The 117,666-nt window shown below is 43.8% G+C and overlaps 2 protein-coding genes across 4 annotated transcripts; one reads left to right on the forward strand and one right to left on the reverse strand.

Moving 5' to 3' along the window:
* Positions 1-11,115: 11,115 nt before the first annotated feature.
* On the forward strand, positions 11,116-85,653 carry FZD6 (frizzled class receptor 6). Of its 3 annotated transcripts, none has more exons than XM_056522540.1 (7): positions 11,116-11,269; positions 30,683-31,052; positions 66,712-66,908; positions 69,951-70,953; positions 73,335-73,483; positions 81,945-82,376; positions 84,639-85,652. In XM_056522540.1, exons 2-7 carry the CDS (start codon positions 30,834-30,836, stop codon positions 84,778-84,780), a joined length of 2,142 nt encoding a protein of 713 aa, XP_056378515.1. In that variant the 5' UTR covers positions 11,116-11,269; positions 30,683-30,833; the 3' UTR covers positions 84,781-85,652. The 3 variants fall into 3 exon arrangements, with proteins under 3 accessions (XP_056378515.1, XP_056378516.1, XP_056378517.1); XM_056522541.1 differs by lacking the exon at positions 11,116-11,269 and adding an exon at positions 11,349-11,430; XM_056522542.1 differs by lacking the exons at positions 11,116-11,269; positions 30,683-31,052 and adding an exon at positions 45,180-45,273 and having other exon boundaries at positions 84,639-85,653.
* Positions 85,654-93,489: 7,836 nt separating this feature from the next.
* Positions 93,490-98,575, reverse strand: LOC130274588 (translation initiation factor IF-2-like). Its single transcript, XM_056523021.1, has 2 exons — positions 97,750-98,575; positions 93,490-94,236 (listed from the first exon to the last, which is right to left on the reverse strand). The coding sequence occupies exons 1-2, from the start codon at positions 98,573-98,575 to the stop codon at positions 93,641-93,643; spliced, it is 1,422 nt and encodes a 473-aa protein (XP_056378996.1). The 3' UTR covers positions 93,490-93,640.
* Positions 98,576-117,666: the final 19,091 nt, after the last annotated feature.

Below are 117,666 nucleotides of genomic sequence, written 5' to 3' on the forward strand. Positions count from 1 at the left end.
GCCGCCATATTGGTAAGGAAGCTGTGTTAAAGGGGTTTTCTTTTAAATCAACTGGTGGCAGAAAGTTAAACATATTTGTAAATTACTTCTATTAAAAAATCTTAATCCTTCCAGTACTTATTAGCTGCTGAATGCTACAGAGGAAAATCCTTTCTTTTTGGAACACTGATGACATCACGACCACAGTGCTCTCTACTGACATCTCTGTCCATTTTAGCAACCATGCATAGCAGATGTATGCTAAGGGCAGCATGGTGGCTCAGTGGTTAGCACTGCTGCCTTGCAGTGCTGGGGACTTGGGTTCAAATCCCACTAAGGACAACAATAAATAAAGTGTTATTATTATTATAATAACATCAGCAGAGAGAACTGTGCTCGTGATGTCATCAGAGAGCATTCCAAAAAGAAAATAATTTCCTCTGTAGTATTCAGCAGCTAATAAGTACAGAAAGGATTAATATTTTTTAATAGAAGTAATTTACAAATATGTTTAACTTTCTGCCACCAGTTGATTTAAAAGAAAAAAGGTTTTCACCGGAGTACCCCTTTAATGTATTATTCCAAAGGCCTGGCTACAAGTATCATCAGCTAACCACCCCTGCTGTCCACTGGCTATTACAACTAACACCCGTCCATCACTGACTCCTGACTGCCTCATTTTGGCTGGCTCGTATAACAATCATTAGTCCACCACAGCCAGCTGTCTGCTGGCTACAACTCGCACCAGTCTATCACTCTTGCTGCTGCTACTTTATGCCAGGCCTTCACATACACAACCCATGATCCCCATAAAGGGATTAATCTTTTGGCTTTTCATGCAAAAACTATTTCTTCCTCACCATTTTGGGACACCAATCCTGCTGCAACTACCAAAAGGGAGACTTTTTGGAACACTAAGAAAAAGCCATTGTGTCTTCTAATGGCATTTCCATTGATGATCCGCTGCATGCACTGGTTGTAGTAGCCAACAGACAGCAGGCTGTGGTGGACTGGTTGTAGTAGCCAGCAGACAGCAGGCTGTGGTGGACTGGTTGTAGTAGCCAGCAGATAGCAGGCTGAGGTGGACTAGTGATTGTTATATTAGCCAGCCAACATGCGGCAGTGGTGGACTGGTTCTCTCTTCCAACATCAATGTCTGACCTCACAAATGCTCTTCTGGATGAATGGACAAAAATTCCCACAGACATCTCCAAAATCTTGTAGAAAGTCTTCTCAGAAGAGTAGAAGCTGCCTTAACCGCAATAGGGGGAACCAACTCCATATTAATAGCTGTGGATATAGAATGGGATGTTCCTGTAGGTGGAATGTGTAGGTGTCCTAATACTTTTGTCCATAGTGTATGTGCAAAATATGCAAACATTTTAACCTTTTCTTTGCATATTCAAGACTGTTTTATTGTTCGCTAAGTCATTTTCACAGAAGAGCCAGGAATCAGGGTGATGTATGTTAGTCCCCAGTGTTCATACATTTACTGACATTATTACCTTTCTCACAGCTTGTATAATGTGTGGGAACCTGTCCAGGAAATTATGAAACAATATCCTTATCCTGTGGAACAAAACTGTTTCATGGCTGGGTGACTTCCTGGAAGTTTGGAGTTAAACAGGTGCACCTGGAAGTGAGCCAGCATGATCCTGGAGTTGTCATTTCTATAGACAGATGATATAGATGTTACTATACACAATGCTGCATCTAGGAACTATTGTTAAAGGGGTATTCCGGCGATCTCGGTGCAGCCCCCCGGCATTCTGTGCTGGGTGCTCCCTCCGAGGCAGGGATGTGATATCACGGCCATGCCCCCTCCATTCATGTCTATGGGAGGGGGCGTGACGGCCATCACGCCCCTCCCATAGACATGAATGGAGGGGGCATGGCGTGACGTCACGTCCCCATCTCAGAGGCAGCACCCAGCACAGAATTCCAGGGGCTGCACCGAGATTGGGGGGGGGGGGGGGTCCCCAGCAGCAGGACCCCTGCAATCATATATCTCATCCCCTATCCTTTGGATAGGGGATAAGATGTATAAAGCCGGAATACCCCTTTAACTCATGGCTAGTGGCATGGCTGGAGGGAATGTAGAGAGGACAAGGACAACTTGACCAATGATCTTCACCCAGTGACCAGGGTTCAACAAGGTAGAAGACAATGCAAAGACATAGAGGAGGTCAAAGGGGTAAAAACCAGGGGTAAAAACTTATCCCCTATCCTAGAATAGGGGATAAGTCTTTCATTCCTGGATATCTCCTTTAACAAAAACTTTTGATATAATGTGGATAATACTATTATATGTATATTTGTAATTTACATTGATTATAAAATGTGTCTATTTTTGGGTGAAAAAATGCTGTCCCTACAGTGATTGCCCGTGTGTCTCTATGAGGAGTCCAAATACAGGAAGTGAGGGCGGGACAAGCAGGGCTCTGTGCAGGCTCCTGGCTTGTCAATCATCCTGATGTGTGAGCAGGGAGCATGTCATAAACCCTGCTTGTCCTCAGTGCACAGAACCCTGCTTGTCCTCAGTGTACAGAGCCTTGCTTGTCCTCAGTGTACAGAGTCCTGCTTGTCCTCAGTGTACAGAGCCCTGCTTGTCCTCAGTGTACAGAGCCCTGCTTGTCCTCAGTGCACAGAGCCCTGCTTGTCCTCAGTGCACAGAGCCCTGCTTGTCCTCAGTGCACAGAGCCCTGCTTGTCCTCAGTGTACAGAGCCCTGCTTGTCCTCAGTGTACAGAGCCCTGCTTGTCCTCAGTGTACAGAGCCCTGCTTGTCCTCAGTGTACAGAGCCCTGCTTGACCTCACTGCACAGAGCCCTACTTGTCCTCAGTGTACAGAGCCCTGCTTGTCCTCAGTGTACAAAGCCCTGCTTGTCCTCAGTGTACAGAGCCCTGCTTGTCCTCAGTGTACAGAGCCCTGCTTGACCTCACTGCACAGAGCCCTACTTGTCCTCAGTGTACAGAGCCCTGCTTGTCCTCAGTGTACAGAGCCCTGCTTGTCCTCACTGCACAGAGCCCTACTTGTCCTCAGTGTACAGAGCCCTGCTTGTCCTCAGTGCACAAAGCCCTGCTTGTCCTCAGTGCACAGAGCCCTGCTTGTCCTCAGTGCACAGAGCCCTGCTTGTGCACCCTCCCTTCCTGTATTTGGACTCCTCACAGAGACACACAGACAATAGCTGTAGGGACAAAAATATACAAATTTTTTAAACAATGTATATTACAAATATACATACAATGGTATATGACAGGTACACTTTAACATTGGGATCCTCCCGGGATTGAAAACCAGCCTTCATCTTCAGTGATACACCTTGTTAATGGAAAACATCCTCAAAGATGACATGAGGTGGGACATAAAGGCAAGTATTCCCCATAGCATGAGCAAAATATGGCCCCTTTCTAATGGTGGCTCATGCCACTGTGCCATTCTGGGAACAGGACAATATGATTCATGTTGACCTATCCATCATCTCTTGCAGAAATAAAGGGACCATAACTCCTTACTAATCGGCCTTCCCTTTTCTAAAGTTTCCCCTTTTCAGTCCATCCTAAATTCGGCAGCCAGACTCATCTTCCTCTCCAGCCGTTACACTGATGCCTCCCCCTTGTTTTGGTCACAACATTAGCTACCCATTCTGTCCAGAATACAATAAAAAAAAAATCCCTCTTACCCACAAAGATCTATTCAGTGCTGCGACACCCTATATCATCTCCTACCTTATCTACAGCTGGTGAAATAAGTATTGAACACGTCAGCATTTTTCTCACTAAATATATTTCCAAAGGTGCTATTGACATGACATTTTCACCAGATGTTGGTAACTACCCAAATAATCCAAACATGCAAAGAGAACAAAAGAAATAAGCTCAGAAATTAAGTTATGTGTAATATTGTGAAATAACACAAGAAAAAAGTATTGAACACATGAAGAAAGGGAGGTGCAACAAGACATGGAAAGCCAAGACAACATCTGAAATCTATCAGTATTTAAAGTATTTAATCCATCCCCTTGTCAGTGCAAATTATTATGAGCTGGTTCAGTCCCAACTGATGGCTACAAAAAGGTTTCATTGCCAAGGTGTCACACAAGACACGTCTTATGATGGGTAAAAGCAAAAAGCTGTCTCAAGACCTTCACAACTTAAATGTTACATAACAATGGTGTTGGTTACAGGCGCATTTCTAAGCTTCTGAATGTTCCAGTGACCACTGTTGGGGCCATAATACGGAAGTGGAAAGACAATCGTTTCACTATAAATTTGCCCCGACCAGGTGCTCCTCACAATATATCTGACAGAGGAGAGAAGAATAATCAGAAGAGTTGTCCAAGAGCCGAGGACACTTGTGGAGAACTTCAAAAAGACCTGGAATTAGCAGGTCTAGCATTTGACGAGTTCAATACTTATTTCACCCGCTGTATGTCTACCATTCTACACATGCTTCCTGCTTTAATGATCTAAACTAACATCTTCTCACTGCCGTCACCAAGACTTTGTTCGTGCTGCATCAGTTCTCTGGAATACAATACCCTGAACCCTCAGCCTTTTACCCAACATACCGTATTTATCGGCATATAACATGCATTTTTTAAGCAAAAATTTTAAGCTTAAAGTCTATGCGTGGTATACGCTGTTAAACTCTTTCTGGCCCTGCAGAAGCCGCTGCGGTTCAATGATTTAAAGCGGCCACTCGATTCCCACGTCCCTCTTCATTCTGCGCTGTCGCTGTGCGCTGACGAGTGATATCCTCAACACGACACAGAACCCTGCTTGTCCTCAGTGTACAGAGCCTTGCTTGTCCTCAGTGTACAGAGTCCTGCTTGTCCTCAGTGTACAGAGCCCTGCTTGTACTCAGTGTACAGAGCCCTGCTTGTCCTCAGTGCACAGAGCCCTGCTTGTCCTCAGTGCACAGAGCCCTGCTTGTCCTCAGTGCACAGAGCCCTGCTTGTCCTCAGTGTACAGAGCCCTGCTTGTCCTCAGTGTACAGAGCCCTGCTTGTCCTCAGTGTACAGAGCCCTGCTTGTCCTCAGTGTACAGAGCCCTGCTTGACCTCACTGCACAGAGCCCTACTTGTCCTCAGTGTACAGAGCCCTGCTTGTCCTCAGTGTACAAAGCCCTGCTTGTCCTCAGTGTACAGAGCCCTGCTTGTCCTCAGTGTACAGAGCCCTGCTTGACCTCACTGCACAGAGCCCTACTTGTCCTCAGTGTACAGAGCCCTGCTTGTCCTCAGTGTACAGAGCCCTGCTTGTCCTCACTGCACAGAGCCCTACTTGTCCTCAGTGTACAGAGCCCTGCTTGTCCTCAGTGCACAAAGCCCTGCTTGTCCTCAGTACACAGAGCCCTGCTTGTCCTCAGTGCACAGAGCCCTGCTTGTGCACCCTCCCTTCCTGTATTTGGACTCCTCACAGAGACACACAGACAATAGCTGTAGGGACAAAAATATACAAATTTTTTAAACAATGTATATTACAAATATACATACAATGGTATATGACAGGTACACTTTAACATTGGGATCCTCCCGGGATTGAAAACCAGCCTTCATCTTCAGTGATACACCTTGTTAATGGAAAACATCCTCAAAGATGACATGAGGTGGGACATAAAGGCAAGTATTCCCCATAGCATGAGCAAAATATGGCCCCTTTCTAATGGTGGCTCATGCCACTGTGCCATTCTGGGAACAGGACAGTATGATTCATGTTGACCTATCCATCATCTCTTGCAGAAATAAAGGGACCATAACTCCTTACTAATCGGCCTTCCCTTTTCTAAAGTTTCCCCTTTTCAGTCCATCCTAAATTCGGCAGCCAGACTCATCTTCCTCTCCAGCCGTTACACTGATGCCTCCCCCTTGTTTTGGTCACAACATTGGCTACCCATTCTGTCCAGAATACAATAAAAAAAAATCCCTCTTACCCACAAAGATCTATTCAGTGCTGCGACACCCTATATCATCTCCTACCTTATCTACAGCTGGTGAAATAAGTATTGAACACGTCAGCATTTTTCTCACTAAATATATTTCCAAAGGTGCTATTGACATGACATTTTCACCAGATGTTGGTAACTACCCAAATAATCCAAACATGCAAAGAGAACAAAAGAAATAAGCTCAGAAATTAAGTTATGTGTAATATTGTGAAATAACACAAGAAAAAAGTATTGAACACATGAAGAAAGGGAGGTGCAACAAGACATGGAAAGCCAAGACAACATCTGAAATCTATCAGTATTTAAAGTATTTAATCCATCCCCTTGTCAGTGCAAATTATTATGAGCTGGTTCAGTCCCAACTGATGGCTACAAAAAGGTTTCATTGCCAAGGTGTCACACAAGACACGTCTTATGATGGGTAAAAGCAAAAAGCTGTCTCAAGACCTTCACAACTTAAATGTTACATAACAATGGTGTTGGTTACAGGCGCAGTTCTAAGCTTCTGAATGTTCCAGTGACCACTGTTGGGGCCATAATACGGAAGTGGAAAGACAATCGTTTCACTATAAATTTGCCCCGACCAGGTGCTCCTCACAATATATCTGACAGAGGAGAGAAGAATAATCAGAAGAGTTGTCCAAGAGCCGAGGACACTTGTGGAGAACTTCAAAAAGACCTGGAATTAGCAGGTCTAGCATTTGACGAGTTCAATACTTATTTCACCCGCTGTATGTCTACCATTCTACACATGCTTCCTGCTTTAATGATCTAAACTAACATCTTCTCACTGCCGTCACCAAGACTTTGTTCGTGCTGCATCAGTTCTCTGGAATACAATACCCTGAACCCTCAGCCTTTTACCCAACATACCGTATTTATCGGCATATAACATGCATTTTTTAAGCAAAAATTTTAAGCTTAAAGTCTATGCGTGGTATACGCTGTTAAACTCTTTCTGGCCCTGCAGAAGCCGCTGCGGTTCAATGATTTAAAGCGGCCACTCGATTCCCACGTCCCTCTTCATTCTGCGCTGTCGCTGTGCGCTGACGAGTGATATCCTCAACACGACAGGTAAACATGAAAGCCGCCAATGGGGAGGGACATGGGAATCGGGCAGCGGCGGGACTCTGGCCCTGCAGAAGCCGATGCAGTTAAATGATTTAACGAGGCCGCTTTAAATCAATGAACCGCAGCGACTTCTGCAGGGTCAGAAGGAGTTTATTGGGGTATACACGCATGTACATGTGGTGGACCACCAGGTGAATGGCAGAACCACGGGTGTTGCGGTGTGAGTGGTGGGATCTGATGTTATTAACCCTGGGGGTCGGATGGTATACTATTAACTCCTATGTGTTCGTGACACCAGTGTGGTTTTTGGGTTCCGGAACACCACACGCCAGGATTCTCTGCTATCCCACGGGCTAGTAGTGAATAAAGAGTCCACAACCAGTTATGGGTAAACGGAGGCTTTACTCGGTAGAAGACAGATGTAATTATTAGGGATCGACCGATTATCGGTTTGGCCGATATTATCGGCCGATAATCACGATTTTGGGCATTATCGGCAATTACCTTGCCGATCAGCCGATAATGCCCCAGCCCCCGCACCGCCCCCACCGCACCGCGACCGCCCCTCCGACCCACCGCACCGCACCACGACCACCCCCCCCCACCCGACCCGCCGCACCGCATCGCACCCCCCACCGCACCCCCCCGGCACCATTTCCTCACCCATCCCCGGTTTTATAATTACCTGTTCCCGGGGCCCATGCTACTTCTGCCTCCTGCTGCGTCCTGCGTTACGCTGTGCGCAATGACGAGTAACATGACGTGCGCGACGTGACATCACCGTCAGTGCGCACAGTGACAGCTCAGGAGGACGCCACCAGAGCCAGATGTAGAGTGGACCCCGGGAACAAGTAATTATAAAATCGGGGATGGGGGAGGCAATGGGGCCGGGGCGGTGCGGTGGGGGGTGCGAAGCGGTGCGGCGGGTCGGGGGGGCGGACACGGTGCGGCGGGTCGGTCGCGGTGCGGCGTGGCGGGGGGGCGGACACGGTGTGGTGGGTCGGGGGGGCGGTGGCGGTGATAGGACTCAGGACCCCCGGACAGGCAGGGGGAGAGAAGCAGGTGGCGGCGGTGGCCTATGGCACCGCAAAAGCCACTGCAGTGCATTGATTTAAAGCGCCCGCTTTAAATCAATGATCTGCAGCGGTGTCGCGGGGGGATAAATAGCCGATAACTTTTACCGGAATATCGGTATAAGTTATTGGCTATTGGCCCTAACCTCCACCGATTATCGGTATCGGTATAGGCCCTAAAAAAACCATATCGGTCGATCCCTAGTAATTATCTTCCCAGCTATGGCCAGAATTCCCAGAGAGGTGACCAGTACCCAGAGGACCTCGCAGCTTGCTGGGCCAATACTTTTAATAAATTTGACTTGTAATTAGACTTGACTATGTGCAGGACTTGATTAGCTTCATTGACAGCCGACATAGACTTGAGACTTACTGGAGAGACTTGTAGCTTTTGGGGTACTCCAGATGCTGATCACTTGTACCTCTGGTAGCTGCTTTAGCAAAGACTTAGGTGGTATAGCTGGGAGCACTTAGCTCAAAGAGAGCGAATTGCAAATGGCCACCCCTTTATATAGTGGGGGGCTGGACTAAAGCCCATTGGTCAAGCTGTGGGTCATAGGTAAAAGCTGGTGCTCTCTGGGAGTACATGTGACAACAGATCATGTGACTTAACATAACATGTGACCAACTTACATACAGGTCCTTTAGACCTCCCACAGGTCCTTGAGACTATCTAAACATAGGGATCCTGTCTATGCATTAAAGGAACATACACACATTTATTAAACCAACAGGAGAACAAGGGGAGACCCTACAGGGGAGCCCCCAGGTCACTGAGGGATTCAACCTGACAGGACCTAAAGGTAGTACAGGACCGTGTACCTGTACTGGGACATCACATACACGCACCCTAATTTTAACAAGGATATTTGGGTAACAAACTTTTTTACCCAAATTTCCTTGGAAAAATTAGAGTTTGTGTTATAGGCCGGTGCGTGGTATAGGCCGGTGCATGTTATACCCCGATAAATACGGTACTCAGTTTTAAACACGCCTTAAGGACAAATGTCTTCCAGCCCGCCTACAACATTCCCTAATTGGCCTCCTCCACTATTATTCAGTGGCGCGCCCCCTACCCTCTATGCACTTTAAGCACTCCTTTATGTAACTCCCCTATTTATAAAACATGGCCGGACCATTAAATATACAAAGCACTTGCTACCTTTTGTCCCAACCCCATTCCTCATAGATTGTAATCTCTCATGAGCAGGGCCCGCACTACTCCTGTTTGAATATTTAGTGATTTTTTTTCCTAACCAGCATGCCTCCAGCTGTTGCAAAACTACAACTCCCAGCATGCCCGAACAGCCAAAGACTGTCTGGACATGCTGGGAGTTGTAGTTTGCAACAACTGAAGGCACACTGGTTGAGCAACACTGATTTAGTGGGTAATATTGTAATGTCTCGTATTTGTCTCGTATTGTCCTTATTTGTACCCTCAAAATTGTAAAGTGCTACGAAATCTGTTAGCGATATATATATATATATAATTATTATTATTATTATTAATAATGATAATAATAAAAATAATAGTGATATTAATAATAGTTATAAAAATTATTAGAATATTATTATTTCTTATCTATGTATTTGTGTCTATACTCTGGTAATGTTTTTGGCTTCGATATCACCTTAATATACCATATATGGACTTCCCAATTTCTTGTCTCCATCATAGATGTAGATTTGGTCTCCCCAGCTTAATATTCTTATTATTAATAAGATTATTATTATTATTAATATTAGTGATAATAAAAATACTTTGTATTATTATTATTATTATTAATATCAATAATATATCATTATAAATCATAATATATTAAAAATCAGATATTTGTCTTTATATGTAATTTCAAAATTGTACAGTGCTGCGGAATCTTTTGGCACTGTGTAAATAAATCCTTGTTGTTATAATAATAATAATCATTATTATTTGTAATAATAAAAATAATAATTAGTATTATTGTTGATGATAATAGTTATTATTGATAATAATTCTTATTAATATTATTATTATATATTATTATTATTATTAATAAGATTATTATTGCTTTCCTATGTATTTGTTTATACTCTTGTAATGTATTATTGATGATGATGATGATAATAATACTAATTATTATTGATAATTATTATTAATATTATTATTAAGATTATTATTGCTTTCCTATGTATTTGTTTATACTCTTGTAATTTATTATTGATTATTATAATAATAGTTATTATAATTATTGATAATTGTTATTAATATTATTATATATTATTATTAATATGATTATTATTGCTTCCCTATGTACTTGTTTATACTCTTGTAATTTATTACTGATGATAATAATAATAATAGTTATTATTATTGATAATAATTATTAATATTATTATTATATATTATTATTATGAATATGATTATTATTGCTTTCCTATGTATTTATTTATACTCTTGTAATTTATTATTGATGATTATAATAATAGTTATTATAATTATTGATAATTGTTATTAATATTATTATATATTATTATTATTATTATTAATCTGATTATTATTGCTTTCCTATGTATTTGTTTATACTCTTGTAATTTATTATTGATGATTATAATAATAGTTATTATAATTATTGATAATTGTTATTAATATTATTATATATTATTATTATTATTAATCTGATTATTATTGCTTTCCTATGTATTTGTTTATACTCTTGAAATTTTCTTTTTGCTTCAATACGACCTTAAATGCCCTTTAAATGGTCTCTCCAATGTCTGGTCTTCATCATAGACACACACTGGGTCCCTCCAGCTTTCACTGACGATAAGAGACGATCAATAAATCGATCGCAGTGATTGTCATTCTGCCATAAACTAATGCAAGTGAAAGTTTCGTGGAGAAAGGAGGGCAGGAGCAGCCAGTGGGAGGGCGTGTCCAGCAGGAGGGGGCAGGAGCAGCCAATGGGAAGGCGTGCCTAGCAGATGGGGAGCAGGAGCAACCAATGGGAAGGCGCACCCCGCAGGAGGGCGGGGCTGGGTCAGCCAATCAGAGAGCGGAGCTTCAAAGTGAACTTCAGGAACTTCACATCGTGGGATCCCAGGCGCAGGCGATCGCTCCGGGTGAGGACAGGCGGCGCAGTGTGCATGGGATCCGGGATCTATGGAGCTTCACACCTAGTGGATTATAGTAGATCCTGGAGAGAATAGATCGACCCGGCAGGTAAGATCCGATCCGGGATCTCTATGTACTACGGGGGGAGGAGGGGGGATGACAGGCTGGGGAAGAAGAAGGAGGAGGAGGAGGCTCCTCTGCTGGGGACAATGGGAGCAGCCGAAGGGGACAATACAGTGCCAGGGAAAAGATCAGCGGGCTATAGAGGGGTAAGTGAGCGGTCAAAGGAGGAGATGGTGAAAGGCTGGGGGAGGGTAAGTTTTTATATTCTTTACTGGAAACAGGTGCAGAGGGGTCATGGGGGGGGGGGGGGGGGGGGGGGGCAGGATTTTACATTCTTGGGTCACATGATGCAACTATTTTTTTGCAGTTCACTTAGTTTTGCATCTTTGGAGCATGTACCAGGTCTATAGGCATATGGATCTCCAGCTGTTGCAAAACTACGACTCCCAGCATGCAGGCTGTGTCAGGGTGTGCTGGGAGTTGTAGTTTTGCAACAGCTGGAGAAGTGTTCCTACTTGACTTCTATATTCACTTATGCATAAAGAGATAAGTGGCTGCCACCTCCGCCGCTGTTGCTGCTTATCTCCCCCCCCCCCCTCCTCCCCTGATCATAGGGTAGGGCAGCATTAAATCCAACATTCCTGATTCTTGTTTTACCTGCTGGATGTTGAAGGGTGTCCCTGCTGCCCCCTGGATTGTTGACAGGAGTCTCCATCTGATGTTATCTAATGTGATCAGCTCTTATAACCATACAGAGTGATAGATAAGCAGCTGCCAGACACCTCCTTATCTCCTTAGCGGACGAAAACGTCTAGACGTGTTAAACTCCAATTTGTACGGTCTTTGGTTAAAGCGGTGGCGTCCAGCTCTTGCAAAACTACAACTCCCAGCATGCCCGGACAGCCAACGGCTGTCCGGGCATGCTGGGAGTTGTAGTTTTGCGACAGCTAGAGGGCCATGTTACTGCACCAACGCCATATTGCTGCATTCATTTGTTTTCCGGACGGGAAATTCCCAAATGTATTCTATGGAAGTGGGATGCAAATACCGATTCATATCAGTATTTTCACCTCTTTTACAATTTGTTTAATGAAGGGTCTATTCACACGTACAGTATTCTGCGCAGATTTGATGCGCAGGATTTGAAGCTGTGATCAGTCATTCAGTTTACATTGAAATCTGCAGCAGAAAATCCGGCGCATCAAATCAGAGCAGAATACTGTGCATGTAAATAAACCATAAAAGTGTAATTTAATTAATATTTATTATTTACTGTGCAAAAAAAAAACGGATGCAATGCTAAAGCTAATACTGATGGGATTTCATCGACAATACGTCTGTATATTATGAAGGCCATACCTTCATGTGTCTAGCAGGCCAATCTGTAGATCTCCGAAAAATTTCTAGAGTTCCGCATCTCAGTCTGTGTTCACACACAGTATTTTGAGCCGGTTTACAGCTCCAAAAAAAAAAGTCCCAAAAAATGCCTGCTTTTTGAATATTCAGTTCTATGACTCTTGGTGGAAAAAATGGTTGGTAATTAACATCCCAAAAAAAATTACAGCCATGCAAATTCCTGTTTTTATAGCATTTTTCGTTCCCCAAAATATATATATTTTTTTTTTAAAGATTTTTTTGCACATTTTATGGGCCATTTTTAGCCCAAATAATGGCATTTGCTTTAGCAAAAAAGGAAGAAAAAAAAAAAGACAAAATGAATCAGGAAAAATGTTTAAGGCTATGTTTACACATCTCAAAATTTTCGTACAGAATTCCATATTGTTATTCTCCTGCGCTGTGCCCACGGTGGAATTTCCGCACCAGATATTTCTGGCATGGAAATTCTGATTTCAGTGTTCGCAGAAAGAATGAACCTGTCCATTTTGTTTTCTGCGGACTCTGCACGGAATGCCATAGGCGTCTGTGAGACGGTGCATGACCTTCGGTCCTAGCAGTCTGCGGAATGTCCGTGCGGAGATTTTCTGCGTGGAAATTTCAAGGCGTGAACCTAGCCTAAGGCTACGCTCACAGGACTAAAATTCTGCTATTCTGCTCAAATTCCATTCTGCAAAGCTTGCTGCAGAATGTTTACAGTTTTGTAAAATTTAAAGGAGAACTCCAGAATATAAAAATTGTCCCCCATACTGCCGGCAGTAAAAAAAATAAAGATGTACATACCTTCCTTCGCTCCCACGGGGCCTCCAGTAGCCGACTCCGGTCTCCGCCACGATCCTCTTCCTGGTTGCCGGTGGTCGGGGAGTCATACTGCACTCAGCCAATCACCGGCCGCTGTGAAGTCCCGACTCGGCCGGCGATAGGCTGAGCGGCAGTGTGACGTTTTCGGCCCCCGGCAGCAGGTGCTGGTGTACTGAAGAATTTTGTGTCCTGAAGTGTTTTCACACTGTCGCTCAGCCTATCGCCGGCCGAGTCGGGACTTCGCTGCGGCTGGTGATTGGCTGAGCGCAGTATTACTCGCCGACCAACGGCAACCAGGAAGAGGATCATGGTGGAGACCGGAGACGGTTACCAGAGGCACCGGGGGAGCGAAGGAAGGTATGTACATCTTTATTTTTTTACTGCCGGCAGTATGGGGGACAATTTTTATATTCTGGAGTTCTCCTTTAAGCAGAATTTCTGTGTGCTCAAACACAGAATCTTCTTAACAAAGCCTTATCAAAAACTGTGCAGAGGAAGAGTGGAGCAGTTGCCCATGCCAACCAATCAGATTGCTTCCTTAATTTTTAAAGAGACCTGTCAAAAATGAAATAAGCAATGTGATTGGTTGCTATGGGCAACAGCACCACTCTTCCTCTACACAGGTTTTGATAAATCTCCCCCATTGAGTTCAATGGTATTCTGCCCGGAATTCTGCAAAATTTAAAGACCGGTCTTATATTTTTGCAGAATTTCTGGGGCGGAATTTCCACAGCGGAAGTTCTGCTGTGTGAATTGCGAATTATGTGGAATTTCCTAGCAGAATTCTCAGGCGGAATTCTCCACTGAAATTCTGCCGTGTGAACATAGCCTAAAAGAGAAAAACAACCCAGACCAAAGAACAAAATACATTTTTTTTTTTTTTTAAAAAGCCATAACTTTTTTATTTTTTCAAATACTGTGTGCGTAGCCTCAGGCAGTTCACGTCTCCTCCTCACGCCGCCGACATTGCAGTGTAGTGTGTAGTGCCAAGCACAGGCTGCTACGTGAATGATCCTGTAACCCAGGCTTCATACTGATTGTCGACATAAAATCACGAGCGTCTTGTCTGGACCGTTTCCTAAGCAGAGACGTGACCTGGGCCGGGTGTAATGATCGCCCATGTTTTATTTCCCAGTGGTAACATAATATCACTTTTTAATTACATGTTGATGGTTCTGTCTACACAAAGCGGGTGTTACGTGACACTTTGTTTAGTCAATTGTTTAATTGCAGGCTTATTCCTCCAAATGACAGCCCAGCGCACAATGGGTGGATGGTGTGAAAAATGGGAATGGCTGAAATGAGTGACGGCCGGAAACTGTGAAACTATGAAAAATGGTTTTCGCTTGTTTTTTTTATGAGGCACAGGCACCAGGCTGACCTTTCGATGTGGAACGCGCTGTAAGTGTATGGCCACACGCAGCGTAAATGCTGCAGATTTTCAACTCTGGAATCTACAGCAGAAAATCTTCACCAGAACATGCAGATTGTAGTGTGGATTTTACACCACAGATTTTGGTTTGTAGTTTGAGGAATTCTGTAGTGAAAATTAACCTATCCCCTATCCAAAGTTATAGATCACAGGGGGCTGAGCGCTGGGCCCCCCGCAATCTCCTGAACGGGGCCCAGCAGTTTGCTGGAAGGGTGCATGCCGACCCCGCACGGAGTGCCATCCAACATGCCCCCTCAATGTATCCCATAGAGATACATGGGGAGGGTGTGTTGGCCGTGGCTTTCTGCGGGGTCGAAACGGCCACTTCCAGCAGATTGCCATGGCCCCGTTCATGAGATCGCGGGGGTCCCAGCGCTCAGACCCCCCGCGATCTATGGATAGGGGATAAGTTATTTTTCGCCGCACTACTCCTTTATTAAATACATACTTGTCACAGAGACGTTACAAATGTTTTGATCGGTCGGCTTTTTCTCCCGCTAAAAAACAACGGGCGCCCGACGGACCACATTGACTATAATCGGTTCGATCTGGACCCGTTGTGGCCCGTTGTTCATTGTCCAGATAACAGCAGTTAAAGGCAAAAAATAAATACGACAGGGGCACAACAGCAGTGTAAAAGTAGCTTCCCTGTTATGACATGTTTTTTTTCTGCCATTTTTTTTTTTTTACTTTAAAAAACTACCCTGTCATTTTGCACTCCCAAGATGCAATTTTTGAGGCCTTTCTTTTTTTTCCCCAAAAATATGGTGGGTTTTATTCTTGTCATTTTTTATTCTTGGCGTTTTTTCCCTTGCATTTTTGTCATGACAAGGCATGTGATTCTTTCATAATGCAAGGATTTCTATTGAAAGAAAAAATGAAGGGAAAAAGAAACACCAGAGAAAAACCTCAATTCTCAACCCACATGCCATTTTTTATGGCCTTTTTTTTGTTCACATAGGGGGAGATTCAGCAAAACCTGTGCAGAGGCAAAGAGCCCAGTTGCCCATAGCAACCAATCAGATCGCTTCTTTCATTTTGCAGAGGCCTTGTTGAAAATGAAAGAAGCGATCTGATTGGTTGTTATGGGCAATTGGGCAACTTTTCCTCTGCACAGGTTTTGATAAATCTCCCCCCTTAGATTTTATGGGAGAGAAATGCCAAGATTTTGTCTCAATTAAGGGGAGATTTATCAAAACCTGTCCAAGGAAAAGTGGCCCAGTTGCCCATAGCAACCAATCAGCTCGCTTCTTTCATTTTTAACAAGGTCTCTGCAAAATGAAAGAAGCGATCTGATTGGTTGCTATGGGCAACTGGGCCACTTTTCCTTGCCACTGAGCCCAAAACTGCAGAAAAACACCAAAGATGAGCAGAAAAAAAACCAAGGAAAAAACGCTGAGCAGCAACTCCCAATTTCCACACATTTTTATTTATATTTTTTCATATATTTTCCATATTTATATGGATAAAAAACTTTTTACAATTTATTTCTTTGTGAATGCAGGTCGCAAATGTATAAAAGCAACCAAAAGCACTTGTTAAAAAGAACACAATGAACACTTGACTTTCGTGGCACTTCTTTAAGGAAAATAAGCATAAAAACCTGCGTGACTATATAACCTAGTAGTGAGATGTTGATTTTTCTCCTCAGAATTGTTAATATTGGATTTTCGCATTTTTCTTTTGGTGTGTTTACATTATCGGAATGTCAACATTTGCGCCGAGGTCAGCCAAGTTCTGTAAAGTGTTTTAACAGGTGTGGATCCGTGTGTTTATTTTCATACGTGACTCCTACTTGTCACATCCTAATGGCAGTAGGAAGGCCTCTGTACCGGGGCCTATAATTTAAAGGGAACCTGTAGTGATGGTGCCCCTTGCCTGGATGTAAAGGGTTCTACCTTTAAACAAAAAAAATTAATAAATAAAAATCCATAATGTAAACAAGCCCTCCAGTGGTCTCCAAACTGTGGACCTCCAGCTGTTGCAAAACTACAATTCCCAGTGGAATAGAAATCCCTAAGTCGCATGATGAAAGAATCACGTGAAACAAATAAAATTACCGTATTTTTCGCACCGGCGCATAAGACGCACCCTATTTTTAGGTGCAAAATCTAAAAAATTTAAGATTTTGAACCCAATAGTGGTCTTCAACCTGCGGACCTCCAGATGTTGCAAAACTACAGCTCCCAGCATGCCCGGACAGCCGTTGGCTGTCCGGGCATGCTGGGAGTTGTAGTTTTGCAACATCTGGAGGTCCGCAGATTGAAGACCACTGCATAGGAGGTAATACTCACGTGTCCCCGCTAGGGATCGTCCGATATCGTTTTTTTAGGGCCGATACCGATAATTGGTGGAGGTTAGGGCCGATAGCCGATAACTTATACCGATATTCCGGTATAAGTTATCGGCTATTTATCCCCCCTCGACACCGCTGCAGAGCATTGATTTAAAGCGGGCGCTTTAAATCAATGCACTGCGGTGGCTTTTGCGGTGCCATAAGCCGCCACCGCCACCACCACCACCACCACCCGCTTCTCTCCCCCTACCTGTCAGGGTGGTCCGGGCCATCCATCCTCCCATCCTGTAGTGTCCGGCGGCATTCCGGGTGGAGGGTGAACCGGTCCGGGCTGTCCTTCTTCTCCGGGGGTCATCTTCTCCACTCCGGGCATGCTCCGGCCTAGTACGCTGCATAGACGCCGCTGCGCAGTGACGCCCGTGCACAGCGACGCACCTGACGTCACGGCGTAACGGCGTCTATGCAGCGTACTAGGCCAGAGCCTGCCCGGAGTGGAGAAGAGGACTCCCGGAGAAGAAGGACAGCCCGGACCGGTTCACCCTCCACCCGGAATGCCGCCGGACACTACAGGATGGATGGCCCGGACCACCCCCATTACGGGTAAGTTTAATTTTTTTTAATTGACTCGGAAAGTGGGGGAGGGGCCCGACCGGTATAGCGGTATGGGCAAAAATCCATACCGGTATACCGCCCAGCACTAGGGGGGGCGGTTGCGGTGCGGGGCGGCGGATCGGGGGGGCGGTCGCGGTGCGGGGGGGGCGGGGCATTATCGTCAAGGTAATTGCCGATACCGATAATGCCCAAAATCTTGATTATCGGCCGATAATATCGGCCATACCGATAATCGGTCGATCCCTAGTCCCCGCCGCTCCGGACCAGTCACCGCTGCCCTGGATGTCGCTCCATCGCTGTCGCTGTGTCCCCGTCGCTCCGGAACGTCTCTGCTGCCGGCCGGGTATCCTCGCTCTCCGTCGCCGCCATCACGTCGTTACGCACGCCGACGCACGTACGCGACGACGTGATGACGAGGAAGGAGAGCGCCGGCCATACAGGGGATCCCTGAACGGAGAAGACACCGAGGAGGCAGGTAAGGTCCCTCCCGGTGTCCTGTAAGCACTATTCAGTCGGGCTGTTCGGGACCGCCGGGTTAGTGTCACTTTCCCTTCAGACGTGGCGGTCAGCTTTGATCGGCGCGTCTGAAGGGTTAATACAGGGCATCACCGCGATCGGTGATGTCCTGTATTAGCCGCGGGTCCCGGCCATTGATGGCCGCAGGGACCGCCGCGATAGGGGCGTATTCGCCGTATAAGACGCACCGACTTTTCCCCCCCCAGTTTTGGGGAAGAAAAAGTGCGTCTTATACGGCGAAAAATACGGTAAATAAAAATGCAATTTAAAATAAAAAAAACAAGACTAAATCCCAATATAAAAAAACTGCAAATTGGGGGAGGGGGGGGGGGTGTTGGGGGTAAAAATAATAATGTAGCCTTTAGACCAGAATTTCAAATTGGAATTCCGCAAAAGCATTCCGCTCAGAAATTCTGCTGTAGCGTCACAATCTTCCAATGGGATTTTTCTGCATCGTCCACACAGTTGAATTTCCGCGTCGAAAACATCTGCAGAAATACTGATTTTTGGCATCCACAGAAACAGTGAGCATGTTTATTGTTTCTGCGGATTCTGCTCGGAAATGCATTGCAGTCTGTTGAGACAGGGCATTTCTTAGCGGCCCTAACGCTGGCATAACATGCACATTTGCTAAATGCACGCCTGTGTTTTCCAAGGCGGATGTTCCACATCTGAGATCCCTGGATACGTAGGACATGTAGAGCTAGTCTGACGACTAGATGATCTGCGTTCGCAGATTTGCAGCACAGATTGTAATACCCGACATTTAGGCTGGGTTCACACCATCTTTTTGTAATACAGTTTCCGTATACGTTTTCAATTTGAAAACCGTACGGAACCGTATTGAAAACTGTATGCCAAAAGATCCATCAGGTTGTGTCAGTTTTGCATCCTGTACGGTTTTGTCAGTTTTTTTCCCCGTATCCAAAACTGTAGCCTACCACGGTTTTTGGTCTGGATGAAAAACCGTATTGAAATGTATACGTTTTTATTTTTTTTTAACATGGGAGTCAATAGGAACCGTACAGAACCGGAATGTGCGTACGGTTCCATCCGATTTTCACCATACAGTTTTTTTTTTCTTTTCTTGGAATTTCAATCAAACAAGTGAAACTTTATTCATAATAGAATGAAAAGTTAAAAACGTATCTTTTTTTTCTTTCAAAAACGGATGCAACCGGACATCATTTTTCAAACCTTATACGGCAGTGGTCCTCAAACTGTGGCCCTCCAGATGTTGCAAAACTACAATTCCCAGCATGCCTGGACAGCTGTTGGCTGTCCAGGCATGCTGGGAGTTGTAGTTTTGCAACATCTGGAGGGCCACAGTTTGGGGACCACTGTTATACGGTTATCAGCCAGCCGTATATGGATAAAAATTTGTACACACGTTTTGATACAGTTTAGTCAGGTTTTGAGGAATCAGTTTTTTTAATCAAAAATCTGATACTGGCACTGTATTGCAAAAACGTAGTGTTTTTACATGCCTCGTACTCCTGATAAAGAAGTGTGAACCTGAGCTCCTCTTCAGATGCAGGGGATCAAGTTGTCAGGGCTGACAATCATCTGGCTGCTCCCTGCCTTGGGGGAAGTAACATAGGCAAATGTCACAGCTAATACCAGAAACTGATGTCTGTGCGAGTGCGACCATGGGAGACACACAGACCCAGCATGTTGTGTGGACACCTGAAAACATAGGATATTTCTTCTGTGCAGTCCCTTCGGCCTAGAACAATCCTATACAGTGATTCCTCAACTTACAATGGCCTCAACATACAATAGTTTCAACATACAATGGTCTTTTCTGGACCATTGTAAGTTGAAACCAGACTCAACATACAATGTACAGACAGTCCAGATCTGTGAAACGTGTCAACGGCCGGAAGAACTGACCAATCAGAATGGGCAATTTACCCGGTAAAACACCTGTATTACTGAAGTGCATGCACTGACTGATGTCTGGTAGCGCCCCCTACAGTACAGGGAGGTACTACATGTTCTGTACACTTTACCTGTACCAGGGTTAGCTGCTCCTTTGGACACCAGGTGAGGGCGGCTCCATGTTACTTTTTTAGGACATTGCATGTACTGTACAGGACCCCGAAGAAGCTCCTGTCCTCTACATAGACCAGTGTTTTCCAAGCAGGGTGCCCCCAGCTGTTGCAAAACTACAACTCCCAGCATGCCCGGACAGCCTTTGGCTGTCCGGGCATGCTGGGAGTTGTAGTTTTGCAACAGCTGGGGGCACCCTGCTTGGAAAACACTTACATAGACAGTGATTACAGCTCCCAGCAGATCTTTCTTACTTTTATATGTAAGGATTTGCTTTATCCATATTAGTTATCTACTTATTTTTCTTTAATTCTCACTTTTTCCTATTTTTGGAAACCAACTACCAGGTTTCCATAGAGTTCTGGTCTCAACATACAATGGTTTCAACATACAATGGTCGCCCTCGAACCAATTAATATTGTAACTTGAGGGACCACTGTATTGGTCAATCTGAGCGGCATGCAGATGTCTGCCCTGAGGCCCAAGGATAGTGACAGGGGAACAAGCAGCTGCCCACATCTGCCCCGGGCACAGTCTGCTGCTGTCACAACATTGCCGCTCCGTGAAGGCTTATTGCCAACTGCTTTGGATAATTCGGCAAGTTCAGATTAGACTTGACGCTTCTGCCTTTAGCTCAAGATAATTTTTTTTTTTTTTTACACACTAAGGAGAAAATTCTCAACTTGGACCTTCTGTCGTATTTCTTCCAAAAATAAAAGTCTCATAGGTCATCGTGCGTGACTCCTACTTGTCACATCCTAATAACGGTAGGAAGGCCTCTCTGTACCAGGGCCTATAATTTAAAGGAGTACTCCGACGCAAACCTTTTATTGGGGGAAATGGAGCATGAAGCAAAGTTATATTACATTGTAATGTACTCACGTTATCCATATCGTCTTCTTCCCGGACTTCTCCTCGCTTTTCCATCCGGCCGGAAGCTGGGTCCTTTGATGACGCTCGACCGCGTTTTCTTCATAATTCGGCGCCATCTTAGCCCAGTGACTCATCGTTCCCATGAGTCACTGCGGGCTGTGGCGGACTCCCAGCCCGGAGTCGGCTTCTCCTCCCTAAGTAATTTATTCATTTATGCGCTGAGCTGAGCTGCCATAGGCTCAGCTCAGCAAACACCTTTCGCTAGGGAAGGCTGGGTTCACACCACGTTTTGTTAAATACGGCTCCCGTATATGGTTGGTATGAGGGGGGCGGGGCTTAATCGCACTCATACCCGTATTCGGGAACTGTATTTAATGTATGTCTACCGGTCGACCACGTTTTTGCCTGCGGTTGGGAAACCGCATACGGCCCAAAACGAAGCCGACCGGAGGCTGCGGTTCACTCCGGTCGGCTCATAGACATACATTAAATACGGTTCCCGAATACGGCTGAGTGCGGGCGCCGCGATTAAGCCCCGCCCCCTCCTCCCAACCGTATACGGGAGCTGTATTTAACAAAACGTGGTGTGAACCCAGCCGAAGAGCAGAGGGAGGGAGAATAGGACCGGACATACTACCAGGGCATTGTGGGAGATGTAGTCATTCAGGCTGAAAAACATGTGACCAGAACCCGGAAGTACCGGGAACTTCAGAGCGGCGTTGCAAGCGAATGGCTGGACCAAATCACGCGATTGGGGGCTCTATCAAAGGGTATGAGCAAGGGCTACATTTAGGGATTCGTTTATTTTTTATTGTGAGCATCGGACTTCTCCTTTAAAGGGAGTCTGTAGTGATGGTTCCCCTTGCCTGGATGTAAAACAAAACAAAAAAAAATTGGGTGAACAAGCCCTTAGTCCACTGGTCTCCAAACTGTGGACCTCCAGCTGTTGCAAAACTACAATTCCCAGCATGCCCGGACAGCCAATGGCATAGTAGCAGCAGGGGTCCAAGCCCTTTCTAGGCAGTATGCTGCTAGTTGTCATATTTACTTGTCAATATGCCTCATGTCTTCTGCTGAGGATTAGGCTGCCGTCTGCAAAAAGTCCCTTTTGTAAACACCATTAATCTGTAGCGTCTCCACAGCCGTGGCGTGGTAGGCTAAAGGGAAAGATGGCAATATCTGATCCCAGGATTCTCAGATCCCTATCAGTGTATCCTGGGGCAGATCCTCGGCTGTGTACACGCTGCGGTACGCAAAGTTTCCACATCTTACGTTGTGGCCGGGTGCTAAAATTAAACAAAACAAATTCTGCACTGAATACCCCGTAATGACAAAGTGAAGACAGAGGCCCTCATTTACCGAGACTGTAGGGTAAACAATCCATGTTTTTTTTCCTTATTTATTATGTGCGTTTGTGTGGGGGGGTTTTGGCGCAGTTTCTGCGCACGTGATGCCGAAAAAAATAAAAAATCTAAATTACATTAAAAATGAATGTGTACATACATTTTAACTAGGGAACCAAGTACCAACCACTTGGGGGGGGGGGGGGGGGGATGGGTAATGGGTAATGCTGTGTTGTAGGATTATTGTAGACCATTTCAGAGAATTGTCTTTTTTTTTTTCTTTCTTTTTTTCAGTCGGAAACCTAATAGATATACAGTGATCCCTCAACTTACAATGGCCTCAACATACAATAGTTTCAACATACAATGGTCTTTTCTGGACCATCGTAAGTTGAAACCAGTCTCAACATACAATGCTACAGACAGTCCAGATCTGTGAAACGTGTCACAACTGGAAGAACTGACCAATCAGAATGGGCATTCACTGGTAAAACCCCTGTATTACTGAAGCGTATGCACTGACCGGTGTCTGGTAGCGCCCCCTACAGTACAGGGAGGTATTACATGTTCTGTACACTTTACCTGTACCAGGGTTAGCTGCTCCTTTGGACACCAGGTGAGGGCGACTCCATTACTTTTTTTACTTACAGGACCCTGAAGAATCTCCTGTCCTCTACATAGACCAGTGTTTCCCAAGCAGGGTGGCCCCAGCTGTTGCAAAACTACAACTCCCAGCATGCCCGGACAGCCTTTGGCTGTCCGGGCATGCTGGGAGTTGTAGTTTTGCAACAGCTGGAGGCTCCCTGCTTGGGAAACACTGACATAGACAGTGATTTACAGCTCCCTGCAGATCTTTCTTACTTTTATATGTAAGGATTTGCTTTATCTATATTAGTTATCTACTTATTTTTCTTTAATCCTCACTTTTTTTCTTATTTTTGGATGACATTTTGGGGCTTCAGAACCAATTACCAGATTTCCATAGAGTTCTGGTCTCAACATACAATGGTTTCAACATACAATGGTTGTCCCAGAACCAATTAATATTATAACTTGAGGGACCAATGTACTGTATAGGTTTCTTATGCAGATTTGTTGCCATGTTCCTTTTGTAGGGTTTTATTTGATATGGATTGGTTTTGTGGATTGTTCCAGCGCATTATCTTACACGCTGGCACAGACATGTTGCAAGCGCCATGCACCAAACCCCCCCAAGTAAAAAAAAAAAAAAAAGCTGAAACAGCTTAAAGGGGTACTCCACTGGAAAAATTTTGTTTTTAAATCAACTGGTGCCAGAAAGTTAAACAGATTTGTGAATGACTTCTATTTAAAAATCTCAATTCTTCCTGTACTTATCAGCTGCTGTATGATCCACAGAAAGTTCTTTTCTTTTTGAATTTTCTTTCTGTCTGACCACAGTGCTCTCTGCTGACACCTCTGTCCATTTTAGGAACTGTCAGAAGCAGGAGAGGTTTGCTATGGGGATTTGCTCCTACTCTGGACAGTTCCTGACATGGACAGAGGTGTCAGCAGAGAGCACTGTGGGCAGACAAAAAGGAAATTCAAAAAGAAAAGAAATTCCTGTGGAGCATACAGCAGCTGATAAGTACTGTCAGGGTTAAGATTTTTAAATAGAAATAATTTAAAAATCTATATAACTTTATTTACAAATCTTTATTACTAAAATGATGTTGCTTTTGACATAGTTCCTGACTAAAGTGCAAAGCAGCTGTTCTTTTAGTTCTGTACGTTCAGCAGGAGTCTGTATCGCCGTGACACATTCTCTTGACTCGTATGATTATAACCTGTCAGTGTAAACATAATGACCGACATTTATCAAGGGGTTTAGTCAGGTTTTCTTTACTATAATTGTCGCAACTGTGACTACGTGTGTTTCCGTGCGACAATTTGCGTGAAGAACAAGAAAAGCAAGAAAATTCAAACTGGCTTACGTAGTTAATTTTTCAAAATGGATTTGCTTTAATCAGGTATTTATTAACTGCGACAGTCGCAGCTGCACAATAAAATGTCGCAACGGCCGTAAAAATTTACTAGATTTACTCCAGCTCCAACATGGGGCAGGAAAAGCTACTGCCGCCCGGGCTCCGACGTACTTTCTCCCCGCTACCCTCACTTCGCTACATGGACACTGCAGTGATTTACATCCCACCCCTCTCACCTGCCAGCGCCACACAACTCCCATCTGTCTGCTAACAAGACTACAAGTCCCAGCATGCCCTGTGCAGTGAGGACACGCTGTGAGTTGTAGTCCTGTAGCAGCGGGAGCTGAGCGGCGCGGGCGGGAGACAAGGGGGGGTGTATATCAGTGACCCCATCATTATTAAGTGAGGGTAGCGGGGAGGCCGTGTGAGGAGCCCAGACAGCTGCACTGTAATGTCAGCCCGGGCTCCTTATAACATATACCGGCGCCGCAGACTCCTAAATCCCCTGCTGTCATTTCACATTTTCCGCTGGGTCCTATGATTGGCCAGGACCAGCAGCCAATCACAGGACCCAATCGGAACAGTGACATGATTAGGGGATATAGGAGTCTGTCAGGGGGGGATCCGTCAGCATACACCCCCCCCCCCACCGGCCTTCACCTGCGCTGTGCCCGTCCGTAACCCCCCTCCCCCCCCCCCCCCCTCCGGCCTTCACCTGCACTGTTCCCAGCCTCCCTCCGCCCCCACCAGCACCCCTCTACTCCCCCCAGCCCCCCCGGCCTTCACCTGCACTGTGCCCGGCCTCCGCTCCCACGTCTTCGGTTGCACCGGCCTAACGTCCCTCCGTCAGTGACGTCACTCGCAGGGCGCCCGGAGAGAAGGATCGCTGCGCTGGATGGGTGAGTGTGTGTGTGTCTGTCTCTCTGTGTGTGACTCTGTGTGTGTGTGACTGTGTGTGACTCTCTGTGTGTGTGTGCCCGGGCTTCCTTTGCAGGACTACAACTCCCAGCATGCCATTACTGTAAGGACATGCTCGGAGTTGTAGTTGTGCAGTGCAGGCGAATGACAAGCTTGTCCCTTGCCCCCAGCTGTAGGACTACAACTCCCAGCATGTCCTTACTGTAAGGGCATGCTGGGAGTTGTAGTCCTGCAGCTGGGGGCAGGGGACAAGCTTGTCACTTGCCCACACATCTTCTGCACCACACAACTACAACTCCCAGCATGTCCTTACAGTAAGGGCATCCTGGGAGTTGTAGTCGTGCGGGCGGGAGATATGCGAGCAGGTGATAATAAATGTACTAACCCATTTTTTTTTCTTCTCATTTCAGATCCGTGTATCCTGTGGACTCCTTCGGATTCGGTGGACTACTTCGATGACCAGCGTTTTTCTTTGTTTGATTTTAATAAAATGGTTAACGAGGGCTTGTGGGGGAGTGTTTTTTGTAAGAAATTTTTTTTAAACCTGTTGTGTTTTTTTCCTTACTTTACTTGACAGGCTTATAGACGGAGTCCATTACTAAGCTGGGCTTAGCGTTAGCCACATAAACAGCTAGTGCTAACCCCCAATTATAACCCCGGTACCCAACGCCACAGGGGTGCCGGGAAGAGCCGGTACCAACAGGCCCGGAACGTCAAAAATGGCGCTCCTGGGCCTAGGCGATAACAGGCTGGCGTTATTTAGACTGGGGAGGGCCAGTAACAATGGTCCTCGCCCACCCTGGTAACGTCAGGCTGTTACAGTTTGGTTGGTATTTGGCTAAGAATAAAAATTGGGGGGACCCTATGCGTTTTTTTTTTTTTTTTTTAAATAAATAATTAAATATATAAAAATAAAAAATAAACACATAGGGTCCCCCTATTTTTATTCTCAGCCAAATACCAACCAAACAGTAACAGCCTGACGTTACCAGGATGGGTGAGGACCATTGTTAACGCCATCCTTTTACCGCCTAGGCCCAGGAGCGCCATTTTTGACGCTCCGGGCCTGTTGGTATTGGCTCTTCCCGACACCCCTGTGGTGTTGGTACCGGGGTAATAATTGGGGGTTAGCGCTAGCTGTCTAACGCTAAGCCCGGCTTAGTAATGGACTCCGTCTGTAAGACAGCTTCCACTACTAAGCCTGTCCAGTAAGTGAAAAAAAAAAAAACACAACAGGTTTAAAAAAAAAATTTATTACAAAAAAACACTCCCCCCACAAGCCCTCGTTAACCATTTTATTAACATCAAGCAAAGAAAAACGCTGGTCGTCGAAGTAGTCCACCTAATCCGAAGGAGTCCACAGGATACACTGATCTGTAGAAGAAGTAACAAAAAAAAAAAATGAGTAAGTACATTTAGGGAGAAAAAACTGTGTTAAAAAAATGTAATAAACACACACACATACATATATATATATATCCAAAAATAAGAAACTCCAGCAGCACACCAGTATACACACTATACTGGTGTGCTGCTGGAGTTTCTTATTTTTGGATATCTACTTCAAGTCTCCGGACCAGAGTCTATACCAGCGTGCACCCGGCACCTGAGCAACCTCTAGTTGTGCTGCTTCTTCCGGTATCATCTGTGTATATATATGTGTATATATATATATATATATATATATATATATATATATATATATATATACCTTTTTTATTGGACTAACATATTTGCTTTGCTTTGTACTTGATAAAGGGAGGAATCCGGAAATCTTGTCTCTACAAAAATATGTTAGTCCAATAAAAAAGGTATTACAAGATATATACATTTTTTTTCAAAGCTGCATAGTGGTGTTCTGTAGTCATTATTTGGTTTTTGCTTATGTGTGCTAAAAAAATTGTATTTAAAAGTGATTTCTTGGTTTTTGCTCATGTAAGCCAAATTTATCAACCCCCTGTGATAGTATGATAAATGTCATACATAAGCAAAAAATTAGCAAGAAAAAAATGACTACAGAACTCTCTTACCAAAGCAACGATGATAAATGTCCCCGAATATTTTCTGAATGATTTATAAAGGGTTAGAATGATGATAGTTGCACAATCTGCTTTGGCTATTAGTTATCTCCATTAGCGTTTGTCGTAGGGTACGTTCACATTGCATTTCTGTTTATTTAATGTACAGTGATCCCTCAACTTACAATGGCCTCAACATACAATAGTTTCAGCATACAATGGTCTTTTCTGGATCATTGTAAGTTGAAAACAGACTCAAAATACAATGTACAGACAGTCCGCATCTGTGAAACTTGTCAATGGCCGGAAGAACCGGCCAATCAGAATGGGCATTTACTGGTAAAACCCCTGTATTACTGAAGTGCCTGCACTGACTGATGTCAGGTAGCGCCCCCTACAGTACAAGGAGGTATTACATGTTCTGTACTCTTTACCTGTGCCAGGGTTAGCTGCTCCTTTGGACACCAGGTGAGGGCGGCTTCATGTTACTTTTTTAGGACATAGCATGTACTGTACAGGACCCTGAAGAAGCTTCTTTCCTCTACATAGACCAGTGTTTTCCAAGCAGGGTGCCCCCAGCTGTTGCAAAACTACAACTCCCAGCATGCCCGGACAGCCTTTGGCTGTCCGGGCATGCTGGGAGTTGTAATTTTGCAATAGCTGGAGGCTCCCTGCTTGGAAAACACTCACATAGACAGTGATTTACAGCTCCCAGCAGATCTTTCTCACTTTTATATTTCTTTATCTATATTAGTTATTTACTTATTTTTTCTTTAATTCTCACTTTTTTTTCCCTATTTTTGGATGACATTTTGGGCCCTCAGAACCAATTACCAGGTTTCCATAGAGTTCTGGTCTCAACTAGAGATGAGCGAACTTACAGTAAATTCGATTCGTCACGAACTTCTCGGCTCGGCAGTTGATGACTTATCCTGCATAAATTAGTTCAGCTTTCAGGTGCTCCGGTGGGCTGGAAAAGATGGATACATTCCTAGGAAAGAGTCTCCTAGGACTGTATCCACCTTTTCCAGCCCACGGGAGCACCGGAAAGCTGAACTAATTTATGCAGGATAAGTCATCAATTACCGCGCCAAGAAGTTCGTGACGAATCGAATTTACTGTAAGTTCGCTCATCTCTAGTCTCAACATACAATGGTCGTCCTGGAACCAATTAATATTGTAACTTGAGGGACCACTGTATACATTTTATACCCCTTAAAAGGGTAAAAACTTACATGTTAACAGATGCTAAAAACAGGTTCTGCTATATGCCATACAGCAAAGTTTGTTTTCTATTGACTTACATAAAAAAAAATCCACATTGCTACGTATATATATTTTGGTTTTCGTGTTGTCAAATATGCTTTTTTATACAACTAAATTCAACATGGTAAAACATAAACACAAAACGCGTCAAACCGTCTCCACACAGACGTAATACAACTACATGTTTGTCCTGAAATGACAGCTGTCGGTCACCAGAAACAGTACGGAATTTGCAGCGGTAGCATGGTTGCCTAAATGTGGTTGTATTAGGCCTGTCTGATACTGAGCTTTTTTAGACAGGGACCCCTCTCGATCCAGGTTTGGTGACATCAATCTTGCAAAACATGGAGGAAAGTCCATACACCCAAGTATAATTCACTTCTGTATTGAAGATTCATCAGAATGTGTGGTGCATAAAGACACAAAACAAATGTTGATGCTTTTTGGACGAGTAAGTCTATGCTGTGAACCAAAGTCCTAACTATGTCCTCCCCCCCCCCCCCCCTGCATTTGTATGCCCTGTGTGCACTATATAATGGATTTTTCATAAAGAATAGAATTTTACATACATATGCTGGAGTTCTCCATGATCTATACACCGACAAGCCAGCGAGTCGGTCCGTAGCACCTATATATTCACAGGTATAGAGATGAGCGAACTTACAGTAAATTCGATTCGTCACAAACTTTTCGGCTCGGCGGTTGCTGACTTTTCCTTCATAAATTAGTTAAGCTTTCAGGTGCTCCGGTGGGCTGGAAAAGGTGGATACATTCCTAGGAAAGAGTCTCCTAGGACTGTATCCACCTTTTCCAGCCCACCAGAGCACCTGAAAGCTAAACTAATTTATGCAGGAAAAGTCATCAACTGCCGAGCCGAGAAGTTTGTGACGAATCAAATTTACTGTAAGTTCGCTCATCTCTACACACGTACTATGGGGGTTATTTATCAAAGCTGTCTATGTCCCGCATCAATATAGACCAAACTATAGAACGTTAGGCTCAGGGGAGAGGTCCTGTGAAAAAAGTGTGGGAACTCACCCAAGATTTCCACTTAAAGGGGGTTCTCCGCCTCTAGACATCTTATCCCCTATCCAAAGGTACCCGACATTCGTTTAGAGCATTGGGTGCAGCGCCAGAGGCTCATGACGTCACGGCCACAGCCCTTCATTGCAAGTCTATAGGAGGGGGCATGACGGCTGTCACTCCCACTCCCATAGACTTGCATTGAGGGGCCATGACCTCATAAGCCTCTGCCCCCCTTCGCCAGTCATTCGGCACAGAGCGAAGTTCACACCGCGCAACGGATGTCTGGGGTGCCGCAGCCAAGATCACTGGGTCCCCAGCGGCAGGACCCCCGTGATAAGATGTCCAGGGGTGGTGTACCCCTTTACGGGCTGGTCCTGCAGGACTCCTGCTAATGGGAACTGCGTTCCTGCTGTGGAAAAAGTGCAGGAACGCCGTTCCCATGAGTTCCTGCAGGACTTGAGCCCTGGTTAGGCCGGTCTATTCTGCGCCTAATTTATCAAAAGTCGCACGGCTCTTGATAAATTCTGTGCACAGACTTCGAGATCTATGCTTTATACTGTATTTAAACCTGCTCCAGTATGGTCTGACATTTCGGCGTACTTTCAGCCGATGCGACTTGTCGCTGAAAAGTCGCTTTTGATGAATTCAGCACCAATGCATTTTTCCATCTAAAATAGACTAGAATGCATCGTGTTCTAAAAAAACTCTAAAGCAAAAGCCGCAGAAAAGTCGCACATATTTAGACTGCGACTTTCTGTGCAACAAATTAAGACAGGAAAAACCAGTCTAAATCCTTTGATAAATCTCCCCCAATGTGTCATACTGCTATCACCTGTCCCTATCATCTTTATGTCCATGGTGGTTCAGTACAGCTGCCATCTTGTATATTTGTCTTTTGTGACATTTAGAAGAGGATGTTATACGTTTTTTGCTTACCGCCTTTTTCTGTTGTTTACCCCTATAACAGGATGCACACCAGACATAATCGCTGCTTTATTCCCTTGCCTGGCATTGTGTTACCTTCATGGAATTTTCTCTGTACGGATATGTCTCCATTCAAAGCCTCCTAACATCGGGCCATTCATATACTTCATGAGACTCTCTCCAGCCTGGACTTAATGCACCGTAATTCCTTCTTCAAGACTCCGCTGTCCAAGATGTGGTTCTTCGGGGTTACCCTCTTGTGTGCCCTACTGCTGCCTGTCGCAGCCGGACACAGTTTGTTCACGTGTGAACCCATCATGGTGCCAAGATGTATGGGGATGTCCTATAACATGACCTTCTTTCCAAGTCCGCTGGAGCACTATGACCAAGCAATCGCAGCTACTAGAATGGAGGTAAGTGTCTCTTGCTCACTAAAAAGAGTTCACACGCGGCAGAAATCGACATGTGAAGATCGATCCCGTTCATCTAAATCGGGGAGTTTCGGATGAGTAGGACAATTGCAGAAATTTCTGCAAAAAAAATCTGCCTTGTGTGAATTTACTCTAAAATATTCGGTTGTTCTGTGAACATCTCAGCTAAATAACAGAACATGACTATATATAAAATATGTAATAAAATAACTTCTCCAGGTTAGGGCTATCTACCACTTTTCCATAGGGGATAAGTGTTGATGGCCGGTGGTCAGACCGCTGTGACCCTCCGTCATCTCCTTTACGATCCCCCCCCCCCGGCTCTCCTCATGAATGGAGCCGTGTCGACCAACGCACAAAGCTGTGGCCAATATGTCTCCTCCCTGCATAGCTGTGAGAGAGCCATGGCGGAGTACAGGAGATCGCGGGGGGTCCCAGTGGTCGGAACACTAGCGATTAGACACTTATCCCTTATCCTTAGGATAGAGGATAGATTTCCCTAACCTGCAGTACCCCATTAAGGTTTAGCTGTTTCCATATCTCCCACAGAGTTGAGCGGAGTGTTGATGTGCATGCTTGGTCCACTAGTCCATACAACTCCTTCCCATTGCAAATGTATTACTGGAGAAGTTCCGAGTACTGGAGTCTCTTAATCTAGCCATGGGTGGGGGGTCCCAGCTGGTAAGTCCCCACACGTCTTACAGGATAAGTGATAAATATCAACCTCTAGATGAGGCTCTGTTCACACCGCTGTCATGGCTTCCATTACAACAGAAACCATGGACCCAGAACAGGTCGGAGCACAACTGACACCGCCGGGTCCCAGCAGATCCTAATGTTTGGAATGGGGTCCGTCAGAGTTCACAGAATAATAGGACATGCAGTATATATATATATATATATATATATATATATAATATAATTTTTTTTTTCTCAGCTGAACTCCCATCCTTCCGACTGGGTTCTATTTACCGGAGCACAACGTACGTGGGAATAAGACTTTACTCGTAATGGGCTCAGTCTGATTAATTTTGACTGTGTTTGTGCTTTTGCTTCCCATCTAATCTGATGGAACTACCAATGTAGTGTGAACAGCACCTGCATTTTTTAGGCAGCTTTCACATCTGTTCGGTTCTGAGGTGAAGCCTTCTTGGAAGATTCTGGCAAAAAAAATTCTAAACAAGCTAGAGCCGTATTCAGGGCTTCTTGACAGCATTTGGCTGTCTGGAAATGCTGGGAGTTGTAGTTTTGCAACAGCTGGAAATACACTGTTTGGAAAACACTCTATTTGCACTCTTAATGCAGCTGTTCTCCAAGGTAGGCAGGTGTGCAGAATCTTAAAGGGGTACTCCGCTGCTCAACGTTTGGAACAAACTGTTTCGGGACCTTGGGACGTCATAGCCCCGCCCCCTCATGATGTCACACCCCACCCCCTCAAAGCAAGTCTATGGGAGGGGGCGTGACGGCTGTCATGCCCCCTCCCATAGACTTGCATTGAGGGGGCGGGGTGTGATGTCATGAGGGGCGGGTCTATGACATCATGGGCTCCAGGGTTCGGAACAGTTTGTTCTGAGCAGCGGAGTACCCCTTTAAGAAATAGAAAAGTCATGCAGTGTCTATTAAAGAGGTAAAACACAGTTTACAAAACGGCAACAGTTTGTAACTAAATAATAGGTATTTCCACAGAAGATGTTTCTGTAGCGGAAATTTTGATTCTGGCTGACGAAAGAATGAACATGTTTATTCTTTTGGCAGAATCTGCTCGCAAATGCATTGCCGTCTATGGAGACTGTGCGTTTCTGAGCGGTCCTAGTGCCGGCACAAAATGCTAATTTGCTGAATATCCGCAGACATTCCACATATTTTCTGCCATGTGAACGAGGCCTTATGGGACATAGGAGAAGATGTTACAAATATTTTTTTCCCTTGCTATCCAGACTAAAAGAGCTGTTTCCCTTTATGGCTGGTTGATGACTATTCCTAGAATAGCACTTCTACCTGCTTTGTTGCTGCCTCCTTTCGTATCATCCTTGATCATAGAGATGTTTGGACTGGTGTCACATGCAGCTTTTTTTTTTTTTTTTTTTCATGGAAAAAAACTATATGCAGTTTTTTGGCAGCTTTATCTTCAGTTTGTTTGAGCAAAAGTCTAGAATGGATTCAAAGGAATAAGAAATAAAAAGGAAGAACTTCTCCTCCTTCCTGCTGGATCCACTTCTTGTTTGGCTCAATATAACTATTGGCAGTTCTCCGAAAAACGCTGTGTGAGACATGGAAGTGCAAGCCTCCAGATTTCCCTTATACATAACACTAAAATAAAGACACAACCACTTCTTGTTTGGAAGAAAAGGGCATAGTTGTTTATTAAAAGGTTTATCATGTTACACATAAATATACCAATAAATATATTAAAATATAATAAAAATATAAAAAGAAAAAATATATCTGTGTGTGTGTGTGTGTGTGTATGTTCCAGCATCACTTTCAAACGGCTGGAGACATTTTAATAAAACTTGGTACATGTTACTTATATGTCAACTAAAAATGTAGTAGAATTAAAGGGGTACTCCACTGCCCCAGCATTCAGAACATTTTGCTCCAAACGCTGGGTGCGGGCTGCAGGGGTCGTGACATCACAGGAACACCACCTAGTGACGTCACGCTATGCCCCCTCAATGCAAGTCTATGGGAGGGGGCATGCAGCCCGACCCAGTGTTCGGAACACCCTAACCCACCCCCTTTTTGAAAAAATCAAGGTTTTTTCTAGACTCCCATGCAAGTCTAAGGCTATGTTCACACGCTGAAATGTCCGCATGGAAAATCTCTGGACATTCCGGAGTCTGCGGGCGCCGGCATAATATTCCAGCACTAGGACCGCACAGGAATGCACCGTCTCATAGAGGGCTTTGCATTCCGTGCGGTGTCCCCAGAAAGAATTAACAGGTTCATTCTTTCCGCAGACACGGGAAACGGAATTTCCTTACCGGAAACATCTGGCAAGAAAATTCCCCCATGTGCACAGAGCGGCAGAATTCCGTTGAAGAGATGGGTGAGATTATACAGTCATGGTGTGTGAATGTTATACATTGAGGGGCGCATATGTCTAATACACACCCCTAAGTGTCCAGTATAATCCCACCCATCACTCCTATTATTAAAATTAAGTTCACGCCCATCAGACTGATTTCCTGAATTGTCAGACAAACTATAAACCCTCATATCTCAGGAACTGTGAAAAGGTGTGTGATCAGGACACCATAAGATATGTATTGATAATGCTATTGCATTTTTGGGGATCTGACCACAGGTCTTCTTTAAAAAGGCTGTCCCCTAACTATCAGCTATAAGATTTAATCTACAGCAGAATTTGGCAGCATGGGTTCCACCACAGGGGAAATGAAGCATTACACGGTTTCCATTGAAAATAGTGTAGTATGGTAATACATGGATGTGCTTGGTTCTCCAGAGCGAAAGACTCTGTCACCACTCTCATTGATGGGTGTCCTAAATGGGGGAGCCCCCCTATTAACACAGAGGTTCCTAATTTATCTATTTTCCAACTAGATACAGTGGTCCCTCAAGTTACAATATGAATTGGATCCAGGACGACCATTGTATGTTGAGACCATAACTCTATGGAAACCTGGTAATTGGTTCTGAAGCCACCAAAATGTCATCCAAAAATAGGAAAAAGTGAGGATTAAAGAAGAATAAGTAGATAAGTAATACAGATGAAGCTAATCCTTATATATAAAAGTAAGAAAGATCTGCTGGGAGCTGTAATCACTGTCTATGTAGAGGACAGGAGCTTCTTCAGGGTCCTGTACAGTACACACAGTGTCCTAAAAAAGTAACATGGAGCCGCCCTCACCTGGTGTCCAAAGGAGCAGCTAACCCTGGAACAGGTAAAGAGTACAGAACATGTAATACCTCCCTGTACTGTAGGGGGCGCTACCAGACACCACTCAGTGCATACTCTTCAGTAATACGTGTGTTTTACCAGTGAATGCCCATTCCGGTTCTTCAAGCCATTGACACGTTTCACAGGTCCGGACTGTCTGTAGCATTGTATGTTGAGTCTGGTTTCAAGTTACAATGGTCCAGAAAAGACCATTGTATGTTGAAACTATTGTATGTCGAGGCCATTGTAAGTTGAGGGATCACTGTATAGCTGTATAAAGTCTTCGGTAAACTCTCTTCCCCTTGGTAGTGGACAGAAGTAACTTTATATTTATTACCTGCTCCTCTCCACAAGACGTAAACCGGTCTGAGCGCCCCTTTTATCATCCGTCCTTCTCTGAGTGATAAGATTTGCTCTTTCCGATTTCTCGGAGTCAATATTTTGACCTGCTTGTCACAGATCCGCTGGAAGTCATTTTATTCCCATCTCTCAGTGACGGCTTCTTCTTGCCTCGGCCTTGCTATAATGCTTGTCTTGTTTGGAATATTTGGCCGTGTAGACTGAAGCTTTGTTCTGCGTCTTGCAAGATGAAACAGGGCTCTCAGGTCTGGCGCTGAGCCATAGAAAACAATGGCATCTCGGCGGTAAAGCTCCCAGGTTTCATCAGACACAGGAACTCTCTGAGATACTGTATCACTTGCTAGTTTACACCGCCTGAAAGAAAGGTCTCTGCTGGCGTCTCTGGGTCAGGGACAACATTACTGAGGACTTTAATTAGTGATAATGAATTGTCTTCTATTCCGAAAAGTAACCAGGACATCTACCCCACCGGTCCCCAACATCACACTACTTTATTTTTACCATTACAGGTTATAAAACCCTTAAAGGGGTTATCCAGGGAAAAACTTTTTTTATATATATAATCAACTGGCTCCAGAAAGTTTAAACAGATTTATAAATTACTTTTCTTAAAAAAAATCTTAATCCTTTCAGTACTTATGAGCTGCTGAAGTTGAGTTGTTCTTTTCTGTCTAAGTGCTCTCTGATGACACATGTCTCGGGAACCGCCCAGTTTAGAAGCAAATCCCCATAGCAAACCTCTTCTACTCTGTGCAGTTCCCGAGACAAGCAGAGATGTCAGCAGAGAGCACTGTTGCCTGACAGAAAATAACAACTCAACTTCAGCAGCTGATAATTATTGAAAGGATTAAGATTTTTTTAATAGACGTAATTTACAAATCTGTTTAACTTTCTGGAGCCAGTTGATATAAAAAAAAAAAAAAATTATTTTTTTCCTGGAATACCCCTTTAAAATGGCTGATACATTTTACTCCATTATTCTTGTTGCTTGTCGCCTGCAGCATTTCCATAGCTTGTCAGCCCTGGCGTGACAGGAACTGCTTACTATGTACAAGCAAATAGGCCATGTGAATTGCGTCTTCCATTTGCTGTTGACAGATCTTTGCTTGTACGTAGGGTTGCCACCTTTCTTTAAAAAAATAAATAAAAATAAAAAATACCGGCCATGCTCATTTGCATAATTAATTATATATGCGTGACATCACAGGATACACATATGTGGGGGAAATTATATCGTCTTCTGACCCCTATAACTTAATTTATTTTTTTCCCTTTATACAGGCCTCTTTGGGGGCTTATTTTTTTGCGCCCCAGTCTTTAGTTTTTAAACAGGACCATTTTTGTTTCGATGGGACTTTTTGATCACTTTTTATAAAAAAATGAAATTCAAGAGTTACAGCTAGTTACTAACTACAACTCCCAGCATGCCCTGATACAGCCCGTGGCTCAGCAGCTGCCCCAAACGAAAACTACAACTCCCAACATGTTGGACTATACAGTAGGTAAGTCTTTACCAACCAGGGGTGCCTCCAGTTGTTGCAAAACTACAACTCCCAGCATGCCCGGACAGCCGTTGGCTGTCCGGGCATGCTGGGAGTTGTAGTTTTGCAACAGCTGGAGGTGCTCTGGTTGGGAAACACTGGTATGGTATATGGTGCAACACTCCGAGAGTTTAAAGATTTGTTGGATAAATACCGGCCATTGCATTGCCGATATTTTTTGTATAAAAATATGGGCAGGGTGGCAAAAATACCGGCTGTGCCGATAAAATACCGGCTAGGTGGCAACTCTACTTGTACAAAGGAAACACATTTCATCTTAAGGGTCTATTCACACGTACAGTATTCTGCGCAGATTTGATGCGCAGGATTTCAAGTCATTCAGTTTACATTGAAATCTGCCGCAGAAAATCCTGCGCATCAAATCTGTGCAGAATACTGTACGTGTGAATAGACCCTAAAGGGTTTTTTTCCGTCCCCTACCGTGACTCAGCAGAGGCCTGGTCTGGTGTCTGAGGCTGGTACTATGTCAGTCTGTCGCTTCACCGGGCTTGTATGCAGGTACAGCGACCATCGCCTTCCAAGAGTACAGAGACACATGCGCATGAATGTACTGAGACACACACATGCATGTTCAGTGCAGACAGGTACACATGTACGCGGAGTACAGTAAGGGACGCTCAGTAAGAGACACATGCACACTCAGTGCAGTCAGGTCTTGTCTCCTCCACCAAAAATACCCTACGGCAGTGTTTCCCAAATAGGGTGCGTCCAGCTGTTGCAAAACTTCCAGCATGCCTGGACAGTCAATGCAACAGCTGGGGCCGTACGAGTCGGTTTTAATTTTTATGGGGGGGGGTGGTGTAACTGTGAAAGGGTGTGTGTATATGTAGTGTTTTACTCTTTATTTTTGTAGTGTAGTGTAGTGTTTAGGGTACATTCACATGGACGGGGGTTTACAGCGAGTTTCCTGCTGGGAGTTTGAGCTGTGGTGGAAAAATTGCCGCAGCTCAAACTCAAATCGGGAAACTCACACTGCCGTTACTCCCTGTCAAGAACGGACAGTAAAGTCTTTTTTTTGTGACTTTAAAGGAAAACTGTCACTTTTTTTCTCCCGCACTATCCACAGGTACTGGTGGATAGTGCGGGAGATGCTGATTAAAATGAGCCCTACCTTGTCCGGATCTGCTCCGCCGTTCTCCTGCAGTTGTGGTTTTATTATCTGTTGAAATCTTCCTGTAACTGGCACGGGCGGGGCTTCGGCGCTTAACTGGCACTGACGTCAGCGCCGCTTATGAATATTCATCCCCCAGTTAGGAGCGGCAAAGAGAGGGAGAACTGGAGGGAGGGGGGATGAATATTCATAAGCGGCGCTGACGTCAGTGCCAGTTAAGCGCCGAAGCCCCGCCCGTGCCATTTACAGGAAGATTTCAACAGATAATAAAACCACAATTGCGGGAGAACGGCGGAGCAGATCCGGACAAGGTAGGGCTCATTTTAATCACCAGTACCTGTGGATAGTGCGGGAGAAAACAAGTGACAGTTTTCCTTTAACGGCCGTTCTTGTGACAGGGAGTAATGGGCAACAATGGGTCCCGACGGCTCACATTTACTATTATGGGGGCCGCTGGGCGCAGTTATGAATAGCGGGAGAAAAAGAGGGCACAAGTAGTAATTTTTCTCCTGCTATTCTGCCCGGCTCTCCCGACGGCCGTCACACTGCCGTGTACTTACGTCAGTGTGAAAGGAGCCTCATAACCGTAGTGTGAATGTAGCCTATAGGCCGCTTTCACACTATAGAATGCTCCGTTTTAAAGATCCGTTATAATGACCCGTTAACAAAACCATTAAAAACAGACTGCTAGTATGGTCTTGACATGTAAGTGAGGCAGACGCTCGGCGTCTGTTATCCCCTATGCCAGTGGTCTTCAACCTGCGGACCTCCAGATGTTGCAAAACTACAACTCCCAGCATGCCCGGACAGCCAACGGCTGTCCGAGCATGCTGGGAGTTGTAGTTTTGCAACATCTGGAGGTCCGCAGGTTGAAGACCACTGCCCTATGCCCTGTGTCCGCCATAAAGCATCTCTCACTGTGTCGAGCAGTGACGCAGTAGAGAGATGTTTTAGACCTGGCAGCCCCTGTATAAACATTTATCAATAATAAATAAAAATACAGTACACTTTGCAACACACACACATATGTACATATACATTCATTTATTATAACAAATATTTTAATAAAAAATTATGACACATACCCTTTTAAGCCACTTTATTTTTGCAAAAACAGCACTAGGCACTCAATGGTTAAAGGGGTGGAAAAAAAAAAAAAATAATATATATATATATATATATATATATATATATATTTTTTTTTTTTTTTTTTTTTTTTAATCAACTGGTGCCAGAAAGTTAAACAGATTTGTAAATTACTTCTATTAAAAAATCTTTATCCTTCCAGTACTTTTTAGCAGCTGTATGCTATAGAGGAAATTGAAATCTCTTTTTTGTCTTGTCCACAGTGCTCTCTGCTGACACCTGATGCCCGTATCAGGAACTCTCCAGGGCAGGAGAAAATCGCCAATGCAAACCTATGCTGCTCTGGACAGTTCCTGACACGGACAGAGGTGTCAGCAGAGAGCACTGTGGACAAGACAAAAAAGAAATTCAAAAAGGAAAGAATTTCCTCTGTAGCATACAGCTGCTAAAAAGTACTGGAAGGGTAAAGATTTTTTTAATAGAAGTAATTTACAAATCTGTTTAACTTTCTGGCACCAGTTGATTTAAAAAAAAAAAAAAACATTTTCCACCGGAGTACCCCTTTAATTGCCTGACGGCTCCCTTGTTTTCTTATGGAGGGGAGGGGGGATGGAAATGACAGGACAAGTACAGGACTTCTGGCAGGGTTAGGAAAATAAGAACAGGAGGACTGTGTGCAGTGTATTCTACCCTACCTAAATTCCATAAAGACACCAACGGCTGTCCAGGCATGCTGGGAGTTGTAGTTTTGCAACATCTGGAGGCACCCTGGTTGGGAAACACTGGTTTATAGAGATCGTGCAGAAGGTGGAGCGGCATCACACTGTGCAGACTACACAGCACAACCCAACGCTGCTCCAGTACCTGGCAGTGAAGGTGCAGATCGGACAGCTGGCTTATGATTAAGTGGCTGCCGTGATAGGTTAGAAGAATTTAAACGGGTACTCCGGTGGAAAACGTTTAGTTTTTTTTTTTTAGATCAACTGGTGCCAGAACATTAAACAGATTTGCAAATGACTTCTATTTAAAAATATTAATTCTTCCAGGACTTATCAGCTGCTGTATACTCCAGAGGAAGTTGTTTTATTTTTTAATTTCTTTTCTGTCAGACCACAGTGCTCTCTACTGACACAGATTTGCAAATTACTTCTATTTAAAAATATTCATCCTTCCAGGACTTATCTGCTGCTGTATACTCCAGAGGAAGTTCTTTTATTTTTTTATGTATTTTCTGTCAGACCACAGTGCTCTCTACTGACACAGATTGGCAAATGACTTCTATTTAAAAATATTCATCCTTTCAGGACTTATCTGCTGCTGTATACTCCAGAGGAAGTTCTTTTATTTTTGAATTTCTTTTCTGTCTGACCACAGTGCTCTCTGCTGGCCCCTCTGTCCATGTCAGGAAGAGCAGGAGAGGTTTGCTATGGGGATTTGCTCCTGCTCTGGACAGTTCCTAAAATGGACAGAGATGTCAGCAGAGAGCACTGTGGTCAGACAGGAAAGGAAATTGAAAAAGAAAAGAACTTCCTGTGGAGCAAATAGCAACTGATAAGTACTGGAAGGATTAAGATTTGTAAATAGAAGTCATTTACAAATCTGTTTAACTTTCTAGCACCAGTTGATTTAAAACAATTGTTCTCCACTGGAGTACCCCTTTAAAGGGGTATTCCAGGAAAAAACTTTTTCATATATACATATCAACTGGCTCCAGAACGTGAAACAGATTTGTAAATGACTTCTATTAAAAAAATCTTAATCCTTTCAGTACTTATGAGCTTCTGAAGTTAAGGTTGTTCTTTTCTGTCTAAATCCTCTCTGATGACACGTGTCTCGGGAAACACCCAGTTTAGAAGAGGTTTGCTATGGGGATTTGCTTCTAAACTGGGCATTTCCCGAGACACGTGTCATCAGAGAGGATTTAGACAGAAAAGAACAACCTTAACTTCAGAAGCTCATAAGTACTGAAAGGATTAAGATTTTTTAATAGAAGTAATTTACAAATCTGTTTAACTTTCTGGAGCCAGTTGATATATATAAAAAAAAGTTTTTTCCTGGAATACCCCTTTAAAGGCTTTCTCCCTATTCAGCTAAACACTGTTCACATATTCCCTTGGATCCTTCATGTTACATTTTACACTGTGTAGTTAACCATAAACCAAGGCCATCCATCAGCGCCCATGCCAGGCTCTGCGGGGAACGAATTCTCCTCATACATATTGTTTCCAGCCAAGTGTTAAGGAATGTGCTTCTGTTTGTACGGATACCAAGCATTGATCTGTAGATAGAAATCTCCATTCTTCATGTAGAGCTCCCTGCAAGACAGTCTTTCCCAACCAGGGTGCCTCCAGATGTTGCAAAACTACGACTCCCAGCATGCCCGGACAGCTGAAGGCTGTCCGGGCATGCTGGGAGTTGTAGTTTTGCAACAGCTAGCTTCACTCTGGTTGGGAAACACTACTTTAAGATATTCGTAGTAATATTGCCGGAGTTTAAAGGGGTACTCCGGTGGAAAAATTATTATTATTATTTTTTTTTTTTAAATGAACTGGTGCCAGAAAGTTAAACAGATTTGTAAATGACTTCTATTAAAAAATCTTTACCCTTCCAGTACTTTTTAGCAGCTGTATGCTACAGAGGAAATTCTTTACTTTTTGAATTTCTTTGTCTTGTCCACAGTGCTCTCTGCTGACACCTGATGCCCGTATCAGGAACTGGAGAAAATCCCCATAGCAAACCGATGCTGCTTTGGACAGTTCCTGATACGGTCATCAGGTGTCAGCAGAGAGCACTGTGGACAAGACAAAAAAGAAATTCAAAAAGAAAAGAATTTTCCTCTGTAGCATACAGCTTCTTCAAAGTACTGGAAGGATAAAGATTTTTTTTTTTTTATAGAACTAATTTACAAATCTGTTTCACTTTCTGGCACCAGTTGATTTAAAAAAAAAAAAAAATGTTTTCCACTGGAGTACCCCTTTTAAACTCCGGTCATATTACTACGAATATCTTAAAGTAGTGTTTCCCAACCAGAGTGAAGCTAGCTGTTGCAAAACTACAACTCCCAGCACGCCCGGACAGCCAAAGGCTGCATTTTGTTTTTTTTTCTAATAGGATGTATTTTGTAATTTATTGCTGTAGTGGTGTTTACAGGGTTAATAGGCTTGACAGGCGGCACAGAAGTGGAACTGCCCCGAAGGCAAATTCGATAAAACCAGTTGTACTGCTAACCGGACAGTCACTTTCTCTGTCACGCTATGTTGTCTGGACTCAAATCCCATCCCCCCCCGTACTCATTGCCTCCAACTGGGAAAATTAGGCAATAAAGGACTATGGGGGAGATTCATCAAAACCAGTGTAGAGGAAGAGTGGGGCAGTTGCCCATAGCAACCAATCAGATCGCTTCTTTCATTTTTAACAAGGCCTTTCAAAAATGAAAGAAGCAATCTGATTGGTTGCTATGGGCAACTGGGCAACCTTTACTCTGCACAGGTATTAATAAATGTCCCATTGGGAGAGATTTATCAAAACCTGTGCAAAGGAAAAGTTGCCTAGTTGCCCATAGCAACCAATCAGATTGCTTCTTTCATTTTGCAGAGGCCTTGTTAAAAATGAAAGAAGCGATCTGATTGGTTGCTATGGGCAACTGGCCAATTTGTCCCCCATTATGTCCCCCATAAATCTCCCCCATTATGTTGACACGTCGGAATGTCCTACCGGGAAATGTTCAGGCGGACATGGCACAGACAGTGGGCGCCGGCAATATTCTGAGCAGAGTCTGCAGAGTGAATTGAGGTGTCTTGACCCTAAGGCCGCGTTCACACGACGTAAATTCCACCTATCAGCATTTTCTGCAGAATTCCGCAGTTTTTTAACATTTGCGGAATCTGTGCGGAATTCCTGCAGAAATGTATGCGGAATTTCCGCACAAATTCCGTATGATTCCGCAGCTCAAAAAGATTGACTTTATTGATATAAAGAGAGAGACTTTATTTAAAAAGATAGACTTTATCTTAATTGAACAGTTAAAATTCTGCACGGATTTGCCACAAATCAAGCCCCCATTGACTTCATTTTGCCACCGAATTCCGGAAAATATATAAGACCAGTCTTATATTTTTCCAGACCGCAGAAATAGGGATTTCCGCATCAGTCATTCCGCAGCAGAAATTCTGTACATTGCAGAATCCCATTAATGTTAATGGGCAATACATTTAGGCGGAATTCCGCATGGATTATCCGCTGTGTGAACGCGGCCTAAGAGTATGTTGAAAAGCGGAATTTCTGCAATTCCATTCAGCAAAGCTTGCTGAATGGAATTACGGCAGAATTTCTGTGTTCTCAGGACACAGAATTATAACGAAATTCAAGACCCTTTGACTTTAATGGGATTCCGCTGAATACCGGAAAATAGAAGACTGATCTTATTTTTTGCGGATATTTTGGCGGAAAGCATAAATTCCGCTGTGTGAATAAAACAGCAAAATACCATTAAAATGAATGTACAGTAAATTTTGGCAGAATTTCCACGAAAGAATTCCGCATGGACAGTCTTCCGTTTGAACATAGCCTAAGCGCCTATACACCTTAAAGGGGTACTCCGCTGCTCAGCATTTGGAACAAACTGTTCCGAACGCTGGAGCCGGCGCTGGGAGCTCGTGACGTCATAACCCTGCCCCCTCATGATGTCACACTCCGCCCCCTCAATGCAAGTCTATGGGAGTGGGCATGGCGGCTGTCATCATGAGGGGGTGGGGCTATGACATCACAAGCTCCTAGTGCCGGCTCCAGCATTCAGAACAGTTTGTTCCGAATGCTGAGCAGCGGAGTACCCCTTTAACTACACTAAAGACAGTCAAACCAACCCTTGCCAATACTTTTAGCCAACTGTCTAAGGCAGTGTTTCCCAACCCGTTTGCCTCCAGCTGTTGCAAAACTACAAGGCCCAGCATGCCTGGACTCTGTGCATGCTGGAAGTTGTAGTTTTGCAACATCTGGAGGCACACTTGTTGGGAAACATTGGTCTGAGGTGCATGATAGCCTTCCATTTCCCATCCGATGTGCAGAGTTGAGTCGGGTGTGTTGGATTTTTAACACCCAGCCATATTGTTCTTTGAGGGATAATCCGACTCCAGAGCAGTCTGGCTGCAGCTTAACCATCCCCATAGAGAACACATGGGGGGAGATTTATCAAAACCTGTGTAGAGGAAGAGTGGTGCAGTTGCCCATAGCAACCAATCAGATTGCTTCTTTCATTTTTAAAAAGTCCTATTGCCACAGTAGATTTACACCTGTAAATCGCCACATATTGTTATGTACTGCTATCTAGGTGTGGCCTGGTGACTGGCATAGCTGATGTTGCCCAAGGCTGAAAGAAAAGCGGAGGCTTGGAAGAGATGTGCGATTTCAACATTGCTAAGATGTTCTGGCAAGTAGCACTTACTGTGGACAATTACCGTATATACTCGAGTATAAGCCGACCCGAATACAAGCCGAGGCCCCTAATTTTACCCCAAAAACCCAGGAAAAGTTGACTCGTCTATAAGCCTGGGGTGGGAAATAAATCATCCCCCCATGTCATCATCCAGACCCCCGTCATCATCCCCCCCCCCCCCCCTTCATCATCACCGCCTGTCAATCCCTTCATCAGTGGTCTTCAACCTGCGGACCTCCAGATGTTGCAAAACCACAACTCCCAGCATGCCCGGACAGCCATCGGCTGTTCGGGCATGCTGGGTGTTGTAGTTTTGAAACCTCTGGAGGTCCGCAGGTTGAAGACCACTGCGGCCTTCGTCATCATCCAGCCCCCCCATTTTGTTTTGTACTCACCCCCCTCGGCGGGAAGTTAGGGTGAGCTGGTCCGGGCTATCTATGCTGCAGGGACCGTCCAGTGGGGAGGATTAGTCGTTGCGGGCTTTCCATTTTCACCAGGGGGGCCACTTCTCCGCGCGTCGGGCCCGGACTAGTGCGTTGCCTTGACAACGATGCACAGGGACGTTGCGCATGAACGTCCCTGTGCGTCGTCGTCAAGGCAACATCACTACTCCGGGGCCGGGCCCAAAGCGCAGAGAAGATGCCCCCCCCCGGTGAAAATGGAAAGCCCGCAACGACTAATCCTCCCCACCGGACGGTCCCTGCAGCATAGATGGCCCAGACCAGCTCACCCTAACTTCCTGCCGAGGGGAGGTGAGTACAAAACAAAAGGGGGGGGGGGGGGCTGGATGAATTTTCAAAACTACAACACCCACCATGTCTTGCTGGGAGTTGTAGTTTTGCAACATCTGGAGGTCCGCAGGTTGAAGACCACTGATGAAGAGAATGACAGGCGGAGAGTTCACTCGAGTATAAGCCGAGGGGGGCTATACTCCTTATACTTGAGTATATACGTTACTGTGGAATTTCCTGTTTAATAGCCGGCTGTACATTGTGCACATTTTCCTACATTAAATTAATCCAGAGATATAAAGGGGTGATCAGAAGTGCCCTTTATCACCCATGTATACCTACTATTAGGCCCAGGGATGTCATTTGAAGATCAGACGCCTTATAAGGTGTCTTATGTGGCTGAGTGGTCTTGGGGCCTCCTATGGCCCAAGGCCTGGGTTCAAATGCTAGGCCTCCGCTTACACCTCATACACACAGCCGTATTGTGGTTCCATACAACCTCCTGGTGGCACGGTTCTACACCACCTTTAGAAGTCTTTAGGGGAGTGAAAACGCCCCTGGAAGCAGCACAATTTCTGTGGGGTCCCAGAGGTCAAACCCTAGCTATATACCATTTCTTGATTATATGATTTTAAAGCATTCCTGTCATTTCAGGTGACCTTTCTGGATAAGTTGCCCTGTGTATGTACATGTAGACACTAGCTTGTATATTTTGGTGGGGCACACTGGGGGCCAAGACAAAGATAAGAGGGGCAATTATTAAACACTACATATACACATAGGGGTGAGTGCTGCGGCCTCTTCCTTACAAGCAGCCTTAGCTGAACAAGTAGAAGCTGGTTACCATGCAGACAAAGAGGCTTCAGCACATGCTCATATACCGTGGCCCTTTTTAGACAGTAGGTAGACACTCTTGGGAAGCCTGACAAATTTGTTGTGGGTGGGGGGGGGGGCATAACCTTTAGGAGGCAACAGGGATGCTGGGTAGGCTGGATTCCGCCTCCTTTTTGCAAGGGACAGCACTTACATATTAGCAACAAAGGACAATACACTCTGTATCTCCAGAAAGGTGTCCATCCAGGTAAGTTATACATCATTTTAATCCAGTTTACCCACATAGTTAAAGGATCCCCACAATCTCCCACACGGGCCCCAGCATTGCCGCTCTGAGCGGCTAATGTGCGTAGCGGTTCAGGCTGGTGGTGGTGTAATGGGGTGGGGGACATTTTCTTGGAACACTTTTGGCCCCTTAGTACCAATTAAGTATTTTTACATTTAAATAGGCACTGTCAGATACAAAAACTTTTGATATGTTGTAAAGCATGTAAACCAATAGGTTTTGCAATTGCTTTCATTAGAAAATTTTCAGTATTTCATACTGAAAAAGCCAGTCAAACAACTGCCCTACCTGCCTGCTTGGACACATACTAGTCCTGCTGTGTCCATGCATCATCACCTATGTCATGGACACACTTCCTTGATTGACAGCTGTGAGTGCAGGGCTCAGAGCTGGAGGAAAAATCCTCCCACAGCTTGTGTACCGCTACTGTTAGTGAGGACAAGCTGGGAGTTATAGTTTTGCTAATGCTAGGGGAGATGTGAGCAGACACATACTGAGGGAGGGGGCGGAGACCTGCACAGTGAGGCCACGCCCCCTCCCTTTGAGAGGAATTCAGACTAGTGAGCTAAATTAAAAATGTAATAAAAAAATAAATAAAGGTGCTAGACACACAAAAGTGATATATTTAAAAAAAAGTTTTTTTGTTGGATCTGACTGGTACGCTTGGCAAAGCGCTATATAGGGTAAAATCAGTATCCTCACCATCCCCGGGGGACGCTCCTGCCCCCAGGGATGGTGAAGAAATGAAGTTATAAACTAGTCATCGCTGCGACCGTAAGTAGTCCCCTGGGCGGGGAGCTCCTCTTACCTAGACCCATTACTGCGGCTGGCCGCGACGCCCCCTCCACTTGTTTGACGGGCCGCGTCATCACTCTGCTCCATCTGTTCAGCGAACACAGCTGAGGGGGCGTCGCGGCTGTCCGCAGTAACGGGTCTAGGTAAGAGAAGCTCCCCACCCAGTAAACTACTTACGACCGTGGCGGGGACCAGTTTATAAGTTCATATCTTCACCATCCCTGGGGGCAGGAGCGTCCCCCGGGGATGGTGAGGATACAGATTTTACCCTATATAACGATTTGCCATGCGTTATATAGGGTAAAATCTGATGATTGCTTTCCTTTAACAGCTGACCTCAGTATTGTTGCTGACCATGTCCATCCCTTTATAACCACAGTGAAACCATCTTCTGATGGCTACTTCCAGCAGGTCCCAATCTCACATAATCGCATACTTAAAAAAGGGGGCACTGTACTCAAATGGCCTCCACAGTCACCAGATCTCAATCCAATAGAACATCGCTGGGATTTGGTGGAACGGAAGATTCTCCTGATGGATGTGCAGTTTACAAATCTGCACTAACTGTGTGATGTCATCATGTATATATGGAGGAACTGTGTGATGTCATCATGTCTATATGGAGGAACTGTGTGATGTCATCATGTCTATATGGAGGAACTGTGTGATGTCATCATGTATATATGGAGGAACTGTGTGATGTCATCATGTATATATGGAGGAACTGTGTGATGTCATCATGTCTATATGGAGGAACTGTGTGATGTCATCATGTATATATGGAGGAACTGTGTGATGTCATCATGTCCATATGGAGGAACTGTGTGATTTCATCATGTCTATAATGGAGGAACTGTGTGATGTCATCATGTCTATATGGAGGAACTGTGTGATGTCATCATGTATATATGGAGGAACTGTGTGATGTCATCATGTCCATATGGAGGAACTGTGTGATGTCATCATGTCTATATGGAGGAACTGTGTGATGTCATCATGTCCATATGGAGGAACTGTGTGATGTCATCATGTCCATATGGAGGAACTGTGTGATGTCATCATGTATATATGGAGGAACTGTGTGATGTCATCATGTCCATATGGAGGAACTGTGTGATGTCATCATGTCTATATGGAGGAACTGTGTGATGTCATCATGTCCATATGGAGGAACTGTGTGATGTCATCATGTCTATATGGAGGAACTGTGTGATGTCATCATGTCTATATGGAGGAACTGTGTGATGTCATCATGTCTATATGGAGGAACTGTGTGATGTCATCATGTCTATATGGAGGAACTGTGTGATGTCATCATGTCCATATGGAGGAACTGTGTGATGTCATCATGTCCATATGGAGGAACTGTGTGATGTCATCATGTCCATATGGAGGAACTGTGTGATGTCATCATGTCCATATGGAGGAACTGTGTGATGTCATCATGTCCATATGGAGGAACTGTGTGATGTCATCATGTCCATATGGAGGAACTGTGTGATGTCATCATGTCCATATGGAGGAACTGTGTGATGTCGTCATGTCCATATGGACCAAAATCTCTAAGACACATTCCCAGCACCTTGTCGAAAGTATTCCACATAGAACGAAGGTAGTTCTGAAGGCCCACAAGGTACTAGCAAAGTACTTAAAGGGGTATTCCAGGAAAAAAATTTTTTTTTTTTTTTTTTTTTTTATATCAACTGGCTCCAGAAAGTTAAACAGATTTGTAAATTACTTCTATAAAAAAAAAAAAATCTTAATCCTTTCAGTACTTATCAGCTGCTGGAGTTGTGTAGTTCTTTTCTGTCTGACAACAGTGTTCTCTGTTGACATCTATGCTTGTCTCGGCAACTGCACCGAGTAGAAGAGGTTTGCTATGGGGATTTGCTTCTAAACTGGGCGGTTCCCGAGACACGTGTCATCAGAGAGGATTTAGACAGAAAAGAACAACTCAACTTCAGCAGCTCATAAGTACTGAAAGGATTACGATTTTTTTATAGAAGTAATTTACAAATATGTTTAACTTTCTAGAGCCAGTTGAGATAGATATAGAATATATTAAAAAAAAAGTTTTTTCCTGGATAACCCCTTTAATAAATTGGCCAGCAATTGTATAAGCTACAGAACTGAACGGATACCGATCTCCAGCTGTATGGTTTAGTGTTTGTTGACTCGGGTTATATTTTCCATTTGCTGGCAGATGACAAGTCTCCCCTTGTTTTTGTAAAAAAAAAAAAAAAAAAAAAAAAAAAAAAAAAAAAAAAAACAGTGGAAAGTCCTTGTTTTATAGGGACATGTATTCAGCCGCATGTACATGTCTGACAGGTTCCGCCAGTAACCGAATAGCAGAGTGATTATATGTTTTTATCATGACCGCTCTTGCTGCAGGTAGAGTTGTGGTGTGAATTACACTGCGCAGTTCCATATTTTTTAAATCAATCTCTTTATATTCAGTTACATTCCCAAAAAAAAAAAAAAAAAATACATGTTTTTTTTTTCTCTCTCCTCTGTGATGTGTCCTTACCCCCCGGGGCCGTATCATTTGATCTGGGCTAAGACGTACGTGCAAGTTTTATGAGTCAGGAATGATTTGATATGGATTTCGGAGGCGCTGTTATAACTTGCTACTGTGCAAACTTCTTGGATCTAAAGTGACACTTTTCAGACATATTTCTATATATATTTTTTTTTTTTTTTTTTTTCGTCGCGCTGTCTTACTTTTTCAAGGGGCGGACGTAATTTTGGCTAAACAGGTATGAAATGACTCTGCCGCAACTTGTAATTACTGATACTGATACCGCGGAATAATTCTCCAACACCTTCTCGGATCGCTGAGGATCTGGCGGCCCAGATTGTATCTAAGTGCTGCTTATTATATGAATCTAAAAGGAAAAAAAAAAGTCGTCTGATGAGCGGGATTACTGCCGCCAAATACGCAAACCTTGGTCAATTGAGTCTTGAGTGACCTGCGATGGCGTCTGTAGATTGATCGCTGTACTCCGTCTTGAGTGCTCTGTCTCTTGTTGTTGTTTTTTTTTTATTTTTTTTTATTTTTTTTATTGCGTATAAATTCACCATTATAAGACATTGGACATTACATAAAACATAACAGAAAACAAATATTAAAAATTATAATTAATACAACTACTAAATGTCTAGGATGAAAAAATCCTTTAAAAAAAAAGAAATAAAAAATAAAAATTGATGGTTATCATCAATTTTATCTGAAAAGATAAAAGACGTGAAAAGAGAAATACGCAAATTGTTCAGAGTGGCGGCCAAAGACAGAGGTACAGGGCTAATCCAGTCTCAAAGATCTTGTCGGCCTTACACATCTTTGTAATTACCCCAATATATATTTTTTTGTTTCTTCTGTATTTCTTAGATATACCCCTGGTGTATCCCACATTCGCCTAGGGCAGTGGTCTCCATCCTGCGGACCTCCAGATGTTGCAAAACTACAACTCCCAGCATGCCCGGACAGCCAGCGGCTGTCCGGGCATGCTGGGAGTTGTAGTTTTGCAACATCTGGAGGTCCGCAGGATGGAGACCACTGGCCTAGGGCATTGTTTCCCCACCAGTAAACCTCCAGCTGTTGCAACTCCTAGCATGCCCGGACAGCCAATCTAGATAAACCGCCGTCATACCTCGTACATGGAGCAGAAGTTGTTTAGATTGAATGACTGTTCTGGCTTATATTGGGAATTCCAAGTTAAAGCCCTCCTCCAAGTCCAGGATTTTTGCAAAAAAGGAAAATTTCTTATGGGCAGTCTGCAAACAGCGAGCATCGACAGAACATGCCGGCACTAGGACCGCTCGGACATTCGCCATAGACGGCAATGCATTTCCGAGTGGATTCCGCAGAAAGAATTGCCTCATGAATTCTTTCTGCGGAGGCCAGAATCAGGATTTCTGCATGGTGCTGCAGAATCCCATTGAAAAGAATTGGACTCTGCTGCAAGAGAATTTTTGAGCTGAATTTTTCAGCCGGATTCTGCTCGCATTATCATGGCTTAGTTAAAAGGTCAAATGGAGATGGAATTTCTTAACATAAAAAATCCTGCTTGGCTCAGTGTACTGTGCACTATATATGTTTGTTAGGCTGGGTTCACATCACGTTTTTTGCAATACAGTTTCCGTATCAGGTTTTTGATGAAAAACGGATTCCTCAAAACCGGACGAAACTGTATTAAAACGTGTGTACAAATTTTAACCCGTATACGGTTTTAAAAAATGATGTCCTGTTGCATCCGATGTTTAAGAAAAAAAAAGTACCGGATTTTTCGTCGTATAAGACGCACTTTTTCTTCCCTCAAAAATGGGGGGAAAAAGTCGGTGCGTCTTATACGGCGAATACACCCCTATCGCGGCGGTCCCTGCGGCCATCGACGGCCGGGACCCGCGGCTAATACAGGACATCACCGATCGCGTTGATGTCCTGTATTAACCCTTCAGACGCGGCGATCAAAGCTGACCGCCACGTCTGAAGGGAAAGTGACACTAACCCGGCTGTTCAGTCGGGCTGTTCAGGACCGCCGCGATTTCACCGCGGCGGTCCCGAACAGCCCGACTGAATAGCCGGGTTAGTGCTTACAGGACACCGGGAGGGACCTTACCTGCCTCCTCTGTGTCTTCTCCTTTCAGGGATCCCCTGTATGGCCGGCGCTCTCCTTCCTCGTCATCACGTTGTCGCGTATGTGCGTCGGCGTGCGTAATGACGTGATGGCGGCGACGGAGAGCGAGGATACCCGGCCGGCAGCAGAGACGTTCAGCAGCAGGCCGGCAGCAGAGCGGCGGGGACACGGCGACAGCGATGGAGCGACATCCAGTGAGTATTACCTCCTATGCAGTGGTCTTCAACCTGCGGACCTCCAGATGTTGCAAAACTACAACTCCCAGCATGCCCGGACAGCCAACGGCTGTCCGGGCATGCTGGGAGTTGTAGTTTTGCAACATCTGGTGGTCCGCAGGTTGAAGACCACTATTGGGTTCAAAATCTTTAATTTTTTAGATTTTGCACCTAAAAATAGGGTGCATCTTATACGCCGGTGCGTCCTATAGGGCGAAAAATACGGTATACGTTTTTAACTTTTCATTCCATTATGAATAAAGTTTTTTACTTGTTTGATTGAAATTCCAAGAAAAAAACTGTGCAAAGTCAAAAATCGTAACCGGATGGAACTGTACGCACATACGATTCTGTACGTTTCCCATTGACTCCCATGTTAAAACAAAACTTATGCGTTTCAATATGTTTTTTCACCCGGACCAAAATCCGTGGTAGGCTACGTTTTTGGGTGCGGGGAAAAAACTGACAAAACCGTACAGGATGCAAAACGGACACAACCTGATGCATCGTTTGGCATACAGTTTTCAATGGAGAGTCAGTGCATACGGTTTCCAATACGGTTCTGTGGGGTTTTCAAATTGAGAACATATACGGGAACTGTACTGCAAAATCGTGGTGTGAACCCGGCCTAAGCCAGTGTGCTTACCACATACTTTCTTGTAAGTATAGAGATTACGGTAGATTGTAGTAAGCAGCAGAGTATTCACAGGGAGAGGTTAGGGAACTCCTTAAAGCTAGGATAAAGCCTTCGTCACATACTATTAATCTAATACAAATAATCCCATCCGAGAATTAAAAATACAATGTTTGTAGGACATTAAATCCACCAACAAATAGCACAAACCAGCCATGTCCTTATTTCTGACCTGCAAATTTCTACCATTACAAACAGTTTGAAGCGTTGACTGTCCAGCAGTCCAGATGGACTATAGGTAGGAAAATGGGACGTGTCACCTCAGGGACCCAGGGGACCAAGACCTTCCCACTCCCTGTCTAGGCTCTATCTATCTCATATCTATCTATATATCTCATATCTATCTATATATCGCATATCTATATATCTCTTATCTATCTCATATCTATCTATATATCTCATATCTATATATCTCATATCTATATATCTCATATCTATATATCTCATATCTATCTCATATCTATCTATATATCTCATATCTATCTATCTATCTCATATCTATATATCTCATATCTATCTCATATCTATCTATATATCTCATATCGATCTATCTATCTTCTATCTCTCATATCTATCTATCTATCTATCTATCTCATACCTATCTATCTATATATCTATCTATCTCATATCAATCTATCTATATATCTATCTACCTATCTATCTCATATCTATCTATATATATCTCTCTCTCTCATATCTATCTATCTCATATCTATCTACCTATCTATCTCATATCTATCTATCTGTCTATCTCATATCTATCTACCTATCTATCTCATATCTATCTATCTCATATCTATCTATCTCATATCTATCTATCTCATATCTATCTATCTACCTCATATCTATCTATCTACCTCATATCTATCTATCTATCTCATATCTATCTACCTATCTCATATCTATCTATCTCATATCTATCTATCTCATATCTATCTATCTATCTCTCATATCTCTCTATCTCATATCTATCTCATATATCTATCTATCTCATATCTATCTATCTATCCCATATCTCTCTATCTCATATCTATCTCATATATCTATCTATCTATCTATCTCATATCTATCTATCTCATATCTATCTATCTATCTCATATCTATCTATCTCATATCTATCTATCTCATATCTATCTGTCTTTCTATTCATATCTATATACTTATCTTCTACCATAGACCTGAATGGAGGGGCGTGTCATTAAGAGTGGTATGGCTATGACGTCACGATCTGCCACCTGAACCCTGCATTTGTTCAGGACACCAGGTGCTGAGGGAGATTGCAGGGGGCCTAGCGGCGGGACCCCCGCAATCAGACATCTTAGCAGTGTTTTCCAAACAGTATGGGAGGTATTTATCAAAGGATTTATGTGGGGGTTTTTTTCACGTCACTTTGGCACAGTGTCTTATTGCACCAAAGTTTTGCGCATCTTCTCCACTGTCATTTGTTTAAATTTTCTCAAAATCACACGGTCCTGTGTGTGATTTTTACTCTGGTCAGTAATGCATCATTTGCGATTATCAATCTTTGGCGCAGTTTTGCGCCTTTAGGGGTGCCTTTTGGCGCAATTCACCGCCAAGAAATTTTGCACATGGAAAACACACTTAGCAATGTCAGAAAATGTAAAGGCGTCAAAATACATTAAAACATTTTTTGTGTGAAAGCAGCGACGCCTCCGGGGCTGCGCAATACTATCCTGCGACATAGTTGTCTCTGAGGAACCTTCACCTCCGTTGAGCCAGCATTGGACATGGCCGCACAGGTTCAGGAAAGGTAAAGCACTAAAGCAGTGGTCTCCAACCTGCGGACCTCCAGATGTTGCAAAACTACAACTCCCAGCATGCCCGGACAGCCAACGGCTGTCCGGGCATGCTGGGAATTGTAGTTTTACAACATCTGGAGGTCTGCAGGTTGAAGACCACTGCACTAAAGTAACAAAAAAAAAAAAACTACTCAAGTTGAAAATAAAATCCATTTCACATGGTGACTATAAACCCCCAAAAGAAAATACCTCATGTCGCTCGCTGATATACTGCAGGAGGGACCCCGAAATGGCTGCTCTACCGGGTAAAATACGCGTCCTCTGTGGGGGTAAGTTCTGTGTAAAAGGCGCTGTGAACGGATGATTTCAACATTTGCGCCAAAATTACTAACAACGTGCGCCAAATGATAAATTTGGTGCATGTCCACGAAAACCAAAGTGAAGAAAAAAAAGGGTAAAAAGAAACTGTCAACAGTCAAAATTGATAAATACCCCCCCCCCAATGTCTCCAGCTGTTGCAAAACTTCCAGCATGCCCGGAACAGCCATTGGCGGTTTAGTAACAACTGGAACTTTTTCAAATTCCCATCAGGGCTCTCACCCCTCCGGGACTAATAATCCCCAACTAGGGAACCCCATAAATTGTATTATATAAAACTTCTCTTTATTATTTCTTCTTAAAAATACTAAAGTGTGACTGAAAACAAAATCTACACGTGTCATTTAAAATCCCAGCTTCTGGATCATTGATTAATGGAGGGCATGTTCCTATTATATCTTTGTTGGTCAACCTAAAAGCTCTCTACAGGGGTGCTAGGAATTTCCTCCATTGGATTTATTAATTTTCCAACATTAATTATTTTGATCCAGATATGCTGCTAATTAAAAATGCACCACATTAACCCCCCCCCCCCCATACTTACCAGAACCCTCCTCCTTATCATCACAGAGAGCATCTCCGCTTCATTCAAGGCCTAGTGGCCAAAATGGAAACTGCAGGGATTCAGAATTATTTTATTATCAATATATAATAGTAGATATAAATATAAAAAAGTAGATAATAAGATAAGAATATAATTAGCAAAATGGAAAATTAAAGGGGTATTCCAGGAAAAAACATTTTTTTTATATATATATATATCAACTGGCTCCGGAAAGTTAAACAGATTTGTAAATGACTTCTATTAAAAATCTTAATCCTTCCAATAGTTATTAGCTTCTGAAGTTTTCTGTCTAACTGCTCAATGATGATGTCACGTCACGGGAGCTGTGCATGCTGGGAGAATATCTCTTGCATGATGGGAGAATATCCCCATAGGAGCTGGACAGCTCCCGGGACGTGAGTCATCAGAAAGTAGTTAGACAGAAAACAGCAACTCAACTTCAGAAGCTAATAACTATTGGAAGGATTAAGATTTTTTAATAGAAGTAAATTTACAAATCTATTTAACTTTCCGGAGCCAGCTGATATATGAAAAAAAAAGTTTTTGCCTGGAAAACCCCTTTAAGTAAAACATTATCAAAAATTCTTAATAAAATATGTAAAATTTGATTTAAAGAATGAAACTTTAAATAAAAAAAATTATAAAATAAAACTAGATTTAAACAATAGGTCATTTTGTGAGGGCACAGTCACTTTATGTGGGTTGTGTTTTGATGTGCATTTATCTATGGGAGAATACGTATCTATAGAGCAGAGTTTCCCAACCAGGGTGCCTCCAGCTGTTGCAAAACTACAACTCCCAGCAAGCTGGGAGTTGTAGTTTTGCAACAGCTGGAGGCACCCTGGTGTGGAATCACATAAAGAATACATGTCTATATCTCAATAATTTTTATAATTTTTTTTTTTTTTTATGAAAAACAGAAAACAGGTAGATAATATGATTTATTGAAGTATAAAGTTGCATAATAAACAAAACAATAAGATATTCTAATTTGTATTGTACGTCTATAAGTTTGTGAGCGGTTGTAGTCCGATGGAGGGGGATTCAGAAATTTGTGCAAGACATCAGCAGGTGTTGTTCATAGCAGCCAATTTTTTAGGTTTTCATGAAAATGATAGTTTTGATAAATCTCCCCAAATAATGTTATATAATTCTGTATGTGGTACAAACAATAGACCAAATGTCAAAGATACATAGCATGAAAACCGTAATAGCCTGTGGGTGCCAAACCCTACCTATACCAAACCCCAACGACCGTTTCGCGGTAGAACTCGCTTCCTCAGGGGGCGTAATAGCCTGTGGGTGCCAAACCCTACCTATACCAAACCCCAACGACAGTTTCGCGGTAGAACTCGCTTCCTCAGGGGGTGCATAAAAGTCGCACTACTACACCTACAAAAAATGCACCAGAAACTAGAATATACACAAAATATAAACAATCTTTATTTAAGCAAATAACAATTAAAAAAAAATATTATATAAAAACATACATAGAGTTAAAAAGTACAGCACCAGTTAGATACAAGGTATAGGTAAGGAGAGAGCACAGTAAATAAGATAGAAATAGCACTGGAAATTCACATATGAAGTACAAGGATATAGTATAAACATTAGACCAAATGTCAAAGATACATAGCATGAAAACAGTAATAGCCTGTGGGTGCCAAACCCTACCTATACCAAACCCCAATGACCGTTTTGCGGTAGAACTCGCTTCCTCAGGGGGCTTCAACGCCCCCTGAGGAAGCGAGTTCTACCGCGAAACGGTCGTTGGCGTTTGGTATAGGTAGGGTTTGGCACCCACAGGCTATTACGCCCCCTGAGGAAGCCAGTTCTACCGCGAAATGGTCGTTGGGGTTTGGTATAGGTAGGGTTTGGCACCCACAGGCTATTACGCCCCCTGAGGAAGCGAGTTCTACCGCGAAACGGTCGTTGGGGTTTGGTATAGGTAGGGTTTGGCACCCACAGGCTGTTATGCCCCCTGAGGAAGCGAGTTCTACCGCGAAACGGTCGTTGGGGTTTGGTATAGGTAGGGTTTGGCACCCACAGGCTATTACGCCCCCTGAGGAAGCGAGTTCTACCGCGAAACGGTCGTTGGGGTTTGGTATAGGTAGGGTTTGGCACCCACAGGCTATTTCTGTTTTCATGCTATGTATCTTTGACATTTGGTCTAATGTTTATACTATATCCTTGTACTTCATATGTGAATTTCCAGTGTTATTTCTATCTTATTTACTGTGCTCTCTCCTTACCTATACCTTGTATCTGACTGGTGCTGTGCTTTTTAACTCTATGTATGTTTTTATATAATATATATTTTTTAAATAGTTATTTGCTTAAATAAAGATTGTTTATATTTTGTGTATATTCTAGTTTCTGGTGCATTTTTTGTAGGTGTAGTAGTGCGACTTTTATCCACCTTAGTTTCTACTTATCTGGTAGAAATATGTTTTTCGTGATATAATTCTGTACGTGCATGTTGCTGGTGATTCTGTCTGCGCTCTCCCCAGTCCTGCTCTGACCCGCAGCGATTGTCCCTGTAATATTCCATCTAAGCGCTGTTTTCTGTAATAATAGCAGGCAGTCGGCTATTGTTATCATCACAATGGAGATATTGACGTGTGCCTGCTTGTAACTGTGATTCCTGTTTGTCCTCCATACTGCTAATCCGATATACTTACACTCCCTGTATGACAAACATCTCCTGAATGGGCCTGGCTCCCGCTTTCTGACATCTTATCCTGAAACCTTAAAGCGTCCCCGTCAGATCCAACAAAAAACTTTTTTTTTTTTAATACATCACTCAGTACCTATTCCTGACCATGTACATCTAATTTTTATGTGTCTAGCACCTTTATTTTTTTATTACACTTTTAATTTAGCTCACTAGTCTGAATTCCTCTCAAAGGGAGGGGGCGTGGCCTCACTGTGCAGGGCTCCGCCCCCTCCCTCAGTATTCTGTCTGCCCACATCTCCCCTTAGCAAAACTACAACTCCCAGCTTGTCCTCACTGACAGTAGCGGGACACAAGCTGACAGTGGGAGGATTTTTCCTCCAGATGTGAGCCCTGCGCTCACAGCTGTCAATCAAGGAAGTGTGTCCATGACATAGGTGATGACGCATGGACACAGCAGGACTAGTATGTGGCCAAGCAGGCAGGGGGGGCAGTTGTTTGACTGGCTTTTTCAGTATGAGAAAGGCTGTCCGGGCATGCTGGGAGTTGTAGTTTTGCAACAGCTGGAGGTACCCTGGTTGGGAAACACCGCTCTAGACTGATACATTGTTGGCTAGCCTAAAATCTGCATTATTTCTGGAATGAAGACTTCTAAGGAAAACTCAGATGCATATGTGAACATCGCCTTACATGCACTAACTCAATGCAGCAAAATGTTTGGACAAGAGGGAGATTTATTTACAACTAGCTGAATACCCGGTGTTGCCCGGTTTTTCCTTCCTAATCCTTGTTGGGGAGGAAAATAAAGGAGGAAGCTTTTGACTTCATATCCCGTCCTCCTATCCTGATCTCCTTTCCCGACCTCCTATCCCGACCTCCTATCCCGACCTCCTATCCCATCATCATATCCCGACCTTGTATCTCGACCTTGTATCTCGACCTCGTATCTCGACCTCGTATCTCGACCTCGTATCTCGACCTCGTATCTCGACCTCCTATCCCGACCTCCTATCCCGACCTCCTATCCCGACCTCCTATCCCGACCTCCTATCCCATCATCATATCCCGACCTTGTATCTCGACCTTGTATCTCGACCTCGTATCTCGACCTCGTATCTCGACCTCGTATCTCGACCTCGTATCTCGACCTCCTATCCCGACCTCCTATCCCGACCTCCTATCCCGACCTCCTATCCCGACCTCCTATCCCGACCTCCTATCCCGACCTCCTATCCCGACCTCCTATCCCGACCTCCCATCCCGACCTCCCATCCTGTCCTCATTTCCCGACCTGTAATATGTGGTACCAGGTATTGAAATATCTCCAGCCGTACGGAAGTTATGTGGGAACATACATTTCCCATTGATTTCCATGGGACTTTAAACAAAAACCCTGACCCTCACAAATGGGGTAGTTAAGGGTTAAATTAACTATCCTATATTTTAAGTGGACATATAAGTAACATGTGACCAAGTATTATAGAAATATCTCCAGCCGTTTGGAAGTTATGCAGTAACATATATTTCCCATAGACTTGTATGGGACTTTAAACAAAAACCCCACCCCTGGCAAATGGGGGTGAGTAAGGGTTAAATTACCTATCCTATGTTTGTTGCTGACATATAAGTAACATGTGGCCAAGTTTCATGTTAATATCTTTAGCCGTTTGGACGTGATGCTGGAACATACACACATAAACACACACATTTGGGGAGATTTATCAAAACCTGTGCAGAGGAAGAGTGGTCCAGTTGCCCATAGCAACCAATCAGATTGCTTCTTTCATTTTCCACAGGCCTCTTTAGAGGCCTGTGGAAAATGAAAGAAGCAATCTGATTGGTTGCTATGGGCAACTGCACCACTCTTCCTCTGCACAGGTTTTGATAAATCTCCCCCATTGAGTTTTATATGTATAGATTGAGACAAATTCTCAGCTGTGAAAAGTATTATGCTTCGTTCATACTATGGAAATCGAGCCTTAAATTTCCAATAGGAAAATCTGGACGGATTGCGCTGACTATTTCAGAGTGTGCGTACAGGATTCCACTCAGAATAAAGGCTGGGTTCACACCACGTTTTCTCCCATACGGGAGCGCATACGGCAGGGGGGAGCTAAAACCTCGCGCTCCAGTATGCCTTCGTATGCGCTCCCGTATGTAATTCATTTCAGTGAGGCGGCTGGAGTGAAACGTTCGGTCCAGTCGGCTCATTTTTGCGCCATATGCGCTTTTACAACCGGACCTAAAACCGTGGTTGACCACAGTTTTAGGTCCGAGGAAAAAGCGCATATGGCGCAAAAATGAGCCGACCGGACCGAACGTTTCACTCCGGCCGCCTCACTGAAATGAAATACATACGGGAGCGCATACGAAGGCATACGGGAGCGCGAGGTTTTAGCTCCCCCCTGCCGTATGCGCTCCCGTATGGGAGAAAACGTGGTGTGAACCCAGCCTAACTCTGAGAGGAATTTCTCAGTGGGGGAGATTTATCAAAACCTGTCCAGAGGAAAAGTTGCTGAGTTGCCCATAGCAACCAATCGGATCGCTTCTTTCATTTTTGAAAAGGCCTCTGAAAAATGAAAGTTATCTGATTGGTTGCTATGGGCGACTCAGCAACTTTTTCCTCTGGAAAAGTTTTGATAAATCTCCCCCAGTGTGAACTAGGCCTAAGGCCCTGTACAGGTTTTCAGCTTCTGGGCATTAATGAAAAATTTCTATTCACTGACAGTAAGCAGAGAGCTTTGAAATGATGACAAAATTCAAAGATAAGCATGCTGCGATTTTTTAAAACTTCCGCTGATCCCAAAACGGCAGAAAATGCAAAAGAAGAGTGAAAAAACGCCAAGTGGGTTTGGCGTTTCATATTTGCTTATTAAAAGGGTACTCCGGTGGAAAACTTTATTTATTTATTTTTTTTTATCAACTGGTGCCAGAAAGTTAAACAGATTGTAAATTACTTCTATTAAAAAATCTTAATCCTTCCAGTACTTATCAGCTGCTGAATACTACAGAGGAAATTCTTTTCTTTTTGGAACACAGTGCTCTCTGCTGACATCACGATCACAGTGCTCTCTGCTGACATCTCTGTCCATTTTAAGAACTGTCCAGAGTAGGAGAAAATCCCCATAGAAAACATATGCTGCTCTGGACAGTTCCCAAAATGGACAGAGATGTTAGCAGAGAACACTGTGGTCATGATGTCAGCAGAGAGCACTGTGTTCCAAAAAGAAAAGAATTTCCTCTGTAGTATTCAGCAGCTGATAAGTACTGGAAGGATTGGGATTTTTTTAATAGAAGTAATTTACAAATCTGTTTAACTTTCTGGCATCAGATGATTTAAAAAAAAAAAAGTTTTCCACCGGAGTACCCCTTTAACACTTCTATTCTCTGAGCAATAACAATTCTGAAGAATCGTTTCTTAGAATGTTCTGCAAGGAATGGTAACAAAAAATAAAGTTTTCCACCGGAGTACCCCTTTAATTAACTTTCAGCTAACATCTCGCCGCTGTGTTTTTTTCACTGCGGCATCTGTGGTATTTTTGGGGCATTTTTGCACATCCAAGTAAAAACTTAGCCTAAGCATTATGTACATATAAAAGAGAAACCCCCTTTTAAGCCTGCAGAGCGTCTGTTCCCTTACTTGTAGTATAGCACACAGTATATTTAATGTAAATTATGCCAAAAAGTCATTTATTTTTCCTTCCTTTCATAAAGCGATTGAATCTGTCTCTGCTGTGGAGTCTCAGGGACGACGCAGGGTTCAGAACTATGAAAGCCTTGTGTGTTCTGTGCGCCGGGGTCAATTTCCAGCAGAAATAAAGCGTTGTTTTGTAAAATCCAGTCACCTTCTTTATTCTCCAGACATTTATGGAAAGATTAATGTGCCTCACCAGATTACTGTGTGTGTGTATATAGTATTCTGTGTGAATGTATATATGTTTACATATCATGTATATGTGTGTGGTCCAATAAATCACAACCACCCATCACTCATAGGAATGAAGGCTAGCCCATCTAGTCTGATGCCTCAGAAGAGCTACTGTAGAGCAAATGGCTAAAAACGTAACATTTTGGCTATGATCTGTGTCAGAACACACAAGGCATGGCATGTGGTGTGTAGTCGTAGTCTGGTCAGAGCGCCCATGCAGACCACTGCTGACAGGTCCTACAATGGGCACATGACCATCAGATCTGGGCCATGGAGCAATAGAAGTAGGTGGCCGGTCTGTTGAATCATGTTTTCTCTTACATCGTATGGATGCTTGAGTGTGTAGGCATAGCTTACCCGGGAAACAGATGGCACCAGGATGCACTCTTGGAAGAAGACACACTGGCAGAGGCTCAGATTCTCTGGGCAATGATCTGCAGCAAAACCTGGGTCCTGTTCACGGCCGTCTGTCCCCGGTTTTTTTTATCCCCGTTTCGGTTCCGTTCTTGCAGGCTGTAAACGGATTAAAAACGGTTTTTAAAAAATCCTATTCATGTAAATGGGATTTTTTTTTACAATCCGTTTACATCCGTTTGTACCCGTCTGCACTCATTTCCGTTTTTTTTTGTTTTTTTACAGCAAAAAAACGGCACATGCAGTATTTTTTTTCCGTCAAAAAAATGGAAGAAAAAACGGATACAGTAAATTTAACATTGAAGTATATGGAAAACGGATGAGCCTTTAATGTCATCAGTTTGCATCCGTTTTTTCAATCCCTTTTTGGATCCGTTATTCTTCTGAACATGCTCAGAACAAAATTTATTTTTTATTTTTTTTGGTTTATTAACTGAACAATAACGGATATAAACGGATAACATCCATTTGCATCTGTTATTGTCTGTTTTTTTTAAGTCTGTTTTTATTTTTGACGGGAGAAGAACAGGACGGGTCTAGACGGCCATGTGAACGCAGCCTTAGGCAGTGTTTCCTACCAGGGTGCATCCAGCTGTTGCAAAACTAGAACTCCCAGCATGCCCGGACAGTCAAAGGTAATCACAGCTCTGCTTTTATTTCTAATATATTGGCAGTAGCATTGCTAGGGTGGTGCGGACCTCATCGGGTGACACCCTGACCCAGAGCGCATATTCTTGTCTTTCTTTGCCTTTGCTTTTGCAGTGATGTGACATGAAAAGGCACACAGACTTTAAAGGGGTATTCCAGAAAAAAAACTTTTTTATATATATCAACTGGTTCCAGAAAGTTAAACAGATTTGTAAATTACTTCTATTTAAAAATCTTAATCCTTTCAGTACTTATGAGCTTCTGAAGTTTAGTTGTTCTTTTCTGTCTAAGTGCTCTCTGATGACAAGTGTCTCGGGAACTGCCCAGTTTAGAAGAAAATCCCCATAGCAAATCTCTTCTAAACTGGGCGGTTCACGAGACATGTGTCATCAGAGAGCACTTAGATAGAAAAGAACAACTCAATTTCAGAAGCTCATAAGTACTGAAAGGATTAAGATTTTTTAATAGAAGTAATTTACAAATCTCTTTAACTTTCTGGAGCCAGTTGATATATAAAAAAAAGTTTTTTCCTGGAATACCCCCTTTAATAACTTAGGCACATTTTCAGCTCCACTGCGCCCTCTCATTTTGTCTAAGATTTTCTAATGGCATTGTTAAACGGTGGAAAATATGCAAAATATCAGTCCGTTCATTTGCACGGTTCAACGGGCGCTAGGACCGCTCAGAAATGCGCTGCCTCATAGACTGCAATACATTTCCGAGAGGAATCAACAGAAAGACTAGACAAGTTTATTATTTCTGAAGATGCCAGAATTTCTGCGGTGGAAACATCTCCGTGAAAACCTACCCTTAGGCTAAGTTTCCACTTGGTTTTTTTTCTGGCAGTTTTTGGATTTCTGCCTCTGCAGTTTTTGAGCCAAAGCCAGAAGTGTATTCAAAAGGAACAGGACATATAAAGGAAGGACTTACACTTCTCCTCCCTTATGGATCCACTTCTGACTTTGGCTCAAAAACTGCAGTGGCTGTATTCCAAAAAACAAGTGTAAACCTAGCCTTACTGTGCCTCCGTAGGATCTCCAGGAAAGATTAAAATGTGTACCTGTAATTTTCATTTCCTGTAGTCCGTAGGCAAGTGTCTCACCTAATAAAAATAGGATTTTTTCTGCATATATATGGGGAGATTTATCAAAACTTGTGCAGAGGAAAAGGTGACCACTTGCCTATAGCGACCGATCACATTCACAACACAACTTTAATTTTTCTAATTTGTCAAGATCACTATAAGCAATAAAAGGTGTGCTGTGCAAAGTGGCTGTAGGCAATGTAGAAGTGTTTTTTTCTCTTGGACAGTTTCATAAATCTTCCCCCCCCCCCCCCCTCCTTAATGTTCTTTACATCCATGTGGCCTGGTCACCATTATTCACATTTAGTGGAAACTAATAAATTCTTTTTACTGTCATGTGTCAGAGGACACAGGAAGAAGTAAATTGTTGCTGTGCCCTGAGAACGTGTTGGCGCCAGGTGCGCAGCACATGTCATTCACATTGGACGGTTATGAGGGAAGAATTCCAAGGAAAACTCCCACATGTAGCTTATTATTAATATTAATGGAGTTCTCCACGTTCCTCCCTAATTGAGGCCATTTAGCTTCAGGGTATGTACGGCAGTTTGGCGCTGTTCACTTCATGTTTTTTTTGCTCCCTTTTAACATATATATGCTGGGAAAAGCTTCCAACATATCTAGTAAATGTAGACTGTAACAGATGCTAATATAGACTAATATAAAATGATAGCTCATATTAGATATCCCAAACCGATGTGTAAACATTTGCTGATCTCGTAGATCAGCGCTCATTTACGCGGCTTAGTAATTGTACAGGAAGGTAACAATAAATAAAGAAGAAAAGGCTAGCGTGCACTCACCATTTCTGTAGTTTTCATGTCACGATCATTCCGTGCAGCAGGGAGGTCTGGGCGATGCAGAGCGCTCAGAAGCAAACAGCTGTTTTCGCACACAGCCGCGTGCTTCGTCTGGCAACTTCTTTATTTATTGTTATACAGCACTGCGCTTTAAGGCTTAGCACCCGTTAGTAGCGAATACACCTTGATAAGCTGGTACCTGGACAGCATCGTCTGCTTTTCTTTCTATATTGAGAATATGACAGGAAGGGCTGCACAAGGGATCGGCCCTTTACTTACATCACTCATCTCAGGTCTGTATTACTTTATGGGGTCAGGTCTGCGGTCTGTATTAGTTCAGGGGTCTGGTCTGCGGTCTGTATTAGTTCAGGGGATCTGTATTTTCTAAAGCTGTCTAGTGTGTGGGGGTCTGTATTAGTTTAGCGCAGGCTCTGCACAACACTATTTTTCCCCAATATTGAAGGGGGGGGGGGGGGAGGCCATATTGTACATGATCTGTTGAGATTTGAGTTTCAGGGCTGCTCTTTAGTCCCAGTACGTCCTAGTCGCACATCTCCTATTAAAATTGGAGATGTGCGGCAGATGAGCAATATTTTCTGAGAGTTCAAAAAGACCAAATCAATGACAGACAAGCATTTGCTCATTTGCCGATGGACCCCTGTCCACAGAACAATATTGCCCTATACAGCCTATAATCATCCTGTGTAATGGAGTCCTTAGGTATCAGTATAGTGAATCTGTAACCCATTGGTTATAATGCCATCTGTTTAATAAATAACTCATGAAAGAACTATTGAAAAGCTAATGATGTATTCGTTAAATGGATTCCACACAGTGGCATCTCCTAATATGGGATCAGCTCAACAGATACATTTAATGGAATGGCCACTACGCGATCTAAACTCCTTTTTTTGCAGTATACTTTGCAGTACTGCATGATATCTGGCACTGCATATACTAGGCACTGCGGCTATGTGTAAGCATACAGCCTCTGTAATACTGGCGGGGGTAGTGCAAATGAACCGGTGGTGCTCTATCCTATCTGGCACATAGCGCTTCCGCACAACATTCCCAAAAAGAACTGTAAAGATGGCACTCACCACGTATTCTGTGCAAAATGTTGCTTTTATTCGTGCAAATTTTCAAAGTGCATGGGGCAACTGGATCCGCAGCGGGCGGTGATGCCGGGACCTCTCCCCAAGATGGTGCGACAGCTGTTTCGTAGCGTGTAGCTACTTCATCAGGCCACATCGTGGCCTGATGAAGTAGCTACACGCTACGAAACAGCTTTCGCACCATCTTGGGGACAGGTCCCGGCATCACCGCCCGCTGCGGATCCAGTTGCCCCATGCACTTTGAAAACTTGCACGAATAAAAGCAACGTTTTGCGCAGAATACGTGGTGAGTGCCATACTTACAGTTCTTTTTTGGAATACTTTGCAGTACATTGGTCAGACATAGTCCAAAACAAAACACCCTTTTAGTCTCTAACTGTGGATTCCTAATGGAAGGTTTAGCCTGTACGTAAGATGTAGCAATGTTAGGGCTCATTCTTAACTTCATATTTTAAATCAGTATTTAGTTCTTTTCTTTTTCCTTTTTTCTTTTTTTTTTTAAGCTGTTAAAGGTTTTATTTACATTTAATTTTTACATTATATTTTACATTAATTTGTACTTTAATTTTAATTTGCATGTTTTTTATCCCTTAGGAGCCATCTCTAATCATGCCTGTACTCTTGTGTCTCCGCAGCCCTTTTTCCCGCTCATGAATCTCCAGTGTTCTCCAGACGTGAGCAAATTTCTGTGTATGGCTTTCGTTCCGGAATGTACAGAACCCAAGCACGTTGTGTTGCCCTGCAGAGCGATGTGCGAGACCGTGTACTCCGACTGCAAGAATCTAATTGACACCTTTGACATTGCCTGGCCTTCACAGTTAGAGTGTGACAAGTAAGTGCTGAGCTACAAAAACAATGGGGCAAATGTATTATTCCAAATGCCTTGAACCCAAATTACTTGCACCCAAAAAACTGTCTAACATTACTTGTACCACATTTATTAGGCATGTTAGATTCTTTTATTGTTTCACCTCTGACAAACAGATGAGGCCCTGATGAAGGGGAGTGGCATTGGTTAGAGGGGTGGGGCTTAAGTGGGACATAAGGTGCCAAAACAAAAAAGTACCGTATTATCGGTGTATAACACGCATTTTTTAGGCAAATTTTTTTAGCCTAAAGTCTATCTGCGTTTTATAGGCCGATAAGCCTCTGCAGTTCAATGATTTAAAGCGGGCGCTTTAAATCAATGAACTGCAGCGGCTTTTGCAGGTCCAGAGACCTGCCGCCGCTGCCCGATTCTCTGCCCCTGCCTATCCTGGGGTCCAGAGACTGCCGGGGTTGGGTCCGCGCTACTTCTGGCTCCGGTGTCTCCTGCGTCATTGCTATTCGATGCGCAATAACGAGTGACATCGCGTTGAAGACGTCACTCGTCATTGCGCCTCGCAGCGCATAGCAACGCACAGGAGACGCCACACAGGAGCCAGAAGCAGCGCGGACCCGACCCCGGCAACAGGTAATTATAAAACCGGGGAGGCAATGGGGCAACGGCGCCAATAGCCAGGGGGAGAGAAGCGGCGCCGGCAATCGGGCAGCAGGGCTCTAGACCCCATGGAAAGGCAGAGGGAGAGAAGCGGGCAGCGATGTCCTCTCTCCCCCTGCCTTTCCTGGGGGCTTCTGCGGGGTCAGAAAAAGTGTATCCGTGTATACACATGCGCACACACGCACCCTCATTTTGCCAAGGATATTTGGGTAAAAACCTTTTTTTTACCCAAATATCCTTGTTAAAATGAGGGTGCGTGTTATAGGCCGGTGCGTGGTATACCCCGATAAATACGGTACTGTTATCTGGTGTAAGATTCTGGCAAAGCTTAAGAGTAATATATTCACATGACCTGTGCCAAAGAACCTGGGCAGAGAAAGAGTGGTGCAGTTGCCCATAGCAACCAATCAGATCGCTTCTTTCATTTTTCAGAGGCCTTTTAAAATTAAAGACTCAATCTGACACCACTCTTCCTCTACACAGGTTTTGATAAAACCAACAAATTCAACTTGCAACCCTATTGTGTCCCTACGGTTTTGATCCAGAGGAAGGCAAAAAGAAAACCTTATGAGGCTAATGGGATTTGCCCTATACCAGGAGAAACATTTCCTTCCCAACTCCCATATGGCATCAGAATAAATCCCTAGATCGATGTTCTATCGCCATAAATCTAGTATCAAAAAAACTTGTCATAGTATATTTCTTCATAAAATAAATTTTACGATGTGTAAACTTAGCCTTAGAGTGTCTAGTCTAAGTTTACACTGTTTAATAGACAATTATAGTAAATCTGGACCAATGTTTTTCTGATTTCAAGATTTTAAAAAAAAGGCTGCCTTCTTACAGAAACAGTGCCACACCTGTCCGAGGGTTGTGTCTGGTATTGCAATCCAGTTGTATTCCAATAAATGGGGTTGAGCTGCAATACAAGACACAACCTGTGGGCAGGTGTGGCAATACAGATATTCTTTTCTAATCCTGGACAATCTCTGGTAACACTGTATTGTGTAATATATATATATATATATATACGCTAGCTGAGTACCCGGCGTTGCCCGGTTTTTCCTTCCTCATCCTTATTGGGGAGGAGAATCGACAAAGGAGGAAGCTTTTGACTTCAAATTCCATCCCCATATATTGTTGTCATATCCCGTCCTCATATCCCGTCCTCATATCCAGTCCTCCTATCCCGACCTCCTATCCTGACATCCTATCCCGACATCCTATCCCGACATCCTATCCCGACATCCTATCCCGACATCCTATCCCGACATCCTATCCCGACATCCTATCCCGTCCTCCTATCCCGTCCTCCTATCCCATCCTCCTATCTCGACCTCCTATCCCGTCCTCCTATCTCGACCTCCTATCCCGTCCTCCTATCTCCACTTCCTATCCCGACCTCCTATCCCATCCTCCTATCTCGACCTCCTATCCTGTCCTCCTATCCCGTCCTCCTATCTCCACCTCCTATCCCGTCCTCATATCCCGTCCTCATATCCTGTCCTCATATCCTGTCCTCATATCCTGTCCTCATATCCTGTCCTCATATCCTGTCCTCATATCCCGACCTCCTATCTCAACCTCCTATCCCGACCATCCCGTCCTCCTATATTGACCTACTATCTCGACCTCCCATCCCGTCCTCATATCCCTGTAATGTGTGCCAGGTACTGAAATATCTCCAGCCGTACAGAAGTTATGGGGGAAGACACATTTCCCATTGATTTGCATGGGACTTTAAACAAAAAACCCCGACCCTCACAAATGGGGGTAGTTAAGGGTTAAATTAACTATCCTATATTTTAAGTGTGTATACAAAGGAGATTATAGCACTCTAGATTCAGGTGAAAAAAACTTAGAGTGGTTTTATTCCATCCAAAATGCGACGTTTCGGTCACCACATGTCCCCATTTTCAAGCATAACAAAACTATATTTTAAGTGGACATATAAGTAACATGTGACCAAGTATTATCGAAATATCTCCAGCCGTTTGGAAGTTATACAGTAACATATGTTTCCCATTGACTTGTATGGGACTTTAAACATAAAGCCCGCCCCTGGCAAATGGGGGTGAGTAAGGGTTAAATCACCTATCCTATGTTTGTTGTTGACATATAAGTAACATGTGGCCAAGTTTCATGTTAATATCTTTAGCCGTTTGGAAGTTTTTCTGGAACATACACACATATATACACACACACACACACACGCGTGTTGAGTTTTATATATATATAGATATATCAATTATAGTTTTAATTGTTTGTATATGAGTGTGTGTATATATATATAATGAATCTTTGACCACATTTGCCCCCAGCTTTTGCTTTGCACAACAACTCTAAAATTGCAAATCTGCAAAAGAGCTTATTCCATGTTTTCTTCTTCTCCAGGCTAGAAGACTGTACAGTACCAAGGACACTTGACAAGGAACAAAGCACCAATATACCAGCTGGGGAAATACAAAAAGACTATGGGTTTTGGTGCCCACGACAATTGAAGACCTTCCAAGTGACTGGCTACAAGTTTTTGGGGGTCAATCACTGCGCACCACCTTGCCCTAACATGTACTTTAGTAAAGAAGACTTAGACTTTGCCAAAAACTTCATTGGTATTATCTCGATCATTTGTCTATGTGCCACACTCTTCACGTTCCTCACGTTTCTGATCGATGTGAAAAGGTTCCGATATCCAGAGAGGCCGATCATTTTCTACTCCGTCTGTTACAGCATTGTATCACTCATATACTTCATCGGGTTCGCTATGGGAAACTCTGTCTCCTGCAATGAGGCACATGAAGACTTTGCAGACGCCGACACTGTAGTCCTTGGGTCCCAGAACAAAGCCTGTACAGTCATCTTTATGGTCCTGTATTTCTGCACTATGGCTGGGACCATATGGTGGGTCATGCTCACCATAACATGGTATTTGGCAGCTGGTCAGAAATGGAGTTGTGAGGCTATAGAGCAGAAGGCCATGTGGTTTCACACAGTAGCTTGGGGTATCCCTGGGATCCTCACAATCATACTATTGGCCATGAACAAGGTGGAAGGAGACAATATCAGTGGCGTCTGTTTTGTTGGACTCTACGACCAAAATGTGTCCATGTATTTTGTGCTCTTACCTCTGTGTTTCAGCGTCTTCATTGGACTTTCTCTTCTTCTTGCTGGGATCATATCTTTGAACAATGTACGGCAAGTGATACAACATGATGAGAGGAACCAAGAGAAGTTGAAAAAGTTCATGATCCGCATTGGTGTATTCAGTGGCACTTACCTTGTTCCTCTGGGAATATTATTGTGCTGTAACGTGTATGAACTCTTGTCTAGGTCTACTTGGGAAATGACTTGGGTTGCAGACCACTGCCAGGAGTACCATATTCCATGTCCGTATCAGGTAATTTATTTTTTGTTATATTTATCGTTATATGACAAACTTTTTTGATAAAGTTCAAAGGTTCAAATTAATAACACCCATTATTTAAGGCCACACTGATTTTTGCAATGGCAAGGATACAGGGACACCAGTCTATTGTCATTGAATTGGGAGGTGCATCATATATGGGGCAGGTCCATACTGTGTAGATAAATCCAGGTAATAGTCAGGGGCATAACTACAGTGGTCCCTCGAGTTACAATATGAATTGTTTCCAGGACAACCATTGTATGTTGAAACCATTGTACATTAAAACCATAACGCTATGGGAAACTGGTAATTTGTTCTAAAGCCCCAAAATGTCATCCAAAAAAAGGAAAATGTAAGTAATTTACTAATACAGATAAAGCAAATCCTTACATCTAAAAGTAATAAAGACCTGCTGGGAGCTGTAATCACTGTCTATGTAGAGGACAGGAGCTTCTTCAGGGTCATATACAGTACACAGTGTCCTAAAATAGTAACATGGAGCCGCCCTCACCTGGTGTCCAAAGGAGCAGCTAACCCTGGCACAGGTAAAGAGTACAGAACATGTAATACCTCCCTGTACTGTAGGTGGCGCTACCAGACACCAGTCATTGCATATACTTCAGTAATACAGGTAAAGAGTACAGAACATGTAGTACCTCCCTGTACTGTAGGTGGCGCTATCAGACACCAGTCATTGCATATACTTCAGTAATACAGGGGTTTTTACCAGTGAATGCCCATTCTGATTGGTCAGTTTTTCCAGCCATTGACACGTTTCGCAGATCTAGACTGTAGTCAGTAGCATTGTATGTTGTGTATGGGTTCAAGTTACAATGGTCCAGAATAGACAATTGTATGTGGAAAATATTTTATGCCGAGGCCATTTTAAATTGAGGGATAAGTGATGCAGGGGTGAAGTCACACCCAGGTCCTGGAGCCAAAGAGCAGAAAGAATGCTATGTCCAGTGCTATGTAATTAGTTAAATACACTTTAATCTCTCTTCGCCAGAATAATACCGGACAGCATGGGCTGACGCGTTTCGAGTGTTAACTCTTAATAATAGACCTGTCTAAATTACATACACCTTTGTCTATAATAGCCCTTGACCCATCACATGACCCCACACCACCTAGATCAAAGACTAGAGTCTTAAAGAAAAAAACAAAGTAACTGGAATCTAAACCTGCCTGTCTGAAAAGTTGCGCTAAGTATTAACCCCTCACCACACATTAAACATACAAATATGCAAAATGTCATACACTGAATAAATAATATAAAGACGTTACAGAACTAATTAAAAATAATACAATGACATCTGTTGCAAAGCAAATGACCATGGTAAAATATGTAAGGTGTGGTTAGCTGATATGTTAATATTAAATCATGTCACACATTTAGCCCCTTTGGTTGTCGGGTCGCTAAAACAAAAATCAGAAAATTCTCCCCAGTAAGGGTTTCCTACATTAAAGGGGAATTCCAGGGGAAATTTTTTTTATATATCAACTGGCTCCAGAAAGTTAAACAGCTTTGTAAATTACTTCTATTAAAAAATCTTAATCTTCCAATAATTATCAGCTGCTGAAGTTGAGTTGTTCTTTTCTGTCTGGCAACTGTGCTCTTTGCTGACTCCTCTGCTTGTCTAGGGAACTGCACATAATTGAAGAGATTTGCTATGGGAATTTTCTTCTACTCTGGACAGTTCCCAAGACACGTGTCATCAGAGAGCACTTACAGAAAAGAACAACTCAACTTCAGCAGCTCATAAGTACTGAAAGGATTAAGATTTTTTAATAGAAGTCATTTTCAAATTTGTTTAACTTTCTGGAGCCAGTTGATATATATAAAAGTTTTTTTTCCTGGATATCCCCTTTAATCTCCACCCCTGCCAGGGAGAATAATACATTACTTCCTGCACATAGTGCAAGCTCCAATATATACCTTATTTGAAGTACCAAAATTTATAAAGCTTTCAATCTAACATTTTCCCGTAAGGTAAGATCCAAACATGTCGGCCTCGACCATTACCGAACAGGTGACACATCTCGTGCAGTGACATTTAGGCTATGTTCACACAGTGGGTCCAGGAGGGAGGGCTTGGGTGGCCAAATTCTTGTAACTTGTTTAGTAAAGTATTGTAATGATGGGAAAATTTGCCATCTAGATCAGTGGTTTCAAACTGTGACCCTTCAGATGTGACAAAACTTCAACTCCCAGCATGCCCGGACAGCCATTGGCTGTCCGGGCATGCTGGGAGTTGAAGTTTTGCAACAGCTGAAGGGTCACAGTTTGAGACCACTGACCTAGATTAAGACTTGAATGACCAAAGTAACAATATGTTTCTTAATTTTTTTTTTTTTTTTTATATATATAGCCAAAGAATTTGTCCAGACCAGATCTTGGTTTGTTTCTAACCAAATATGTGATGACTCTAATCGTCGGCATCTCGGCCATTTTCTGGGTTGGAAGCAAAAAAACCTGCTCTGAGTGGGCCAACTTTTTTCACCGAAACCAAAAACAAGAGTAAGATGATTTTCTTTTATACATAGTTTACTTCTATTTGTAGAACATCATGTTGCATGGTGTCAAGAAGAATGTCAAGGACCAGAAGAGATCGTCACCTCTAACTGTAGGGCTGTTTGTTTTATGCAGCAATTTTCCCAAAATTTGGGGTAAATAATTTTACATGACAGTGATGTGTGAATAAGGTCGATTTCAGACCTGCATGATACAAGCACTTGGCCCGACCATGGGTCTAATGACCCAAACTAAAAGCATCTAAAAGGATATTGACATTGCATTCAGTTTAGGTCATCAGACGTGCTGTCGCTCATATTACACACATCAGTAGCCAGCTTAAAGGGGTTCTCCACCATAAGGTGATTTTAGTACGTACCTGTCAGACAGTAATGGACATGCTTAGGAAGGATCCGTGCTTATCTTGGGGCTAAATGGCTATGTTGTGAGCATACCATAAAGCTGTGGCTATCTTTCCGTGAACTGGCTATTTCCTGTTGGAGTCCGTTCCCTCAAATTTCAAATCCCATAAATCCCTGTTTGTAAGTGGGAGGTCACTTTTCTCCCTCCCACACATCAGCCACCCACCCATGGAAACACATCTGTGATCCCTTCCATGCAATAGACCAGTGTTTTCTGACTAGGGCGCCTCCAATTGTTGCAAACCTACAATTCACTGCAGAATGATCTGCTTCCCACCCAGTAGTCGCTCCACCCATTGAAGTAAAGACCAGCTCCCTCTGATCACCTGACTAGTGATGTAATGTTTGTGGCCACACTGCAACCTGAGAGAACCTGAGACAACAGTCATTGTGTATGCTGTTACAAATAAACATTGGGGCAAAAATCACAGAAGAATTGCGAGACCAGCATGAATCACAGGTACAGACACTATATTATGAACTACACTATCTTTACAGCCCCTGTAACACAGTCAATGCCGGAATACCCTTTTAAAAGAACAGGCATGTGGGCATGTGTCAGAGTAGACCATCTTAACAACTAGATGGGTTAAAGGAAAACTGTCAGCTTTCTCCCCCTGCACTAACCAGCGGTACTGGCTGATGTGTGGGGGATGCTGATCAGTTTGATGCCAACTGTGCCCGGATCCGCCCGTCTGAAATCTTCGTTTTTCCCTATATGCTAATTAGGTGCTAATTGGCACAGGCGGGGTAACTAACACTCTGACGTCAGCGGCCGCAGTGCCGCCCAGTTCATCAATATTCCTCCCCTCCCTCTTCTCCCTGCTCTGTAATGCAGAGGCGGAAGCAGGGGAAGAATATTGATGAGCTGGGCGGCGCTGCTGACGTCAGAGTGCCAATTACCCCTCCTGTTGCCAGTTAGTACCTAATTAGCATATACGGAAAAACAAAGATTTGGGCTGGGCGGATCCGGGCTCAGTAGGCATCAAACTGATCAGCGTCCCCCGCTCATCAGTACCAGTGCCAGTACCGCAAGGGGGAGCAAGCTGACAGTTTTACTTTAAATTATAGTATGCAGCGGGGTTCTTGTTATGCTTCTAGTGGCTGTTGGCAGAGTGAACCTCTACCACTTCAGAGATGAAAACATATTTACATGCAGATAATAAAAATATTTTTCTGCCGTCTGCCAAGAATATTCTCGTCAATAAACATCTTAAATGGAATTTCAAATCAAGATAAGATCACAATGATCAGAATACAATAGTTGTCAGTGTTGTTGCCTTAATGGACAACTCCCAGTCTATGGTGATCGGCTGTTATTGCAATGGGTCCAACTCTAGTAAGCTGCAGGCGTTGTACCATTGCACTATTTTTTTTGATGAACGGGTGACAATTAGAGATGAGCGAACTTACAGTAAATTCGATTCATCACGAACTTCTCGGCTCGGCAGTTGATGACTTATCCTGCATAAATTAGTTCAGCTTTCAGGTGCTCCCGTGGGCTGGAAAAGGTGGATACAGTCCTAGGAGACTCTTTCCTAGGACTGTATCCACCTTTTCCAGCCCACCGAAGCACCTGAAAGCTGAACTAATTTATGCAGGAAAAGTTATCAACTGCCGAGCCGAGAAGTTTGTGACGAATCAAATTTACTGTAAGTTCGCTCATCTCTAGTGACAATTTTCCAGAATAGGAGTAACCCTTACCAGTTGACTGTTCACTTTGGAGAACAGAGGGGGAAGGGGGAGCGAAGAACCACCTGTTGTGATAGTCAAATGTTTTAGTAGGGTAGTGAAATGGGGTTGACCTTTTGAGAATGATAGAAAAAGACACGTAGATGGTCTAGGGCAGTGGTCTCAAACCTGAGGACCTCCAGATGTTGCAAAACTACAACTCCCAGCATGCCCGGACAGCCAACGGCTGTCCGGGCATGCTGGGAGTTGTAGTTTTGCAACATTTGGAGGTCCGCATGTTGAAGACCACTGGTTTAGGGTATACTTTTATTTTAGTAAGTCTTTCATAACCATCAACAAACAGGCTAGGTTCACCTCTACCTTCTTAGAATGTATAGCTGACCCTTCCTGCAGATCTGATGGGATATTATTTCCTGTTTTTAGTGTTAAAAGGCAAAACGCTTCACCTTATCACCTTATTGTATTTTTAGGCTATCCCTACTTTCCTCCCCATCACTTCTCTGTGCCTTTTCCTTGTTTGTACCTTTGGCATGCTACAAAGCTTGCATACAGTTAAAGGGGTACTCCGGTGGAAAACATTATTTTTTTTATTTAATCAACTGGTGTCAGAAAGTTCAACAGATTTATAAATGACTTCTATTAAGAAATCTTTACCCTTCCAGTACTTTTTAGCAGCTGTATGCTACAGAGGAAATTCTTTTCTTTTTGAATTTCTTTTTTTTTGTCTTGTCCACAGTGCTCTCTGCTGACACCTGATGCCCCCCGTATCAGGAACTGTACAGAACAGGAGAAAATCCCCATTGCAAACCTATGGTGCTCTGGACAGTTCCTGATACGGGCATCAGGTGTCAGCAGAGAGCACTGTGGACAAGACAAAAAAGAAATTCAAAAAGAAAAGAATTTCCTCTGTAGCATACAGCTGCTAAAAAGTACTGGAAGGGTAAAGATATCTTAATAGAAGTCATTTATAAATCTGTTTAACTTTCTGGCACCAGTTAATTTAAAAAATAAAAAATCCACTGGAGTACCCCTTTAAGGTGGTTATCCCAAGTTGCACAGAATAACTAGCTAATTGTTGAGGGTCCAACTGCTGGCACCCCCACAGATCGCGAGAACAGAAGTCGCTTGTCCCTGGAGTGAATGGAGAAGCGTCATGCTATACCTCTTGCTATACCTTGTATGTTCAGCACTCCAATGGAAAGTAAATAGAGTGGTGGGTGAGCATGTGCACTTCTGCTCCATTCACTTGATGGACAATTTACCTTCATTCTCATGATCAATGGGGTACAAGTAGTCCGACCCCAACAGATCAGCTAGTTTTCCCCATGCTTTGATAGGGGATAACATTTAATCTTGGGATAACGCCCTAAATATAGCTCTTGGCTTACGACAAACATGTTTCTACAGCGGACAGAGGGGGAACAAGTTGCTGTCAGACACCTCTAGCAGCGGCTTATCTCCTTCAGGATCAAAGGGTGGGGCAGGATACAATCCAACATGTCCACAACAACGGAAGAGAAGTCCAGCGCAGGCCCGATGCAATATTCTTTATTTACAGGTGGAACAGACATGAACAGTGTACAGAGTGACGCGTTTCGGCCGCAGTATGCAGCCTTAGTCATCCAACATATCCGATTCTTTCTTCCTTCAGTTATCTGTTGTTGGGGACTCACGTACAGATTACATTATGGACCCATGATGTTAAAATCCATAGCTTCAGCCATAAAATACAAAAGACGAGCGCTCCCTGGTGTAACACCTTCAACATAAAGGTTAAAAACAAGTGAGCCGAGGACCAACGCGCCTAAAACGGTTGTGCAAATTCCGGCACAACACGTATAATTTAAGCATCATTTAAGGCTGCTGCACATTCCTCCGCATGCTCCAAGCGTGAACAACCGATTCCAATACCCCGGAGGATAATAGGCGCTGCCAATAAGGTGATCCAAGGAAGTATAAAAACTGGTTTTATTTAAAACATACTACGCGTTACGAAACCGGAACGGTTTCGTAACGCGTAGTATGTTTTAAATAAAATCAGTTTTTATACTTCCTTGGATCACCTTATTGGCAGCGCCTATTATCCTCCGTTGAGGTTGAAGTGGTATTGGAGTCTATAGATTCAGCCATGGCCACCTTAAAGGGGTACTCCTGTGGAAAACTTTATTTTTTTAAATCAACTGGTTTCAGAAAGTTAAACAGATTTGTGAATTACTTCTATTAAAAAAATCTTAATCCTTCCAGTACTTTTTAGGGGCTGTATACTACAGAGGAAATGCTTTACTTTTTAGATTTCTCTGATGTCATGACCACAGTGCTCTCTGCTGACCTCTGCTGTCCATTTTAGGAACTGTCCAGAGCAGCATATGTTTGCTATTGGGATATCTGCTGCTCTGGACAGTTCCTAAAATGGACAGCAGAGGTCAGCAGAGAGCACTGTGGTCATGACATCAGAGAAATCTAAAAAGTAAAGCATTTCCTCTGTAGTGTATAGCCCCTAAAAAGTTATGGAAGGATTAAGGTTTTTTAATAGAAGTAATTTACAAATATGTTTAACTTTCTGGCACCAGTTGATTAAATGGGCACTGTCACCAACTTTATTTTTATTACTTATGTACTACAACATATCTCTAATATACTTTTATTATTTTTTTTTTTCATTAAAAAGGTTTAATTTACATTTAAAAACCGGCCACTGAAAAAGGACTGATTTTGGAGTGGCAATCAGTCCTTTTTCAGTTAGGCTGCACTCGCTCCCTGCCTGTCAATCAGACAGGCAGGAGCGAGCGCATTGGCTCCCCGGCCACTGGCTGGGAGGCCACTCCTCCCACACATCGCCGCCGCCACCTCGTTGCCACCGCTGTCCCTGCACGCCCGCTGCTGGACTCTGCAGTAACTGCAAGTGTAATGAGGGAGCGGGGTATGCGGGGCGGGGGGGGAGGAGGGAACGGACTAGTTCCGTAGCGGGGGGGGGGGGTGAACGGGCTTGCAAAAAAAAAAAAATAGGATGGTGGGAGCTACCCTTTAAAAAAAAAAAAAAAAAGAAAGTTTTCCATGGGAGTACCCCTTTAACCTGAATATTCAGTTTTCCACATCATATTATCTTCAAGTACTACTCTGTACTATATCCCATCTGTAAGAGTCACTTTTTGTATTTTTTCACGTGGGTGAGGAAATGACCTAATGCCAGATGGTGTGGTTAGCATGGCACAAGGCTTCCTTGTCTCCTCGGCACCTCTTGGCTGGCCGTCCTCCGGACCTCCAGGTTTGGTCTGCAGACTTGCACCTCAGTGGTTTATTCGCGTCTTGATTGAGGTTTCGTATAAAGGACAAGAAGCGTTTCCTTTCCTCTGTGGTATGTGTTCTCTGGTTTATATTCCAGGTAATGTCAGCAGGGGACATGTCTGCCTAGAGCAGGAATTACCAACCTCATGTAGTAGTGTGCACCCAGTCTGTCTAATCAGCACATATTTTCATTTTCTCTAACATTTCTCCATGTTCGGCTGAAACCTAATCTTTATACCTGGAGGTTGTGGTAGGATTCTTACATGACATGTGCTAGTTTTTGATTTCACTTTACATGTAGAAAGTTCTTTTAGATACCAAAGATGTAGATTACAGTATATTCATATATTCAAGACCAAAGGCTATTAGTCGGAACCTTTTATATATAAAAAAAAAATATTATACATTTATAAAAAACTTTGGGAAGTACAGTATTTGCTAAAATTATTATTTTTTAAGTATAATAAATATTCAATATTGGAGAAACACTTAAAGGGGTTATCCAGGAAAAAAACTTTTTTATATGTATCAACTGGCTCCAGAAAGTTAAACAGATTTGTAAATTACTTCTATTTAAAAATCTTAATCCTTTCAGTACTTATGAGCTGCTGAAGTTATGTTCTATTCTGTCTAAGTGCTCTCTGATGACACGTGTCTCGGGAACTGTCCAGAGTAGAAGCAAATCCCCATAGCAAACCTATTTTGCTCTGTGCAGTTCCCAAGACAAGCAGAGATGTCAGCAGAGAGCACTGTTGTCAGACAGAAAAGAACTATACAACTTCAGCAGCTGATAATTATTGGAAGTTTTAAGATTTCTTAATAGAAGTAATTTACAAATCTGTTTAACTTTCTGTAGCCAGTTGATATATAAAAAAATTTTTTAAAAAATAAGTTTTTCCCTGGAATACCCCTTTAAGTGCATATACATATTTTTGAAAGATTATCTTTTTTAAAGGTATTCTTTAGAGATTTTTTTTTTCTATCAAAGTGGTTAGGGCATGTTTTTTTTTTTTTTTTTTTGCAGAAATTTTATCCCGGATCAGTGTAGATTTCGGTTTCGATAACACAGATTTGGAAATAGAATAACCCTATCTAAAGCCGATTTCCTTTTGCTATGCCACAGATTTGGCTGTGGATCAGCCCCATTCTTTTCCATATAATAAAGTAAATTGACAGCTCTTACCTCCACTATATGCACCTTTTGTATGGACTCACCGACAGCGTTTTCAATAAAATTCAAAGAATATAATTTTCAACAATATTCAGTAAATGGTTGTAAGTTTATTGCATCAGAACACCAACATTACAGAGCGTAAACTCTGACGCGTTTTGGGTCTTCCTAACCTTTAGTCATGCCATGACCAAGGGTCATGAAGACCCAAAACGTGTCAGTTTATGCTCTGTATTATTGGTGTTCTGATGCGATAAACTTACAACCTTTAACTTCACCAAAAACTGCTGGACATTCGCTTCTTTGAATCGCATCAATTTTACTTAGTTTTGCATCCTCGAACTTGATCCCTAAAACCTTTTGACTGCTTCAGAATCAAATTCTAGCCATAGGGCAAAACACGTCTTGTATAGCCATAGGGCAAAACACGTCTTGTATCAGATTTTGACAGAACTGTTAAAGTTTCCTCATTTTGGCTCCTATTTCAGATACATAACATGTAATGGGAAACAGGATACCATAAAAACAGAATCATAAATCTAGTTTTTATCTAGCATTATAATGTTACATAGTCTGTCTGAGAAGTCCAGCAAATGTAACCAAAACTAAAAGAAAAGGGAACACCTGAAGAAGGCAATAATCCCTGCTGATGCAAACTGTCCATGATAGGAGTTGTAGTTTTACAACGACTGAAGAACCACAGGTTGCCTTTAAAGGGTGGTCTTAAAAGTGCCCCTAAGAACGACTGCATAAGGTTTGATCCAGGTGTTTTCTTTTTTTTTAATAAAATACCTACTGTATTTACACGTATGATCTTCAGACTGCTATATATTTCTAGGAACTAGATCTAACCGTAAATGACTCTTTTTCAGAGTTGGAGATTGAATGTTTTCTCCTCCAGCCACAGGGGGTGCTGTTGCATCTCTTAATTATAAACTGTATCGCCATTTTAAAATCTGACAGTTCTTGCCTTTTTAAACAGTACCTCTCATGATCTTGTAACATTTTATAATCCTCCCAGCTCACTGCCCCCATCATGATAAACCACCCCCTGCCTTTAAATGTATTATTTTTTAGATCTCTACCTTGATTTTGCTCTGTAATTTCTGCTCAGTCTAAGTCAGATTCACAGACTGTGAAGGGGCGTTCCCCAGCAGGCGTGAAATCATCTGAAGCCATTTAGGGGAGAACTTCCTCCCTCACTCTGCTACACGCAGCCCAGAGCAGTGTGAGATGAGCTATGATTGGCTCAGGCTGCAAGAGTCCAAAGTCTGTGCAAAAGATGGCGGGAAATGTGTTCCGGACAAGTAGGGAGACACCTAGTTGCAGCGTTTTTAAAACACAAAACATAGAAAACTTCATTTTTTTTACACAAAGTACATTAGAATTTTTTTTTTTTATTTACCATAAGAAAACAATAGCAACATTTTTTTTAATGATGGTGCCCATTTAACTAAATAGTTCACCTAGTTGACCACATTTTGCCCTATATCTGTAGAAACAATAGTTTCCTTTGCCACTACTCACCTATTCCGAGTTCCTACTGCTTAGATCTGTGATCTATGTATAGATTTTTGATCTACTGCTAGAGTCAATTCTTTACACATATTTGTGGTCCTACATACATAGTCTGTCAAGCATACACGCTGGGGGAAAATTGTCCTCCGTTTTCATGATCGGTGGGAGTCCCATCAATCGGACTCCCACCGGTCAGCTAGATATTCCCTTTCCTGTGAATAGATAATAAATAACTTTTACTATTGGGATAACCCATTTAAATACTACATTTTTTTCATCCGATATGTAATGCTTTGTAATTTAAATATTTTTTTTTCTGTTCTGATCATTTAATGTCTCCTATCCTATGGGATTTAATTTGATCCTTCTTATGTTCTAGCCCAGTTGCCGAGAGCCGAAGAGTCTTGCATGAGTCTTGTGAATACTTCACCAAACACAACTCTAAGCCAAAGCACAAGAAGCATCATAGATCCAGTTCTCACAAGCTAAAGGTTCTCTCCAAGTCTATGGGAACAAGCACTTCTGCTAAAGCAAACCATGGAGTGTCTGCAATGACCATCACCAGCCATGATTTTCTAGACAAAGAGACAGTAGTGGACCTTCAGAGTACAAGGGCCCAGTCACCAAATGAAGACCAAGAGTCGGCAAGTAGTATCCAGAAAACAAGAACAGAGGCTCCGGCAGAGGTCACTACACAAACGCTGCTGGATAACTCTGAGCTTCCTGTACAACATATGGAGCAGAACAACCACCTCAGTGTGGGGAAAGGGAATGGCGTGACTGGGAGTATACCGAAAAAGATTGAGGGCAGGTAAGAATCCACGTCTGACCATGGAAAGAAATATAGGCACACTACACTATTATGGTGGTGTTGGTTGATTATGGTTATTATGGTGGTAATGGTTGATTATGGTTATTAGGGTGGTGTTGGTTGATCTTCAACATAGTAATATACATTTTGGTGTTTCTTACCTCTATTATTATTATATAAGGGTACATTCCCACACGGCGTATTTGCTGCATATTTGCTGCTGCGTATTTTATTTTCTCTGTTGAAGTCAATGGGTAGGAAAATACGCAGCACCAAATACGCAGCAAATACGCAGCAAAATACGCCGTGTGGGAATGTACCCTAAGGTTGTAAATGTCAATTCAAATAAGCAGTAAGCCATTATCTACAGATATATTAAAGGGATACTGTTCCGAACGCAGGAGCCGGCGTTGGGAGCTCGTGACATCAAAGCCCCGCCGCCTCATGATGTCACACCCTGCCCCCTTAATGCAAGTCTATGGGAGGGGGCGTGACGGCCGTCACGCCCCCTCCCATAGACTTGCATTGAGGGGGCGGGGCTATTATGTCCAGGCGTGTAATTTCAATAATATAACAATAAAGGGTTTTTCTGCTTGACTAAAAGTTCAAACCAATAATTGACCATGTAGAATGCAGAAATAGAGAAATGACATACAGATTGTAAGCAAAAAAGGATAAGAGTGAGTTGGTTAGATAACAATTCCATGGGTGGATTAAAGCTCCATTTTGTACAAAGCCATAATAGGGCCTTTATAGAGATTTGGCATGTTCCATTTTATTCTGTATGTAGTATTTTTCCTAAGAAGGATTGTTTTAAGAAGAGAATATCTTCATACAGTAAAACCGGCTTGTCACTAGACAGCAAAACTGGTCTTCACCTATAGCAGTTTCTTTCCCTTGGTTCTTACTGTGTCTTCTAGTACTCAGATACCCCCAGGACTTATAGTAGAGCTAAGTAGTATAATAAGGAGACAGTCACAAGAAAAAGCATACTAAAGAATTATCAATACTGGCAAGGAAGAAGAATAGAAACTCATAGATGACTAAGACTAAAGATGATGGAATGATGATGTCCGGAACGAAGCAGAAGATGAAGAACAAAACCTATTTTATAGACTGACCCTAATTGTGCCCTAGATCTTTCCCTGTACTCTAGCCTATCAGCAAAGACTACAAAGCTTTACTGCAAATATCTGCATTGTGACCCTGTAATAACCTTCTTTAGCAGTAAGAACAAGCATGAGAATAAAGCTAGAAAGAGCTGAGACTAAATCATTAGCCTTAAAAAAAAAATAAGATTCACTATAGGAACTTCAAAACAGAAACAAGATAAAACAAAGAATCAACAGGGGTAACTATGACTAGACTAGAACATGACACTAGACGCACAAGGAACAGGGAAACAAAATGCACAACGTGTATGCTATAATCCACACAGAACTGCATAATCCAAGGATTTGTAAATAGAGGCTTACTTCACTCTGCACAATCTATAGCTGGCAGTCAATATTAGCTGATCCAGAGCAATGGATCAGCTATAAGACAATTGAATAGCTGCTGCCCCAAAAAATCTAAAAGATAGTAGAGGAGAGAGAATGCAAGGAAGGTGATATTTATAACACACACCCGGAGTCTGACCCTATACGGCAGTGTACTAGGTGTAGGGATCTGTGGTGAGCAGTAGACTGCTGTAAACGCGCCATGCTCCGAGCTTCACGGTGTGCATGAGCCCTTATCTCCAATATCATCTTAGGAGTCTATTCACATGGCAAGAATTTCCGCTTGCAGAATTCTGCCTCAAATTAAAGCCCATAGACTTCCATAGGACACTCCCATTCACACATTCCACAAGCAGAAGTGTGAACGGAAGTGCGGAATCCCATAGAAGTCTACGTCTTTAATTTGAGGGGGAATTCCACAAGCGGCAATTCTGTTGTGTGAATAGACACTTAGTACCATGTCCAAGATTAGGTTGGGTCAAAGGGAACAGTGGTTAACAATCCATGGGGTTAGGGCACACTTTAGCCCTAATAGATTCCTTTATATATTATTTTACATAAAAAGTCACAGGATCCTTTGGGTGGCACTCTCCAAATAAGAAAGAAACTGCCCATTGGTAGTAATGGTGGAGTGAGGCTTCTTTCTAAGATTTTCTAGGGGGCTGTATAGCTACTTTGTTATGACAGTGATCCGATGTACAATAAGTGCTGAAAAACTGATAGTTTTTTGGGTTTCTAATTTGTCTTCTCTGTCCTAATCTAGTTTGCTCATTGAAAACCACTTGAGTGATCCAGCCCTGTATCCTGACAGTGGTTCTCCACCGAGTATGAGTCCGACCAATGCACATGCCCTGTTACTCATCAACGAAGAAAGAGAACCTGGAAACGGCACAGAGACTGCATGAGAAATCTGACCAAAATGGATTGTTGTTGGATTTTTTTGTTTCAAAATACATTGGGGGAGATTTATCAAATCCTGTCCAGAGAAAAAATTGCTGAGTTGCCCGTAGCAACCAATCAGATCACTTCTTTCATTTTTAACAAGGCCTCTGCAAAATGAAAGAAGCGATCTGATTGGTTGCTATGGGCAACTCAGCAACTTTTCCTTTGCACAGGTTTTGATAAATCTCCCCCATTGAGCTGACGCCCAACCCTGACCTTCATGGAAGTTTTGCACTTATACAATGTAAAGCATTTAAAGTATACCCGGTATCCTACAACAAGGGAGAAGGACAATGCATGGACAGTACCTGTGGGTTTGACAACACGGCCATGGCTCTAAATACTGACTTATCTTACAAAATGGCTGATCCCAGGATACCCCTTGTTTTGTTGCTTTTATACTGTTACATTTTGTAATGTACATATATGTGTCTGTATGGATTACCTTAACACATTTTACACCATTTTTTGTAAACAATAAGGTAAATCCATTATCACTGTTAGAGCAATGATTGTATATACTGTAGGTAGGTTGCTTCTATATATTAGTCATAACACTGACTGAAAAATACCTAGCAAAGAATAGGCTTACTGCCGCTGTCTACTGGTCATCCACTGGTTATGTTACATCCTGCTGGTTATTATGGTAGTTTTACACTGGAAATTATTTAAAGAGAAAAATAAAACTCCTAATTTTCATAAAATGTCTATATATTTTTATGTTAAAGGGGTATTCCAGGAATTTGCTATGCTACAGGGGCTGTAAAGTTGGTGTAGTTCATAATATAGTGTCTGTACCTGTGTGATGGTTTTCTCCCAATTTTTATGTGATTTTCACTCCAATATTTATTTTTACCAACATACAAAATGACTGTTGTCTCAAATTTTTCCCAGGTTGCAATGCGGCCGAGACCTGATATCACTAGTCAGCTGATGACAGGGAGCCTGTCTGCTTCAATGGGTGGAGCGATCTCTTGGTGGGAGAGAGATCAGCTAATGCAACAGCTGTAGGCACCCTGATTGACAACCACAGGTCTTTTGAATGGATGCAGCTCATTTATGTTTCAATGGGTGGGGTGGCTGATGTGTGGGAGGGAGAAAAATGGAATTATGGGATTTGTAGTCAAAAAAGAAAAAGGTCAAACAGGAAATACCAGTTCACAAAAAGCTAGCCACAGTGTTATGGTAATCTCACAACATAGCCATTTAGCCCCAAGACAAGCGCAGATTCTTCCTAAGCATGTCCATTACTGTCTGCCAGGTACGTGCTAAAATCACCTAAAATGTCCCAGCTTTCTCCTTCCGGCTTTCTTCCCTCCTCCGGCCTGTTTGCATAACCTCTATTATTATGGCTGTAAATGTCAATTCAAGTAAGCAGTAAGCCATTATCTGCAGATGTATTCAGGAGTAATGGGATTGCTGGCAAAATCCAGGTGTGTAATTTCAATAATATAGCAATAGAGGATTTTTCTGCCTGACTAAAAGTTCAAACCTATTATTGTTTGCAGCAGCCGTAGGTGGTCGGGAAAGCCAAAAGCAGCTGAAGCCAGGAAATTACGCAATTTGCAGAACTCACATTGATTTTAATGGAAGTTGTGTAAACGGTGTAGCCCCGCGGGATACTTTGTTTATATGAGTCCTGGAGTTCCTATTACTATTTGCTGTACACCAAAACAAGGCCAAAAAGTGACTGCTGAAAAAATATTTTAAAGGAGTCTCAAAATATTATGTGTGCACACAGCCGAATATTCCCAGAGGGGCAGCTATCAGGGCACACTTGTACTTGCAGCTTCCTAACAGCTGGAGTGCCACAGATTGGGGACCACAGTCCTAGAGCAATGGATTGTAAGGGCCAAATGTTTTATGAGTGGTCCAACAAAAGGACTTATACAGCCATATGGTTTAAAGGGGTACTCCACTGCTCAACATTTAGAACAAACTATTCCGAATGCTGGAGCCGCCGAGAGCTCGTGATGTCATAGCCTCGCCCCCTCATTATGTCATGGCCCGCCCCCTCGATGCAAGACTTGACTTGCATTGAGGGGGCGGGTCTATGACGTTCAGAACAGTTTGTTCCAAGCGCTGAGCAGCGGAGTACCCCTTTAAGTCAATTAGTTTGTATGTTTTCAGCATAGAAAACTTCTACTTGTTGGAAGGGACCCTTCACATTAAGTCGATCTTAACCCCTTAACGACGCAGGACGTAAATGTACGTCCTGGTGATGTGGTACTTAACGCACCAGGAAGTACATTTACGTCCTGAGCATAACCGCGGGCATCGGAGTGATGCCGGCATCATGCGCGGCAGGTCCCGGTAATGGGGGACACCCGCGGATGTCCGCCATTAACCCCTCAGATGCCGTGATCAATACGGATCACGGCATCTGCAGCATTGCGGTCACTTAACAGGATGATCGGATCACCCGCAGCGCTGCCTTGGCGATCCGATCATCCAGCACGGCAGCCAGAGGTCCCCTCACCTGCCTCCGCTGTCTTCAGGGAGTCTTCTGCTCTGATCTGCCTTCCCGCAGACCAGAGCAGAAGATGACCGATAGCACTGAACAGGATTAGCAATCGAATGGTTGCTATAAATAGTCCCCTATGGGGACTATAAGAGTGTAAAAATAAAAGTAAAAAAATAAAGTAAAAAAAATGTGAAAAACCCCCTCCCCCAATGAAAACATAAATTGTCCCATTTTCCCTATTTTACCCCCAAAAAGGGTTAAAAATTATTTTATATACATATTTGGTATCGCCGCGTGTGTAAAAATCTGAACTATTAAAATAAAATGTAAATGATCCCGTACGGTGAATGTAAAAAAAAAAAAAAAAAAAGTCCAAAATAGCTGCTTTTTTATAACATTTTATTCCAAAAAAATGTAATAACATTTCATAAAAGTTTTGTATATTCAAATATGGTATTAATAAAAAGTACAGATCACGGCGCAAAAAATGAGCCCTCATACCACCACTTATACGGAAAAATGAAAAAGTTATGGGTCTTCAAAATAGGGGGATTTTAAACGTACTAATTTGGTTAAAAAGTTTGCGATTTTTTTTTAAGCGCAACAGCAATAGAAAAGTGTATAATCATGGGTATCATTTTAATCGTATTGACCCAGAGAATAAATAACACGTGTCATTTTTACCATAAATTGTACGGCGTGAAAACAAAACCTTCCAAAATTTGCAAAATTGCGGTTTTCTTTTTAATTTCCCCACACAAATAGTATTTTTTTGGTTGCGCCATACATTTTATGGTAAAGTGAGTGATGGCATTACAACGGACAACTGGTCGCGCAAAAAACAAGCCCTCATACTAGTCTGTGGATGAAAATATAAAAGAGTTATGATCTTTTGAAGGGGGGGGAGGAAAAAACGAAAGCGTAAAAATAAAATTGTCTGAGTCAATAAGGGCCAAATGGGCTGAGCCCTTAAGGGGTTAAAGGGGTACAACTGGTGCCAAAGAGTTAAACGGATTTGTAAATTACTTCTATTAAAAAATCTTAATCCTTCCAGTACTTTTTAGGGGCTGTATAATACACTGGAAATGCTTTTCTTTTTGGATTTCTCTTCTGTGACTGACCTCTGCTGTCCATTTTAGGAACTGTCCAGAGCAGCATATGTTTGCTATGGGTATTTTCTCCTGCTCTGGACAGCTCTTAAAATGGACAGAGGAGGTCAGCAGAGAGCACTGTCGTTGTGACAGAAGAGAAATCAAAATAGAAAAGCATTTCCTCTGTAGTATACAGCCCCTAAAAAGTACTGGAAGGATTAAGATTTTTTTAATAGAAGTAATTTACAAATCTGTTTAACTTTCTGGCACCAGTTGATTTAAAAAAAAAAAATAAATAGAAAAAAAAAACACCTTTTTCACGGGAGTACCCCTTTAAATTGTCTCCCAGTTTAGACCCCCCCCCCCCAACCATCAGCTGGTGTTGGTGTAAAAAAAAAATTGTAAATATTATTTTCCTGCAGCGCCTCCACTGGGGAAGTTAAGCATTACACAATGGCCATTAATATTCATGCACAGGACCTTCAAGGCCAGAGATGCAGTTTGCTTACCATTTTGGCAAAGAATTGAGGATCCTGAATATAAGACCCTTGCCTCTCTATTAAGGGGTATTCCGCCCCTAGACATCTTATCCCCTATCCGAAGTATAGGTGATAAGATGTCTGATCAAGGGGGTCTCGGTGCTCTGTACAGCGCCCGGTGATCGATTAGAATGCTGGGTGCGGTGGCGAGATAGTGGCATCATGGCCATGCCCCTCATGAAGTAAGGCCCGTCCCCTCAATGCAAGTCTATGGGAGGGGGCGTGACTGCCGCCACGCCCTCTCCCATAGACTTGCATTGAGGGGGCAGGGCGTGACGGCACGACCCCATTGCCCGCTCCAAGCGTTCGGAACAAAATGTTTTGAACGCTGGGGCAGCAGAGTACCCCTTTAACTTCATAATTCCCTAAAATAGTGTCTGCCCTTTTAGGGCATGTTCACATGACAAATAACCATGTGCATTTTGCTGCAGGAACCTCACTACTTTCACATGGTCTCAGCATCTAAAACCCTTTCCATTGACTTCTCCGCTGCAGAGGACAGAGCATGTCTGTGTATGATCGTGTGCACAGGCCCCTTAGAAGGTTTTTTTCTTCCATAAATCGCGAGTAACGTCCAGAAGTGTCTTGTATTCCTGTTTCACTAGCGCATATTTATAACCAAGTATATTTATAACCAAGTATAGTTATAACCAAGTATATTTATAACCAAGTATATTTATTACCAAGTATATTTATAACCAAGTATATTTATAACCAAGTATATTTATAACCAAGTATATTTATAACCAAGTATAGTTATTACCAAGTATATTTATTACCAAGTATATTTTTTACCAAGTATATTTATAACCAAGTATATTTATAACCAAGTATAGTTATTACCAAGTATATTTATTACCAAGTATATTTTTTACCAAGTATATTTATAACCAAGTATATTTATAACCAAGTATAGTTATAACCAAGTATATTTATAACCAAGTATAGTTATTACCAAGTGTATTTATTACCAAGTATATTTTTTACCAAGTATATTTATAACCAAGTATATTTATAACCAAGTATAGTTATTACCAAGTATATTTATTACCAAGTATATTTTTTACCAAGTATATTTTTTACCAAGTATATTTATAACCAAGTATATTTATAACCAAGTATATTTATTACCAAGTATATTTATTACCAAGTATAGTTATAACCAAGTATATTTATAACCAAGTATATTTATAACCAAGTATATTTATTACCAAGTATATTTATTACCAAGTATATTTATTACCAAGTATATTTATAACCAAGTATATTTATAACCAAGTATATTTATAACCAAGTATAGTTCTAACCAAGTATATTTATTACCAAGTATATTTATAACCAAGTATATTTATTACCAAGTATAGTTATTACCAAGTATATTTATTACCAAGTATATTTATAACCAAGTATATTTATAACCAAGTATATTTATTACCAAGTATATTTATTACCAAGTATATTTATTACCAAGTATATTTATTACCAAGTATATTTATAACCAAGTATATTTTTTCCAAGTATATTTATGACCAAGTATATTTATAACCAAGTATAGTTATTACCAAGTATATTTATAACCAAGTATATTTATAACCAAGTATAGTTATAACCAAGTATATTTATTACCAAGTATAGTTATAACCAAGTATAGTTATAACCAAGTATATTTATTACCAAGTATATTTATAACCAAGTATATTTATTACCAAGTATAGTTATAACCAAGTATAGTTATAACCAAGTATATTTATTACCAAGTATAGTTATAACCAAGTATATTTATTACCAAGTATAGTTATAACCAAGTATATTTATTACCAAGTATAGTTATAACCAAGTATAGTTCTAACCAAGTATAGTTATAACCAAGTATAGTTATAACCAAGTATAGTTATAACCAAGTATAGTTATAACTAAGTATATTTATTACCAAGTATAGTTATAACCAAGTATATTTATTACCAAGTATAGTTATAACCAAGTATAGTTATAACCAAGTATAGTTATAACCAAGTATATTTATTACCAAGTATAGTTATAACCAAGTATATTTATAACCAAGTATAGTTATAACCAAGTATATTTATAACCAAGTATATTTATAACCAAGTATAGTTATAACCAAGTATATTTATTACCAAGTATAGTTATAACCAAGTATATTTATTACCAAGTATAGTTATAACCAAGTATATTTATTACCAAGTATATTTATTACCAAGTATATTTATTACCAAGTATAGTTATAACCAAGTATAGTTATAACCAAGTATATTTATAACCAAGTATATTTATAACCAAGTATATTTATAACCCCCTCTAACACTAGTCCTGGACGTGACTATGGAGTTAGGCAGAAAAAAGTTGTCTATATACGGAGAGATTTAGTGAAAACTGCTCTACGTGTGTCCTGCGTTAATGAACTGGATCCTACATTTACGTTTTCTTAATAGGTCTCCAGAGACTGATAGAAGCCAAACTTCATGGAAACAGAACAACCCAAACAATGAGAGAAAATATATTTACTCTGGGTCATTGTGCTGGGAGTGATAGAGATAACACGGCTTTTGTTCCTGTAATGTCTGATAATCTTCACCTCGCGGGTGTGGCGGCCTCGCTCATGTACGGGCAGTTGAAAGGAATCTACAAAATGATAATCTAGTATAAGATATATATATATATATATAAATATGTATGTATATATATATATGTATATAATCTCAACATGTGTGTGTATATACAGTATCTTACATAAGTGAGTCCACCCCTTGCATTGTTGTAGATATTTTATTCTTTTCATGTGACAGCACTGAAGAAATGCCCCACTGCTGCAATGTAAAGTAGTGAGTGCACGGCCTGTATAACAGTGTTTAAAGGGGTACTCCAGTGCTAAGACATCTTATCCCCTATCCAAAGGATAGGGGATAAGATGCCTGATCGTGGGGGTCCCGCCGCGGGGAACCCCCGTGTTCTTCCACGCCGCACCCCGTTAGAATCAGTCCCCGGAGCGTGTCCGCTCCGGTCTGATTACTGGCGATCATGGGGACGGAGCATAGTCACGTCACGGCTCCACCCCCTCAATTCAAGCCTATGGGAGGGGGTATGACAGCTGTCACGCCCCTCCAATAGACTTGCATTGAGGGGGCGGAGCGTGATGTCACATGGGGGCAGAGCCGTGACGTCACTATGCTCCATCCTCGTGGTCAAGATGGACTCAGCCTGAGGACCTCCAGCGGTTCCGGAAGCCGCTAAAGGTGGGTGCTGCATGGTAGATCCCGGGAGTCCCCAGCGGCGGGACCCCAGCAATCTGACATCTTATCCCCTATCCTTTGGATAGGGGATAAGATGTCTAGGGGCGGAGTACCCCATTAATGTTGTGTCCCCTCAAAATTACTCAAAACAGCCAATATTGTCTAAACATTGGCATCAAATGCCAGTACACTTCTAAGTGGAAATGTACAAATTGGGCCCAATTAGCCATTTTCCCTCCCCAATGTCATGTGACTCATGACTAGGGTATCATCCACCTGCGCTGTGCCCCTTCTTCTTACTTACTCCCCCCATAAAAGACACGGACCACATACTTTTGGTATAAAGGCCACAGCGGCCATTTTATTCAAAAACATCATAACTTAATCCTCAAATATTAATTAACCTTTAAATAACATTAAACATACTCATGTAACATTACCTGACCACACATATCCCTATACAAACAAACTAGTGCAAATATCCTTTAACTCGACTCTACCACCTAGCCAGAGAGAGGACTTGGAGGCATCCCAAATTTTCCTCGGGTCTCCTACTTTGCCCTGGGTCGTCCCTTCCCTTAACCCCAGGGCACCGCCTTCAGAGACCCCCGCCCCTTTGGGCCTCTCCCGCAGGGTTTCACCACACGAGGCTGGGTACCGCCCCCAGCCTCACCATCCCATTCAGTGCCAACTCTCTCCAATTGTCTCCAAGTCCCCCTCTAGCTCCTGCCGCTGCGACATCTCAAATATACCCCACCGATGAACACAACATCAGGGCGGGCGGGCGGGCAACTTTCTCCCTCGATGTCTCCTCGGCCAGTGGTCACCGTCCCCACTGCCCCCTTTATTTATAACTTACCCTAACTCTCCGCCCCTTGTCCCCCATCTGCCCTCCCTGAACTTTCCCTGACCCCGGACGCTCCAGAGCTGTCCCCTGTCATGGACCCCCTCCCCTCCCATACTGTCCGGTCCGGGGTTGTCTTGACTAGGGTATCATCCACCTGCGCTGTGCCCCTTCTTCTTACTTACTCCCCCCATAAAAGACACGGACCACATACTTTTGGTATAAAGGCCACAGCGGCCATTTTATTCAAAAACATCATAACTTAATCCTCAAATATTAATTAACCTTTAAATAACATTAAACATACTCATGTAACATTACCTGACCACACATATCCCTATACAAACAAACTAGTGCAAATATCCTTTAACTCGACTCTACCACCTAGCCAGAGAGAGGACTTGGAGGCATCCCAAATTTTCCTCGGGTCTCCTACTTTGCCCTGGGTCGTCCCTTCCCTTAACCCCAGGGCACCGCCTTCAGAGACCCCCGCCCTTTTGGGCCTCTCCCGCAGGGTTTCACCACACGAGGCTGGGTACCGCCCCCAGCCTCACCATCCCATTCAGTGCCAACTCTCTCCAATTGTCTCCAAGTCCCCCTCTAGCTCCTGCCACCAACGGCCTCTTGTGACTCCTTACAAGCGGCCGCTCCCCCACAACTGAACCGCCCTCTCCAACATGTCTCGTATTTCCCACGCCCAAAGATCCGTCCCAATGGGATTCAAATGGACCCCATCAGGCCCCAAGAACTCGGAAGAGGCAACCTCCAGTTCCCTGTGCCTGACCGCCAGGCCCCCGTTCCTAGCCACAAAACGACTGACCACTCTATTAACTTTCGCCCGCGCCCTATTCAGGCTAGCCACCGACCTTGCCCGCCTCCATTTAAGCCTGGCCACAATGTCCGACCATATGATAAAAATCCCCGGAAATGACGACCAGATTCTCAACAGGTCCAGCTTAATGTCCCTCATCAAGGACCTGGCCGTCCTGCCCCCCAAGTCGTTGCCCCCCACGTGAAGGACTAACACATCAGGGGCCCTATCCAGGTCGACATATTTCTGTAAAAACGGCAGAACTCCCCCCCACAACAACCCACCTTGCCCCAACCACCTCACCTGTGCCTTTTCCCTGGAAAAACCCAATTGCCGCCCATCCGGGCGCACCGCGGCCCTCGCCGCACCCCTCACCACATATGAGTGTCCCAGGATCCAGATTAGGCACGGCGCAGCACCTGAAAAACATAAACAACAAACAAAAACCCCTTACAGCAACAAACCCACCGAAATTACATCAAATGAGGACGCACATATAAACGAAATCTATCAGATTCCCACCGGCCTATCCGCCGTATAGCATCTGGTCCCAGCCCCCACCTTGCAGCCTCTGTAGCAGCCCCAATCCTGAATGAATGGGAACTAAAATCCCCACCACCCCTACCCAGTTTTTTCAAGGCCAGCTGGAAAACTCGAATAAACTGAAACCTAGATAAAAATTCACCACCTTCGTGCATCAGCAATGGCCCCCCCATTGCCGGGCGAATAGCCACGTATGCCCTAAAACAAGACACCGGGCACATGCCCGACCCAGCCAACGGCGCCAATCTCACCACAAAACCCCGACCCAACTGATCTGTCTTGGAGCGCCGGACCACACATGTCAAATTACCCCCGTCATCAGTCACATCAGACACCAACAACCCTCCCACCGAGACCTTACTCGGCGCCACCAATTCTGACACCCTAAACGCTCCAAAAAACGCTAATGAAAAAGCAAGCCGAAACAGAACCAGCTCAAAATTCGAAAGACACACCCGGGACAAAACACCACCTAACTCCACTAACAAAGAAAAGGACACCGGCCTCCTGGAGTCCCTAACCTGCAAGCCCCTCCGAAACCCCCTGGCCGCCTTTCTAACCAAAAACGCCTTAGTAGCGTCCTGCATTCCCCGTACCTGAAACCAAAAACGCCAAAGCCGACAGCCGCCGGCTAAGTCCGGACCCGGACACCCCGTCCTCATACAACCTCCCCACAAAAAACAAGACTGCCGCCTCCCAATCCCCCACAGACTGCAACACACCCATACCTGCCACCAGTTCTTCCCACTCTTTCCAGCACTTACAATAGCCGGCCCAGGTGCTCGCACAGACCGACCACCTGACAAGCCCAAAAGCCGCCGTTAAACCACTCTCCACAGCTCCTCCGGACATGCGATCCCTTCGACCTCCGCTTCCGGTGCCAACGCCCGAAATCGACCCCACTGGAAACGAGAAAGGGAGTCAGCAATTTCGTTCTGAACCCCAGGAACATGCAAGGCAACAAACTGCGCATTAAGACGCAACCCCCTCAACACCAGCTGCCGCAACAAACGCACAACCGGCGGCGAATTCGCCGTCTGCGCATTAATAGCTTGCACCACCCCCAGATTATCGCACCGAAAGCATAGCTTCTTGTCCCGGAGCCTATCCCCCCAAATCTCAACCGCCACTAGAATAGGAAATAATTCCAATAGAGCCAAGTTCCGCACCAGCCCTGCCGACCTCCACTCATCCGGCCATGCACCAACGCACCATTCCCCCTGCCAATATACTCCAAACCCATGGCTCCCCGACGCATCGGTAAACAACTCCAGATCCCAATTAGACACTTGCCCCCCCATGATTACCGACCTACCATTATAGACCTCCAAAAACTCCGCCCACACCGCCAAGTCAGCTCGCAAATCCGCAGTCAGGCGAACATAATGCCGCGGCCTGGTCACCCCCGCGGTCGCAGCCGCCAACCTGCGGCAGAAGACACGCCCCATCGGCATAATGCGACAGGCAAAATTCAGCCTACCCAACAACGACTGCAAGTCCCTAAGTTGCAACTTCCGCATCCCCGCCGCCGACTCCACCGCCCCCTTTAATTCACTCAGTTTATCTTCAGGCAGCCGGCATTCCATGGCCACCGTGTCTATTACCAAGCCCAAAAACTTCAATTGAGTGGACGGCCCCTCCGTCTTGTCGGGCGCCAAGGGCACCCCAAAGCCGGCCGCCACCCTCTCCATAGTCTGCAATAACACCGAACACAACGCCGAACCACCCGGACCCACGAACAAAAAATCGTCGAGGTAATGTAGCACCGAATCAACTTGAGACTCGGCCCGCACTACCCATTCCAGGAACCTGCTAAAACACTCAAACAGTGCGCACGACACCGAGCACCCCATAGGTAAACATTTATCCACAAAATACTCCCCCTCCCAACAACACCCCAACAACCCAAAACTATCCGGGTGCACCGGCAAAAGGCGAAACGCCGCCTCAATGTCTGTCTTAGCCAAGAGAGCCCCCCTCCCATATTTCCGGACCCAAGCCAGCGCCGCATCAAAAGAGGTATACGTCACTGCGCACACCTCCGGATCAATCCCGTCATTCACCGAACCCCCCACTGGATGTGAAAGGTGGTGAATAAGCCGAAATCTATTCGGTTCCTTCTTCGGAACGAGCCCCAAAGGGGACACCCGCAATTCCGGCAAAGGAACCTCCGGAAATGGGCCCGCCATGCGGCCCAACGCCACCTCCTTCAACAACTTCTCCCTAACCACCTCCGGGTGCCACAGAGCCGACACCAAATTCCTAACCACCCCTTGCGGTTTAACATTGGCACACGGTATACGAAATCCTAACTCAAACCCCTCCCTCAACAGTCGCGCATCCCCCCTATTTGGGTACCTGTCTAAAAACGGCCCCATCCTTGCCACCCTCACTGGTGTTTCCCCCCTTGTGCTCAATCTCCGATCCCCCTCTCTTCCCCTTTTTAAAACATCTGGACAAACTGTGAGCACCTCCGCAACCGGAGCATTCATGCTTAAAACGGCATCCCTCCCCGAATCGGCATTGCCCCTCATTAAACTGCCAGCAGCACCCTTTACTCGTCCCCGCCGGCCGACCGGACCCAGATCCGGTCGCAACGGCCCCGTCCCGAAAGGACTGGCCCACACCCTTCGGTGCCGCCATCAACCTCATCCAAAGCCCAATGTCTTTATGATCCCAGCGTAAAGAAGGCCTAACCGCCTTCCGCTGCCGGAACTGTTCATCATACCGCAACCAAGCGGTACCCCCATAAACCCTGTACGCCTCCCCCACTGAATCCATGTAACAAAAAAGGCCTGAACAATTCCCAGGCGCTTTCTCCCCAACGACACTGGCTAGGATGGCGAAGGCCTGCAACCAATTGGAAAACGTCCTGGGTATCAACCGATACCGCCGACGCTCCTCCTCTTCCTTCTTAGACTCATCCGGCTTCACCCTGTCTAAATTAAATTTCTCCAGAGGCAAGAGAGAAAATATCTCCACATACTCATCCTTCCATATTTTCTCCCTGACCTCCGCCTTCAAATGAGCCCCCAGCGGCCCTTCAAAACAGACATAAACCTCCCCCCTAGCCGCATCCGCCAATCTCACCTCATCCCCAGCCTTAGCCGCCGGCGCCGCGGGCGCCCCCACTATCGCACCCCTCCCTATCTCGACCTCAGTACCAACCGCAGCCGTCACCCCTGCAGACCCCCCACTCCCCCCAGCTGCCTTGTCTGCCGCCACCAACCCCCTGCGGACCCTGTCCTGCCTCCCACACAGCAACCGGAGACCCCCTGCTAGACGCGGCCCTGTCCTGCAAAAGGCTTCTAACATCACGCAGCAAAGACTGTAGCCCCTCCCACAAACCCCCCCCCCACCCCCCACATTGGACAATGAAGCAGACTCACCAAGCCTCTCTGGCCCCAGGTGACCAGCGGCTGTAGCTCCCGAATCTCCACCATCACCCGATGCAGCAGCTCCCGTAGATCCAGACGGCACGCGGTGGGCAGACCCCGCTGTTGCAGCTCCACGAACATCCGCTCCATCAGCAGAAACACTGCCTCCAGCTGGTGCAGGCGGCTCCACCACACTCCCAGCCACAGACAGCCTGCGTCTTCCTCCTGCCCCGACTCCTCTTGTCTCCACTCTCCTGACAACAGAGGCAAGTCTCTCTCCTGTAGCACTCAAGGCAGGGGAGTCCCGGCCCCTCCCCTCCCCATCACTGCTCAGTTCAGCTGAGCTCACTTCAGACGTGCCCAGGGCCAGACCATTCCCCGACCTCCCCTGTGTAGTATCTTGGCCTCTGCGCCTCCTCCCCGACCTCCGGGCCCCCCTCGCTCTCGGAACATCAGAGCGAGGAACAGCCGTATCCTCCAGGTTCGCGTTGCGGCCTCCTCTCCCAGCAGCCGCGACAGCGCCGCTCGTCTCCGCCACCCGCTGCACGCCCGGTGGATTCCTCCCCGCCCCCCTGCCCTCAGGAGTGGGATCGGATGGTGCAGGGGTAGCGGGAGGGTCCCGCAAGGGGCTCGCATGGCGGCGGCGGGTGCGTGGAATTATCTCCGGGCTCAGACGAGAAGGGGGCCTGGATCGGCGGGCACTGGACCTGGGGGCCCCGGATCCCTCTGCAGCGCTCCCGGCCTGAAGACCCTGCAGCTGTGGCACCAGCCAGTCAGCGCCCCTCGCCACTACCTCGTCCCGGACCCTCCGCATCAGATCTTCCAGCGCAGCATCCATGGTAAGCCCAACTTTCTCCCTCGATGTCTCCTCGGCCAGTGGTCACCGTCCCCACTGCCCCCTTTATTTATAACTTACCCTAACTCTCCGCCCCTTGTCCCCCATCTGCCCTCCCTGAACTTTCCCTGACCCCGGACGCTCCAGAGCTGTCCCCTGTCATGGACCCCCTCCCCTCCCATACTGTCCGGTCCGGGGTTGTCTTTAGTGTTACAACGTCACCGGTGTGAATGGTCTAAGGAATGAATAACACCAAATTGGTCACCTGTAATCCGATGAGACCATGATAAATGTATTTATCTCAGATGGTGTCAGGAGTGTGAAGTGGCACCAGGTGAGGAGTGCACAGATGTGTCCTGTCTACAGTCAGGCATGGTGGTGAGAGTGTTATGTCCTGGGGCTGCGTGAGTTCTGCTGGCACTGGGAGCTACAGATCATTGAGGGAACCATGAAGCAGGGTATGATCCCCTCCCTGCGGAGACTATGCTGCAGGGCAATAGTACACCATGATTATGAAACCAAAGACCCCTCCAAGACCACCACTGCCTTGCTAAAGAAGCTGAGGGTAAAGGTGATGGACTGGCCAAGCATGTCTCCAGACCTAAACCCTATTGAGCATCTGTGGGGCCTCCTCAAATGGAAGGTGGGGGAGCACAAGGTCTTTAACATCCACCAGCTCTGTGATGTCATCATGGATGAGTGGAAAAGGACTCCAGTGACAACCTGGTGAACTCCATGCCCAAGAGGCTTAAAGGGTTACGACCGTGGAACACTTTTTTTTTTTTTGTAAATTACTTCTATAAAAAAAAGTCTTAATCCTTCCAGTACTTTTTAGGGGCTGTATACTAAAGAGAAATCCAAAAAAGAAATGCATTTCCTCTGATGTCATGACATTTTAGGAACTGTCCAGAGCAGCATATGTTTGCTATGAGGATTTTTTCCTGGATGGACAGCAGAGGTCAGCAGAGAGCACTGTGGTCATGACATCAGAGGAAATGAATTTCTTTTTTGGATTTCTCTTTAGTATATAGCCCCTAAAAAGTACTGGAAGGATTAAGATTTTTTTAATAGAAGTGATTTACAAATCTGTTTAACTTTCTGGCACCAGTTGATTTAAAAAAAAAAAAAAGTTTTCCACAGGAGTACCCCTTTAAGGCAGTGCTGGAAAATAATGGTGACCACACAAAATATTGACACTTTGTCCCCAATTTGGAGATTTCCACTAAGGGGTGCAATCACTTCTGTTCCCAAGGTGTAGATATTAATGGCTGTGTTTTGAGTTATTTTGAGGGGACAAAACATTATATAGAGATTGCCAGGAGTTTTAAGCATCATTCCTCTGGACCAATGTCATGGTAAAGTATGATTTTACTGTCTGGCAGGCAGTTGCTGCAGATTATAGTTAGTGCAGCTAGTAATACATAATCTAATTGCTGTTGGCTGTCCGGGCATGCTGGGGGTTGTAGTTTTGCAACATCCGGAGGTCCACAGTTTGGACACCCCTGACATAAACTACATAACATATAGACCTTAAAAACACAAAGTGCCTAGCATAAGCAAATAGACAAGGCCTTGCTGTTTGGTTTTGGGTGAGGACAGTTATTATGTGGTAATACCCATGACAAAACATTTGTAAGTGAGCTGCCCGCGTTGGTATGCAAGACCAAGCCATTACACATGGAGTGTTTATTGTGAAGTGATTTATTGTTGGAGTGTATGAAAGGAGAACGGCGAGCCCTCAGCATGAACGTGTAATGTGGAGCATTGTTTTGCTGTACACATAGTTACATGTGATCCGGCGGCAGCATTGTGAGGCCAACACTCTACTTCTTTCATCTTACTTCTCTCAGAGCACACAAACCTGTTTCTCCATTGTTCTGCTATGAATGTGGGAGCATAGCTCCACAATGACATCACAATGGCCGGTAAGAAGGTAAACAGTGACACAAGTGCCGGGGAGGGGATTCTCCGAAATACCTACACGCATGATGCGAGAAGGACTAGAGCAGTGCTTCCCAACCAGGGTGCCTCCAGCTGTTGCAAAACTACAACTCCCAGCATGACCAGACAGCCTTTGGCTTAGAGGACCCTTTGGCTTAGAGGTCCACTCTAATAAAGGCCACTTTTTTATCCAAATTTCAATGGTTGTCTTAAAGGGGTACTCCGCTGCCCTGCTTCCGGAGCTCCGCTCCATAGCGTCCAGAAGTTTATTGTTCTGAATGCTGTGTGAGGGCTTCTGTGTTCAGGGCCGCCCCTCGTGACGTCACGCCCGCCCCCTCAACGAAAGTCTATGGGAAGGGGGTGTGACGCCCGCCACGCCCCCTTCCCATAGACTTTCGTTGAGGGGGCGGGTGTGACGTCATGAGGGGGCGGGCGTGACGTCACGAGGGGCGGCCCTGAACACAGAAGCCCTCACACAGCATTCAGAACAATAAACTTCTGGACACTGGAGCGGAGCTCCGGAAGCAGGGCAGCGGAGTACCCCTTTAAAGAGGTATCTGTATATGGATGTTGCTCTCCTCTGATAGCAGCAATCTTCTATTCAGGTGTAGTGTTGAATATAATATATATTACGTGGTTTAGATGAGCTTTAGTTTATTATTCTTTCTGTTCTCTAGTCCAGTGCTTAAATCCATCCTTAAAGGGGTACTCCACTGGAAAACATTTTCATTTAAATCAACTTTGTAAATTACTTCTATAAAACAAATCTTAATCCTTACAGTACTTATCAGCTTCTATGATACACAGGAAGTTCTTTTCTTTTTGAATTTCCTTTCAGTCTGACCACAGTGCTCTCTGCTGACACTCCTGTCCATTTTAGGAACTGTCCAGAGCAGGATAGGTTTTCTATGAGGATTTGCTTGTACTCTGGACAGTTCCTAAAAAGGACAGAGGTGTCAGCAGGGAGCACTGTAGTCATGCAGAAAGGAAATTCAAAAAGAAAAGAACTTCCTGTGGATCATAACAGCAGCTGATAAGTACTGGAAGGATTAAGATTTTTTAATAGAAATCATTTACAAATCTGTTTAACTTTCTGGAACCAGTTGATTTAAAAAAAAAAAAAAATTCCAGTGGAGTACCCCCTTTAAAAGGGTATTCCAGGAATCAAAAAACAGGCCTTTTTTCTTTCAAAGACCTCTTGTTGTCTGTCTCCAGTTTGGGTGTGGTTCTGCAGCTCTGTTCCATTGAAGTGAATGGAGCCAAGTTGTAATACCACACCCAAAGTGGAGACAGGGAGGGCGCTGTCTTTGAAAATATTATTATAATTTTTTTTTTTTAAAGCCTGTTTTTTTATTCCTGGAATACCCCTTTAAATCATTATAAAACATACCATTGTGTATATTGCAAGAAGGACTAGAGCAGTGCTTCCCAACCAGGGTGCCTTTAGCTGTTGCAAAACTACAACTCCCAGCATGCCCGGACAGCCTTTGGCTGTCCGGGCATTCTGGGAGTTGTAGTTTTGCAAAGGCTGGAGGCACCCTGGTTGGGAAGCACTGGACTAGAGACTGGAAAGAATAATAAACTAAAGCTCATCTAAACCACACAATATATATATATATATATATATATATATATATATAATATTCAACAGTATACCTGAAGGGAAGATTGTGGCTATCCGAGGAGAGCAACTACAAACTCTAGAGGACCAGGAACATCCATATACAGTGATACCTCTTTAAGACGACCACTGAAATTTGGATAAAAAAGTGACCTTTTATTAGAGCGTTCCTCTAAAAAAATAAGGTATACAAAGTGTCGGTAAACGTACAGCATATAAATAAAAACAAATAATGATGAAAGACCCAAAAACCATGTTTTTTAATCAAGTTACTTTTCCAACCGTAAGGTATATCCTTTCTTTCCTTTTATCTATCTCATTCTTGGTAGCCAGTCTGTCTCCCCATCTCATTCTTGGTAGCCAGTCTGTCTCCCCATCTCATTCTTGGTAGCCAGTCTGTCTCCCCATCTCATTATTGGTACCCAGTCTGTCTTCCCATCTCATTCCTAGTCCTCAGCATTGTTCCCTGTCTCATTTCTTGTCCCAGCATGGCTTCCCAACTCATTCCTGTCCTCAACATTGCTTCCTTCTTATCCTTCGTCCCTAGCATGGCTCTTCTCCCCATTGCAGCATGATGTGAACTCCATCCTCCTTAACCCCTAAAGGACCAAGTGTTTTTCCATTTTGCACTTTCGTTTTTTCCTCCTTACCTTTTAAAAATCATAACCCTTTCAATTTTGCACCGAAAAATCCATACGATGGCTTATTTTTTGCGCCACCAATTTTACGTTGTAACGACACCAGTCATTTTACCCAAAAATCTACAGTGAAACGGAAAAAAAAATCATTGTGCGACAAAATTGAAGAAAAACGCAATTTTGTAACTTTTGGAGGCTTCCGTTTCTACGCAGTACATTTTTCGGTAAAAATTACACGTTATCTTTTTTCTATAAGTCCATACGATTAAAATGATCCCCTACTTATATAGGTTTGATTTTTTATTACTTCTGAAAAAAATCATAACTACATTCAGGAAAATGTATACGTTTAAAATTGTCCTCTTCTGACCCCTGTAACTTTTTATTTCTCCATGTAGAGGCCGGTATGAGGGCTCATATTTTGCGCCGTAATGTGAAGTTTTTATCCATACCATTTTTGCATTGATCAGACTTTTTGATCACTTTTTATTCATTTTTTATGGTATAAAAAGTGACCAAAAATACGCTATTTTGGAATTTGGAATTTTTTTGCGCGTACGCCATTGGCCGTGTGGTGTGTGGTTTCATTAACGATATATTTTTATAGTTTGGAAATTTACGCACGCGGCGATACCACATATGTTTATTTTATTTGTACACAGTTTTTTTTTATGGGAAATGGAGGGGGGGTGATTCAAACTTTTATTAGGGAAGGGGTAAATGGCATTTATTAACTCTTTTTTTACACTTTTATTCTTGCAGTGTTATAGCTCCCATAGGTAACGATAACACTGCACACACTGATTGCCAGCACTGTTAAGTGCTATGCAATAACATAGCATTGATCAGTGTTATCTGCACATGATTGCTCAAGCCTGGATCTCAGGCTTGAGCAAACTCCGGTAGGGAACCTCCCGCTGTCCCCTCAGCTGTTCGGGATGCCGCGGTTTCACCGCAACATTCCCGAACAGCTCCGCTGAGCTAGCCGGTATTTATTTCTCCCGTAAATATACATTTGTGGTCGTTAAGGGGTTAAAGGGGTATTTCCCTGGAAAACATTATTATTATTATTTTTTATTATCTGGTGCCAGAAAAGTTAAACAGATTTGTAAATGAGAGATAAATGGAAATATGTGTGCAGCTCACAACCTTGTATCCGAGGTTAAATTGTGGTTGACAAATCGGTCCCCACCAACTGAGTAAAATAAATTTAAAAACAAAATTTCAAACACCCTTCAAGGATACCACCCTACTGGATGCACAGTGAAAAAATGGTTTGAAGACAGTTTGTTTGAACAATTCAAAAAATATTTATTAAAATACAACAATTAAAAAACATTTGAACAGAGCAATATTGGATATAGTTAATTACCATAGGGCCCTAATGGTATATATTCATAGTAATAAATGAGGCACTGCAGGTGTAAATAATGGCCGACTGTCCGGAATGTACTGTTAAACCGGCAATTTGTATATCTGGTTGTAAAGTCCTTTGTGTGGATTGGACTAAAACTGCCTTTAGTCTCTATGGAGATGAATAATGCTCACCGTGTCCGCTGGTCCCGTGCTGCGACGGGCCGAAGATGATGGGAGTAGCAGTTCTACTTCACAAGCAGAGCGTTGGATTCAACTTGGTTTGGGAGCGGTGATATAGCAGATGGCTCCCACGCCGGAGGTCCGTAGCTGCGGTGTGCGTCTGTTGTAACGGCGGACTCTCGCTGGCTTACTCCGGTGGAAATGCTCGCGGTGGTGGCAGCATGTAAGGCATGTAAGGTAGAATCAGAAGCAGGTGAGTGCATCAGATGGATAGAAATCCCGGCTGGAGCAGCGGGTCTGTAGGCGGCTGGTTTGAATTAGGTCGTCTTCTGAATGGGCAGTGCGTCTTTGTGGTGCTCTGTTCAGACAAAGTCTTAAAGGGGTAGTCCAGTGGTGAAAAACTTATCCCCTATCCTTAGGGGATAAGTTAGTGATCGCGGGGGGTCCGACCGCTGGGGCCCCCTGCGATCTCTCTGTACGGGGCCCCAGCTCTCGGCCCAAATAGCGGGTGTCGACCCCCGCACGAAGCGGCGGCCGACACGCCCCCTCAATACATCTCTATGGCAGAGCCGGAGATTGCCGAAGGCAGCGCTTTGGCTCTGCCATAGAGTTGTAATGAGGTGGCGTGTCGGCCGCCGCCTCGTGCGGAGGTCGACACGCCCCCTTCCCGCGGGCTGTCGGGGCTCCGTACAGGAGATCACAGGGGGCCCCAGCGGTCGGACCCCCCGCGATCTGCAACTTATCACCTATCCTTAGGATAGGGGATAAGTTGCTCACTACTGAGTCACCACTGGACTTCTCCTTTAAGCCTAGACGCGTTTCAGGGTACTGCAACTAGACCCCTTCCTCAGTAGGCAAATTTTGTATGATTTGTAAATGACTTCTATTTAAAAATCTTAATCCTTCCAGTACTTATCAGCTGCTGTATGCTCTAGAGGAAGTTCTTTTCTTTTTGAATTTTCTTTCTGTCTGACCACAGTGCTCTCTGCTGACACCTCTGTCCATGTCAGGAACTGTCCAGAGCAGGAGAGGATTGCTATGGGGATTTGCTCCTACTCTGTACAGTTCCTAAAATGGACAGAGGTGTCAGGAGAGAGCACTGTGGTCAGACAGAAAGGAAATTCAAAAAGAAAACAACCTCCTATGGAACATATAGCAGCTGATATGTACTGGAAGGATGTACTGATTTTTAAATAGAAGTAATTTACAAATCTGTTTAACTTTCTGGCCCCAGTTTATTTAAAAAAAATATTCAGTGGAGCACCCCTTTAATACTGACATCCTTTCTCCTACTATTTCATGCTGCTAGCTGGTGCTGGAAATGCTCCTCCTCTGCCTTTGTAGCTTTAATGATGGGGCACAATGCTGGCAGCATCTCTCCCTTAATGTCCTTCACAAGTCTCCTTCTCATTCCAGTTTGGTAATGCAGCACAGTACCGTTCTACTTCCAGATCATTTTGAGTGCATAAAAGTCCAATGTTTGGTCTTTTCATAGGGTTCCCACTAAACAGTTAATTTAAAAAAGTGGTCTTTGGTTGGATAAGGGGGTGGTCTGCTTATAGAGGGGCATCTTACATAGACAATATTGAAAAGAAAATCACAGAACAAAATGGGTCTAAATGGAAGGAGTCTTCTCAAAGGAGGTTTGTCTGTATTTTAATGGTTACCATGTAATGCTTATCTTCTCCTGTGGAGGCACACTTATTTTGGTTTATCACTATGGATATGAATAAACTTATTATCCAAGGGTCCTATGAAACAAAAAGGCCAAATGCGACAAACCTATTAAGAATTGGTTACAAAAAGCATACAGTAGATTGCCTAAACTCCTAAGACATTGGTATATTTATGATGATTTAAGGCTTTAAACTAAATCCAATAAAAAAAAAAATATATATATATATGCCCTTATAATGTAACTTCTGATTCTTAATCCCACAAATCAATAGCTCAAAAGTCGATTGTGCATCATAGATTTGTTGATGGGAACCTAAAACAGTGTGACCCAGAGTGTATCAACTCATCATGTAGGGTGTGTGAGAGTCGATGGAAGACCTTGATTCTCCAGGTTTTCAGGTCAGGACCGCACAGACCAAATCTCCTTGTGCCTCATGATATTTAGCTATTGTAAACAAGGAGAAATAAAGGGGACTTACCCTATTAACCCCTTAACGATATAGGACTTAATGACATACATTTACATCCTATACATGATGCGAACATCATAGTTGTGCCCGAATCATGCACAGCAGGTCCCGGCTGTTGTCACAGTGCTCTCTGCTGACACCTCTGTCCATATCAGAAACTGTCCAGAGCAGGAGAGGTTTGCTATGGGCATTTGCTCCTGCTCTGGGCAGTTCCTGACATGGACAGAGGTGTCAGCAGAGAGCACTGTGGTCAGACAGAAAAGAACAACTCAACTTCCTCTGGAGTATACAGCAGATGATAAGTTCTGGAAGGATTAAGATTTTTAAATAGAAGTAATTTACAAATCTGTTCAACTTTCTGGCACCAGTAGATAAAAAAAAAAATGATTTTCCACCAGCGTTACTATACTATAAGTTATTTCCTTAAAAGTACATATTAGTTGATATTAAGTGGAAACAAAAAATAATAATGTGAACGTAGCCTTATATTTTTGTTGTTTGTTTTCTCTCCTTAAAAAAGCCCAAATTATTTATATACAGTCACACAATCTATTGTTGGATTTCTGATTCAAGGCCTTGTTCGCTTTTACATCTCCACATGACATTGTGAGGATGTGGTTTTTACTAACTTTAATGCTGAGGACAGCACCGCATGGCTGGACGTCCATCACAGACAGGCATGAGGCTCATATAAAATCTTATAAAATGATATTCTCAGCTTTCTCTATAAGAAATGATGTTACAGTGAAACGTTAAAATATTATAAAAAAAATCTATTGAAATAACTAAAAATAACACCCTTGGAATTATTAAAGGGAACCTGTCAGGGGACCCACAAACACTGGTGAATCACATTATGACAGTGTTCTCACTTTCTATCCATAATGTGCAGGAAAACAACTTTAATTGACACTCACACCATATGCTGACTACTGGTAACTACCGTAGTCACTGAGGAGATGCGGCTACTACTAGTCACACTGGCTGTGCCCTCCTTCTTAGGGTGCTTTCACACTACGATTGTAGTGTACGGTTGCTGGAAAAAAACGGCCGCTCCCGTATCCTGAACCCCATTCATTTCAATGAGCCAACCGGAGTCAAACGCTGACTCCGGTTGTCTCATTTTTTACCCGTATACAGTTTTCTGACCAGACCTAAAACCGTGGTATACCGTGGTCAGAAAACCGTATTCAGAGAAAAATGAGACAACCGGAGTCAGCGTTTGACTCTGGTTGGCTCATTGAAATGAATGGGGTTCGGGCCGGATCCGGCTGGGATACGGGAGAGGCCGGTTTTCGCCCCCACCAACCAGATCCAGCAACCGTACACTACAGTAGTGTGAAAGCACCCTAAGAAGGAGGGCACAGCCAGTGTGACCAGAAATAGCCGCGTCTCCTCAGTGACTACGGTAGTTACCAGTAGTCAGCATATGTTGTGAGTGTCAATTACCATATCCAGCAACCGTACACTACAAACGTAGTGTGAAAGCACCCTTAGCCTGGCTTGAGACTGACCCGTCATATCATCTCAGTGGTGCCCGGTCCCTGCTGAGCAGCGCTTCCTTCTTTTAGCTTGACACACAGGAAGTGCTTATTTAGCCAATGACTGGCTGAGGCAGGTCCCCGGGTGTCAGAATAAACATGGCGGGGGATTGGGGCAAGTGAGTATAACTTTTTTTTTATATAAGCCAGCATAGACACCATCCACTTCACAAGTGATCCACCGGAACACCACTCCAGGAGCACAAAATAAAATAAAAATTCCATCATAAAGTGCACCATTTCAACTAGATAGCCTTTATCAAGCATTACTGTTTTTGTTTTGTTTATTTTCGTTTTTATGCCAGCACTAGCACAAGCTTCACAATTTAGTGCCTCCAAACAACCTCTGTAAGGCTTTTTGAAGCGATGGTCAGAGCCTCACTGGGAGTTCTTTTCATTTGGATTTTTTTGGTGTTTTTTTTGGACAAAATCTTGGCATTTCTCTCCCATAAAGTCTATGGAAGCAAACAATAGATATAAAAATGGTATAATAGATAATAGTATCATTTTAACCGTATGGACCTACAGAATAAAGATAAGGTGTCATTTTTACCGAAAAGTGTACTGCGTAGAATCAAAGCCCCCAAAAGTTACAAAATGACATTTATTTTTTCTAATTATGCCTCACAAATATACTTTTTTTTTTGTTTCACTGTAGATTTTGTGGTGAAATGATTGATGTAATTAAAAAGTATAATTGGTGACGCAAAAAACAAGCCCTCATATGGGTCTGTAGGTGGAAAATTTACAGCGTTATGATTTTTAGAAGGGGAGGAGGAAAAAATGAAAGTACAAAAATTTAAAAAAAAAAAAAAAAGAACCTGTGCCCTTAAGGGGTTAAATAGAAATGATTTGTCATTTGTGGTGTTTTTATCTTTTTTTTTTTTTAAGGTGAAAAGTGGAAAGCAGAGAGGCACAGTGCTGGGACTTGTAGTCCAGTGGGTGTTCAGCTTTTCTGAAGAAATCCAAATTGAAAACAACAGAAAACGGCACTCAAAAGTAACTCCCAAAAAAAGGTTGTAAATTTTATTCGCCCACCAAATGTCAGCATCCACCCTACTTGAAAAACACTCCATGGGGGAGATGAAACGTTGCTGACACTGGATGAGCGAATAAAATTAATACGTTTCATTTTGGAATAACTTTGAAGAACTATTTTCTATTCTTTTGAAATTAAAAACCGAATCCAGTCAAATTCTGTAGCTTTGAAAGCAGAATAAGTGGTTAGTCGGTGGCCTGAGATATGATTGTATTGGATGTTGTCTGGTAGGAATGTGGTTTTATGCTTTAGTTTTATATTACAGCCGCTCTAAAGAATGACTGAGGATTACAGGCAGCGTCAATGTAAGACCTGTCATTACTGTCTCCACATCCCCACCCGTCTATTCTATCCCTGTATGTCATGTCTCTTCTTCTACCGCACTGCGACGGAAGTAATCAGACAGGATTTTATTATACCCCAGCGCTTATTGGAGCGTAATAATAACACATTTATATGCATTTATGTAATACAATAGATAGATAAATGATATAGATAGACAGGCAGACAGATACACAGGAGATAGATATGATATGGATGAATAGAGAGAGAGATAGACAGACCGATAGATAGATGAATACATAGATAGATAGACACAAAGAAGAAATTATCCTTGCAGCACACCCATTACGTGCAAAACAGATGAGGTTTTATTGACCCATGTGGGTCATTTTATTGACCCGTCTGTTTTGCACTTTATGGGTGTGCTGCAAGGATAATTTCATGGTCTGCGATTGGGACCGTGCTATTGTGCCTGCTTGCACCCCTGCATATTTGGGATTACATTTGGTTGTGCTGCCTCCTCCCCTGTTGCTTAGATAGATATGAGATAGATAGATATTAGATAGATATGAGATAGATAGATAGATAGATGATAGATAGATAGATAGATATGAGATAGATAGATATGAGATAGATAGATGGTAAGATAGATATGAGATAGATAGATGGTAAGATAGATAGATAGATAGATAGATAGAGCACAGTCAGGTCATAGTTTAAGGGTCTCTATGGATCCCATTGACTATAATGGGGTCCGTCAGGCGCCGTTGTTTTTTTTAGCAGGAGAATAAAGATGTCACAAGCACAAATTTTTCTCCCGCTATTGTCCCCTCCTTTCCTGGCGTCCGCTGCCTGCCGGGTCACAGCAGCAGTGTGAAAGTAGCCTAAGTCATCAGGAAATAGGTGTCCTGGTCTGATGAATCCCATTTTATCAATGCTTGACACCAGAATCCTAGTAGAAGAATTTTTTTTTTACTTTTTCCGAGTTTTGCACAAATTTTTTTCACCAGTTTGCTGGTGTCAAGCATTGATAAGTTCTTCCCATTATCTGGATCACCATATGCGTGTGCATCCTTTTTCTGGGGAGTAGATGGTTCCAGGAGGGACTGTAAGAAGAAGAAAAGCCAGCAGAGGTAGTGTCGTGCTCTGGGTAAGGTTCTGCTGGAAACTTTAGATCCTGGTGTTCATGTGGATGTTACTTGGACACGTACCTTCTATCTTACATTGTTCCGTGATGGCAGCAGTGTTCCCTAATGGCATGGGCCTAGCAGAATATAAGTGTGGGCATTTGTAATCTCTAATTCTATTGTTAAGCCTAGTTCCATGGACATTCCTAGTTGCTGTACTCATTTGTGCCAAGCCGCATTCTCTGCTCACGTCTTCACTGTAGGCCCTAGCCTTCCTCCTCTGGACTCACTCCTGCTGTTTCTACTACTGCTGCAGTTCCTGCTCTGCCCTTGAGGGACCATAAGCACTGGCTGTAACTTAATGGGTCAGTGTGCGCTTCTCTAAAGTTTACCTCACCAATCCCTGTCAGGCAACACATATATATAAGCAGGGGCGGACACAGACAGCAGAGGGCCCCTGTGCAAAGAATGTGCCTGGGCCCCCCCCTAGCACTGTGCCCCCTCATGTACCTAGACCCCACCGGGGGGGCCTCCACTTACCCCGCGCGTGTAGTGTCGCCACTTGCCTTGTCCACCACAGGTGGATGGAACGACTCCTGAGGTGGGCTCCGGGTGGCCCCTGTCCCTCTCAGTGTGCGGCCCAGTGAGTACTCCCCCAGGTCAGCCTGACCCGTATCTAGCTGGGAGGCAGAGGGCAGTGCTCCCCTTTACATTCGCACCCCTGGACTTAGCACGACACCCCTTGGCACCCCCTGGTTCCTTGGCTTCTTATCCTTAATGATAGAAGTGACTTACAGGCAGGGCCAGACTGGGACCAAAAATAGGCCCAGGCATTTTTAAATAAACAGCCCATTTTTATGGTGGGGGTCTGACTCATGGGACCCCCACCAATCACCTTGGTTCAAGTGGCTCCCGAGATGTTGGAAAGCTGCAACTCCCATCATGTCTGAAGTGACTACAGCTGATGGGACAGTCAGGAGACTACACAATGATATCAGTGACTAAAGCTCTGATGGGACAGTTAGGAAAATACACAATGATATCACTGACCTGAGTGACGTCTTCTCTGTTGTCTTTACTTTTCTTCTTCATCTGGTCCAGACACCAGGATTTCTTCCATCTTCTCTGCAGAGTCTGACACCTGGACATCATTGGTTCCTTAATTTGTCAGTAGATCCTCATCCTCTGTATGATGACAATAATCATTATAACCTTGCCAAATACTGTACCCCTGAATATAATACTGCCAACCACTGTACCCCCTGAATACTGCCAACCACTGTACCCCTGAATATAATACTGCCAACCACTGTACCCCTGAATATAATACTGCCAAATACTGTACCCCAGAATATAATACTGCCAACCACTGTACCCCTGAATATAATACTGCCAACCACTGTACCCCTGAATATAATACTGCCAACCACTGTACCCCCTGAATACTGCCAACCACTGTACCCCTGAATATAATACTGCCAACCACTGTACTCCCTAAATACTGCCAACCACTGTACCCCTGAATATAATACTGCCAAATACTGTACCCCTGAATATAATACTGCCAACCACTGTACCCCTGAATATAATACTGCCAACCACTGTACCCCTGAATATAATACTGCCAACCACTGTACCCCCTGAATACTGCCAACCACTGTACCCCTGAATATAATACTGCCAACCACTGTACTCCCTAAATACTGCCAACCACTGTACCCCTGAATATAATACTGCCAAATACTGTACCCCTGAATATAATACTACCAACCACTGTACCCCTGAATATAATACTGCCCACCACTGTACTCTATCAATATAATACTGCCAACCACGATACACCACTGAATCACCCCATACACTCCATCCTCAGTCTCCTCATCACCCCATACACTCCATCCTCAGTCTCCTCATCACCCCATACACCCCACGCACCCCATCCTCAGTCTCATCCCCCCATACACCCCACACAACCCATTCTCAGTCTAATCATCACCCCACGCACCCCATCCTCAGTCTCCTCACCCCATACACCCCACACAACCCATCCTCAGTCTCCTCATCACCCCATACACCCCACACACCCCATCTTCAGTCTCCTCATCACCCCATACACCCCACGCACCCCATCCTCAGTCTCCTCATCACCCCATGCACTCCATCCTCAGTCTCCTCATCACCCCATGCACGCCATCCTCAGTCTCCTCATCACCCCATGCACTCCATCCTCAGTCTCCTCATCACCCCATACACCCCACGCACTCCATCCTCAGTCTCCTCATCACCCCACGCACCCCATCCTCAGTCTCCTCATCCCCCCATGCACTCCATCCTCAGTCTCCTCATCACCCCATCCTCAGTCTCCTCATCGCCCCACGCACTCCATCCTCAGTCTCCTCATCACCCCATGCACTCCATCCTCAGTCTCCTCATCACCCCATGCACTCCATCCTCAGTCTCCTCATCACCCCATGCACTCCATCCTCAGTCTCCTCATCACCCCATCCTCAGTCTCCTCATCGCCCCACGCACTCCATCCTCAGTCTCCTCATCACCCCATGCACTCCATCCTCAGTCTCCCCATCACCCCATGCACTCCATCCTCAGTCTCCTCATCACCCCACGCACTCCATCCTCAGTCTCCTCATCACCCCATGCACTCCATCCTCAGTCTCCTCATCACCCCATCCTCAGTCTCCTCATCACCCCATACACCCCACGCACCCCATCCTCAGTCTCCTCATCACCCCATGCACTCCATCCTCAGTCTCCTCATCACCCCATACACCCCACGCACTCCATCCTCAGTCTCCTCATCACCCCACGCACCCCATCCTCAGTCTCCTCATCCCCCCATGCACTCCATCCTCAGTCTCCTCATCACCCCATCCTCAGTCTCCTCATCGCCCCACGCACTCCATCCTCAGTCTCCTCATCACCCCATGCACTCCATCCTCAGTCTCCTCATCACCCCATGCACTCCATCCTCAGTCTCCTCATCACCCCATGCACTCCATCCTCAGTCTCCTCATCACCCCACGCACTCCATCCTCAGTCTCCTCATCACCCCATGCACTCCATCCTCAGTCTCCTCATCACCCCATCCTCAGTCTCCTCATCACCCCATACACCCCACGCACCCCATCCTCAGTCTCCTCATCACCCCATGCACTCCATCCTCAGTCTCCTCATCACCCCACGCACTCCATCCTCAGTCTCCTCATCACCCCATACACCCCACGCACCCCATCCTCAGTCTCCTCATCACCCCATGCACTCCATCCTCAGTCTCCTCATCATCCCATATACCTTAAGCACCTCATCAGTATTACACAGCTGACACCCCCCACCCCAGTCCTTCTCATCAACATTAAACCCCCTAATCATTACCCCCCTAACCCCCCCTCTGGTCCTCCTTATCAACACTACGCTCTCCCAGACCCCCAATCTTTCTTATCATTACACCACCAACCTCTTCAACACCCCTCCTGTCCTCTTCATCATCATTACAATCCCCTCCCCCCCCCCCTCCCCGCCCTGCACCCGACCGTCGCTCTCCTCACCTTATCTGCTCAGCAATGCGGCCGTGTGAGGCGGGAGGGTTTGCTGCTCCTGTCGCTTCTGCCGGGGTCAGAGGCCATGACACGTGACGTCAGGGGCTTGGAACAGATGTGCGTACCTGCACGGGGCACGTCTGTTCCCATCAGCCCCTGGCCTGTCCTCTCGCCCGGCCGAGGTAAATTACTGCTGTCAGCGGCAGGTCCGGGACCTGTTGCTGCAGCATTTAGTATGAAGTACTGGCAGGGGGCCCTGCAGGGGCCCAGACTGTGAGGCCCAGGCTGTGACCTGGGCTACTAGGGGGCCCCCTAACACGCTGGGCCCCTGTGCAGCCGAACCGGCTGAACAAGTGATATGTCCGCCCCTGTATATAAGGGCAGCACCGTTAGCAAAGAGTAGTTGTTTCAAAAAGTTTGTATGTTCTTTCCATGTTTGTGTTGATTTCTTCTGGGTACTCTGGTTTCCTTCCACACTTCAAAACATACTGATGGGGATGGGGCAAGGACTGATTTGAGTGTACAGCGCTGCAGAATCTGTGTGTGCTATATAAATAAAGAATTATTGGTGATCAATGTTCATGTGCCTCTGTTGCCTCTGTCTTATCCCTTGGTACTTTGCTAATTCTCCAGTGTATGATCCAGACAGTCAACCACGTCTGTGTTCGCATCAAGCCTGCACCACCTGGCTACATCGGAGCTTCTCGGCTCTGCTGTGCTACAGACACATCGCTACACCTACCTATTGGGGCTTTACAATTGCCTTTCATTGGAGTTAGCATTAGCAATTGGTTCATGCACAACAAACAAACAAACCAATATCCACATATCCTAATGGCAACCATATGTCTATTAAAACCAGTCAGCCGCAAGATGCTCAGTTTACAAACAATCTTCTCAAGGGCTACAACATTAAGAAGTTAGTAAACATTCTAACTATTATGAGTTAGTTAGTTAGTTAGTAAACATTCTAAGTATTCTTGCTATTATGAGTAGGAGCAAAAAAAACAATATGAATAGATGTTATTTATTGAAGGGATCATAGCACAATCAAGACTTATAGGGGTACTCCGCCCCTTGACATCTTATCCCCTATCCAAAGGATAGGGGATAAGATTTCAGATCACAGGGGTCCCGCTGCTGGGACCCCCGGGATCTCGGCTGCAGCACCCACCTCAGCGGCTTCTGGCAACGCTGGAGGCTTCGAATCCCGTCCACACGAGTGGAAGAGCATGACGTCACGACTCCGCCCCCGGGTGATGTCACGCCCCGCCCCTCAATGCAAGTCTATGGGAGGGGCGTGACGGCCATCACGCCCCCTCCCATAGACTTGCATTGAGGGGACGGGGCATGACGTCACACGGGGGCGGAATCGTGACGTTGGATAGGGGATAAGATGTCTAGGGGCGGAGTACCCCTTTATTTCCTATTTATAGGATAAGTTCTGACTAGCTGATCAGTGGGGGGCATCCATGATCACAAAAATAGAGGTAAAATAGCACCACCCATATACGTCTTCCTCTTAGCAGCTCAGTTCATATGCGTTAAGGTGCTAGCAATGTCAGGCCCCTACCACATGGGCCCCAAAAAAGTATCCAAAAAGATTTACAAAAATATTGCAGCATTACCAAGTTTTCAATTGCAAAAAAAAAGTTCCATGCTTTTTTATTCACCAAAAAGATTGTGTCTCCTTGCTCCTGCCACTGCTTGGCTATTCATTTGTATTGGTGTCTTAAAAAACTTTGATACAAAAAGAATGCAGGGATAACAGACGCATCCTATCGCTGGTTCCCTGAATTGGTCAGAGGCCTGAACAGTTGGCTGTGGCCCACCAGTTGAGTACCCCTGCTCTTTAGATTAAGACCTGGGAACTTTGATGGTCGGGGAAGAAAGGAAAATTTGTCATATTCCTGAACCCAAACTATGTCTATATTCCCTTTGTAGATGATGCCTCACAAGTAAGACGTTTGTCCAAATAATTTCCTTCTCCTTTTATTTCTTAAATTTTTGCTTAAGGGACATCTGCATCATTTTAACACTTATCCCCTATCCAGGATAGGGGATAAGTGTTTGATCACGGGGAGTCCAACCGTTGGGACCCCTCGCGATCTCCTGAACGGGGCCCCCACATTAGCGCTCAGCGAGAGCGCTAATGCGCATAGCGTAGACCTGGAGAGGTCGACGGTACGCCCCCTCCCCATACAGTTCTATGGGAGAAGCGGGGAGGCAGTGTTCGTGCCTCCCCGCCTCTCGCATAGAACTACATGGAGGAGGCAGCCAGCACGCCTCTTGCACAGGAGAGCCGTGGCCCCGTGCAGGAGATCGTGGGGGGTCCCAGCAGTCGGACCCCCCGCGATCAAACACTTATTCCCTATCCTGCGGATAGGGGATAAGTTGTTTTCGGCCACAGTATAGTACATTGTTTTCAATGATACATGCTGGGAGGTGTTTACAAACACAGCCACTTCAGTCCTACAGGTATTTTCAGGGGAACGCCCCCTTACTCATGCGTACTGGGCTGTTTGGGCGAAGACCTTAAAGGGGTTCTCCACCATAAGGTGATTTTAGTACATACCTGCCAGACAGTAATGGATATGCTTAGGAAGGATCTGGCCCTACCAATTGAAACACAAATGAGCAGCATTCCATTCAAAAGACCAGTGTTTTCTAACCAGGGTGCCTTCACCTGTTGCAAAACTACAATTCATGGCAGAAAGATCTCTCTCCCACCCAGCGATCGCTCCTCCAATTGAAGCAAGACAGGCTCCCTTTGAACACCTGACTAGTGATGTCATGTATCGGCCGCACTGCAACCTGGGAAAACCTGAGACCTGAGTAATTTTATATGCTGTTAAAAATAAATATTGGGGTAAAAATCACAGAAGAATTTGCGAGACAACCATGAAACACAGGTACAGACACTATATTATGAATTATACTAACTTTACAGCCCTTGTAGCATAGTCAAATAAAAAATAAATCCTGGAATACCCCTTTATACCCCTAAATATCTATGTGAACACCTATAATACAGGTTCAATTTAATTTGGACGAATGTCTTAACTTTTGTCCAAACATTCCCCACACCATTATACCACATCTACCAGTCTAAACTGTTCGTACCCGAAAGGAAGGGATTTATGTGCTTGCGCAAAATTCTGCAATCAGCACGATGCAATGTTTATTCACTGATACTATTTTTGCTCTCTTTTGGACACTATAGTCTTGCGTTTCTGTTTCCTTTAGACAGCAATGACACTGGAATTGGTTGTCTGCTATTAATGCTGAGTCAATGCCGTGTCTACACATAGGCCCTCATTTACTATTCTAAACCCGACATGTTTTGTTGGGTTTTTTTGGCGTATCTTTGTCTGCGACATGTTGCAGACATCGTGCGCCAGTCTGCGACGGACCCGATGTGGATTCTCCCAAACCCGAAAAAGGGGCGTAACCCGACATTTCTGAGCTTTCCCACGTATTTATAAAGGTTTGTTGAATTGTTGTGGATTTTTTCCCGCAACTCAGAGGAGTTGGAAACCAAAACCTACAAAACCCACGTGCGACAAACAGGATGCGACATAATAATAAATACCAGGGGAAAAAATCAGTCGGGTAAGAAAGCAACATAGACTTACAACCCGATTTTCTAAGTAAATGAGGTAAAATGA

This window comes from Hyla sarda, chromosome 5 (assembly GCF_029499605.1).
Source record: "Hyla sarda isolate aHylSar1 chromosome 5, aHylSar1.hap1, whole genome shotgun sequence".
NCBI lineage: Eukaryota > Metazoa > Chordata > Amphibia > Anura > Hylidae > Hyla > Hyla sarda.

Excerpts from the sequence above, each read along its gene's own strand:
- FZD6 (XM_056522540.1), top strand. The coding sequence starts at position 30,834 with ATGCACCGTAATTCCTTCTTCAAGACTCCGCTGTCCAAGATGTGGTTC. Across the intron at positions 66,909-69,950 it reads TCACAGTTAGAGTGTGACAA|GCTAGAAGACTGTACAGTAC; the intron begins GTAAGTGCTGAG and ends CTTCTTCTCCAG. Across the intron at positions 70,954-73,334 it reads ATATTCCATGTCCGTATCAG|CCAAAGAATTTGTCCAGACC; the intron begins GTAATTTATTTT and ends TTATATATATAG.
- LOC130274588 (XM_056523021.1), bottom strand. The coding sequence starts at position 98,575 with ATGGATGCTGCGCTGGAAGATCTGATGCGGAGGGTCCGGGACGAGGTA. Across the intron at positions 94,237-97,749 it reads CCTGGGGCCAGAGAGGCTTG|GTGCTGCGCCGTGCCTAATC; the intron begins GTGAGTCTGCTT and ends TATGTTTTTCAG.